The 116,104-nt window shown below is 38.9% G+C and overlaps 2 protein-coding genes and 1 long non-coding RNA gene across 6 annotated transcripts; 2 read left to right on the top strand and 1 right to left on the bottom strand.

Annotated features, from left to right (window-relative positions):
- The first annotated feature begins 13,660 nt into the window (after nt 1-13,660).
- Nucleotides 13,661-22,803, top strand: selenom.L (selenoprotein M L homeolog). The gene is made up of 5 exons (NM_001092248.2): nt 13,661-13,868; nt 13,969-14,004; nt 15,747-15,781; nt 16,851-16,929; nt 21,823-22,803. Exons 1-5 carry the CDS (start codon nt 13,761-13,763, stop codon nt 21,973-21,975), a joined length of 411 nt encoding a protein of 136 aa, NP_001085717.2. The 5' UTR covers nt 13,661-13,760; the 3' UTR covers nt 21,976-22,803.
- A 4,216-nt stretch (nt 22,804-27,019) lies between these two features.
- smtn.L (smoothelin L homeolog) lies at nt 27,020-109,181 on the bottom strand. Of its 2 annotated transcripts, NM_001090120.1 has the most exon segments (20): nt 27,020-29,129; nt 31,919-32,086; nt 35,729-35,880; nt 36,688-36,811; nt 36,945-37,115; nt 37,208-37,268; nt 37,685-37,744; nt 38,280-38,444; nt 38,544-38,619; nt 40,556-40,702; nt 57,617-57,774; nt 59,927-60,673; nt 68,698-68,761; nt 69,210-69,544; nt 70,559-70,661; nt 72,685-72,788; nt 73,447-73,525; nt 74,060-74,150; nt 76,286-76,443; nt 108,996-109,104. In NM_001090120.1, coding segments are annotated over 15 exon segments (2,595 nt in total). In that variant the 5' UTR covers nt 72,772-72,788; nt 73,447-73,525; nt 74,060-74,150; nt 76,286-76,443; nt 108,996-109,104; the 3' UTR covers nt 27,020-29,129; nt 31,919-31,941.
- On the top strand, nt 42,703-75,333 carry LOC108715287. 3 transcript variants are annotated; one of them, XR_001935483.2, is made up of 5 exons: nt 60,241-60,328; nt 63,014-63,086; nt 68,838-68,920; nt 70,644-70,827; nt 74,869-75,333. It is a non-coding gene; the product is annotated as an uncharacterized LOC108715287 (long non-coding RNA). The 3 variants fall into 3 exon arrangements; XR_005961729.1 differs by lacking the exons at nt 60,241-60,328; nt 63,014-63,086 and adding an exon at nt 42,703-42,790; XR_001935482.2 differs by lacking the exon at nt 63,014-63,086 and having other exon boundaries at nt 60,235-60,328.
- Nucleotides 109,182-116,104: the final 6,923 nt, after the last annotated feature.

Raw genomic sequence — 116,104 nt, 5'->3', positions numbered from 1 at the left:
TTTCCAATATTAAGCCTCTTTTTCTCATAAATAAATAGGGAATGACCATGAAATAGGCCAAATGTTTAGCAGCAAGAGGGCCCACTGACACCTGAGACCACCGGGAGTTTTTCTGGGATCACTGTGGGCCAGTCCGACACTGTTTATAAACGGTGCTTAGTGATGTCATCGGTTATAATCAGAGCTTAATGGTGTAATTTCTGTCACATGACTCTCTGAAACGTGTGTATTATAATAAATAAAGTACCCCTTGTTGCAAAATATGAGAATATTAAGATTCACCTTGGTCACCTTTTACAATAGTACTTTATTCACTATATATTATGTTATGTTTCTGCAGGAAAATACATCTAACACCATAACACAAGAAATTTAATAGATCTTAAACGGGTCGTTCACCTGTAAGCATCCCCTCAGAGGGGATGCAAGAGTGTTGAATCCCGGAACTTTCTTTTGCTCCTCTCCGCTTCTGCATGCAAATAAGATGCTGAGGTAAAAATATAATATAGTAAATATGTAGAGGATAAAAGGAGAGAAAAGATTGCTGGGAGAGAAGTAGAAAAGATAGAGAAGTGTTAAACAGATAAAGAAGGTGGAGGCAAAGAGGGTTAAAGAGAAAAGGAGAAGAATAAAACAAGGAAAACAAAAAAGCAAAAATATTAAACAGCAGCAGATGAAGGACTAGTGAGAGAACAATGTATATGAAATAATCTTGGGTAAAATAGAATAAGAAGGGGTTGTGCTATGTTATGACACACAATACACAGAAAAGGTGCTGTGTTTGCAGAAGCTGAATTGACAGCCAAGAAAAGTCATATGCACAATTTTCATTTTGGGGTCCATACAGGTCACATACTGTACTTAAATCTATGCAATCTGGGCATCAAACTGCATTAGAAGGAGAAAACGAAATCGCAAAATTGTTTTGCTGTAAAGTGGTTGAAACCAGAAAGTATTGGTACGTGAGGTTTTTTATAACAATGGGTGTGGCTTATGCTTGTGGGAGGGGCTTGTGTTAGCACGCCGTGCTACGCTTACCACACAGAGCATCCCTCCACTTTTTTTCTCTCCAATTCAAGCACTGCCTTTAAGTTAACTTTTAGTATGCTATAGAATGGCTCATTTCAAGCAAGTTTTCTATTGGTCTTCATTATTTATGTTTTATAGTTTTTTAATTATTTGCCGCCTTCTTAGAGAGTTAGAAAACAAAAGCAAAGCTCTGATTGATTGCTATAGGCAGCATCACTGGAGATGTTTTTTTTCCAGTGGTTTACATGGCATGATAAATAGGCCCCCTTAGTGTTAACTCTGTTCTCTAAGCTGTATATACTGCACTGTGACATCATTTCCAAACATAGCATATTTTTTATCTTCCCACAACAAGATAAAGGTATTCCAGTGTGACTGTGATGAAAAGTGGATCAGATGAGCTATTCGTTGGGGAGGCTCTGCTCCATGTTCATGCTTTAGCAGGCTATCAATGTAGCAATGGCATCTACTAAGGGAAAACTGGATTCAGGTACTCAGGTGGAGGTTACTATAGTGCTGAGTTATAGTCATGAAGAAATAACTCACATAATTCTTGTGAAACTAACAATGCATCAATGGCAAAACTGGCAAGGAAACAACCTTCCTGGCTGATCACAAATTCTAGTAATGGAACACATTTAGCAACAGGCCATACAAAACTAGTCAGTAGCTTATTGGTCTATGTATATGGGCAAAACTAGGCAAGATTATTTTTTCCAAACTTTTTTTTTACATAGCACTGGGGAAAATAGGGCAGATCCAGAAGAAGACTAAATCTCCACAAATAGAAAAGTGATGTGGATAACTTCCTTGTATTCTACCATGAATGATCCCAGGGAAACTTCTACCTGCTTGCAATAATTCTCTCTTCTTGGAGGAAACTATTAATAACAGACTATATGAGGGCAGATAGCAGGAACAGACTGGCAATCTGTATAGATTCTAGCAAATGCCAGAGGGGATGCAGTAAGCAGCGCCGGATTCGCTGGGCGGGCGCCCCTAGGCTGTGTGCTCCGCACAGTCCTAGCGCCCGCCTGCACTACCACATGCTGGCGCAAAAGCGCCAGCGTGCGAGCGCCGGAGCACTGGGGAGCACAGGATCCCCACAGAGCGGCTGGGCAGCATGCCGCCCCCAAAAATGTGCCGCCCTAGGCCCGGGCCTATGTGGCCTCGCCACAAATCCGGGCCTGGCAGTTAGATTCCATCGAAAGTCACTATTTATTGGGATGGTGGGTCGGTGGGCTCTGTATACTTCCAAATGTATAATTCCAAATCCTATTTTATCATGTTAGTCAAGCAAAATAAACTTTATTTACACTATATAAATTATTTTAATGATGTTTCTCGAAGACTTTGAATTTACAATCACAGCAAGCAGGCAGTAGCCATTTTGTAACCACTGTTAATAAGGAAAGCTTTGTATTATTCCAAAATCTTGTTTATGAACCAGAATGGAGAACCTGATGCCCATGCACTGGCTACAAAATTAGATGGTAAGGAGGGAGGGGGAATGTGAGGAGTGCAGTGACATTTAGGAATTGCAGCATGAAAAGTGAAATTAATGTCCAGCTTCACCTCTATGGCTAAGGCATAGAGATAGGGCAGGCAATATATGATTGATAGCTGTTTTAATGGAAAAATAATTTTGGGTTTCATGTTTAATTAGAAAAGGCTTATTATGTCTGGATGACAAGTCTGCTTAAAATGTGGGGTCCTTTCCTGTATATAATTTATGGAAATGAAGATCTGCACAATTTCTTTGTTACTGTCAGTTTGTTGCCTCACTGTTTCCCTGTTGTACAGCACTGCAGCAGAACTATCATGCAACTACCACTCACAGCTCCAGTTGTTAGATCTGCCTAAAGAAGGGCCCCTGTGTGTACAGAGGCTTACAATGTCCTGGTTTCAATCACCACTTTAAGGTGTAATATTTCTATTTTCTACTACAAGGTCAGTTCTGTATTTATTGGTTTGTAATCCTGGCTGTGATCCAACACTTCCTTAACTACATGCATAATAGATTCTACAGTACTTCCCACTAGGGCAGCCCTTCAGGAGTCTGGGATAATTAGCCAAGGGTTGTCATGGATTCCCCTCTCCCTACTGTTCCTAACCCCTGGAATATAAGGGCTGTCATATAAACAAGTCACTGCGTTCATTCTTAGGAAAGGAGAATGTTGTAGGTTAAAATTAATGTAACAGCCACTGCAGCAAGCAGATTAAAACACACCTATGACAATCCCCTTATAAATACTTTAAACACACCTGATGTCAATAACTGATACATTAGAGGACATTATAGTCAAATAGCAGGGTACCTTTTTACCCATAAAGTGGATCACCGTACCAGAGGCCACCCCTTTAGACTAGAAGAAAATAAATTTAATTTGAAGCAATGTAATGTAACTATGTAACTGTGAAAAAATGTCATAATGTTGGGTATTGCAATATATAGAAATATATCAGAAATATTTCTATCTGATTGTATTTACCATTAACCTCTGGCCTGGGGACAGACTCCCTGATGGGCAACTACTGGTGTTTATTTGTTGGTGATAATATTACCAACAGTATTATTTCACTTCAATATTCTTCTCTCAACAATCTGTCTCCACATAGGAGATTTGTTGGAGTTGGGTTTATATGATGCAGATAAGAAGCCACTTGGAAATTCCATGAGGTTTGTGCCTTATATGGTCATGGAGCATCTCAGAGAATTCTAAAATCATTATATTTTACAACAGGGGGTGTGTAATTCCCCATATATTACTATATACACATTTAGCATCTATTATCCAGAATGCTTTGGAGCTGGGTTTTCGGGATTAGGGTTCTTTCTATAGTTTATATTATGAAGAGCACTCCTAATACTTTTCACTTATAATTAAAGTAGTGGTGTAACTCATACGCATAGAGATCACTGATAAAGAGGTTGCCACTTTAAATAAAGTAGCAAAGAAGCACCCTTATGAAGCTCGGACACTCCATCTCCACCACCAAAAGCCAATACAGGGGAAACAGGATATGCAATCACTACCAACAAGGTAGTGCATGGGTGCCCAAAAGGTAGATCTGGATCTACCTATAGACCTTTAGGGGCAGAGACACACACCTGAAGATTCGGGAAGATTTAGTTGCCCAGCGACAAATCGCCTCTTCTTTGGGTGACTAATCTCCCTGAACTGCCTTCCCGCTAGCTAGAATCTAAATCACCAGCGGGGTGGCACTAGGAGTGATTCATTTTCCAAAGTCGGTCTAAGTTGCCTCTAAATCTCCCCAAATCTTCACACAGGGTTGGACTGGGGGGCTTGGGGCCCACCGGGTTTTTTCCCGGTGTCCCGCCAGCCCAGTCCGACACTGTCTTCACGTGTATTTCTGCCCTTATTTGGTGATCAGTAGATCAAGACCCTGTCAACAAACAGCTTGACTAAATCACCCTCCTGTTTTGTTCTTTCCATTCAGATATTTATTATTTCTTACATAAGAAATAGTTGCTTTTTAAATACAGTAATTTAAAATCTCTTATAAATCAATGTAATAGTTGAGTAATATTTTTCATGGAACAGAATGCTAACAGTGATATTACGGATGTGGATCATAATGGGACAACATCACTAGAAGTAGACCCTTCATAAGTAAATTATGGGCACTCCTGAGGTAGTGATTGTAGTAGTGTACGGGTGACTAGTGAATATTTCACAGAAGAAGGGTGTTTGCAGGAGCAAAATAGAGTCTTGACTCATATACATTTTTATATATGTTTCAGGTAATTTTCCCCAAGGACCAGGGCAAATTTCCTATGGGACCAGTAACTTATAGTTATGCATCAGGTCAGCAGAGTAGCAACCATATTGTCACTTCTGACATTGCAGTTTAGTCTACTGCAATTGTTTGTCTTGTGTCACTGGGAAATTCTAGGTACAAAATAATGTTTAAGCTGTTATTAAATACTGTTCTTGGCCCCACACAAAAAATCCACGTCCATTTCTATCTCTTTACATTGTTTGCACATAAAACGTACTCATTATTCTGTGCCAGATTGAGAGTGTTCTGTTTCTTGCCAACTGTGAGCTGCTTAGCTTTTGGATGCTGCAATGAGGTTATACCAAATGAGCAGTCATTAGAAAAACACTGGATAAAAGCAATGGTGTTTAATTTTTTGATAAATATCCATCATAAGGCAGTACATTTTTTCTTTATTGAATTATAGAATTTTCATAGTCTGCTAAGATGTGTAATATATGTATAATTGCTGTCTGTCTGCAGAACATGCAAGCTCTAAATAATGTGTAGCCTATGGGGCCAACAAGTCCATCAGTCTTCCTATTTAGATGAGATATTTGTCATTCGTGGGAAACAAAATCTTCCCTTTCTGCAGAATTACATCAGATATCCATTCCAAATCTGTCCTATATCTTATGCTGGAGTGGGGTAATTACTTTCAGAAAAAAGGAAAGAGAAATAACAGTCCCCATAGATTGCTCCATTTAGATGTTAACTATTCCTAAGAGATTTCTAATTTAAAATGTCTCCAATTACTTTCTGGCAGCTGCTAGATGCACAATTTCAATTAAACAGAGAGACAATGAAATTCCCACAATTTCCAGCTTCAAGGAGAAACTAAGATGAATTGTTCACAGTAAAATTGATTGCCAGTAAGTTAACAAAGTTAAAAGTATTTTATTTTAGTGTGTATTTGTTCAACCATTGGCAACAAATAAACTTTGGCAATAAGTGTCCTTTTTTATGAGAATATAAAGTATAAACACTATAGTATTGATTCTGGAGCAAACACTTTATTTTTTTATGTATTACTGTACCTTTAAAACAAGTGAAGAGTGATTTATATTCATTGTTATCATCAAATATACAAAACATCAATAAATAGATTGATTACTGGGCCCCAACATAAAATACATTTTGGGCGCCCCAAACATTTCAAAAATGCTTTAGTAGGGACCACCCAGGGACACCTAGGGGCCCCTAGGAGCCACAGAGTCTACTGCCCCTAGTGTTACACCCCTACTGTATTGCCAAAATGGGAGTATGTGTTAATAACAGAGCAGTGAGGCACATTCACTGCCTCATGGTAAGTCTAATAAGAATACCAAGAATGTTCATAAAACCTTTTTATTTCTTACTTATCTTTTGTAACTAAATGTAGAAATAAGACATGGTGTAAGACAAATGTACAGTATGTGCCTCTCCTTCTCTTATTCTAGCCTCTGCTTTCAAACTAGGCTGTGCAATAGTTCATATTGCTCTTCTTCTCTCAATCCCCTTAAAGGAACACCAAAAAAATGTAAGGGGCCAATTCACTAACTTCGAGTGAAGGATTCGAAGTAAAAAAACTTCGAATTTCGAAGTTTTTTTTGGGCTACTTCGACCATCGAATGGGCTACTTCGACCTTCGACTACGACTACGAAGTAAAAATCGTTCGACTATTCGACCACTCGATAGTCAAAGTACTGTCTCTTTAAAAAAAACTTCGACCCCCTAGTTCGGCATCTAAAAGCTGCCGAAGTCAATGTTAGCCTATGGGGAAGGTCCCCATAAGCTTGCCTAACTTTTTTTGATCGAAGGATATTCCTTCGATCGTTGGATTTAAATCCTTCGAATCGTTCGATTCGAAGGATTTAATCGTTCGATCGAAGGAATAATCCTTTGATCGTTCGATCGTACTATCTGCGCTAAATCCTTCGACTTCGATATTCGAAGTATTTCAATTCCCAGTCAAATATCGAGGGTTAATTAACCCTCGATATTCGACCCTTAGTGAATCAGCCCCTAAGTGTTTTAAAGTAATGCAAATATCATGTACTTGTTGCCGTGCACTGGTAAATCTGATCTATTTGCTTCAGAAACACTACTATAGTTCATATAAACAAGCAGTTGTGTAGCAATGGCAGAAACTGAAAAAAGGCTAAATGGCACAGGTTAAATAGTGGATAACAGATAACACCATTATGTTCTACAGAGCTTATCTACTATCTGCTGTGTAACCTGAGCCTTTTTCCTTTGAATGGCTGCCACATTGTTACACAGCAGCTCATTTATATAAACAAAAACAATAGTAGTGTTTCTGAAGCACACCAGCAGTTTTACCAGTTCAGGGCAACACTGCATTATATTTTTACTACTTTAAAACACTTTCATTTTTCGATGTTACTGTTCCACATGAAATAACAGAAATGGCCTACCACTGGTAGTAGCACTGATAATTTGGTGTTATGGCTGGATGTAACTAAACCAGGTTGATAGTATCCTGCAGGGCCAGAACTAGGGGTAGGCAGAGTAGGCACGTGCCTAGGGCGCAAAGCTTGAGGGGCGCCAGGCACGTACCTGTCACTGCTACCTGCCCCTAGTCCGGCTGAGTAAGTGCCGCTACAGTCCATGCGCCTTTTTGTGCACATGTGCGTACATGAGGGGGAGAGCGTACCTGGAGAGGAGAGGTCGATGCAGCTGGTTAGTGCTCGCGTGCGCGCCTCCCTATGCGATTGGTCAGTGCGCATGCGCGCGGACGCATGCGCGCAGACGTCCTGTGTGCATGTGGAGCGGATGGGGCGTCACGGCTGGCTGGGTTGCCTGGGGCGCCCAGCCAGCATGGCCCGGCCCTGGTATCCTGAAATAACCCATTCAGAATAAGACTGAGGACAGGCCCCAAAACCAGGTCTGGACTGAGAATCAAAATAGGCCCTGGCGTTTCAGGTACCCAGAGGCCCCAACAGGCCACACAGAGGCCCATACAGTCCCCCACCAGCCAACTAAATAGTGAGTGTCTATGGCATCTTACAGCAGCCCCTCTGGTATTTGCCAGAACCCACATATTGCCAGTTGAGGCTTGCCCAAAACCACCACTGCCATCTCCCACTGCTTCAGTGGAAACAACACTACTAGTACAAACTCTTCTATAATATTGTCTGAGGATTTAGTTTAATGCTGGCTATAGACGCAAAGATCCGATTGTACGAATCATCGTACGATTGGACTTTCCCATCTCCCGACCTGCCACTAACCATTCCAATCAAATAAAGTACAAAAGAACAAATCAGCCGATGTTCTGCCCCTGACAGCAATCGTACGAAAGCTATGTCCAACCAAAGCTAGTGACAGACTCCCTCTGAAAATCGTACGATCGGCAATACACGCAGAGATATTATCGGCAGCCGACAGAAATCTTTTAACCTGTCCGATCGATCAAATGACCGATCTCCGCCGGACGAAAAATGTCGGGACTTTCCACACATGGTCAGAAAACCGTACGAATCGAGGATCTTTGCGTCTATGGCTAGCTTAATGATGAGATTGTTTAGTTCAGTGTTTCCTAAACTGAGCTTAGAGGTAAGATGAATAGCCTGGAGAACAGGTTATCCATCTTATCACAACATAACTGATTACTCCCAATGGGGCATACTGCTCTCATTTCAAGCAGGCTCTTTATCATTTCTGATTCCTAACACACAGTTTAGCCTTAAATGTGCAGAAACCAAGGAGCACAGTTACAAACAATTCCTCTAACATTATTAAACAAGTAGAATATCTGAACAAGCTGCTTCTCATATCTAGGTGTATTTTCAGTGGATCATTTGGTTATATCAGGCTGTTCAACTGAGAAACTGCGAACCGTAATTCTATGACCTATCTTTCAAAAGCTTTAGCACATTTGGCAACATTTTACAATTGCAGGGTACCTTGATAACAGCAAAAGACAGATTTATGAGATTAAACTGGGGAATCTCACTATTTATCAAAGATGATAGAATTTCCAAATGTGCTTGAGTGCTTTGAGCAGTTGAACATTTTCATTTTATTTGGGGTATTAGTGTTTGAGCATTAGCATTTCAGCAGCAACCATGAGCTCTAATACATATTCAAATCGTTAATCTCCAGTGCAAAGATTAATAATGCCAGTGCCAGTACAAACTGATCCAGTGCAGAAAATAAATCATTAAATAGAAGAATGTGGGTTTTTTTTTTACATGATCCTGCATCAGTACCACTAGCAGACTAATGGTAAATCAGGCCCTTAATGTATTTAATCTGTACCCCATTAATGATTGATTTTCACTGAGTGCCCTAGGCACTGCAAAGGAATTTGAGGAAAGTGGTGCAAATAGCTTAGGTCTGACTCTACTTGACTGAATCAGTCAAATTAAATTGTGTCTGCAATGTGAAAGGAAAGTACTAATGCTCACATGAGAATATTAAAGGGTTTGTTCACCTTCCAAACCCTTTTTAGTTGAGTTGTTTTCAGATTGTTCTCCAGAAATAAAGACTTTTTTCAGTTTCTTTCTGTTTTTCCCAAAATCAAAGTTTAAATTTATTGTCCCTGTCTCTGGTGTTTGAGTCTGGCAGTTCAGTAATTCAGGCACAGACTCTAAACTGTAACAATTTTGCAACATTTAGTTGATACATTTCTCAGCAGCATCTCTGGAGTATTAGCAACTATTGTATAATTTCCAACAGTTGCCTTTAATGAAACTCATGGAGCTCAGCAACGAAAAATGTATCAATTTAGAACAGTTTATCGTTGTCAACCCCCCCCCCCCGAGTGTCTTATTCAGTTCTGCTTGAGTTTTAGAAAGATACCAGCCAACCAATGCAAGCATCCAGTTAAAGCCTTTAATCATGTGCATTAGGATCAGCAGCCGAAACACTATTGCAGGATCTGGCACACTACGAGTGTCAATGCTAGATGTTTTTTCTGGTTTCTTTGAACCAGTTTCTTTCTTATCTACATAGACATGTATGCATCCAGGTACTGCCCAGATGCACAGTGCATACCAGGTACACTTAAAGTGGTTGTTCACCTTTGAGTTAATTTAGGGGTGCTCAAAAGGAAGTTTGGGATCTATCAGTAGACCTTTAGTAGTAGAGCTGTTTCATTCTTTTCATTCAGATATTTATTATGTTAAGGTTACATAAGAAATAGATATTTAAAAATAACAATATACATTTTCTCATAAATCAATATTTAAGTAATATTTTCCATAGAAAAGAATGCTACGAATGCTTTTATGGATGAAGATCATAATGCGACATCACAAAAAGTAAACCTCACATTAGTAAAGTATGGGCTCTCTGAGTTAACTTTTAGTATGATGTAGAAATTGTTATTCTGAATCAATTTGCAATTGGTTATAGAGTTGTTTCACTTTTTATTCAGCAGCTCGCCAATTTGCAATGTCAGCAGTCTTGTTGCTAAGGTCCAAATTGCCCTAGCAATGATGCACTGATTTGAATAAGAGACTGGAATATAAATAGCAGAGGGTCTGAATAGAAAGACGAGTTAATAAAAAGTAGCAATATCGATAAATGTGCAGCCTTACAGAGCATTTGTTTTTTTTAGATGGGGTCAGTGACCCCTATTTGAAAGCTGGAAAGAGTCAGAAGGCAAATAATTAAAAAAATAGAAAAAAATAATGAAGACCCACTGAAAAGGTCCTTGGAACTGGCCATTCTATAAGAGCAATAGAGCAAAAGGTGGTTTAAATTAAAGGTTATCCACCTCTTTAAAAAGCGGAGTGGTGCAGGTGGTCATTTATATGAATGAGACTTTTTGTTAAAAGACATGCAGAAAAGAATAGATTGACTGAATAACAAGCACTCAATACAAGTCAGGTAGAATGTTTGGTAGTTTCTGAAAACAATATTTCTTTATTATGTATTTCAAGCTCAAATATGATGGCCCCTCTTTAACACCTTAATGGATCTGTATCTGTATGTGATGTATTTTTGTTGCACGCACCCTTCTGTTGTACATCTATGCAGTACATGCCACTTGGCAATAGGGATTTGATTTCTGTAACACAAAGGGGCAGATTTAAATTGAGTAAATTAAAGCTCACCTCTGGAAAACTCCTCCATTCTCTCTTTATTCCTATAGGATTTAAAGATGTATATATATCAGTGGTGAAAGTTCACTATTTGATAAATCCACCTCTAAAAATCCCATAAGGATGAATAGAAAGTGGGTGAGTTTTTCTGTGGTGAGCTCTAATTTCACACTTTCATAAATCTGTCCCATGGTACTTGCTCATATACTAATAATAGTGTAGCAGTTCCCTTTTTTTCTTCCCATTTTTTGTGGCATTCTTTAAAACGTGCTTTAATGATCACTTTCCAGTTCTATTTACATGAATAAAAATAATTTCTAACATTCATTAAACCTATTTCCTATTAGACCTTTCCAATGCCAGGCTATTTGGGTCTTGCTGTGGCACCAGTCAAAACAAATTCAGAAATGTACACTCCATGGCACCACAACAATGCAAATTTCATGCAGCAAATGTTCGCTTAGCTGTATGATAGGCACAATCTTGTGTTAAGCCCAGTGACTAAATTTCTCAGCAATTGCATCTGTCAATAGAAAAGAAACAAGAAGCTTAGTATGGACGTAGTAGAAGCAGGGCAGATGGGTTTGCCTTGTTTGAGACATACCATATGTCATACTGATATAGAATTTGAATACCCTGTTGCCCGAATTAGTTTGTTTTTTATATGTTTTTTTTTACCATATGTCATGGTGTTATTTAGCACATAATTATTTAGCACAATGCAGGTTCAGCTCCTTCCATCTGATGGCTATTCTGAGCCATGTGATATATAAGAACAGTTATAATGACACTACAATGTGTCTTTCTGCAGCCAAAGGCATATAAGAATGAATATTTAAATATGTATGAATGAAAAAAACCAAAATAACCATACCATTCCCTGGGATCTAAAAAGTACAACCCATGCCCGACCCTAATGCGCAAAAGCTTAACCCACACCTGACCCTAACCTGCAAAACCTTAACCAACACCCAGGGGGTGCTTCGCCAAACTCGCCTCAGGCGGCAACGCCCCCCTCTAACCAGGGTGTAAATTAAACGGATCCGCACACACAACGATTAATACAGTCGGGGATTATCCCCTTTTATTCAGCCCTTCTAACCAGGGACATCAAAAATGCTGCTCCTGGTAACTTTAAGAGCCGAATTTCCATTTTTCAACCCGAAAATTTGGCTCTTCTAGTAGCAGAGAGCACAATTGCAATATGCAACGTGAACCTGCCCTGGCGCTGAAAAGGTGAGTACAAAGCGTAAATGTTGGTGCAGGGCACACTTGTAACTCACGTATTGATCACCTATGATTAAGTGTCCTAGTGACACGAAACGCTTCATGCGAGAGATGATTATATAAATAAAGTATTCATTTTTTATCCACAAATTTTGCTCTGATCAATATGTGAGTTACCAGTGTGCCCTGCACCAACATTTACACTTTGTATAGGGATTGTCCACTCCCCTGAGCTCCTGGGCCACGTTTCTGGGTGAGAGATTTCACAAGTTTGAATTTGCTTTATGTTTAAAATGTTCTTGCTGAAAAGGTGAGTGCCATGGGGGGAGCAAAAGGAAGGCCGTCCACCGCCCCCCCACAGCACTCACCTCGGGTGGCAAAATGGCCAGGGTCGCCCCTGCCAACATCTGATCCTAAACCGCAAAAAAGTAACCATGGTAGGACCAGCACCTGTATCTTCCCGTTCTGTACACTACATATTTGCATGCCTCTGATTACAAGACAGGGAATCTTCGGTTACAGAGGAGGAGTGGTTTTCCCACTGGCCATAGATGCAAAGATAAAGTAATAGGAAAACGAAGGATCGGTAGATTTTTGGACAGTGTGTGGAAGGTTCCAACATTTCGTGTACCATGTTGATCAGTCGATCAGACAGGTTAGAAGATTTCTGTTGGCTAATGATAATATCTTTGCCTATCTGACAATATCAATTGGAGACTGTCACTAGTATTTGTCGGACATAACATTCGTATGATTGCTGTGTGTCAAGGACATCATCTGATTTGTTATTTTTACTACATTATTTAATCTGAATGGTTGTTAGTGGTATGTCCGGAAATTTTAACGTGTGATCATTCGCAGGACATAGGCTTGCCACCTGGCCGGTAAAAATGATGCTTGATACCAATGTTATTAATAGGAAAGAATGTAGGAAGGCCGGTATTTTTTTTCCAGCAACCCTAGCAGAACATAAGGATAACTCTGCACATCTATGCCCAGATTTACTCACAACAGTGGCCCAAATTTCATCCCCAAACCCACCCAACCAGCAGTAAACCCACAGCTCTCCACAAGTTTCATGTCAAGCCACAGAGCTCCACTGTCCAGGCCAGGGTGCCACACGGAGCAGAGCTTTGTGCTTGCGGGGACCACAGCAAAATAGCCTGTAGTGATGGAGGTAAAAGCTATAAGGATCCCCGGTAGCTTTGTGAAAGCTGGCAGTTTAATACGGGAATACCAAGTGGAGGCTGAAAGTCGTAAAGCCCTGACACCGCGCCATTTTACAGGCACAAATCTATGCGCGTGTGAGATGAGGGAGGCTGGGCTGCTATTGCAAATGCGGTGCCGCTAGCCTCTCCACTGCTCAATAACTAACCCACACCCGGCTATAATGCAGCAGGGCACGTCTGTTTATACATAATGGTGCCGGTGGTGGGAAGTGAACGTAATTCACCGTTGGAGACTCAAAGCCTCGTTCCAGAGAACTAATACAATATATATTCTTTGGAAATCCTTCCGGGCCCTGAGGGGAGATGCGCGCATCCCTCCCCCCCCCCCCGTGCTCCCTCCTCACTGACGTGGCGCCCTCACACTTGCCCACAGCGGCGCCTTCATATACTGCACCAACTGGCAGCTGCCCGGGCTCATCGTGCACAACTGGCCCCCTCATGTGGCTCCCACTACCACTGCTGCTGGGCCTCCTCCAGCTCCAGCCCATCCTGAGCTACCAAATTGACTGGAACAAGCTGGAACGGATCAACCGGGGGAAAGTTGAGGTGAGAGGAACCTTTGGTGGGGCACTTGTTTGCAGCTGCCAGTTAGTGTCTGACTGGCCTTTGTGTCTCTAGTTACTGACAATCCTGTTTCTCTTCACAGTCCTGTGGCGGATGACAGCTCAACAGGCTGAAAGAGGTGAGTGCCTGTCCCACATTCAAGGGGAAAACCTCACTGAATGTGATTCTTAAAAATGAGTCTTGATGCAATTATAAATCTACACGTATCATCTGAATTGTGACATCTGCCATGGGTGTCCGCAGAAGGGGGAAAGAGGGGGCAGTTGCCCCACCCTGACTTCTTCAGATATTCTAAGAAATTGTTTGTAAATTTAATTCCCAACAACACAAAATGTTTTTTTTATACTGCCCACCCCGGCAAGCCTCAATTAGGTTATCCACTGCATTGTCACGAATAGATTCATCGTCAGTGGGATGCTACCTTATGTGATTTTAGCTTACTTTTCTATGGACACCCATGCCATCTGCTATGTTTAATAGGTAGGGAAACAAATAAAAGAAACGCCTGAGGCAGGGGAAGATGCGGATATAAATCATGTGGCGGGATCAGGTTGGACCAGTGTTGCCGTCAGTCTTTTCAATAAAACAAATCCTACAAACTTATCATTTTAGACCCACCAAATCACTAAACGTGACACTGATGTTGAACTTACATTCAGCATCCTGATGGTGCCTGGGAGTTGCAGTGAAACATATGGAGGACCACAGGTTGCACCTCACTTTGCTAGAAACTAGAAACTCCATTAAATGCAGTTAATATACAATCTCTATAACCCTGCGCCACAAATGTACATATTTGACTGGAAACGTAGCAAAAGTTGTGCTTAATGTCTGACTCAAATCCCATGGTGAAAGCATGTCCCCAGCTTCCTTCTTCTTACTAGAACAATCCAGCAAACTGCTCTGTGTAGCTAACCCTGATAACATCTGTAAAGTTCCTTCACAGACATAGCATTACACTTTTCTTAGTGCAAGTTATGCACTCACACTTTAGAATGAGTTAAATTAGGCACCTGAAAGCAAGCAGCTATAAAAAGAATGGGTGGCAAACTATCTGCATTAAAAGCCAGGACTTAAAATAATCTATTTTGGTGTAAGGGTGGTGAAACACACTAAGATTCTGGGGAGATTAGTCGCCCAGCGGGTGCCTGAAATGCACAGTTAGGTGGTGGATCGCGTTGCTGCTTGTTCATTTGCTCTGGCCTTTTGGCCGGAATGCAAAGAAAAAAAATTATTTTCAGCTTGGGCCATATCAAAGCAGTCATTTATCATTTTTACAATTTCTTTATTATGCAATTTTTGTATGTGACTTTTCCATCAAGGGTTTTGAGGGTGCAATTGACCCATTAGGGTGCTGCAGAAGACTTGAAGCACAGCACCGGTTTATGTTTAAAAATAAAAAGCCTTTATTAAGCACATTTGGCAACGATCTCGGTACAGTGACGTTTCAGGCCCCAAGCTTACCAGCTGCTACAAAGTTACTTCCTTTTATACACAGAGGCAATACGCCATCTACTGGCCTTATCTTTACTTATAACTTTGTTACAATGCTTCTCACTAATTCACATTAGGGTGGTGCATCCAGACCTAGGGGAGGAGTGTTTGGCCATCAGGTTCCGGTCCTCTCTGAATAAAATGGTTTGGGACATGAAAACCCTGACCTTGGGTTTTAAAAATTGTTTTAAAAACTGGTGTATTTTTCCCACAAGTAGCTCTGTGTCTGGGTGACAAAACACTGGCTGTTATAGCAATTGGTTAGGAACATGGGAAACCCACCCATTGAGGTAGGTCCCTCCCAAAACCAGGCAATGCTGTTTAGTCATGGGTGTACTTTTCTAACCAACCTGTTTTCTATTCCAGGTGAAGGGCTTCGTCACAGAGGACCTCCCTCTTTAGTATCCTTTCAGAATACAGATTCAGCTGGCTTCCATGCTTCTTGACATGCATACTAAGCTCTTATTTGCTCTCCAATTAGTGATCTATTGCAAAAACATGTAACAATGCATTTACTAGGTTGTCTTGTTCCATTCTACTGTATGCAGAAATATGTTTCTAAACATTACATGATGAAGGGGCCAATGGATCAAATAACTTAATGTCTAAATGAAATTCTGACAGTTAAAGGAACAGTTCAGTGTAAAAATAAAAACTGGGTAAATAGATAGGCTGTGCAAAATTAAAAATGTTCCTAATATAGTTAGTTACATAATTACAATCTATAATGGGCAGAGACACACGTGGAAATTCGTCTGGCGTCAAATTGTCTCTTCTTTGTGCGACTAATCTCCCTGAACTGCCTCCCTGCTGGCTAGAATTTAAATTGCCGGCGGGATGGCACTCAGAGCACGTTGTTTTCCGAAGTTGCCTCACAAGGAAATTTCGGCCAACTTCGGAAAACAAAGTGCTCTGGTGAGATTAGTCGCCCGAACAAGAGGCGATTTGTCGCCGGGCGACTAAATCCCTGAATCTTCTTGTTTGTCTTTGCCCTAACATAACAGAACACTACTGCCTGCTTTTCAGCTCTCTAACTCTGAGTTAGTCAGTGACTTTAAGGGGGCCCACATGGGACATAACTGTTCAGTGAGTTTGCAATTGATCCTCAGCATTCAGTTCAGATTCAAAAGCAAAAGTTAAGCCCCATGTGGCCCCCCTCAAGTCATTGATTGGTTACTGCCTGGTAACCAATCAGTGTAAACCATGAGAGCTGCAAAGCAGGAAGTAGTGTTCTGTCTATTATGTTTACTAAAACAAGATATAAATGTGCTAGTAAACTGTGCCATAGCATATTTATTGTCCATTAACTTAATGATACCTGCACAAACAGTATGGACCTTATTTTCCCTTGTCACCAAAACATTTCCTGCACACACTTTCCCCCCATAATGTACCATTATGCAGTTCCCTTTATGAAACCCCTACTATGCAGCGGGATTGATCTGTTATTTAGCCCTTGACCCACGGCAGTCATAACTTAGAGATGAAACACATTCCTGGTGCGGACCCTGAACTTGTTCTCATTACATCCCGATACGAAGAACTTGAGGTAAGAGAATCGAAATGGAAAAGGCTATAACTCTCAGTCTGTGAAACAAAGTGGTACGACGCCAAGTAGAATATTTGTTGAACAGATTGGGAAGCTTTCTCTGGATGTAAGAATATTTGCTCCTATTCTATTTATAAACCCTAGCAGAGCAGACCAGTCTCTGGAAATAGTTTCTGTAAGTGTGTGTTAATTCAAGTACATTTGCAGCATAGCCTTTAGCTTCCATGGTACAGTAGCAAGCTACATAGTTCTGCCAGTGAGGTCCATTTTGCCCATGAGAATACTGAAAGAAAAGCTTCTACTGGAGCACAGTGGGCATTGGAGCTTTAGCGGAATGAAAATGCTGTTGATTAGTTAGTTTAGTTTTTTGGTTTCAGTGAGTGTTTTCAATGGTTATCTATCAAAGATCGAATGTTAGAGTTTTTATACCTCAAATGAACTCACAACTCGATTGGTATATTATTAAAGAAAAGACTCAAATGGAAAATGTTTTTGAGTTGCGAAACCAGAAAACCTGAATTGATTGAATTTTCGGGGGGGGGGGGGGGAACTCGAAACGCTTGAATCAATCGAGCTCTCGGGCAAAACCCTCTGAAAAAAACTTGAACATCATGAAGACTTTTCACATCTTCAAATGGTTCACAGGACCTCTGCCATTGACTTCCACATGACCTCGACAGGTTTTAGATGGTGTACTGTATTTTCGGATTTCAGCTTGAAAGATTTGAGTTTTTTTTAAATCTGAAAATGTGAATTTTGACCAAAAACACAACTTAAACCTTAATATATCTGACTCCTAGGGGCAGATTTATCAACGGTCGAAGTGAAAATTTGAATTAAAAAAAAATTGAAAATTAGAATTTTGAAAATTTATCATGTACTGTCTCTAAAATTCAACTTCAACCATTCACCATCTAAAACCTGCCGAATTGCTGTTTTAGCCTATGGACCCATTTGGAGTCAATTGGTGGACTTTGAAAAATCAAACTTTTTTTTTTGGTAAAAACTTTGAATTCTACAATTGGAATGCGCTTTTACTTCGATTCGTACGATTCAAATTCAATTGAAGACGGACCTATTGGATCGAAAACGGCCCAAAAAAAACCCTTCAATTTAATTTCGGTTGGTCTTTTTGAATTTCAAAGTTTTTCAAATTCGACCCTTGATAAATCTGCCTCCTAATATTCGATTAACGAGAGGCCAAGGATTCTTATAGTTCAAGTATGTCACCCGTGCTATATATATATATATATATATATATATATAGCTGCTCTGTCATATTTTTATCAGTATATGTTGGCAATTCAGTGCGTTATTAAAAACTGTTTGCTATAAACTGCCTGAGGATTCCTAGAGAGTGCGACCAGATTTACAAGAAACATGAGATTGTCATTGTGAAACGTCTCTTTGCTGCAAAGCTCAAATGCAATGAACTCCCAACAGGATAGCAGATGTGTGCCAGAGAATGATACACCCAGTGCAGCACATACAAGTGTTTCAATTCCATTTCCACCCCGGGGCAAGGTTTCAGTGTCTTTTCTAGTACAGAGTGTTAAGACTGCACACATGCTAGTAGCACCAACCATAGATGAAGGTAAACACATCTCAAAGCCAGTTTAAGTACACCCCATTTACTTTCCTCAGTCTCCTGAGAAAATGTCATTACTTACAAACAACATAATGTGTGTTCCGGTGTCTGATGTCAGCTTGTGCCAATTCATTCCTAACACGCAGGATTTAGCAGTTCTAAGTACCTCCTTCCAACTATAGATTTGCTCCAGACTTTATGACACTTTGCTGCCAGGGTTTGTTTCTCAATCAGGAAGATCATTTGCACATACTTATCAGTAAATGCTATATAATAACATCAGTAACCAGCAGAGCCGTGGAGTCATTGACTCCTCATTTTATGGTACCTCCAACTCCGATTCCTTTGTTTTTAAACAAACAGTTACACCAAAAACTGAAAGTGTATCAAAGTAAATGACACGTAGGGACAGATTTATCAAGGGTCGAATTTCAAATTTGAAAAACGTTGCAATTCAAAAAGACCAACCGGAATTAAATCAAAGGTTTTTTTTGGTCAATTAAGTCTGATTTCAATCAAATAGGTCCATTTTTGATCAAATTTGAATCGTACGAATTGAAGTAATAGCAAATTCGATCGAATTCGATTTAAAATTTTTCCAGAAAAAACTTTGATTTACTCCAAGTAGGTTGTATAGGCTAAAACAGCAATCTGGCAGGTCGAAATTGATTAATAAAATTAAATATTTTCAACTCAGACAAATTGAAACGACCTGCAAACTCGAATTGAATTCAAATCGCAAATCAAGTTTCCAGAAACTGGAATGTCAGGAAGGCTGCAGACATCAGAAAATTTGAATTTTCACTTCGACCTTTAATCTGTCCCATAATGTAGTGTTGCCCTGCACTGGTAAAACTGCTGTCTTTGCTTCAGAAACACTACTATAGTTTATATAAACAAGCTGTTGTGTAGCCATGGGGCCGCCATTCAAGCTGGAAAAAGGAGAAAGTCAGAAGTTACATAGCACATACCAGATAAGCCGTTTCTTATGTAACCTGTGCAAATACACAGCTTTTACCAGTGCATGCTAAGGGTCGCCCAGCGACAAATCGACAAATCTTCTCTTCTTCGGGCTACTAATCTTCCCCGAAAATGCCTTCCCACCGGCAAGAATATAAATCGCGCGCGGGGGTGGGGGGGGGTATGTCATACGAATCGCTTCGGATTTCCAAAGTCACCCAAAGCTTACTTGTGAGACAACTTCAGAAGTGTATGCCACCCCAGGGGCGATCCTGGCCCCTCCGCAGTTGCTGCTGCCCCCCCCCCCAGAAATTCGCTCTTAAAGTACCAGGAGCAGCATTTTTGCTGCCCCTGGTTCCTAGTGGGGCGCTGCTGCCTGAGGCGACAGCCTCAACTCGCCTCATTGGCGAAGCAGCCCTGTGCCACCCCACCGGTGATTTGTATTCTTGCCGGTGGGAAGGCATTTCGGGGAGATTACTCGCCCGAAGAAGAGAAGATTTGTCATTGTGCGACCAATCTCCCCATCTGCCACTACCCTAACAGTATATTATATGTTAATTACTTTAAAACACTTTCATTTTTTAATGTTACTTTCCCTTTTATATACCAATGTATTTTCCATGTTAAGTACACAACATACAAGGCATTTTGATCACTGTCAAAGCTCAGTGATAAAAGGTAATTCTAAAACCAAATTGGCAATTGTAAACCAAAAGGAAATGGTTCATGCATTAAGGTGCCCTTCCTCTTTTATTTCACTGGGTCACTTTCCTGGCCTAGGTCCTGTCCCAACAAGGCAATTTAGTAACATTATGGGGCATATTTATCAAGGGTTGAATTTCGAATTTGAAAAACTTTGCAATTCAAAAAGACCAACTGAAATTTAAGTCAAAGTGTTTTTTTTGCCCGAATATGTCCGTTTTCGATCAAATAGGTCCGTAATCTAAGTAATTCGCATTTGATCGAATTTGATTGAATTTCCCAAAAAAAAAAACTTTGAAGTCCACCAATTGACTCCAGATAGGTTCTAGGAGGTCCCCCATAGGCTAAAACAGCAATTCAGCAGGTTTTAGATGGCGAATGGTCGAAGTCGAATTTTTAAAGAGACAGTACATGATAAATTTAGATTTTTTTTTCAAATTTGAATCGAATTTGGACTATTCCCTAGTCGAAGTACACCAAAAATTGCTCGAAATTCGAACTTTTTTCATTCGAAAATTCACCTTGACCTTTAATAAAGCTACTCCTATATGTAGTAGAGAGATTATGCGGCACGTGGGTATTTCAGGCACATTGTTTCCAAGGTTATGTTTTCTATTTTAGAGCAGGTAACGATCATGTAGCATGTGACTTTGGATGTTTCCCTCAGGGGTGTTGCTTATACATGTGCTAAGCAATAAGCATGCCTATTGGCTAATAAAGAAAAGACTATAAAAAATAAAATGAAAACCAACTGCAAAGTTGCTAGGAATAGGACCTTCCATAACCCACTAAAAGTTATCTTAAAGGTGAACCACCCCTTTAAAGGAGAATTGAACCCGTAACTAAAAAAAACCTCTACCCCCTCTCCTACGTAGACCCCCCTCCCTCCTCCCCCACAGCCTAGCTCCCCCCCCAGGGAAATGCCCCTAAATTTTTACTTACACCTCGGTGCAGATTCAGAGATCGCAGTTCACCGCAATCATCTTCCGGGCTTTCGGTAAGCTGAGACCGGCGTAGCAGCGCATGCGCAGTTGGAGCAATTTACCGGTTTGCAAAAACGGCACATGCGCCGAAATGGACGGCAATTGCCGAAGCGCCAGGAGAAGACACGAAAACCCGGAAGATGCCTGCGGTGAATTGTGATCCCTGAATCTGCACCGAGGGGTAAGTGAAAAGTTAGGGGCATTTCCCCGAGGGGCAGCTAGGCTGGGGGGGAGAGAGGGGTCTACGTAGGGTAGAGGGGTAGGGTTTTTTTAGTTACGTGTTGAATTCTCTTTTAAAGGGGTGGTTCACCTTTAAGTTAACATTTTGGTTGGTTATGGAAGGTCCTATTCCTTGGTTTTCATTTTATTTTTTATAGTCTTTTCTTTATTTACCTCCCCTTTAATAAAGTGAGTTTTCGCCAATGTCTGTTTATTTGTCCGCCTAACCGTATTTGTATGGCATGAGGAAACATTCATAGGGGTATATTTATCAAAGAGTGAAGTTAATAGTGAAATGCCGCCACTCCCCATTCATTTCTATTGGATTTTTAAAGGCGTATTTATCAAAGGGTGAACTTGATAATGTTTGATAGAGCGCTTGGAGGCATGTTCCATAGTAAAAGAAATGTAATCATTTTGTATCTTTTTTTTTCATTTCAGCGAATCCCACTCAGTGACATGAAGAGAGATGAAATTAACCAGCTGCTGAAAGACCTGGGCTTTTATAGGAAAAGCAGCCCTGATGCTCCAGTCCCCGCTGAATTCAAGATGGCACCTGCAAGGGCATCAGGGGACACAAAAGAAGACTTGTAGCAGCAGTCAGGAATCAGAGACATTCCCACAGATTAGGCCCCAAACCCATTAGTCATTTTACAGTCTATTCAAAATGTACAAGGGCACAATTGGAGAATTGAAACAGATATCCATGGCAACATGCACTACCCTAAGGGCTATTGCCTGCATTGGTTTTTTATTGCTGCTGCGAGTACTGTGGTTCAAAACACCCAATACTTTCAATGGATCCCTTCTCAGTAGGAAGCACTCATAGTTATAGCCCTAAAAATTGATAAAAAAGTGCAGCTTTTCAGATGATTGTCAGTCTAACCCGTGCCTGAATACACAAGATATTAAGGGGAAACACACATTTGCAGCACCTTAAAGATGTTTTGTTCTAAGGACTGCAATGCATCATACATACCATTGAAATCTCAGGGTATTCCTCTACAGCCATTGGGTGAATCGTATCCCCTCCTCCTCCTCCATTGGTTGGATTTTTACCATGTGCCTTTCCCAGCCCAGGTTGGGCACCCTGGGATGCTTCATGTACTTGTTCATAGTTGCTCCTTGTTGCTTTCATCCAAAGGTCGCTCTTGTATAAAACCAGCCAAATACAGTACATTTACCCCTATGATTTATAGTCTAGGAATTAGCAAATTCATTCACAACTTTTGAAAAATGTAAATGTAGAATGACATCTCCTGTGCTGTGCTGATCTGCTTAGTCTCACAGAGCATTCATGAAGTTCTCAGTTTCAAAGTTTCCAGGCTGAGAACAGAAGCAATTTGCCCTACGGACTAGGAAAGGTCAGATACTTTTGCAACGGGAGAATGTTCAAGCATAATAAAGATTGTTTAAACCCTACCGCGTGTATGTGTGTGTGTATTTTAATCTTCCAGCAACACTGCTACTTGGTGCTAAGTGAAGTTGCCCCAAGTCACATGACTTGGGGCAGCTGGGAAATTGACAATATGTCTAGCCCCATGTCAGATTTCAAAACTGAATATAAAAAAAACAGTTTGCTCTTTTGAGAAATGGATTTCAGTGCAGAATTCTGCTGGAGCAGAACTATTAACTGATTCATTTTGAAAAAAATTTTTTTCCCATGACAGTATCCCTTTAACCACAATGCAGCTTCCCCCCATGATTTCAGAGTAATTGTGTTTAGATACAGCTGTGTAGAAATTAGAGTCAGTTTCAGCATGTGAGGCACATACACACCCAATTCTTTTGGTGCAACTGCTCTATGGCAATTGTTGCAGGCTGCTGTGGGTTCCCCTGCATCAATAGATGTAGCAGAGCTCCATTTGGAAAGGAAGGATGGAATGGGCTGACTGCAGCCAATCCAGCAGCCCTTGTAGTTCTACTGACCCCTACAGTTTGTTTGTATGAGTTAAACTCAAATTTGTAGTGTCCATTCTGTCCCCCTGAGTGGGCATCTTCAGGGCCGGATTTACATAATGGGCACCCCTAGGCCCACTAACGTTGCTCGCCCCCGTCCCATCCCTTTTATTCACACAAATTTTCATAATCGGAACCGGAGCAATGGGGATTAGCGCGCAGGAAATAAAAAACTATTGTATCTCCAGTGCATCACCAGTATTTCAAAAGCAATGTGGGTGTGGTTGGGCAGCATGCCTCCCCCCTAAAATACTGCCGCCCTAGGCCCGGGCCTACGTAGCCTTTCCACAAATCCAGGCCTGGGCATCTTGCCAGTGACTTTATTAGCTACACCTCTTTCATGTTATTATTCAGAAAAAAACAACAGGTATGGGATCCATTATCCGGATACCCGTTATCCAGAAAGCCCAACTCCTTTAAAAACAGTCAATTGATCAAGACCCGAAGTGTTTCCGTCTCTTACGCTCATAGGCACAATCGTTACAGATGTGATCTGACCTTGTCACAACACAGTAAATACCAAACATTAAAACGAATACAGGTATGGGATCTGAACAGTTATCCATAAATCTTAGAATTACGGAAAGGCCGTCTCCCATAGACATTTTTAAAAATTATTTCCTTTTTCTCTGTAATAATAAAACAGTAGCTTGTCCTTGATCCAAACTAAGATACAATTAATCCTTATTGGAAGCAAAACCAGCCTATTGGCAAGGTATGAAGATCCAAATTATCGAAAGATCCATTATCCAGAAAATCAGGTCCGAAGCATTCTGGATAACAGGTCCCATACCTGTAGTTGCCAATTGCATTAGAAGATGAAATACTGTCTATACTCACCATAATGAAATGTAATGGTCCAGTAACACCTGAAAATGCCCGGAAATTTATAAAACAGTCAGCATTTTTATAAATTCTTTATAATGATTTTAATGCCCTTGGTGCCTAAGACCATAAAGAGCCAGCTGTCTGTACATGGATAGGAAACAGAGAACAGAATGCAGCACTGCAATTCCAGAGGAACATGATGTAAGTAGAGCAACTCCACTGTCCAGGATTTAGTTCACTCTTTAATGACCTGCTTCAAGCCAGCACGGAATATAGATTGCTGACAACATCGAAAATTCAGAACAGGATGTTTCCACTGTATAGAACAATTAATACAAAACTAATGGCTGTGCAAATAAAATTCAGATGAATGGGGATAAATTCAAGGATATGCACAGGCAGGAGCAGAAAAAGCTGAATGGATACAAAGTGACATTTCTCAGCATTGTCATTCCTGTTCTGTTTTACATATGAATATGAATTAAAGGGGACCTGTCACCCAGACATAAAATCTGTATAATAACCAGAATTTTCTTTTTTTATTAACATATCCATATACAGGTACTTAATCTCAGCTGTCATATATTGCCTGCCCAGATGCAGGCAATTACTTTCATTTTCCGTTGAGTACTTCCTAGCTGTCACTGCACTCCTTGCATACCCCCCTTCCTTCTTCACCATCTAATTGTGTCGCTGTTGCATGGGAATCACATCCCCTATTCTGGTGCATACAAAAGATTTTGGCATGATGCAAAGCAGTGGCATAACAAACGCTTGCTGGGCCCTCCCCAGAGAGTGTCGGAGGGAGGTTTTTAGTGCTGCAGACCCCCGCGGTCCATGCTCCCCTGTTCCCCAGGTCTGTTCTGCTTCCTCTATACTTACACTCCTGATGCAAAGCTGGTCTTAATATCCACATAGTGGATAGGGTGATTTGTTTTGTTTGGGGAGCCTATAAATTGGCCATACACAAGATGATCTATTTAGGGAGGTTATTAAACAAAGGTTGAATGTTAGTTTTTTTATACCTCAAATGAACTCCCGAATCGAATGGTTTCTCATTTAAAGGAGAACTAAACCCCCCCATTGTGATAAGTCCCCACTGACCCCCCTCCCTGCACAGTCTTACCCCGGAATTATTTCCCCTTTAGAAATAGCAACCGAACATGCAGACTGAGTGCAGCGGAGCTCACGGGTGCCATCTTCTTCTATCTGTAGTCTTCTCGGATGATTTCTTGGACAGACATAATCTCATAGGCTATCGTGATACTAAACTCTACAGGATTCATTTGGAGGGGTTGAACAGGAAATTTGCTGGCGTTAATTCTCTTACTGGGATGATAACATGGAGGCTATGATATAAATAAAAAGAAATGCACCAGTCTAAACACACGATCTTGATAAATTGTCTAAAATCTGAAGTTTCACACTGGAAAAAAATGCAAATGTGCTTGCATTCATTTTTGCCAGAACTATAACAATTTTAACTTCTCCTTTAGTAAATATGTCCCGTAGTTTTCCATGGAAGTTGACAAGTCCCTCCCATCTAGTTGAAATGGATGCTGGCTGAGATACTTTTTGGGGATACTATAAGAAACCCGTTGGAACAGGCACATTTCAACAGAGCAATTGAAACAGTCTGTGTGTGTCTATACAAGCAGTGAACACAGGTTAGAGTCAAGCCAACTGGGACAATTGCAAGTGAAATCAGAGACTGGACCAGGCCCGGACTGGCAATCTATGGGTTCTGGCAAATGCCAGAGGGGCTTCTATAAGATCCCATAGAAAGTCAGTATTTAATGGTGCTGTTTGGGCCTCTGTGTACCTGAAATGCCAGGGCCTATTTTACTTCTCAGTCCAGACCTGTGACTTCAGTGTTTTGTTGATGAGCTGCTTCAGCCTCTGAATCACTGGGCTTAAAATGACAACATGACAACTTCCAATAAGTTAATACCTCAATCTAAGTATTGAAGAATTTTATTCCATTTAGATATAAGATGATATATCACACTATGGTTTGTTATATTACTGCAATGTTTTAATAAATCAAGAGAAAACAACTTCTGGAGTCTCAGTAAAGAGGTCCCAATCCCCATTTTCCAGAAACTCAGCTCCTTGAAATACAACCAAAAAGAAACATTGTCGTAGGTAAAACATCCAATTCTGATGTGGGTTCTAAAGACTTAATTAGCATTGATTAACCTGTTTAGGTTTGAGTTCAATTGGGTCTAATTAGACATTTACGCGTATGTCGTTGAAAGTACGCATGGAAATCCGCGTTTATTGCATCAACTCTATCAATTGCACCAGCTTGGTGATTTATACGCATGTTCATCCGCATAAACGGATTTAACGCGTAAATTACAGCATACGTAATGTGTATTAAAACTAAGTTAAATTCCGCAAGAGAAATAAAAGAATCAAGAAATTGATATACGAGAATGGAGCATATGATAAATACGCATTAAGCATCAACAACATACGTGTAAAAATAAAATGTTTCGCATAATTAACGAGTAACGCGTAAGTTACTTCAACTCTCACTCTTTGATTCAATTTAGTATTACGCGTAAGAATACGCAAAATACGCATTAGAAAAGTTTAAGAAACTACAATAGATAGTTAAACATAGATTGCTCTCAACAGAAGACAACTTTATATTTTTATCTATGTATCTTTATATGTTAGCAAATGATATTTGTTAAGGTCTCTGATTAAAACAGTCAAGTTTATACTGTATGTTGATGTAAAAATCTTACTAATATTGATGATATGTCATTATGATGATTGTTATTTTCCTGGAAAAATTTTTCAATAAAAATTATTGAAACCTAAAATGACAACATGGAGGCAAGTCAGTTAATAGAACTTTATTAAAATGTCAGCACACGCTGGTGTATAAAAAGAACGGACACAAAAGCTGTATTTGAGGAGGGATCAAAACTTTCAGGTTGAACCGTTTCCTTACAATGAAATAACTGCTGTACTGGCTACAAACAACGCCCAAACATGAAATGTAGCCATAATGGCAACTGCTGTCAGCTCTGCAGTCAGTGAGGAACCTGATCATAAAGACCAGGGATCTGCATTTTACCCCTATACTAGGCCTGCACTATATATACAGGAACGCTCTCTGTGTGTGTTTTCAGTAAATATAAGTGTATTTATAAATGCAATTATTACACAAATACATATATTTATACACTGGTGGGTGTATAGCTGTGTGTACCTGTGTGCATACAAATACAAATATACCTTATATCTAAATGAAAGAGATACCAGCATTTTGCTTATCTGTGCTTTACCATTTGACAGTGACACTGCATCTCTCCAATACAAAAGGAGAACAGAGTGTGACTACACTGGGGCCAGAAGCCATTTTTAAGGTAAAGCCTGTGATGTGTCAAAATCTACTGGTACCATTTTAACCAGAACTATTTGGAATATGCAGTTGCAATGCTTTTTATTAGTGTTTCAATACCAGAGCATGATCATGCCTTGGCAAGTAGTGATTGGTGGTTTATGGAGTATGCCCCTAAAAGTTCAATGGAGCTGGAAATACTCTGCAAGGGCCCAGAAGTATTACAGCTCCTGCTTCATCTGCATATACATCATTTTTAAGGACTGAGGCAGGAGCAGACCATGTATTTCTGTCTGCAATAATGATTTTTTTTTCCTCGCAGGGCTAAAGTTTTTTGTTACCGCGGAACAATGTTAAAAGTTAACTGAAATGACATTAATAATACAGTTACACACGCCGTTAAGCCAAAACGCCATTTTTAAATGTGAGCAGTGACCCTGGTAGCCAGTGTCCCAGACATGTAAGGCGCTTACATAGCAATGACATAGTAGTACATATAAACCTTCCCCTCCACAAGGTCCCCCTCAACTGGAGAGAGAGAATGTTCTCACACCATAAAAACAACAACACATTTCTAGGTACAAGAATTAGGGACTATAAAGTGCTATATTGTGTGTGTTTCTTCATTAAAACTGGCCATGCACTGAGGGCTTACTGATGAATCCCTCCATCTGCCAGAATCAAGCTGCACAACATGACAAGTGAAGGCAAGCGAATACTAATAATGTATCCAAGCACTACTGGTACAAGCTCTGCAGCATGGATCTGTCTGCTCTGTTATAAGAAAGCAGCACATAAGTAGGAACATTTATTTTACATGACACTACTAATATGTTCAGTAATAAAACCTCCAGGTTTGCAAAAAGAGGCTGAAATGGTTTTGAGAGATGGATTCCAATAAATGAAACAAAACTCTAAAGCAGAAAAAAGGCAGCCTTTGTGATGTAGACAGGATTAAATAGATTGCTATTAAATATATTAAAATGAACTATTCTTTAAAAGAGAGAGAGAGCAAAAAAAAAAAGAGAGGATGCACCAGTAATCTAGCTGTAAGCGAGAAGTATTGTGGGTCTCTTACGGAGTGTAGCAAATGTTCTGAAGCTTGTGGCAGTGATTTCTTAAAGGCCCAGCACTTGATTGGCGCGATTTAATAATATAATCTAAATATATTAATTCTGTAGGGAGGGACAGGCAACAGAAGCAGTGGTGGCATTCCACTTGCACAGCAATCCCAATGCCAGAGAGACAGCAGAGGATCGCACTGCAATACTTGAAAGCCTCTGTGGCATCAGGGACAAGAGGCAGAACATTGTAAATATCTGAGAGGGAATATACATAATTCTAGCAATCATCTGTGCAACCTCTTAACATTGATCTGTGATGCAGAACTTTAGTTGGTGGAAACCAGAAGCGCTGTGCCAGGGGAAGCCATAGAAGTAGAAGGGCACATAATTAAAACTCAGACTTGCGTAGACGCATTTCATGCCGCCGCAGGTGGTTGCACAAGGACTGGACGTAAGTGAAGACACACTTGGAATCTGGTCTCTTCCCCATGATCATCATGTCCTCAACCTCCACCAGAGGGACACAGTCTACAAGCATCCTACAAAACAAAGTGTAAGTTACGAGGGAGTAAAGTCTGGGGAATACAAAGCACTGCAAGTATAAAAGGATCCTGCTGAGCACAAACACCACACTGCAATCAGATTGGGCATTTCTAACAAGGACTCCAATGTAGACTGAAATGGTTGCAGATATGCTCCATTTACTCAGATATGGGTTGGCAGAAGCACTGCCTTCTACACAAAAGGATATCTTTCAGCATTTAGAGAAACCATGATTCTATGTAAACAGAGTCAGGGGATTAAAGGGAAATATGTTTAAAAACAGTGCTTAGCTCAGGTTTGTTTTTCCTGCAGCAGACAGAGGCTATACCTTACTGCAGGGGTCCCCAACCTTTTTCACCAGTGAGCAACATTTAGATCTAAAAAGAGTTGGGGAGCAACACAAGCATGAAAAATGTTCCTGGGTGGTGCCAAATAAGGGCTGTGATTGGCTATTTGGTAGTCCCTATGTGGACTGGCAGCCTATAGGAGCAGTACATCTGTTTTTTTTATGCAACTAAAACTTGCCTCCAAGCCAGGGATTCAAAAATAAGCACCTGCTTTGAGGCCACTGGGAGCAACATCCAAGGGGTTGGTGAGTAACATGTTGCTTACGAGCTACTGGTTGGGGATCACTGCCTTACTCTGTACAAAGCTTTCCCTTGAGGAATATCAGTGGGAGCTTCCATACTGCAATGATATAAAGTCTGGAAAACAGCCCTAATAATGTGCACAAAAATATATGCCCTTGCTATTGCAGTCTAAAGAGAATAACCCAACAGAGGGCTTAGTGAGCTCCAATTGATTATTATTCAGTTCTGTAAAATATTAAAAGGCAGCCATCCTGCATTAGTGTCTAGGGAAAAATGAACGAGACAGGGTGCAGTGCCCCTTTAAAGTTTGCCTACAGCTAGCATTGCCTTAACTTTTTCTATACCATGGTGCACAGGCAAGTTCTGTGATTCAGAATTTCCAGCATTTGGTTTATATCTCAACAACACTCCTCGCTCCTCTTCACACCATATATGTGCATGCCCAGTGTTACGGACTTAACCATTTCCATGAATGGCCCTGCCTGTAGCATGATGTTGGGAGGATGGAGCGTTCAACCCTTGCACAGCCAGACTATAGCAGCAACACACTGATATGGAGCCAAAGTTCTTTTACAAAAATCACTACACAACTGGAACCTTTTTTCTTTTCTTTTTAAACATCTTTCTGAAAGCAATTTGCCCAATTGATAAATTGTTTTACCCAATTAAACAGAAATAACAAGGTATCAGTCCATGTGAAATAGTACCATGCTGCAAATGTAAATTGCTTTGGATCTGTCGTTAACACTCCCTGACCCTCTACCAGTAACATGTCGTTCTAACCCAGCAAACCAAGAGAATATTCATCAGTGGGTGGAAGGACAGTTCATAGATGAGACATTGGAGTTCTGAATAGAGCTATAGACTTCTCTTCTGGTGATCTGTCTTCTGAGCTTATGTTTTCAGGCTGTGTCTAAACAAATGCACAAGGGTAGCAGTGTTTCTCTGTGTACATTCCTGCCATCACTGTTTAAAGAGGTCTTGCTTGACTAATTCAGATGACAAGTTATTCAAAAAACTTGTTAACCTACATCTAAGGGCATGACATTTATAATCTATTGTTAGGACTAAAGACGTTCATTTTAGCAGGACTTTCTTTTGTTTTTTTTGCCCTCGGGAGATCCCAAAACAATTACTCAGGGGCCATAAAGCAGCTCTGTGATGATCAATATGCTGCCTTCCCCACACAGGCTAACCTGTGATTTATGGCATTAGGGTGGGCATATTAACCTGTAATTCTACATTAAATAATACATTTTAGAACGTCAAGGGGATCTATACCCAAAAACCTGTTTCCATAATTTAAGAAAATCTAATGTTACGCTACGTTCTAAAATACATTCTTTAAACCTTATTCATAAATGTAATTGCTATGGATGGCATGTTTATCCCTTTCTCTTCATTAGTCCAGACTCTAACAATGCAGCAAACGTCTGTTCTCCTCTGTTAATCAGCTGCTTCTGCTTCAATGCTTCTGGAGCCAGCAGTGCAGAAAATACAGTCCCCCAACCATTGGAAAATTTTGATTTGTGTATATTGGAAATTATTAGAATTATATTTTCTTTCCTTATGCAAAAAACACTGTTTCTGGGTTGAGATATATAGTTTCTGCCATAGAACTATACACCTTCAAAAATAGACAGAATTTTCTGCGGACAAAATGTATGCAACATTAGCCTACAGAAGCAAATCCAAAGAAGAAAATTTGGAATACACTTTTCTTAATAGAATAGGTAAAAACTGTGTTTTTATTTAAAAAGCTCAATTCATTAAAAAGGAGTACACTTGCTCCTTCTACTGAGAGAAGAAACAATTGCTTTCGGTTTACATCCCACTAAAAGTTTTCTGGCCAAGCAACATCCTTAGGGACAAAATTTGCCTGGGGCAGGATCAAAAACAGGGACTGTCCATTAAAATGGAGACCAGTGGCAACTATAGCAATGCATGCATAATAACAGTAGTTTTAGGCACTTTAGTAATAATGCAGTTCAGGTACTATTATGTAAGTGAACGGACAGATTTTACATGGTTACCATTGTATGGGGACCTAAGAGGGAAAAGATGGATTTGTAATGAGACCCCTGTGTTAAAATAAAGGTAGATTTACCAAGATCAGTCACACACATTCAGAGAATTGATCCTCTACTAGTCTTCAAATTGTGCCTTCCCTTGGAGATTATATATTTCATTCTCACCAGTGATTATATGACGTAAACTCCTAGGACTTTTTGGTTTTTACCATCCCCTTCTGCACCAGGCAGCGGTAGAACTCCTGGATGTACGTGTAAACACACTTCCAGTCCGGCTCTCGCATGCGGACCATATCCTCTGCGTCCAGCAACTGCGGACAATCTGCGTGTTTCCTATTGGCGGGTGGTGGGTAGAAAAGATGGTGGAAGGATAGAGGAGGAGGCAGTGAACACAGTCCGTGAAGGGGGGAGAGAGAGAGAGAGGGAGAGAGAGAGTGAGAGAGAGAGAAAAAAAAGGAGAGATCCATCAGTGCTTTAAACATTCTGGTGGCATAACAATGAACATACCCATGCTGTGTGTTTTTAAGATTTCAAGTGCATGAAAAGGCGGGAAATATAGAATTTATTCAGAAAACAGACCTCTGAAATATACATCGAATGTGGTTATGTTACAGGAAAAGGTTGTAGTGAAGAAACCATCCATGTGAAGTGCAACAGGACAGACAATGACACAAATCTATGGAATATGAATATCTACACAAGAAAGTATTTTGGTTGGAAGTGGCAGCCAGTCAATGGGCTGCTTTTCAATATCTGAAACTTGGGAGAAATCCTTCTAATCACAGCAGCTGCTAGAACCTCAGGTAATGGGTAATATCACTCATAATAACACCGTCTAATCACAGCCTTTTGCTCAGGGGAATACCATGAGTGAACACAGAGACCCAACTCACTCCAAGCACCAAACCGACAAACTCCATAGGCTCAAAACATGAGATGGTGCACTTGTCATTGTCCCCATTTACTAGGAGTAATACTTATCAAGGGAACCTCGCGCACAGTGTGCGATTAAGAAATTGTTTTACTTCCTTGTTTGTGTGATGAAGTCAAGTTATTTTAAGGATTCCGTTCAGCCAGGTATTTTGATTCGGCTGAATCGAATCCTACTTAAAAAGGCAGAATCCTGGATTCGGTGCATCCCTAATCAAAACTAGCATATTACAAACAGACACTTTGGGGCCGATTCATCAAGCTCGAGTGAAGGATTCGAAGTAAAAAAAACTTCGAATTTCGAAGTGTTTTTTGGGCTACTTCGACCATCGAATGGGCTACTTCGACCTTCGACTACGACTTCGAATCGAAGGATTCGAACTAAAAATCGTTCGACTATTCGATAGTCGAAGTACTGCCTCTTTAAAAAAAACTTCGACCCCCTAGTTCGGCAGCTAAAAGCTACCGAAGTCAATGTTAGCCTATGGGGAAGGTCCCCATAGGCTTGCCTACGTTTTTTTGATCGAAGATATTCCTTCGATCGTTGGATTTAAATCCTTCGAATCATTCGATTCGAAGGATTTAATCATTCGATCGAAGGAATAATCCTTCGATCGTAGCATTCGCGCTAAATCCTTCGACTTCGATATTCGAAGTATTTTAGTTCCTAGTCGAATATCGAGGGTTAATCAACCCTCGATATTCGACCCTTGATGAATCGGCCCCTATGTGTATTCATCTTATATTAGATGTGTATATTAATCCCTTAAACAATACAAAAACAAAAGAGTCATTTGGGACTTCTTATGGTTACAGTAAAGGTGGCCATACACTGAGAGATGCCAAACGAGCGGATCTCTCCCCGACATGCCCACCTTGAGGTGCTGATCCGATCGTGAGCCCTAGGGCGGATTGCAGGACTGAATCAACGAACAGATGCGGCCGCGATCCAACAGGATTTTTAGTCCCCCGACTTTCGGACAGATATCGATTGGGGAAGCGCGTTTTTTGTCACATGACTCACTGAAGCTTGTGTATTATAATAAATAAAATACCCTGTTGCAAAATATGAGGATATCAGACGTAACCTCGGAGTTCAATGACTTGTATAAATATGGTCATGGAACTCGTTGGTTACTTATAATATCCTTATATTTTACAAGAGGGGGTACTTTATTCAATATATGATGCACTATGACCATTCCACCTTATTTTGTTGGAAGTTACCTATGTTTACTTCTTCAGTTCATACCCTACACAATGATACTATTACCACTGGTCATGGTAAGGAAAGTGTTAAAGGGGGCGGGGGTTGCCTGTAGCTTTCAGGTGTTTCTCATTAAAGTGAATAGGAACCACAGGAGGAAGTCTATGACACTCATAGGGTCATGGTACATTTTGTTGCCTGCTCACACAAGATGTGACAAAACACTTGAATATTCAACTGCACTTTCCAGTAATGCAATAGTTTCACTTTATGGTGTTACCTGACCCTTAAAGCTTCATAAACAGCAAAATGTTCTAAGGTAAATGGTTACAGAATATTTTCCCCAGAAATTTAGATTATTGCTCTCCATCATACAAACTAAATTTGGTGGGTAATTGTCACAGGCACACAAAATATCAAACCATTTACACAAACCAAACACTGGCTTTTAGTCAAGTGTTCACATATAAGGTAGCCCTAAGAGTGTCTTATGTATGTCCATCTTTATCCAAGGGCAGAAACTCTAATATTGGCCCATGTAGGACTGCTCTAATTAGACTGAAACGACTTCCTCTTTACACACACAAATCATAAAACCCACTATAAATGCACATAAACACACAAATAGACCTGCATGTGTACATATAAAATGTAAGCTTAGCATGATGGGCTTGCTGAATCCATCCCATTGGTTTAACACCAGATTCCCTTCCTTTCTTCAAGAGCCTTTAATGCAACAGTAACATAAAAAAATGAAAGTGTTTTTTTATGCAGTGTTGCCCTGCACTGGTAAAACTGCTGGGTTTGCTTCAGTAACACTACTATTGTTTATATAAATAAGCTGCTGTGTAGCAATGGGGCAGCTATTCAAAGAAGAAAAGGCTCAGGATAGACGGCAGATAGCAGATACGCTCTGTAGAACATAATGGTGTTATCTGTTATCCACTATTTAACCTGTGCCATATAGCCTTTTTTCAATTTCCGCCATTGCTACACAGCAGCTTGTGTATATAAAATATAGTAGTGTTTCTAAAGCACACATCAGTTATACCAGTGCAAAGCAACAGTACATGATATTTTCATTACTTTAAAACACTTTCATATTTTGGCGTTACCGTTCCTTTAAAGGGCCGATTTTAATGCGAGTTTAGATTTTGATAAATATAAACTCACACACGTTCTATTCATTCCTATGGGGTTTTTAGATACATCTTTATCAATGGGTGAGAGTTAGAACCCACCTTTTGATAAATATGCTTCCAAAAACCCCATAGGAATGAATAGAATGTGGGGGAGTTTATATATTAAATCTAAATTCATATTTTGCTAAATCTGCCCCTAATTGTGTCGCCTTACATATTTATTCCTATGTGGATTTTGAAGGTTTATCTCCATAAAACTAATAATAATTTCAGTAGTACTGGTTTCAGTTCAAATCTGGTTTAGTAGTATTATATGCTCTACACATGCCCATTCATATTTATTCAGGACAAAAAAAAAATTCTTATTTCTTAGTATGATATATTGCTTGACTTATACGAAAGAGACCCTGAACCATTTGGAATGCTGCTTCTCTGCATGTTTGACTTTTGAAGTTGTAATATTTTCCAAAGACATGAAAAGAACAGCTGGGTTAAACAATATGGCAGCTGCTGCTCATATCTAAGAGCCAACATGCAGTGAATCATATATATTCCAGACAGAAGGGAAAAATACGAATTTTTAACAGTCTTAAATATAAACAAATGGAAGATAATCTTACTAACAAATACAGCGCCAGGCAGTCATACATCAAACACAATTTATGTAGAATGTGATCCACCAAACCCCATACATACTCTGCAGCTGAGAAGGCCAGGTCAAAATTTTTCCTTCTGTTCTGTGGGTTCAGTTGGTTGTAGTCAAATGCCTCAGGAAAGAAATTATGGACAAGTGCACAGAATGCCATTCCATCACTCCAGCTGGAGGAAAAGTTGTGGATGTTCACATGCTGAAAGAGCAGAAACACTCAGATAAAGGCAAATATCCCCAATAGGTTGTGTCCAAATGCGAACCAGGTATTAATGGATTAAGTAAAATATACATTTTACTAGATGGTTAGTAAAACTTACAAAAAACAAATCTTGAAAAAAATTCCTTTATTGTCATATTCTTTGTCCATTAATGGATATTTTGACAGCAGTCTCCCATAATCATTCCTTCCAAGATTTAATAACTAAATTACTTGTATATACAAATTGCTATAATAAGGTTTAATATGGAAAAGGCACAACGTTTACCTAGTTGCAGTAACCCAAAGAAAGCAGATGCTTGATTTTAAAAGGTAACTTAGGGAATACTTCCTGCTGATTAGATCAATAGCCAACATTGCATTTTTTATTACATATCCCCCTAAAAATGTCATAGCCCGACTACCCTGGAAGGGTGAATTTTCCCAAAAGTGTGCTGTAGATTTAAAGGTGCATCACCTTCCAAACACTTCAACATTAGAAAGATGGCCACAAATAAAATAACACAGCAATAAAAATCTCTTCATTCCTGGTGTTTGGAAGATGAACCCTTTCAAGGTTATGGCACAAACTGACTACCTGTGGTGGCAATCACAATGCTACTACCTTACCACAAGTCTTCCTGATGTACTTGTATGGGAATTGCAAAATGGATTTTCTACTCCCATGCACAATGAATGCAAAACCTTATCTTATTTAATTTACCATGAATTTGGTGGAGGTGAAGTTACTGCAATGCATTCTGTACAGATGTCTAAGGGAAGCAGGCACCTCGGAAGGCAACTCACCTCATACCCGCGTGTCTTGGCTTTGCACCAGTCTAAGAGCATTTGCTTTATGCTGTTTGCATTAGGCACACCAAATGCAGCTGAACGTGGTGTTGCAACCTTGGCAAAGGCTGGGCTAGCTGAGCTGTGGAAAAAAAAAAACAGATGATATAAGAAAAAGGGTAGGCACATGCTATTCCGCTGACCCTCACATCTAGTTAAAAAAAATCTTCCCTACATGATGTTTCACTACAAGCATTAAGAGAAATCTTTCTCACCCTCCACTTTCTTTTTCCAACTTCTCAATCATGGCCTTGCGTGCCTGCGTTGCTGGCGTTTTAGGGAGGCTTTGAGCCTGCATGAGCTCCTTTTTCCTTTCTGCCTGACGCCGCTCCATTGCAGTCATACTGTTGGCTCTGGATAGCCCCTCATCCTCACGGTCAAAGATGCTAAGGGAAGACATGTTACAATACAATGAGCATATAAAGCAATGAGATAAGTTGGCGAGAAGAATGGCTATTTTCTATTTTAAAGAAATTACCTGCCAACTTTCTTGGAAGTGGCACTAAATGATGATTTAGTCTGTACAATGGTGCCGCCATCTAAAGAGATGAAAAAACTATGATTATTATATTTACTACATTCACATTATGGCATACGGTTTGGGGCCAAATAAGCTGCTGATCTTTGAGAGTTTAGTGTAAAGCTTAAACTCTATAATTAATGGTACAAATCAATACACTATTCCTGCCACCACTTCATTCCTACCATGCAAATCCATATACTGATTACTATCTTTGTGTTGCTAGTAGATGACTTGCCTTCCACACTGGCACGGTCTCATCAAAAAACATTACTCTTAAAGAGACGCTAATGGTGCCTGATTGCTACATTATTAGCCGACTTTTTGGCCTGACTATAAAACGTGTGGGTCTGTTCTCATATGACATATAAATCCCATTCTTGTGCTTTGTTGGGTTTCCAAGGATCATGCATACTGGCATCTCTGGTTACTCACTCTCTGATCGTTTCATGTAACTAGCCTCCACTGTTGTGCTAGAGGTTTTGCTGCCATCATCTGAAAAAGATATATTTATATAAGACAACAGTTCTTTGGAGAAGTGTTACGTTAATGCTACAGACATATCATAGAACCAGCTCCCAAGCTTGAACTTATCTGTTTGAGAATATATAAAGTATAAACCATCAACAAGCTACATGTTTTCCCTCAGAATCATTAGACGTGGGCATCGACAACGTAGTAACTGAAACACCAGCCTCCAAATACAAGCTTCTTAATTTATTTATTTTTTTGCTTTACTCAAAGCACATTGGTAACTTTACAAAAAATGGCTTAAGGATAAATGCAGTTTGAACTATGCAAATCTGCAGCTATGTGTCAATTCCATTACACAGGTTTAATATCAAATATTTGACCATCATGTGCACTGTAACTACATTATGTCAATTTGTAATTAACTGACTTGTTGACGGTAGCCTTTTGATCCCTGGCTTCCAATTTGGGAAAACAAAAACTAAATAACATGTTTCCCAAGTCTAATCAAATTGACTCCTTGTTTGGTTTTACACACAAATAAAAATATTTCCCTTACTGGACTGCACAAGCCTCTGTGTTTTGCTGACAGTGCTGATGGCAGAGCCACGGTTGGTTGTCTCACTCTGTCGGACGTTGGTTTCTGTGCTTCGTGCCAGCTTTGATTCTCTCTCTTTGTTCTTTAACTCTTGTAAGCGCTGATCTCTCTCCTTCTCTCGTTGCTCTAGGAAATTGCACGTGACCATCAAAGAATATTAGATTTCCTTGTTTATAGTAATTCTAATTTATTGTAGTGTGATCCCAGAAATGCATCAATGAATACCTCTCTTTCTCTGTCGCAGATCCCTCATTGCGGCCCTGATTAGCTTCCTCTCCTCAAAGTCTGTGGTTTTATCCAGCTGCAAAGAGATATTGGCATAATCCCAATTAGAGACCTGTCCTGCAAAACACCTTAAAGGGATACTGTCATGGAAAACATGTTTTTTTCAAAACTCATTAGTTAATAGTGCTGCTCCAATAGAATACTACATTGAGTAGGAGAAACAACAGCCTATCAGAAAGCAGTTCTATCTAGCTGGCTGTAAGCACATGACCAGGCAAAATGACCTGGGATGGCTGCCTACACACCAATATTACAAATAAAAAAAGAACACTTGCTGGTTTGGGAATGAAATTTTACATGGTAGAATGAATTATTTGCGGTCTAAACAGTGTATTTTAGAAATAAAATACTACACCATAAAAATCATGACAGAATCCCTTTAAGCAAAGAACTGTGCTTGAACGCATTCAACCTTGGCATCTGGTTGAAGTGGTTATACTTGAGGGTTTACCCAGATTATTTAATTAAGAGAAGAATTAAAATCAGATAAATCTTAAATTACAGCACAATTAAAGCTAGTGAAATGTTACATTATATTTATTCTGCACTTAAAGGAATGGTTCAGTATAAAAATAAAAACTGTGCAAAATAAAAAATGTTTCTAATATAGTTAGTTAGCTAAAAATGCTGGAGTGATTGGATGTCTAACATAATAGCTAGAACACTACTTCCTGCTTTTCAGCTCTCTTGGTTTCCACTGATTGGTTACCAGACAGTAACCAATCAATGACTTGAGGGGGGGGCACATGGGTCATATCTGTTGCTTTTGAATCTGAGCTGCATGCGAAGGATCAATTGCAAACTCACTGAACAGTAATGTCCCATGTGGCCCCCCTTAAAGGCACTGACTAATTCAGTTAGAGAGCTGAAAACAGAAAGTTGGGTTCTGTTCTATTATGTCCGACATCCAGTCACTCCAGCCTTTATACATTACATTTTTGGCTAACTAACTATATTAGAAACATTTATTATTTTACACAGCATATCTATTTTCTTAGTTTTTATTTTTACACTGAAATGTAAATGGTCAAAGAAGTTTCTATACCTGTATTCAGAAATTAGAGTGGGCACGGTCACTTCAACTTATATTCATCTTATCTTAAAGAGATACTGACACTAGAAAATAACCTTTTTATATCCATCATAACATTATCTTTGAATGCTATTTATAATTTTGCCATAAAAGTATTTGCCTGATGCTTTTACATTGCCTTTCTTACCCCAAATGTTCCTCTATGAGGGGGCTGCCATATTTGTGCAGCAGTAATTGGTTAGCAGTAGAAACTCCAACTGACAGACTGAGATGGGACAGTCAGGTTGGCAAACAGTCAGGTTTAGGAACTTCAAGTAATAATTAGTTACAAAAGCAGAACGATCAGCAAAAAATGATCAATGTGACCTATAGGTAACTTTTAATGTAGATTCATATTTTAAAAAGAAACTTTTTAATGTCAGTATCACTAAGTGAATTGTTCATAATGGTCACACAGGTTCTGTACTTTATACCTCATAAATTACAATATAAGATACAGAGATTGGGCATTCTACATGAGGGTCTCATTATTTCTGCTTATCCACACTTTCATTACGAACATTGCATTGGTTCTAGTGCAATGATTAAGTCCACCTTTAGGGGATAACATTTGGGTATGCATCACAGTTTAATCTAGGAAAAAATAAATAAAAACCACGGTTATCTGCATATTACTGCAATCAAGGTAAAGCAGTAAAAGATGCAATAGTGTGAGGGCGTGCATGGGTTGATATTTTCATGACCTGGGCAGACAAGGGTGTGGAAGTGCATGCATATGAAATGGTTTGTTATTGGGGTCCCATTCTACTGGTTATCAAGACCTGCCACAGAGGTGACCAATGGGCTATTCCCCCAGTATCCAAAACTAACCTTCTTCCTGTTTTGGTGACACACATTGCATTCATTTCCTGTGTCTTACCATTTTATCCAGAACCTCCTCTTCCTCTATAGCACTCAGATCCTCTGTTGTTAGCTTGCCCTTGCTCTCTGGTTCTGTCTTCTCTGTTGTGCTGGGTAGAAACCCCTCCACCGACTCTGGAGTTTGCTGGGGAGTTTCAGGCTCAACCTGCAGGAATAAATGAATTACAATCAGTACAATAAACGTACCTGTACAATACACTATTCGTGTAAAGCACCAGCACCACCACTTGCCACTTAACAATGGCTGAGACCCAAATATCATGTGGGTACAACACGCACTTCAGATAGCTTAGTCACATAGCTCAATAAAAGAATTACTATTATAGCAACAAATCCACTTCTGAAACAGTTAATATGAATTCCTCAGCAACCAGAGTTGTGACCTGTACTTCACAAAGATAGAGGGCATAGTGTATGACTTGTTTTTTTTTCACATTTTCACACGTGTTTCAGCCAAAGTGGGAAAATATCCTCCTTTTAATGCACAAGATGCCAGAGCAGGCACATTTTTAATAGCACAATCACTGTAGAGAACATATTTCATCATTTAAACATGCACCGTTAATAACATTAGGCTGCAATAATGCTCAATACAAAATGTTTCTTAACTTTCCTAATGTCATATAATGATCTGATATTTTTTTTTTCAGTTGCAAAGCAATGTGTAACAGGAGTATGTGACAGGATTAGTAAGCATCAGATGCTGCCCTCTAACTTTACTTTCTGGCCTTGAACCAATGGCTATATTGGGACACAATAAGTACTGAACTTTGGCAACCACAGTCAACAGAATGGGAGTCCAAGAACATACACATGGCGTAACCCCTTCCCTGCCAGAGAATATAGTCACTTTAGTTACTGTTCTTGCTAAAGAGGATATCCATTTTTGAAGTGATTTCATTAACAGTTTGGCTATATACTCTTTAGAAAGAATTCCACAAAGAACCGCACAATAAAATGTGACTTTATTCATCAGAACATGTTGGAGTGAGGTTATTTGTCGAATTCTATGATAACAAATTTTGATCCAGCACCCACCATCAAATGAACAGATCCAGATCAGAGTGCGGCTGCTTAATATATATATATATATATATATATATATATATATATATATATATATACACATATATATATATATACACATATATATACATACACACACATATATACATACACACACATATATACATACATATACACACACACTGTATGTATATATATATATGTATATATATATATATATATATATATATATATATATATATATATATATATATATATATATAGATGTAATTTTGTTCATATATATATATATATATATATATATATATATATATATATATATATATATAACAACCAAAGGGGTCGGTGCACACAGAGCACAAAATGGATGCCTAGGTGCTGGAGCAATTAAACATAAAATGGAGATAACAAGAAGAGCCCGCACACACAGGACTTGAGTGAAGAAAAATTATTTTCGTTTATTCAACGTTTCGGCCCAGTCACATGAGCCGTCTTCATATATATATATATATATATAGATGTAATTTTGTTCATATATATATATATATATATATATATATATATATATATATATATATATATATATATATATATATATATATATATATATATATATATATATATATATATATATATATATATATATATCTCATTTCAGCAATACAGTAAGTGTGGGGTACCGTGGCATACAATCTTTTTAGGCACTTACAAGGCTGTTGCTTCTAGAAAGGTGCACAGAAGAGGATCTCCGGGTGCTAGAAAACCTTGGTGCATGTGGCACAGAGCCATTGCTTTGCTCTGATCCAAGGAACTTAGTCAGTTCCTCCACCTGTTGTGCCAGTCTCTCCTGTTCCAAGCGAAGATGCAGGTTCTCCTCCTTTAGATCATTGACAGCTGCACTCAGTGGATCTACCAGCAAAGATATCTCCCGAAGCTGCTGTGTCACTTGCTTTTGGAAGAGTTTCAGCTCGTGCATAGCTTCCTGTGCTGGCTCTGTGTGCTGGTTATCCAGCTCCTCAATGCCAGCGCTAGGCATAGTTAAAAGCAGCACAATGCATGCAAGGTTGTAGTGTTCAGGAGCAGGGCACAGAGGCAAGTGAGTGTGCTGATTGAAGGAGAGCTGTTATGGCAGATTGAAACAGCTGATCTGACCAAGGGCATGGCGTTAGCCCCCTTTCCTGATCCCCTTTCTAATCCCAATGCAGAGGTATGTTTACAGATATGAGCTATATATATATTTATGTAACATCCTACCACAGAAACAAAGGGAAGAGAGATTGGGACACAGCAGGTGGCAGGAAGCTGCCTATTCCTGGAGCTGAACTAGTAGACACAGACTTCCAAAAAGTACAATTGGCCTTTATTAACCTCTTTGCTCCCAGCCTGTCAGGTTATTAGGTTTTCTTTTTTTTCTTTAAGTATACACAAACATTTTTTTATAAAAGCTTATTTTTTATATCTATCTATCTATCTATCTATCTATCTCTATATCTATATACACATCTATCTATCTTTCTATCTATCTATATATAAACACACACACCTTCTGCTAATTTGCAAGCTAAGACTTGTTATAAAAGAATTTTTTAAAGTCTTTGCAAACACCGAATGACTGTACCGCAAAATTACAAACCCAGGTATAACGTCTATTATAATGCAAAGAAATTACCATATTTATTACAGTTGAAAATACAATGATACCATGTTTCATCCAGCCTTCTGCAGAGTTTATATTTGTTAGCACAGGTAAACCTTCTGCAAAGGCAAGTGTGCATAATTTAAAAAAATATATATATCATGTGATATTCAGCAGGTAAGGGCATCACTCTTTGGACAGGAGACCAATAAGAGAAGAAAGCCTATAATTCAATCTATGATTGTGTTAACAATATTTAGTCAATGATAATTACGCTGGAAAGTCACAAGAGAATATAAGGAATGAATACATAAGGTCAATGTTTATATAAATGAGGCAATATGATCAATCCAGCTTTTCATATGTATTGTAAAGCCAGACTTAATTGTTTTCCTTCCCTATTCCAACATGTTCATGTTAGATACAACCTAGTATATAGGAGATATAAAAAAAATTGTTCATAGTTTTCCTTAATAGCTACTCAAACCAAGGAGGAAAATCCGATCTGCCAGGCCTCTTTTGAAATGGTGCCAAGTTTGGTGACTAGAATTTACGGGCCTGTTTCTTAACCTTGGGTTTCCAGATGTTGCTGGCCTACAACTACTAGAGTTCTTGAATATATAATCGAGGGCTAAAGCATGCTGGAAGTTGCAGCCAGCAATGATATAGCTCTGAAGATATGATAAACCTCAGAAGTGTTAAATAGTGACAGAATTCTCACCCACAATATTTGTAAATTTATATAGCGTTTGCATATTCCTCAGCACTTTTCAGAATACATAATTCACGTCAGTCCCTGTCCCAGAGGAGCTTACCCTGTAAGGTCCCTATCACCTTCATACATGCTGGTCAATTTTATAAGGAAGCTGCAGTGCTGCTAATGTCAACATTTCAAGGATCTTACACTAAACCTTGAGAAAATGTCCCTGTGCTTTGACATGTACAGCTCAATCTTAGTTATAAAGGAAAACAAGACTGGTGTATTTTCACAAGAGATTAGCAAAAGAGCAACTACAAAGGAAATTTTCATTCAAAGCTAAAATTAAGTTTTACTTTGCTATATCTAGTATAGGTCGATCTAAAAACAACTGGACTTGCTGAGTAATCAATGAAGACATTTCACTACTCATCCGAGCAGCTTCTTCGGTTCAACTGACTGGTGTGGGAAGTTTTCGGCATATAAACTCTTCCACTAATCCATTTACAATGGCACATTGTAACTCTTCAAAGAGGTGACATCTGAAGAAACTCACAGAGGTGTTGATTCTGTGTAGTTGTGATAGGATTATCCAATGTGTCATGCAACTCCTAGATACAGGTGTTACTTGTGAGAGTTACATGAATGGATGTGTGAAGTGTTCTGAATCCGCCGGGGTACAGATGTTAGAACAGCATTGTATGTAGCAGACAGGTGGTGTCGAAGGCCCCCACCTCTGTTCAGAGATGGTCTCTCCACCTTGACATGAATCGCCTCTTTCACGCCTCATTCAAACCAGCGGTCTTCTTTATCCAAGATTTGGACCTTGCTGTCTTCAAAGGAGTGTCCCTTGTCTTTTAAGTGTAGAAAGACAGCTGAGTTTTGCCCTGTAGAGTTCTCCCTCCTGTGCTGAGCCATTCGCTTGGAGAGCAGTTGTTTTGTCTCCCCAATGTATAGATCTGTGCACTCCTCGTTACACTGGACTCCGTATACCACATTGCTTTGTTTTTCTTTTGGTGTTGGATCCTTTGGGTGTACCAGTTTTTGTCTCAGTGTGTTGCTAGGTTTGAAAAACACAGGGACATGGTGGTCTCTGACACTCCAGCTACATATGGGATGACTATGTTTCGCCTGCTATGTGTCTCCAGGAGGTTATTTCTATTGGTGTTCCTGTTGGGCTTGGTTGCTGCTGTTTTGAAAAGACCCAGTCTGGGTAGCCACATGCTTTCAAAGCTCCTCTGAGATGTTTTTGCTCTTTGTCTTTGGACTCTGTATCAGTTGCCACACATTCCACCCGGTGGTGCAGGGTCCGAATGACACCCAGTTTGTGTTCCAGTGGATGGTGGGAATCAAACAACAGATATTGATCCGTATGAGTGGGTTTCCTGTATACTTCCGTCTTCAAGTTACCCCCCTCTTGGATACAGATCAAACAGTCCAAAAAAGCAAGTTTGTTCTCGTGGACATCTTCCCTTGTGAACTTGATGTTATTGTCCACTGAGTTAATGTGTTCTGTAAAGGCCGCCACTTCATTGGATCTGATTTTAACCCAAGTATCATCCACATACCTGAACCAGTGAGTCGGTGTGGTTCCCTAGAATGCAAGTAAGGCCCTCCTTTCCACCTCCTCCATGTACAAGTTTGCTACAATGGGAGAGACTGGAGAACCCATTGCACAGCCATGTTTCGGTCTATAAAAAAGGTTCTTGTACTTGAAGTATGTGTTAAGGCACAAATCTAGCAACACACAAACTTGGTTGGGACTGAGCTTCGTTCTGCTGCTGAGGGTGTTATCATGTTGCAGTCGATTTCTTACAGTCTCAATTGCCTCTGTAGTAGGTATACATGTGAACAATGAAGTGACATCATATGACACCATTGTTTCTTCTGCCTCTAGTGTAACACGGTGAATCTTGGTTACAAACTCTTTGGCATTCTGGATATGATGCACTGTATTGCCTACCAACGGGGCTAAGATGTTAGCCAAGAATTTTGCAATGCTGTATGTCACTGAATTTATGCTGCCGACAATGGGTTTTAGTGGGGCTCCTTCTTTGTGTATCTTGGGGAGTCCGTATAAGCATGGTGTGGCTTCCCTGGGATACAGACAATGGTATAAAATTCGAACAATGGTATAAAATTCGAACAATGGTGGGGGCCTTCGACACCACCTGTCTGCTACATACAATGCTGTTCTAACATCTGTACCCCGGCGGATTCAGAACACTTCACACATCCATTCATGTAACTCTCACAAGTAACACCTGTATCTAGGAGTTGCATGACATATTGGATAATCCTATCACAACTACACAGAATCAACACCTCTGTGAGTTTCTTCAGATGTCACCTCTTTGAAGAGTTACAATGTGCCATTGTAAATGGATTAGTGGAAGAGTTTATATGCCGAGAACTTCCCACACCAGTCAGTTGAACCGAAGAAGCTGCTCGGATGAGTAGTGAAACGTCTTCATTGATTACTCAGCAAGTCCAGTTGTTTTTAGATCGACCTATACTAGATATACTATGACCTGGATGTATAAAAATCTTCATAGTCTTACTTTGCTATAGTGCTCTATTTTTGCAGTTGAGGTTGATTTTCCAATTTTATTTCAAAGATATTATTTACATACTAATATAAATGCTGTGTTAGTTTGAGGGTTAAGTAAATGTACAGGTTCCATCTCCAGTAAATTGCCACTCTGCTTATTCTGCTGTCTAGCATTTGAGAAATTGTGTTAACAGCTTCAGCCCTGCACAGTTTTCCATGTCCCTTACTTGCTAAATACAGACTCCTCCCAGGAAACTGTCATAGACCTGATGGTTTCACTCACATACAGCATTTAAAGAGTTAAGTGTGCAAGTGCATTGGGTCCATGAGAAGTTATGAGACCAGCTATGTTGTGTCAGAAGCAGCTGCCTCCCTCCAGCTTTTAACACATCTCCAAAATCTCATAAGGACAGACCGAGAAATACGCGTGGAGGTCTATTCAATGAACCCTTGGGCCAAATGCATAGCAGCACTGAATAAAAGCTTCTGAAATTTTGGTATTAGTCTCAAACCACTAATAACTTTGCAATGACTAACACAATTCATTGTAAAATCAGGGTACTCTAAACAAGTTCATTTTCATCCTATATTTATAAACATTGCCTAAGAAATGTAAAATATTAAATTTTTCAACTTTTTATTCTGAGGAAGTAATCATACCATGCAACAGGACTGATAAATGACTTACTTAAAGGGAAAAACAGTTTGCAACAATCAGGCACAGAACCATTCATAAAGAAATCTAAACCACAAATGGCAGCTTATACTATAGGTCAGGGCTATCCAGCTGGAGGTCAATGAGTCAGCACAGTCAAATGTGCTGGGAATGTACTACAATTACCCATTTTCTGAGTAGGTTAATGAGCCAGATTGCTACAGTATATTTGGCAATACATGTGTTGATGGAAAGAAACTGGGAAAACTCTCGGGGGACATAGTAGCTGGCTGTATTTTCTGGCTTTCTATAGATGCTGTACTGCCATCAGACAGTAACCCCCAGTGCTCACCTCACCACTGTCTCCTCCACATGTTGAATCAGATATCTGCGCTGTAGCAGGGACACTATTTGGTGCACTATCCTCTTCGCATGAGCATAGCTGCATGTCCTGCTCCATTTCCTCCATTTGACAATCACTCCTTAATTGCTTCTCATTAAAGTTCAGATGAACGGATACTGATGACTAGCCCTAGAAAAGCCTCCCAGCAAAAAAAATAAAAAAATCCCACGAAATGCCGCTTTCAGGAATTGTAGTACAGCAAAAGGAGACCTTTTCTTCTGCGGAAGTAGTGCAGTCCCTAAGATTGCTTGAAAAGTGCTCCTCAGTACATCTGATAAATTAGGGTTAGAACAGAAGCAGGTTTGTATGAACTGATCCCAGAGAGGAGGTAGCAGTTCTTAGAAACACAGGTTTCATAGAGAGTATCTCATTGCTAAAAATAGCTGAACATAAGGAGCCATCAGTAAAAAGCTATTGTTTCAGTGGTAGGAATAAGCGCATATAGTGTACTTACCATCATATAAATGGTTGACACATGCTACTCCTGCTAGGGGTGTTTTCTGTTATGTATTTAAAGTTCTAGGAATAGACAGGAGGAAAGGACAGTACATCTCAGTGATATTTTAGCACTAATCCTAGATAAGGAGTTGTGTTTCCTCGTCCTACCATGGTAGAGTTTAGATCGGTCTGAAGTAAAGGGCAACGCAGGGGCGGAGGAATAATAAGTACCTACTAATACTGCACTCAAGAAAATATGGCAGTAAGAAATAGCTAAGCACTGAGTGTAACTCCAGCTTTGGATATCTCAGTCATTAGTAACTTTCCATTCTAAACACAAGCAGCCAGGCACATTGCACTAAGAGAGTTTTGCAGAAGTGCAGAGAGAACCATGCGACCACCTCACATTAACATGAAATCTAGGTCTTCTGTGGTGCTATAAAATAGATAGCCAATGCCGGATTCGGTTTGGGATCCAGCCATATCTAAGATTTTTTTGCAATGGCCAAGCAGAACCACATCAGAATGTTTAAAATCATGTGACTTTAGACCACGTCTTTGTAGAACAGTTAGGGGGTTATTTACCAAACTCTGATTCCAAAAATGAAGAAAAAAAATTTGTGATTTTTTTAAATCTGACTTTTACAAAATCCCAAATTTTTCGGAATTTACCAAGGATGGAAAAAATCTAAATCTAAAAATCTGGCATCTCAGACCTGTCGAGGTTGCATATAAGTCAATGGGAGAAGTCCCAATGATTTTATGATGTGTGCTGGGTTTCGTGCAATGCCCCAAAGTTTTCTGAGTTTTTGGGTGAAAATTCAGCAAAGTTTGTGAAAATCGGATGAAAAAAAAAATCAGGAAAATCAGATTTTTTTCCCCGCAAACCAAATTTTTGGTAAAATGTAATAATATATAAGCGTAAAAAACGTGAGCAGATTTGTTTGGAGTTTGTAGCAGAAAACATTGAGATAAATTCAGACTTTGATATATAACCCCCTTAGTATTCATCCAATTATGAAGAAAACGGATTTGGTGGATATCTACCAAATATAATGCAGAGCTATTCCAGCAACAAAACAGACAAGTTGAAAAACAGAACAGTGGAGAATTGTTAGGCATTAATGTTCTCAACAATAGAAAACTGTTCTAATTTCCAACTATATTCAATAATTGGGTGTGGAGCAACCCCTCCCCCCATGTCTGCAAATTATTGGGGACCTCTGAACTACAGTGTTGCGAAATATGCTGGCCCTATATAAATAAATGTTAATAATAACTGATGGGACTGCCAAAGAGAGCAGCTGATTCTACTCTTGACATGAGGGGTTATCTGTTTATTTTATGTCCTCTAAGATGTACACTCCAACAATTTTTTTTTTTGCCCACTGTAAACAATTAATTGTGGTGTCCACAGAAAATGTTTCTGTGTTAAGTGGTCTGAATAAGTATTAACGTGTTGTGTCATCACGCACAGTTATTTATAGGTGTGCATGAAAGATCTGTTTATTATTAGTCTTCTTCAAATATGTCCTCCAAGCTGTGTACTGACATACAAATTTAGTGGCCACCATTATCCATTAACCCTTTACCTGCCAGCCATTTTGTCCTAGATGCGAACATCTACTGCCAAGCAGTTTTTAGATATTTTGCACTCTTTCACTTTAAGGGCCTTTCCTGGGGCGGTCTTTTAGTTTACCCAGCAAAACAATATATTGTTTTTTTCAGGACAACCTGAACTTTCAAAATATGCAGGAATTTTGGTGTAATTCTACTTCTGTAAAAAAATATTGGCTTCTAAGTGTCTAATAAAATGAAAAAAATCATGTTTCACAAAGAACAATCACATATATCAGAAACATCATTTACTTTATGTATGAGAACACAGCCTATTTGGAAAGGTCTATGTCTCCTGAACGCGGCAATACCAAATATATATAGTTTTATGGAGATTTCTCACTTGTATAGATCAAAATCTAAAAGCAGTACACAACCAAATTTCCAAAGCTCCGTTCCCCAAATGGCATACTTCTGCTTTCAAGGCCAAACATTCCACTAACAGTAGGTTTACCCTAGAAAACTACCCATTATTAGAAAGAACAGATTCTGGTGAATCAAAAATGGGTAAATATATCGTTGTACTCCAAACTACCAAGTTGCAATTGTTTCCTAAAGTTATAATGTTTTATAGAAATTGGTGAATTTTTTGAAAAATTACCTCAAAGCTTCCAATCTACAGAATCATATCTCCCACAAATCATTAGGTATCAATGTAAAACACCCCAAATATGAAAGCCTGGGGTCCGCTGAACAATTTGATGCCCAATATATATAGGTGTACCCAAACATGTGGCATATAGGGGCCCTAAAATATAGACACCTCATTTCAGCTATCAGTTCTGTAATTCCAGATACTGCAAAATCAACACATTTGCATCGTTTTGGGGGGGGTAAAAGTAGAAAAAAGTAAGTTCACCCCAGAAAACCGTATATTTTCGGAAAGTACACATTCCCACGAATCTAAATTGGGTATGCATGTCTTTGTACTACAAAGTACCAAGCTGCAAATCATTCCTAAATGTGGTGATTTCGGTGACATTTCCAAAAATCACCTCAAAATTTCTACCCTGCAGCATCGTATTACCCACATACTTTTAGGTATCAAGAGAAATCACCCCAAATATGAAAGCCTAGGGTCCTCTGAACACTTTGATGCCCAATATGTATAGGTGTACTCAAGCACGTGGCATACAGGGGCCCCAAAAGGAAGACCCCCATATGGTCTGTCATTTCAGGTACAGCAAAATCAACACATTTACATCGTTTTGGGGGGGGTCAAAAGTAGAAAAAAGTAAGTTCACCCCAGAAATCCATATATTTTCGGAAAGTACACATTCCCACGAATCTAAATTGGGTATGCATGTCTTTGTACTCCACAATAACAAGCAGCAAACCATTCCTAAATATGGTGATTTTGGCGACATTTCCAAAAATCACCTCAAAATTTCTACCCTGCAGCATCGTATTGCCCACATACTTTTAGGTATCAAGAGAAATCACCCCAAATATGAAAGCCTAGGGTCCTCTGAACAGTTTGATGCCCAATATGTATAGGTGTACCCACGCACGTTGCATATAGGGGCCCCAAAAGGAAGACCCCCATATGGTCTGTCATTTCAGACACTGCAAAATCAAGCCATTTACATCGTTTTGGGGGGGTAAAAGTAGAAAAGGGTAAGTTCACCCCAGAAAACCATATATTTTCGGAAAGTACACATTCCCACGAATCTAAATTGGGTATGCATGTCTTTGTACTCCAAAGTACCAAGCCGCAAACCATTCCTAAATTTGGTGATTTTGGCGACATTTCCAAAAATCACCTCAAAATTTCTACCCTGCAGCATCGTATTACCCACATACTTTTAGGTATCAAGATAAATCGCCCCAAATATGAAAGCCTAGGTTCCTCTGAACAGTTTGATGCCCAATATGTATAGGTGTACCCAAGCACGTGGCATATAGGGGCCCCGAAAGGAAGACACCCATATGGTCTGTCATTTCAGATACTGCAAAATCAAGACATTTACATCGTTTTGGGGGGGTCAAAAGTAGAAAAAAGTAAGTTCACCCCAGAAAACCATATATTTTCCGAAAGTACACATTCCAACGAATCTAAATTGGGTATGCATGTCTTTGTACTCCAAAGTACCAAGCCGCAAACCATTCCTAAATTTGGTGATTTTGGCGACATTTCCAAAAACCACCTCAAAATATCTACCCTGCAGCATCGTATTGCCCACATACTTTTAGGTATCACAAGAAATCACCCCAAATATGAAAGCCTAGGGTCCTCTGAACAGTTTGATGCCCAATATGTATAGGTGTACCCACGCACGTGGCATATAGGGGCCCCAAGAGGAAGACCCCATATGGTCTGTCATTTCAGATACTGCAAAATCAAGACATTTACATCGTTTTGGGGGGGGCAAAAGTAGAAAAGGGTAAGTTCACCCCAGAAAACCATATATTTTCGGAAAGTACACATTCCCACGAATCTAAATTGGGTATGCATGTCTTTGTACTCCAAAGTACCAAGCCGCAAACCATTCCTAAATTTGGTGATTTTGGCAACATTTCCAAAAATCACCTCAAAATATCTACCCTGCAGCATCGCATTACCCACATACTTTTAGGTATCAAGAGAAATCACCCCAAATATGAAAGCCTAGGGTCCTCTGAACAGTTTGATGTCCAATATGTATAGGTGTACCCAAGCACGTGGCATATAGGGGCCCCAAAAGGAAGACCCCCATATGGTCTGTCATTTCAGGTACTGCAAAATTAACACATTTACATTGTTTTGGGGGGGGGCAAAAGTAGAAAAAAGTAAGTTCACCCCAGAAAACCATATATTTTCGGAAAGTACACATTCCCAGGAATCTAAATTGGGTATGCATGTCTTTGTACTCCAAAGTACCAAGCCGCAAACCATTCCTAAATTTGGTATTATGCCGACATTTCCAAAAACCACCTCAAAATTCTACCCTGCAGCATCGTATTACCCACATACTTTTAGGTATCAAGAGAAATCACCCCAAATATAAAAGCCTAGGGTCCCCTGAACAGTTTGATGCCAAATATGTATAGGTGTACCAAAGAATGTGGCATATAAGGGCCCTAAAATTAAGACCCCCCCCCATATGGTTTGTCATTTCAGGTACTGCAAAATCAAGACATTTACATTGTTTTGGGGGGGCAAAAGTAGAAAAGGGTAAGTTCACCCCAGAAAACCATATATTTTCGGAAAGTACACATTCCCACGAATCTAAATTGGGTATGCATGTCTTTGTACTCCGAAGTACCAAGCCGCAAACCATTCCTAAATTTGGTGATTTTGGCGACATTTCCAAAAACCACCTCAAAATATCTACCCTGCAGCATCGTATTGCCCACATACTTTTAGGTATCAAGAGAAATCACCCCAAATATGAAAGCCTAGGGTCCTTTGAACAGTTTGATGCCCAATATGTATATGTGTACCCACGCACGTGGCATATAGGGGCCCCAAAAGGAAGACCCCCATATGGTCTGTCATTTCAGATACTGCAAAATCAAGACATTTACATCGTTTTGGGGGGGGGCAAAAGTAGAAAAGGGTAAGTTCACCCCAGAAAACCATATATTTTCCGAAAGTACACATTCCCACGAATCTAAATTGGGTATGCATGTCTTTGTACTCCAACGTACCAAGCTGCAAATCATTCCTAAATGTGGTGATTTCGGTGACATTTCCAAAAATCACCTCAAAATTTCTACCCTGCAGCATCGTATTACCCACATACTTTTAGGTATCAAGAGAAATCACCCCAAATATGAAAGCTTAGGGTCCTCTGAACAGTTTCATGCCCAATATGTATAGGTGTACCCAAGCACGTGGCATATAGGGGCCCCAAAAGAAGACCCCCATATTGTCTGCCATTTCAGATACTGCAAAATCAAGACATTTACATCGTTTTGGGGGGGCAAAAGTAGAAAAGGGTAAATTCACCCCAGAAAACCATATATTTTCGGAAAGTACACATTCCCACGAATCTAAATTGGGTATGCATGTCTTTGTACTACAAAGTACCAAGCTGCAAATCATTCCTAAATGTGGTGATTTCGGTGACATTTCCAAAAATCACCTCAAAATTTCTACCCTGCAGCATCGTATTACCCACATACTTTTAGGTATCAAGAGAAATCACCCCAAATATGAAAGCTTAGGGTCCTCTGAACAGTTTGATGCCCAATATGTATAGGTGTACCTAAGCATGTGGCATATAGGGGCCCCAAAAGAAGACCCCCATATGGTCTGTCATTTCAGATACTGCAAAATCAACACATTTATATTGTTTTGAAGGGGGCAAATGTAGATAAAAGTAAGTTCACCCCAGAAAACCATATATTTTCGGAAAGTACACATTCCCAGGAATCTAAATTGGGTATACATGTCCTTGTACTCCAAAGTACCAAGTCGCAAGTCTTTCCTAAATTTGGCGATAAAAGCAACGGTTTTTACATTTTTGAAAATCGCCTAAAAATATTGCAATTGGCCACATTTATCTCACCCAATTTCTTGCATACAATTGTAAAATAACATAAATATTTATGCCAAGGGACGACTGAACAGTTTGATGCCCAATATGCATAGATACACCAAGGCAGCTGGCATGTGCAGACCCCAAATAAAAATAGTGCATATGAGTTTTCTCCGCTGCCGATTCGCCTTCTGTGAACATAGACCATTGACTTCATATTATGTGCCTCAAGACCCTCCTTACAGCAAAGACCCCCCAAAACCATATGTTTTTGGAAAGTACACATTCTGACGAATCCAACAAAGATAAAGACGTCTTTCTACACCAAACTACCAAACTGCAAAGCTTTTCTAAACTTAGAGGTTTTTACAACATTTCTGAAAATTGCCTAAAAATGCTGCAGTTTGCCGCATTTTTCGCACACAATGTTTTACGTACAAAGAAAAATCAGCATACATTTTTGGAAAGTACATATTCTGACGGATCAAACAAAGTAAAATCTATCATTCTATACCAAAGCACCAAACAGCAAAACTATACTAAAGATACATAAGGAAAAATAATGCAGGGATAAAATTGCAATAAAACCACAAAAATTGTGTAAATCAATGAAATAACAAAATTACTGATCCAACAGCATAATTAGTGGCCAAAATCGATTACCCAATAGTCATGCTGCCAAAACAAATGGTTTTTAGGGGTAAAAAAACACAAATTAGTAAAATGAAAAAGTAAAAAAAAAAATCCCTCTTTGTGAGTTTTTTGTGTATACATGTGTATACACTTCTAAAAGTGGTGTGACAGTGTGTATATAAGTGTGAAATAAGTGCAAATAAGTGTACATAACTTTCCCAAAAAATTAAAAAAAAAAAAAAAAAAAAATCTTTACTAAAATGACTGTGTAACTGTGTACAGATCTATACAATGTAGTGTAGTGTGTATGTAGTGTTTGTGTAGTGTGTAATTTAGCAAATAAAGGCCACTTACCATTGCTGGAGCAGGGGAGAGAGTCTAATCCTCTTTCAGCAGCGTGTGTGCTGAGTCACTGCAGTCAGGAAGTGCGTGGGCGTCGCCAGAGCAGCAGAGAGCAGAAGGAAGACGGAGGAGCTGGTAAGTTGCTTCTTTTTGCGATTTTAGGTCGATCCTGCAACAATCCTGTTGCAGGACCGACATGACAGCCCCCCAGCCTTGTTGCCCAGGGGGCTGTCAGCACTGCTAAGTCTCTGCAGAGGCGGCTAAAGCCGCTGATGCAGAGTACAGCATGTTAAACTGCAAGAACGTACAATGTACGTGCTTGGCAGTTAAAGCCCTTGCCTGCCAGAACGTACAGCGTACGTGCTTGGCAGGCAAAGGGTTAAAGAAGAACTAAATCTCAGCTAGAGATGTAGGGCAGAAATGTTGTACATTATGTTTTGGGCTTCTATACCAGCCCAAGTGAACCATAGCCCTTTAGCAGTAAAGATCTCTGTCTACAAAGATGCCCCAGTAGCTCCCCATCTCCTTTTCTACCGATTCACTGCACATGCTCTGTGCTGCTGTCACTTACTGAGCTTAGAGACCGACTCAGAATATGCAGTGCATATAGAATATAAATGTCACAATATATGACTGATTAGTAATTAATACAGATCATTGGCACATGGCAGCTCAGAAACCAGCACAATTAGCATAAGAATTTAATAATCAACTCCGTAGCATCAGCTTATGACAAGCAAACCTCATTTTCTGCAGTTTAATACTTCTTTTTAATAAGCTTCTTAAAGTATGCAATCAAGTTAAAACTGTAGCTATTCCCACACAATACTAAAGTATAAAAAATAAACAGTACAATAAATTGGTTCCAAAAGACTTCTCTTAGTACATCGTGCTTTATGTAGCCACGAAGTGGAAACATTGTTCTACGGTCTGTGTACTATAAAGAAAGCCCAATATATTTCTTGTTTAGAAGGTAGGAGAACAAATGGACTGGATCTTGCTTTCCCATGCACACATAAGTTGGTTTGGGCATTAGATAATCACTCTAGAGGCTCTATTGTGGCCTCAGGCTCAGCAAAGAGATGCTTTCACTGTCTGCTTAGGAAGTAATAGGTAGGCGAGGCAGGATGCCAGGAACTATCATTCACAGATTTCATTTCAACCCTTCAAATAGTTCCTTTGTCTCTACCTTTTGACAAAAGCAAGTTAAAGAGCCTTAAGTAACTTGGATTAAACACAATGTGATGAATAGTTTATATGCATGGGCAATAATATATAGGAGCTGTCATTGCTATATGAATATGGATTTTAAGTTTTGCTAATTCTTCATTTCAAATAACGCTCAAAAAGGGTAATTGTAGCCTGTTTTAGAATATGTTTGTCTGCATCAAGAAAATATAAAAATGAACTACTACTTAATGCCACCCCTTTAGTGAAACAAGCGTGCTACAATTTTGTTTTGCATATATTACAGTAAAAATGTCTACCTATGTAATAAATAACAAACCACCAATAAACCCTGGTTCAGTATTCTGCTTCTAAAACAAAAAAATCTATCTGCATGTTGGTACATTTAAAATGCAATTTAAATGGTAAACCTAGTTTGGGGTTAGTTAGTTACTACACAAGTCATTGCCAGTATAAATTTACAGCGCTCAGTTATACATTGCTACAATGGTTTGTAGTTATTGCACATCGTGTTATCAAGTGTGGTAATGGGTATATGGGCATGACGAAGTTTGACGTAATGTTGCGGTGGTTTGTTGGAAACATGAATTAGTGCAAAGGTTTGTTAGCGATTACAACGAAGTGGGTAATCTAGTACTATGCCTAGATGAATATAAGTGTGTTAAAGCATTTGTATTTTCCACAGGCATTTTATGCCACATTACAAAGCCAAATGAAGATGCCGATTAAGTGATTGAGGAGAGCTGTACTTATCAGATCTTAGAGGTGTTCTGAAAGTTCAGCGGTAGATAAGGGCAGAGACACAAGCGAAGAATCGGGGAGATTTAGTCGCCCGGCGACAAATCGCCTCTTCTTCGGGTGAATAATCTCCCCAAACTGCCTTCCGGCCGGCTAAAAGCACATCATTTTCTGAAGTCGCCCGAAGTAGCCTCACAAGGATTCTAGTTGGAGGGAAAGCATTTCAGGGAGATTTTCGTCGGGCGACTAAAGCTTCCTGAATCTTCGCGTGTCTCTGCCATAAGGATGTTTTTGATAAAAAAATCATATGTTAGAAAGATAAAATCGCAATTTGACAATATATTTTATAAGAAATGTTCTTTCTTTAAATGGGAAAATACATCACTATTAAGCTGTGCATTATTCAGAAATCCATTATGCAGAAAGCTCCTGATTATGGGAAGGCCATCTCCCATGGAGTCTATTTTAAGCAAAGAATTAAAAAAAATTTAAAATTTCTTTTTCTTTACAATAAAACAGTCCCTATAATAATCGTCCTATTTCAGAAGGGTCAGTGTCCCTTTAAATGGCTGACATACCGTAATAAAGAACATCAGTTCTTAAAAAGTATTCCTAGCTGTTTTTCCTTCGGTATGGTCAGTATTCAAGCAATCAAACATACGAGATGAATACCTTGATGATATTACTGCTGGAATTGATCCCACTTTGTGTGGTGGTCCTGCTCTCAGTCCTTATGGTCCTTGTAGTGATCCCACTGCTGGAGCCATCATTGCTTGTGCTAAAGCCACTGTTAATTCTAAAAGGTGTACTAGCGACTCCCAACGTCAACTCTGGAAAATAAATTTTAAGTCAAGTTACAGAGTAAGGAACTGATCATAAGCACCAAAAAATCCCAGATTGGCAAGAATTATTGCTCAGTCGTGACATTATAATGTTTTTTCCCACGTCTGTCAGATTGCAGGGCAGCATGCAGCCATCCAAAGTATTGCAGTTTCGCTATTCTGATAAAGGAGTCTGGACCTTGTATATGTATATTACTTAATAATGATCGTTTTTTCACAGATGTGAACAAATCAATTGTGTCACTATATGAAAAAAAAAAATCAAGGATGCTAGTTTACCAACCCATTTAGATGAAAGCTATGCATCAAGCTGCACAAAAACACTTCTCATTTGACTGGCTAAGATGATGCTAAGAGGCCTATTTATTTTTTCTGGTCGAGTTTTTAAGGTAAAATTGGACTAATTTGGGGGGAATTTTTTTTTTTTATTATTTAATATATTATGCTCCAAAGCTATTAAAAGTCCAAATACAAAATTCCTCCAACTAAAACCTGTTGAAGCCATGTAAAAGTCAATAGCCTTTTATAATTTGAAGATGTTTTTTGCCTGATTTTCAATGGTTTTGGGCTTTTTTTTGGGTCATGGTTAGGTCGAATTTGTTTTAATAGAAAAAAAGGAGAAAATATAAGTTTTATTAAACAGGCCCCTAGGTATTACCATGAAATAAACATTTATATTCGGAATTTGAAGATTTTAATTTAAGTAGACAAATTCAGAGAATCCTCGAACTGGCTAAGGTTGTTGGGAACTGTAGTTCACACCAATCATCTATATGATGTTTGGATGTACAAAACGGTTTGCGCATGTTCAAAACAAGTAGTTATCCACAGCATCACAATTATCTACTTTAACTTTATACTGATCATAAAAGGTGGTCTTTCAAGTACTAGCCGAGGCAAAAGAGTTAACTAAGGCAGTACAGTCCCTCTGTTAACTGCACTATGTATTGTGACATTCCTGTTAAAAGCCAGCACATCCCCATAATAAGTCTTGCGTTTATTTCCATGATCTCATGGGATGCAGCATGTGATGTAATGGAGCCAGGTGATTGGCAGGTTAATTGGAGACACTGCACAGGATCAGGGATTTTCTCGTGGCCCTGGGCTACCAATTCCTGGCTGCACATTTGGTAATCATGGGTGATAAAACTCCCTTGGAAAAACTGGAGTCAAAGGAATAGGGGAATATAGTTTACTACAGTGGCAGGATATGGGTTTCTCTCTCAGGGGAGAACAAACTCTAGATAAAATCATTGCATCTTCTAAGCAGATTATGTCTCCCATGGGTACACTGCCATTAAATTCTAGGTTAGTACTACCAATTATGGCATTTTACATCACTGTGAACTAAACATTAAGCAGAGAGAAATGATCAAGATATGCATAAAGGGAAGGCAGAAACAGCAAGTGTAATCCCACGGCTTTAACTCCCTTACTGCCTGTGTGCTGCCTGAAAATTAACAGGAATCAACTTCATTTTCTGTAAGGCACAACACTTTACAATAAAGGGACAAATATTTTCTAGAACTAAATTCTGTGATTCCTTATTCCATTTAAATCTGTGATTTAAAAAGAAGAATAACATTATTTAACAGCATGAGTTCAAGCAACAAACACGTTATAAGCTATAACATAGTTCCTTGCCGTGTCTAAAGGTAACTGGCATTCTAACATTTCACCATTCCTATGTCTTTCCTTGAAAACGGGGCTTGTATCTCATCTATCCTACTGGGCTTTTCCTAAAGATTATTCTGGCATTAAAATGTGATAGAGAAAGTCAGAGCTTAGTGTAGCAAAAGGCTGATCAAAGAATGCTGTGATGCAAAACATGTTCACTTTGCAGTCTCCTTACACTATTTTGCTTTTGTACAAAACATAACATTCATAATTTTGAGCAAACAAGTAAAAAATAAATAAATAAAAAAAGCCATGTAACCATATTAAAAGAATTGAAGGACAAGTTAAAAAAATTATATATATATATATATATATATATATATATATATATATATATATATATATATATATATATATATATATATATATATATATATATATATATATATATATATATATATATATATATATATATATATTTATTTATATTTTTTTCTGGCAATGGAGTTAGCCACTTTTTTACCTGCTCCCTGGTTTCCAGGTTGACCCACCACCCGACTACTTGTAGTCGGAGTTCTCCCATCTTTAATTTCAATTGTAAGCAATGTCTTCATTTCAGAGTCCTCTGTCTCTTTCTGAGGGCCAGTGGTGGATTTGCAGGGATGTGTGGAGGACTGTAGGCTGCCTGGTTCCTCTGATACTGTATTGGCTCCATCTGAGTTTTCAACTATCCTCCCCCTTTTTGTCATGGGTAGGGGAACTTTCAATTGGTCTTGATGGTTCCTCCCACTATCCTGCTTGAGGATGAAGGAGCCTTGGCTTTGTGGAAGTCCTCTATTCACTTCCCTGGAAGATGTGCAGTGTCCTGTAGAGCTGAGAGATGAGGATCCTTTTAAGGACGTGCTCCTGGAATGGTTTAGCTCAGGTATGAAAGGGGATTTAAATGACTGTATTTTGTTAGTGCTCTGCGTCCCGGCTGTAGAAATTCCATCTAACCTACGGCTACAGGGCCCTGAAACTGTACGAGTGACTTCTTGTTTAGTGACCAGTCTATCATTTTGTGCAGCTTTCTGGTTATTTTCTTGTCCGACAGAAAATAGGGAATGTTGTTGCAGTACATGTGCTCCTCTGACTGGGGCTCTCTCAGCACGCATGCTTCCAAAACGAAAACCCAAGGCAGGGGTTACACTGGAAGACTCCTCTGAAAACTTCTTCACTCTGTCCCTTACTGAATAAGCTCTTCTAAATGGAGGCATGGAGGTCTGGCCATCTACAAAACAAAAATGCAGGCATAACTGGCATTATATATATTTTTTAAAATAGATATTTAAAAAAAAAAAAAGATGAGGAGTGGAATAGACAATGGAACAAATGAGGAAAAATGTGTGTGTGTGTGGGGGGGGGTGACCGTAAAATACGTAGAATAATGGGTGATGCTAGGTGTACATATTAGCCATAAAACACCAAGAGACAATCAATGGAGGGGATTATGGAAGGAGAGGGTAGTATGAGCCAGCATTAAATAGAGAAATGGCATATAATTAAACAAAAATAATTAACACACAGTACAGTTCTTTGAGAGTATGCGACTCCTCCTCCACCCTAAAGGAAAACCTATTTGCTGGCAGGAGACTGGTAAATCTGAAATAATGAGTAATGGAGGGCTGTTGGTCAACAGTAAAGCTACAAATCTTTGATTTAAAACACTGTAAATGTCACACTGTAAGGTCACACTGGGCGATTCGGGGGGATTTAGTCGCCTGGCGACTAATCACCTCTTCTTTGCGGCGACCAATCTCCCCCGAACGCCTTCCCTCACTCTTGCGCTGGCTGAAATGAAAAATCGTCGGCACTATGCACATGCGCCAATTTGTTTTCCGAAGTTGCCTCACGAGGAAACTTCGCGCAACTTTGGAAAACGAATCGCCGCATGTGCTTAGCGCTGGCGATTTTTCATTTCAGCCAGCGCAAGAGTGAGCGAAGGTGTTCGGGGAGATTGGTTGCCGCAAAGACAAGGCGATTAGTCACCAGGCGACTAAATCTCCCAGTGTGACCTTACCCTTATACTTTTGGTGCTTCTGGGGCAGCACTTTTCCTAGACGTTCCCAGATTAATTTTTTTCCTTCCTGTCAAAAATTGCAGTATATAGGTGGAAATACACCGGTAAAATGATGTATTAATCAAGTGTCTTCAAGCTAATCAAATATTATGCAAATTGCACATGGATAGCCAATCACACCTATCTATTATACTATGGAGGATGATAATTTCAATTATATTGCTTCATCCTGCCACAGTGAGGGGACCTTCTATCATTTACCATACTGGGTGGCCAACTTTAAGGGTAAGTGCACACGCTAAGATTCGGGGAGATTTAGTCGCCCCGCGACAAATCACCTCTTCTTCGGGTGACTAATGTTCCTGAAAAGCCTTCCCGCCAGCTAGAATCTAAATCGCCGGAGGGAATGGACTCTGAGCGCTTCGTTTTCTGAAGTCGTCCGAAGTGTCCTCGTGAGGCAACTTAGGAAAACGAAGCGATCCGAGTGTCATCCCGCCGGCATTCTAACACTTTTTTTTGGAGAACAAACTCGATTTGAGTTTAGTTAAATTCAATTTGAATTCGATTTGAGTTTTCAGGTCGGTAATATTAGTTTGTGTTTCAGATATTCAAGTTTTTTCTTAAATAAGATACTATTCGAATTTCAAGGTCATTCAAGTTCATTTGAGGTAAAAAAAAAAAACAACTAACATTCAACCTTTGATAAACCAGCCCCTAAATAAACCCATAATAATTGTCTTGCCACCAAAATTGATGCATGCATCTTTGTTACCATCAAAAACAAGGTAGTCGTAAAAAAAAAAAAAAATAGACTTATTTGCTTAAAATAGACTCAATGGAATATGGTGTAGAGTTTTCTGGATAATGGGTTTATGATAAGAGATGTCATACTTCTGCACTGGCTGCTAGTCTGACATTGTTGGCTAAAATAACAGAACTGGAAAACTAAAGTGCAAATTAATCAAAATGTAAGATTAGAGTTTACCACAGAAAAATTCACTCACTTTCTTTTTTCCTATGGGCAAGTTTTTTTGTGGCGAGATCGAAGCTCATATTGTGATAAATCTAAGTGTGGGTTACAGTTTTAAGATAGAAGAAAGAAGGAGTTAAATGGTGAACAAGGAGGGATTTAAATAAAAAAAGTGTCACTATGGAAAGAATGAGGTTAAACTGGGTAAAAGAAAAAAAGTTAATGAAAAAGGGACTAATCAGAGTAATAAGGATGGTGCAAAGGAAATTAAGAGAGGAAGCTTTCAATAAAAAACATTTGGATGAAGTAATTTTCCAATACCCATTTTCCACACAGAATCACGCAACGGTTATACAGTAGGCCTGCTTTTTACTGAAATTGAGCATGTATTGCCACAAGGACTTGGGGGAAGCATGTTTACACCGATTCCTGGACAAGATGTTGCTTCTTACTACTCTTTCTTGGCAATATGTACAGAAACAATAATGAATGTGGACAGAAAATCATAACAAATATATAAGTACCATATCATAACTTTCTAGCTCTGTATAAATGCTGTTCTTTATAATTACCTTTACAAGGCCCAGCACAGATTTGTACCTGGATTTCGACAGTGTGCAGTATTAGGCACTGCATGATGAGGACTGTACAGAGGTGAGAGTCCAGTTCAATGTGTATATACAAGAGCAGTTCTTTTTTAGGGTCACTTCCTTCCTCTGCACAAACTTAGTGCTGGGTGCGGCAGATAGAACAATACACTGGGGGGAATTCCCTTAGGGTCTCTGTCTTTTCACTGATGTGCTTAAGTGCTCCCATCCTTTCCGACTATTCTACCTCTGTAACACTTGCCAGAAAACAGAAGGAAGGCCAAGGAATTCTTTAGCTAAAGAATAGTTGGAGACAGCTTCTCATATTAAAGACAGTGATATAGGGCATTATTATTAGGCATGTTTTGCTTTTGCCTATGGGTAAGTGCCCATTTGGCACGAAATGGGATAGGCTACATATGTCCTAATAAATACTTTTTACATTTTACAACTACTATTGCTACTACTTTTATTGCAAGTAGGCCGCATTAGCAGTTTTTGGCAACCCTTGGACTGGGGTTTTTGTGACTGCATGGTGTTACTTTTCTGCAACTTTATATTCATACTCACTTTTATGGAGCAGACTTACACACCATTTATGTTTTGCTTTAATAACTTGCTTACTAAATGGTCACAAAATACAAGGCTAAATACTCAACTCTGCATCTCATTGGGGGACAAAACAACAAGTCGCTCTACTTTGTTCTGTATTTCTAAATTCATATTATTATAAATGTTCCAAATTACGGAAAGGCCATCTGCCTTGCAATGCAACAAATTTGGCTCTCGCACACCCTAATTTCATTTAAGGTAAAGATACCTGGTGCACAGAGTTAGAGGTTCGGCCACCTCACGTATAGTAATCCATAGAAGGGTATCCAATGGCACACAGGAATAATGCAAGCAAGATAGCCTTGCATGTTTAATAGATTCCATTTTATATGAATAATCCACAGCCCATTAGGTTTATTTAATGCTTACATGATTTTCTAGTAGACTTAAGGGATGAAGATCCAAATCCAGAAAACCCCAGGTCCCGGGCATTCTGGATAATAGGTCCAATACCCGTAGTCTTTTCATAGTATACATATGGTTCTGAGGTGGATATATTATATATATGTTCCATACAATGGACTGTTTCACACATTTTGTTGTTCCTAAGGAGCTGCCCTTCAATATTTGAGAACATTCTAATATTCTTACAAGTTGGTTCTAACCATGCATGCTTCAAATTAGTTGAGACGCAGACAAGCATTGGGAAATATGATTGATAATGTTACTGTGACGTTCAAGGTCAGAGGTAAACAGAACATTTCAGTTCTTATGGAAAGAACGTTTGCTCGTGTTTCATTAGTAAAAGCAGAATAATATGGGCATGTTAGTAGATGTTGAAGCAGAATTAAAGAAAATATTTACTTTAGCTATGGTGTTCAGCTACACATTAAACACTGCACACCTCTGGGTATCTTTTACAAATCATGATAAAGCTACTGGAATTGACGCAAGTAAAAGATTTCCACAGTGAACCCCCAGAAATGCAGGAGAAGGCAGTTTTCAGCTGTTACATTATGTTTTACTAGTGTGAGTGATAAAACATACCAAGTGCAATTACCCCAAAGCATTTTTTATATAATAGGAGAATCAAATGAATTTTTAAACTACGGCTGCTCAGTGGTTAGCAGTGCTTTTATTGCAGCATTCGGGTCCGGAGTTTGAGTTTAACCAGGGCACTGTCTGTTAAAGAGTTTGCAACTTCTCCCAGTGTCTGTGTAGGTTTTCTCCAGGTACACCAGGTTTTTACCTACACTCCTAAACTATACAGACAGGTTAAAGACGATGTGGACCCTGGTGAAAGGGAACAAGAGCTAACAGACATGGATTGGCGTGAATCATGCACACCCTCTGCAGAAGGTCAGAGTGGTCTTCGTTGTTGCTTTAAACATTAATGGTTTCTGACTGTCCAGGCTGCAATGGTATCATATTAAATTATTTTGTCACTAGGCCATGCATCTAGCTGGATTGTTATAAGGGTATAGCAACACACAGCAGTTCTAGTTTTTGGTGGCCTTGATCATTCAAATACAAAGAGATAACATTATGCTCACTCAGGGGCCTACTACAAACATATATGATCATAAAATCTGGTTAGAACAAACATGAATCCATTAAATAATTAAACTCTCTTAGGCCAGCTTTATTCTCCTTGCCGACTTTGAAATTTCAAAACACCACACCTACAAATTGCATTCAACACAGGTGCTGTATATTGCCTGTGTCAAAAATGTGCCTGACCCCTGCCATTAGATTCCAAGCCCTGCATTCCAAGCCGAGAATTTCTACAACTATATAAATGCACAAGGCTGTAGACAGAGCACTTTTATACAGATAACTGGACTTTGAATAACAAATTCCTTATATTTTATAGCTGGTATATACTTGTTCTACTCTAGAATCAAAAATAATAGAGATTATTAAATAAATGTCTTTGTAATAATCATATTTAATCCTGTGAGCTATCCATACTTTTTGTTTTACCGATGACTTGTTTAATTTTAGGGAACAGAAATTGCAGAAATGAATTTCCACATGAAAATGAAAAATGTGGCAACAGGATAAAATGTAGCAAATGTTGGATAATAAATTCAGTTATACATTTCAGGGTTTATTTCCACCTTTATTTTACCCTTGGTCAAAGTCAGAACCTCTCTCTAGAGAGAGTTGCTACCAATAAAGCCAGCCAGTTCATTAAAGGAGTTTCTGCCCATTGTACTGAACACAAAGAAAAGGTTCACTGCATTTTATTTTTGACAATCAAACCCTTAACACCAAATATTTACACTAAATACACTTCTTGTGTATTTCCTGCTAATTATTTTAAGCAATGAAACAAAAAAGCAGACAGCAAATTAAGTGCAAAGACACTGATAATAAGGGCACAATAGGTTAGAGGTAATAAGCATTGAAGAATGTTATCAGATTAAATACTAAATGTAACTAATGAAGCCAAAGGAGCGGTGCAGCCAAAAATGCTGGGAGCCACAAGTGAGATGATGTGTCATTAGGTGCAGTACTATAGACATGTATTCTGTACCTCTCATTGCCCCAGGCTCTTGTTTAGACAGAGCTCTGCCTGTGTTTCCATGAAAGGAATAGCACTGGATGCTCCCCACTATTGCATATTTTATCCCAATAAGGCTGGGAGATCAGCGTTGTTTAGCTTTTCCCTCCCCCTCCTGCTCACGGTTTTAGCTTCACTCTCACCATTTGGGTGAAAAGTTCACTTTCTACTGAACATGTTTTGGGTTTCGAATGCGAGACTCTAAAAACACCTCGCTAGGGGATTGAATAAAGGCACTTACTGCGACGGGCATTTTCTAAAAAAAGAGAGATATTGCAGTTCAGTTTGGATCAAAGTAGATCAGAAATCACAGTTATAACTAGCTAATCCAGGGCCATAGTTACAAGTATAAGCTTAATAAACGGAAAATAAAGCAGCAATTCTACATTATGTAATGTGACCTTGTAGAATCTGACATTTTAGGGGAATGTTCACAAATTACATTTATTTGCTTTTATAAAACTTTCCTTGGGTAAATTCTTCACAAAAAATTTGGTTTCTTCTAATGATAAATTAGAATTTCCTGCATTCCTAGGATAACATGATAATGTGCCTTTCTTATAGGTGATTACCATCTTTTAAAGTGAACTGTTAGAAATGATGTGCTAAATCAGGTACAGATAATTTGCAATCCTGTGAATTCATACAAACGAGTCTACACTGCACCTTCAGCATGTTAATCGGCAATACAATAGTGATGCAAACCCTGTAAAACATCCCACAGCAAATGCAAAAGTAGTTGCACCCACTTCCATATGAGCATTCATTTATGCAAAATAAACTGTACTTCCACTGAACTATATTTCCTTGTGGCTAGGTTTGCCACCTTTTCTGGAAAAAAATACCAGTCTTCCTATATACAGAATTTATCATTTTTCCCTATTAATAACATTGGGATCAAACATAATTTTTACAGGCCAGACCAGTAAAATACCGGCCAGGTGGCAACCCTACCTATGGCCTATTCACAAATATCTACAAATATTGGCTATTGTCAATTTAGGACAATGGCGTATTATGCACAGCAAACAGAAAGTACAGAATTTGACAATATTGTGAAAGAGGGACAATAAATGATTGTGTTCCCCAATCACAGGTCAGGACAACAGATGCAGATCATGGGTGCCAACCTAAGACCACCCAGCTATTGTTCAATAATAAGTCACTAGAAATCCATCAGGCCTAGATTTTATTGTTTAACAACAGTTGTAGGTTCAGAGCTTGAACCTCCCTTCTGCAACTGAAAATATCAAACAATTTGATCAAATATTTCCTGAACAATTAGAGATTCTTTTATAGCTGGAAGGGGTTTCTGCATGCACACATTTAATTAAAGGTTTGAGAATTATCCTGGCATATGGAGTATTGTTCAGTTCAATAATACAAATTTATCCAGTGTCAAGACAACGTTACCAGGAAACATCTCAAACAAAACACATTCTCCTGCTGAAAAGGGAAAAATGCACCCTATATCGAAAAAAAGGGAATTTCTTTTTAAAGGGAAACGTGGGATGCTGGCAAAGGACTTGTAAGCATGTGTGATCATCTTGCTATGGAGAAGGGTTGGCAGTAGCGCTAACTAGTGAGTGGAGATGGAGTCCATAAAAAAATAAGAAAACATGACAATACACTGTATGATTGTTTGTTTAGGATAGCAGCTGCCATATAAGCTTGGTGTGACATCACTTCCTGCCCGAGTTTCTCTTTTCACTCATAGCTCTGGACTCCGATTACAGCAGCGAGGGGGGAAAATAGAGGGGGATAGAGGAGCAAACTGAGCATGCTCAAGCCCAAGCGATTTATGCTGAAAACAGGAAGTCTGATACAGAAGCCCATGTGTACACAACAGAAGAAAATAAATGCTGGGTTTCTTTTGACAGAGGACTCAAGAGCAGCATTACTTTGATTTACTGGTGCATTTATATAGACCTTTTTGATAAAGCTTACTTAATTTTAATCTTTCCTTCTCATTTAAGTGTGAAACAAAATAACTGTACCTCACAAACAGCTTGCTTGTGATGTATAGAATCAAACAGCACACTTGTTTCACAGTCTTCATATCCACTTGAATCCAAAAATACCAGTCTTCCTATACTGAATCTCTACAAGAAGGGTATACGCTTGCCACTTGAGAAATGCCAAGCCTCCAGGCCCAGAAAAACAGTATATTGTTAATTTAGATCATGGAATACACAAGTGCTTAAATGAAACCTTGAAGTGGAGCAAGTAAGCATGACCCTTCTTTGACTGTCATCCCTGACCTTGCAAATGTTTGCCTCACACCTACACCTAACACCACCAGAATCATGCATTGATGTAGCAGACACTTACATAGAGCTAGCTACATTAGTGTTGGCCATGAACAACTTCTGCTGCCTTTGCTTAGATAAATTCTCAGTCATAAAGAATAAAATTACAACTTAAACATGCTATGTTTTTATATTCAAAAGTAGCAAAAGCAGCACAGAGAACCTTTATCTCTCCAGCTTTTGTCAAGGTAAAGAAGAGAAGCCACAACTTTAAATTTTTTGTAGAACAGTTACAAAGCAGAAACCCATACCTGGTTCAGAGCAGGACGCAGATGTCACTCCCTCCAGAAAAGATCCCTTGTTATCAGCTGCCAGCTAAAACAAATACAGCATTTGTTATGTTCACTGAATATAAAGTTTATTCCTAAACTTCAAATTAACTGCATTACAGAAAAAGAAGCAAGATAATCACTCCCAACATTCAGTTCAAAGGTGCTGGACAATATGCTCAGTCTTATCCTGTGCTGCTTTGTGGTAAGCCCATGCTTTTATATTATCTGTTTAATTGAAGCAGGGTGCTCTGTCAGCTATTAACTCTTCACTGTTAATGATTCTGCCTTTGAATGACCCATATATTAACGTACAAAGTGTTTCTGGTGACCAACATGCACTTAGTACACAAAGTATTGTTACTGCAGATTACATCTACCCTAGGGGTTAATTGCATTCTTGAGATGTTAGCAGGGTTGAGAATAAAGGGTAGAACAAAGATAAAGGGACAGAAATTAGCTAAGGATATTGAGGAAATGATGTAAAAACATACCCTAGAATTGATGGGAATATCAGCTTTGCCAGTCCATACTGGCAAAGGCTTTTTTTCTGACTCGACATTCTGTTTGTGGAAGGCCACATGTGTATTTGATGGTTCCTCTATCACAGCACCAACGTCCTCTGCTGATGGCTCCATAAACACCTCATTTCTGCTATTGTGGGGTTGTCCCTCCAACTCTGCACTTACAGACAAGAGCTCTGTAGCTTGACACTGCAATGAACTGGAAGGTTCTGATGAGGAAGAGGTGGATGAAGCGGAAGAGGTTGATGAAGACAATTGTTCCTTAGTAGGAACCGTGAGGCCCGTCAGCATATCAGACTCTATTTCTGTAGGACAAAAAAACTAAATGTAACTTTCAGCAAGCTGGAACTTTGTTTCAATCGCAAATATTAAGCTGTACAATTGGCACTCGCATCTACCTTCAAGAGAAATCTATGGAAGGGAGTCTCTCAGCAGGGGTCAGGGCACCTGGATCAGTTTTACACAACAATCAGCCAAAATGAAGTTGAACCAAAGCCTTTATAATGATAAAATATGTACAAGTCTCACCTGCTGGGTATCTGTTAAGTAAAATTTGTGTTCACAGCCTTTGCTGCTTTGTTTCCTGGTAAGTCTATATATGTATGCATACGCCACTACTTGTAGATGCAATGCTGAACATTTTATAGTACATAAAAAGTGCAGAAAAGTTAGGGTAAGTGAATTTTTTTTTTTTTTTCTAATCTCTAATGAAAATCTATCTGAATAAAGTTACAAAGTAATGTGTCAAGAGTCACTAGAAAGGAGATAACTGCATACTTGAGCTAACTACAAACATTGTGCCATGTTCCCATGACAATGAGGCTGCTGGAGGACACGGTGTCCTCACAGCAATACGGTCTGATCCCACTCATACCAACAAATTTATTTATGAAAATAAAGAAGGCTTGATGTTCATGGTAACTAAGTCTATAATAAGACAAATGTAAATTCTACTTGCGAATTGTTTGACTTGTGCTCTATTAAGATAGCTATACAATGGCCGATAAAAGCTGCCCTATTTCCAAAATTTGGATCAGCTTGATCTGGCCTAGATCACAGGTGGCAAAGTTGGACAGAGATAGCATCATCTGGTGGATCTCAATGTGTATGGACTCAAAGCAAGAGTGGGATTTTGGTTTTGACAACGTCTAATAACTGCTGGACAAATGAAAAGCAAGAACTATAACTATACATGATTAGGCTCACACTACACAAGTCTTTTTTATTTAAGTGCAAAGTATATTCCATGAAGGATTGATCAGTATCCATCACTAGAAGTTCAGGATATATTCAGCAGGCACATGGTTTGCAGTCATCACCTTTGAATCCTGCTATGCGGCTGCCACCATTCTGTGCACTTCTTAGTTCATGAATCTGAGCTCTAATTTTCTGCCTTTCTTCTAGGTCTTCTCTCTCCTGTGCCTGAAATAAACACAGCAGTCCATAAAAAGAATGTACAAGGTTAGCAACTTGACAAGCTATGGTTCAAGAGTACAGTATTAAAAGAAGTGGGAAATTGGCACAAGTATTCAATTGTGCCTTCTGTTTTTTAATGTAAGAGATATTCCGGAACGGCACTCACACAAAGGTAAGGAATGTGGTGGCCAGTCAATTAACAAGTAGAAAAATTATATAAAATACTGTATATAACCACTGCTAAGGAGGGGAAGTCGACAGAGAGCAGGACTGTTAACCCCCATCTATTTGGCTGTCCATTTATTTGGCTACAGATTAGAATGGTTAAACCCATTTTTATTTGGGAGAAAAGGCATAGTTAAGTTAATGGGGAGACAACCTATAAAAGAGAATATGCAAAGTTGTGGAGCAAAGTCAGTCTTTAGCACAAAGTTTAAAAATAATTCAAATTATAGTAAATTAATTTTATGCCAGCATACATGCTTTCATGTTCCCAGCCCAACTCTGGCCTGTGTGTGAACTGACTGGCAGAAGACATGCCTGTTAGTGCATACTAAAGCCAGGGTTGGAGCAGTGGATTGCAACATTTCTCAAAATTTGGCCCTCTAACTAGACAATACTCCTTGGTCACCTCAGTGTAGACCTAAATCCAAATTAGGATTATTGCTTATTTAGACTTATCTGGATATTAGGGAACAGCTTTTCATGAGATGCCCTGGAGGCACAGGAAATTGCTTTATTAACGATATCCTGTTAGGGTGATGTGCGGGTTGAAACAATCCGCAAATGGCTTTTGAATTACTTTGTTTAGCATCTTTACAGTTTGGAATTTCATTCCAATTTACCCTGGCAACCAGGCAGTGGTTTCAATGAGAGACTGGAATTTAAATAGACGAGGGCCTTAATGAACTGATGAATAAAAAAAATATAACAACAATTATAAATTTGGAGCATCCCAGTACAATGTTTTTCTTTGGCTGCCAGGGTCAGTTACCTGATGTTAAAAAAAAGTTGAAAATAGGCCTGTATATTTTTAAGTGTGGGAATAAACCACCAAATTCACAGAGAATCCCATTTTATCCTTGCAGAGAGTACCTTGGATGGCATTAAACATGTGACCCCAGCACAATGCTAACCACTAGGCTTGGACGAATTTGACCCATTTCGTCAAAAAAAATTTTTGACGCGGGACATTTTTGTTTGACGAACAACGCCAAGTCTATGGGCGTCATTTCCGCGACAAAACAAGATGAAAAAATTCACCCATCCCTACTAACCACTGTGATATTGTGCTTCCCATACCTGCAACTTATATTTACACACACACTTCAAGTGGAATTGAATGTAAAAAAATTTCCCAAGGAATGTAATATTGTAGTCTTTTGCTTATACTTTATACGAAATAAGATGTGCAGTTACAGTTAGGCCCATAAATCTTTGGACAGGGACAACTTTTTTCTAATTTTGGTTCTGCACATTAGCACAATGACTTTCAGTTATGAGAAACAAAAGCCTTTTTTTAACACAATCACTTCATTTCAGGGGCTCAAAAGTAATTAGACAAATTAAAATGTTCATTTGTAATACTTGGTTGAAAACCCTTTGCCGGCAATGACAGCCTGAAGTCTTGAACTCATGGACATCACCAGATTCTGGGTTTCCTCCTTTTTAACATTCTGGCAGGCCTTTACTTCAGTTGCTGTTTGTTTGTGGGGCTTTCTGTCCAAAGTTTAGTCTTCAACAAGTGAAATTAATGCTCAGTTGTGTTCAGATCAGGCGACTGACTTGACCATTCAAGAATATTCCACTTATTTGCTTTAATAAACTCCTGGGTTGCTTTGGCTGTATGTTTTGGGTCATGGGTCATTATGAAACACCTCCCAATCAATTTGACTGAATTTAGCTTGATTTGAGCAGACAGTAGGTATCTGAACACCTCAGAATTCATACCGGTAATTGATTCCCTGGAGATTGTGTTAAGACCAATGAGTACACTTCTCAGGCATATTAGCTTCCTGCCGTCACTTACCAAAGATGGCACAATGTCCCCAACAGCATCTTGGCTTTTGCAGACTAGCTTTTCATTGTCCCGGTCACTATTTCGTCTACTCAGCATCCCTCCCAGCGATGCAGCTGAAAATCCAGCAGGGAGTAGATGAGTTACCAAACAAGACACACTATATCTATATATATCTATATATCTATATCTATAAATCTATATCTATATATCTATATAATTATAGGGCGCCTAGCATATATACGAGGTCTCAAACATCTACTTTCAGACAGTCTAGTCTAATGTTTAGGACTTTTGTTTACATGTATACCTGAACAAGGCAGTGAAATCAGCTTAAAAAAACCCAAAATCCTACTACCAATTTACAGAATTTCACACTAAAATATTATAATTCCAAAACTCCAAGGTGCAGACCTTTCTAATTATATATTTTATATAGTGATTTTCCCCATTTTCTAGCCAACACTCACAGAATTATGGCAAGGAGAGTACATGTAACTTCATAAATAAAACTTATTCACATCAAATCCCTTTTTTATCCAATTCTTGTACTGAAAAATGCTTTCAGATTCCAAAACATGTACAGTCCTGAAACAATCTGTAATATTTATCTTCCACGGACTAAATGTGCTAGACGTTGACATGAGCAGGAGAATTAGCCAATGCATCAACTCCTGCATGTATAACTGTAAAGGCAGCTTAAGAGAATTCTGGTTTAACTGATTTTTTGGCATACAGTTAAAAAAAAAAAAAATGAAAAAAATTGTAATTTACCCTCAATTTCATCATTTCGCAATTTTCGAATAGCTGCCCTGATCAGCTTTCTCTCTTCATATTCTCTGGAATTTCGGAGCTACAAGAGATAATACATTTATAAGTATATACTTCATAACCTTGAAAGAAGGTTATCACCTCCTAGTACCATCTGGCAAGTGGATTCAGTTTTCAAAATGTTCGTGCGCCATCTACTGGCAACTAAATTGTTTGCAGAAGTAACTACTATGGGATAAAGGAATTAGATCATTATGATGCTGTATTTATATGCTGTGTGCATTACTTATTGCTCACTTCTAGTCCCTACCATGCGAGTATACATTCACACACATACACAAGTTTTTGGTCTGTGAGAAAAAAAAATTGCCATCTACAGGAACCCTTCACAGACAAGAAAATACATACAAACTCCATACAGATCATCCCTTGTTCAAAACTGAAGCTAGGCCCGCTACACCTGCAAGGTAAAGTGCTAACCAGTGACCTAACACTCTGCCTTTAAATTAAAAAAAAAAAAAAAAAAAGTATGAAAATCCATTAAAGCTGGCTTGAGGGAACTATATGCTCAATTACTGTTATGTGTTCACAGCAATATTAGGTAACATGTACATACCAGAGATGTCAGCTCCTCCAGATCACCGATATTTTGAAGCCTTACAGCCAGGGCATTCAGTGCTCTCTGCTGTTGTTCCTCTCTGTCAGCCCTGCAGGAACACAAACCCCCGCTTACTGAAGCAGCTTACAATAAATTACAACAGAGAAGAGTGGATTATATTGGGCTCATCCTTTTCTCATCTGGAGTTTTACAAAACGTGTCGATACACATAGGATTTACAGATTACATGCCCAGCTCTGACCTAGAGAATTGGCATATATAATTGGAAGCCTGATCTATGGCAACTACTTAACTCTATGCAAGTTTTTTTGCTGTAAGATATGCCATTAAAATAGGTAATAGTGAAGGTTTGTTGTTGGAGAAGATAATTCAAGATTTATTGAAATTCAATGCTTTGTTCATTTTGCAGTGAAACGTTTATTTGTACATACAGGTTCACCGATGGTCAAAAAATTTTTCCTTCTACTTTATCTTACTTCAAAATTAGTTTTGTTTTGTCAGGTATTTTCTCGCTTAAGCCTAAAGCTGGCCTTAGATGCAAAGATAAAGTTGTAGGAAATTGAGGTTCATACAATTTTTGAACTTTGGATTGTCCAGATATTTTTCATACCATGTCAATTGGTCGTTTAGTCGACTGGACAGGTTAGAAGATTTCTGTCGGCTAACAATAATATCTCTGACGATATCAATGGGTGACTGTCACAAGTATTTGTTGGACATAACTTTTGTACGATTGCCTTCTGCCAATTCATGGCCAGAACATTGTCTACATTACTACATTATTTAATCTGAATGTTTAATTGTAGGTTGGAAGATCGAGCGTTGAGTGAGCGTTGGTTGGACATAAGGATAAAATCCGAAGCTTAAGACCTCAAGAACTATTCAAAATGGGCACATCAGCATTAGAAAGGTGGTTTTCATGGGGGGTGGGGAGGATGTGAATTTGTTAGAACCTGGCTCCTAATACACACCACAAAACGGAGATATAGAAAAGTGTTTAAATCTAGAATTTAAATAAATTACTCTTGAATTCTTTTTCAGAGTTAGAAATACCAGCTCTAAACTGGGTTTTTATGCCGTTATTTCCCTTCTGTAAACAGTGTGCGTTTCCGCTACAAAAAAGACAAACCACAAAAGGACCAAAATTATAGGATTTACACTGGTAGCTAAACTACCCACTTGGCAAGAGTGAATCTATATTTGAAATGTAAAGTGATTGTTTTTGTTGTTTTTTACCCTCCCAAACAAAGTAAACAAAGCATTTTACTTGATTGGAATAAGAAGTCACGTTTTTGGTTTTGAGGTAATGGTGTCAAATGACTTCCAAGTTTTTGAAATTCCATTTAAAAAGAAAAGGAATAGAAAGCATTTAAGGTTATATATAATGCTGCTGTAGAAATCAACAATAATACTAGACTTATTAGACACTAGTTAAAAATACAAAAATAAAATCAAAAATGTAGAATATTCTAAGGTATGATGTTTCACTTGCTGTAATTGTTTTTTATTTAGTGCCGTCTGTGCCTCTGACCAGCAGAAGGCACAACAGTTTTAAGTAGCAATGTCTCCTTACTGCCAGAACTGGGGAATTCACACAAGCAGAGTGAAGGAAAATCGTTTGTACTGGGGAGTCCAGATTCACTTTTAAAGAGAGTTCATATTATGAAGAGAGGACACATAATACTGGTGTCAAATGAAAATAGAATGTATCCCTTTCTCTAATAAAGCAGTGTCAGTGATGTGACTATATTCAAAAATAGGACCCTGATCTTTAGGGGTATTGCTTTTGCATGGAAAGGAGCTCTACTTACATATGGGGGGGGGGGAGAGAGACAAGTATATATGGCACCAAAGAATGACCTGACTGCTAGGTGTTTTGTAGTTATTACAGATTGGCTTTTGTTGCATAGAATATGGCAGTGAGAACTAGAGCTTACTTCTACTAAACAGTAAAAATAATATGGGGGTAATATAATAAATGTCTGTATAAAAAGTTTGCTACTTATCTAGTAACCTATAGCAATCAATCAGCAGGTGGTGTTACTGTTCAGCTCTTTAAAAACAAACTTCTGGCTGGTTGGTTTGGGTTACTAGATGTGGGCATTATTTTACCCGTAAATGGTTTCTAACACAATAACCGTCTACCTTACTTCTCTTTTATTATAGTATGCTTTATCTACTTTTCCAACACAAGTAACTAGTACCCTCATCTTGATAACTGACCCTGGCTGGTTCTCCTTGTTCTCCTGTTCATTGCTCTTCTCAGAGCGAAACCGCTTGGATGCCAGGGCCTCCTCACATCTCTCCAGCTCTTTTTTACGTAGATCACGGATTGCTGTTCGAATCTCTTTCCGCTCTGCCAAGTCCAGCGTCACCTCCAGCTGTGTGAGAGAGTTTTCATTTTTTAGAATGTGTGATCTTTGAATTCTTTACATTTACATACAGTGTGCAGAGCTTAGCATTTGGTGGCTAGTGCTTAAATACCCTAGCAACCTGGCAGCAGTTTAAACATAAATAGGAGAGGGCCTGATGGAAGATAAATAGGAGAGCGCCTAAATATATAATTATCAAAAAATAACACTAAAACTAAAATCTCTATGTCAATCAGGAATTCAGTTTAAAGTCTAGAAAGAGACAGAACAGTAATGCAAATGATTCAAAAGGCATACATCTGAATGTTTATGTTATATATCCAATTATGATTAATTTTGAAGTACCGGTACCAACAGGTAAATCAGTGGTAAAGCCTCATGTTAAGCTTATAAGCATCAAATAATATTAGCAGATCATTTGTAAAGTTTAATAAAAAAAAATCCTCACCAATTCACAAAAGTTTAAAGGGTACAGAATTACAGATCCACAGTTTTACCTACTAGTAAGTAAATATGACTCATTTGGAAATTTCTCATTTAAAGAAAATTTCAGTCTTTCTTCAGTTGATACACAGTGCCTGGATGAAGTCTGAAAACACAGCTTTATAAACGCTGTCCCAGTGGCTCTATGAAGGTCACTGTTGTGGTGTCGCTGGAGATATAACTATGCCTAGATGTATGAGTTAATGCAGTAACAAATTTGCACTTGGACCCCCCAAGTGTAACACCCCTCCTCCTTCTTGTCACCTTCAGGCGGACCTCATGGGAAGGATGGAAATAATTGTAGTCACAGCCCCTTACCCCTAGTATTTAATTCACTGAGCTATTTTCTTGGGTCAGCTTGCCCACATTGTTTGTCCTTTGTGCAACTATTTATGTAGGACTATCTGGCCTACATGAAAAGGCATTGTATTTATTATAAGGAGAAAAACCTCAAAACGATGCAGTTGCTTGAGACTCTACAAGAGAAAAGTATGTAACATTCTTTACATAAGGGTGGGAGCTAGAACACTGAGGCATTCTTCATAAACATGAGTACATCAGATGAGTCTATGACAAGCAAGCCATATTGCTGCTCCCACACATATGTATAAATGTAAATTTGCAAACAAACATAAAAAGACAGGGGAGATGACAATGTTTGGACATAAGCAGAAGAGGCAAGCCCCTGGGCCCATTAGCTGTTCATCTTTGATATTCATCCCCTGCCACTTCACACCTGTGCTCTCCCCTGCCCTTTAAAATAATATTAATGAAAACACTTGATGAATTAATTTCTTCAAATATATGAAAATGCATTAAGGTCCAACTTATGCGGTCTGCGAGGGAGCTCCTGGTGCAGGCAGTCAGCATACCTCCCAAGATTTTGGAAATAAAAAGAGGGACAAAAAAGTTGGCGCGCATAGTGCGGGGAATTATTTTGACCACAACTATTTTTGTGGCAGGTTATGAAAGTTTGAACATATTTCGGTGTTTTTTTCAGTTATTACAGTTTTGAAGGTGTTAATGAAGGTGAATTGCCCTTTAAGCTGTGAGTCTAAATTTTCCCAAGGGACCTGTTATGTTATATTGTTACAATTACTCTAAATTGTTACAAAAGTATATTATCGGCTGTTCTGGGCTCTCTGCCAAAAGCCAATTAAGTTAGAAATTTTGTTTCTTTTTCTGGCTGTTCAGCGCAGAGAAAAACAGGACTTTCCAGTACAAACGAGGGACTGCGGGTTGAGCTGTCAAAAGAGGGACTGGCCCTCTAAAAACGGGACAGTTGGGAGGTATGCAGTCTGGTTGTGACACTAAGCAAAGTGTCACAGCTCTTAATTATTATGCCGTGCGTGTGATGTCACAAGCATGTACATAATGAGGGCTGGGAGAGTTGCTCATCACAGGGGGTATTTTTTTTTAAAAAAAATTGTTTCCCTCAGCTAGAATGTGGGCTTTACTAGCCTGCACTTCAGTGGAGGAAACATTAATATGACGAAGACCAAAAACAAACTTTTTTCCTTATAGTGAAAATTTCTTCCTGAAGTCATTGTCATGACAGATACATTTGATAATTTTTTTTATGAAGAATATACAAGGCCACTGTAAATATACTCTCCATACAACATTGATTGCGCTTTTGAATTTTTTCCCCTTCTGGACAAAGAGATTTAATCACATGGAATAGCTTTGCTTTCCTCTGGATCAACTAGAATATAAGTAGATACTTAAGCATGTGTATTTTTTTGACCCTCAACCCTTGTGTAGCACTTGCTTTGCATACCTAAAGCATTTAACTATGGCATGCATATCCAGCTGGAGGTTCATAGGCTTGATGTGGAGATTTTTATGGAACAGAGCCTATTCAACAGCTCCACCAACCTATTTGCATGACATCACGCTGTTATTATACTCTGGCCCATAAATGTAAATTACAGTTGATAAATTGCACACTGCGATAGAATAGTATGGCAAATGTTGTTTTACTTATAAGCCACTATGGCATATTAGGAAGTAAGTAGGGGCGTGGGATTGCCTCAGAAATTAAAAAATATATATAAATGACCTGGCCCTTTTAATTACGCAGTATTCTGGTATTCCTAGTGTTATAAAGCATATTCTAAACCATAATATTGATGTATCTTTGCAGCTGTGGACTGTTTGCATATATACATTGCAATATAAAAATATTTTAGTGCTACTGTGGTAGTGAGAAAGTTAGAAAGCTGCAGTCAATTATACAGCCTTACTATTTATATACTAACTGTAAACAGCTTTTTTTCTCTCTTGTAGTGCTCGAGTTTCAAAAATATTTTGAAGGCTTCTTACAGATGTGTAAAAAAACATGCCAAGATTTTCATATGATGAGTTCTAAATAAGACCAAAGTATGTTTAGATTACATTTTGGCAGATGTTTATTTTCAGTAAATTTGCACTTTTTGCCAAGTATAAATATCTGAGATTTAACCCTAAACATATGAGTAATATTTTAGGTCACTGTGAAAAGATAAAATATCAGTATTTTAGAAGTAAGGCTAACAGCTGTTTGCTTGACATTTCGCTCAGAAAAAAGAAACCTCAGAGAAAGAGAATTCAATGCCTATATACAGGGTTTATACTTGGATTTATTTACAGGTTCACAGTTTAGCATGCTTTTTTTTTTTTAAGATTTAAATGTTATTCATTTTCATTGACATTAAATGTTTCTCTATCAACTATGCATCTCTATCAACAATGGAAACATTTACATAATGCAACATATTAGTACTTAAGTGTAAACTAGCTTTTTTCATTGGATGCTGAAATTATTTGCCAATGACTGTGCCTTGGTATAGAAAAGAGGGGTTTGAAGAAGGGGAGATAACATCTTGGTTGGAATTAAGAGATGAGGATGGGGGTTTGAAGAAGGGAAGGAAGAGATTAGAAGTTGGGTTAGATAAAGGAGGGAAGGGAGTGAAAAGCATATTGATTCTTCTCCGCTAGTTTAGCATGCTTTTAAAACTCATTCCCATGGCAGAATGAATAAGAGTTCTTAAATGAACAGTAACCAAAATAAAAAATAAATAAAAAAAACTGATTCATTAATATATAATATAATGTTGCTCTACACTGGTAAAACTGGTGTGTGCTACCGTAAGACTACTATAGTTTATATAAACAAGGTGCTATGTAGCCATGGGGGCAGCCATTGAAGCTGGGAAAAAAAGAAGTAAAGGCACAGGTTACAAAGCATATAACAGATAAAACACCATTGTACTGGACATGTATTATCTGTTATGTGCTATGTAACATGTGCCTTTTCTCCTTTTTTCCAGCTTGAATGGCTGCCCCAATTGCTACACAGCAGCTTGTCTACATAAACTAAAAGCAAACACACAGCTTTTACCAGTGCATGTTAACAGTATATTATATGTTAATTACTTTTAGACGCTTTCTTTTTTTGGTGTTACTGTTCCTTTAAATATGGCAGCAGCAAGGATTCTGGAGTCCTGCTGTAAATAAGTATTTAAAGGGAGGAAAACTTAATGCTCATGGGAAACGAAGTTCCAACATGGTTCTGTAGGAGGGAGAGAATTTCCAGGACTTAACTGTGGGTAGGCTGGTTTCATTGAAAAACGGCACATAAATCAGAATGTGTCCCTTATGTGTAGTACAGGGGGTTCATCTGATGCAATACAAAATGCCTTTGTCTTGATAGGAATGCAGACATTCCCTGTACATAGCTTCCTTACAGGCAGCTAAAATGTCAGGCACTGACCTATAAATATGGAATGGCCTCTTGAAATAATTTTACATTGGATGATATTACACAATTCAATGAAAAAAAAAAGAATTGCTATGCATTCCAAGCCTTCAGGTTAGAAGTGGGTAATTACAATTGAATATGTTGGCGCTTATGAAATAGTGTGGCTAAATTATTATTTCTAAAGAACCAACATATTCCACAGAGCCATACAATAAATGGGTTTATACAAAGGACAAAGATTACACACACAAAAAACAACGATAACCGATACAAGAGGTAAAGATGGTCCTGCCCAAAACAGCTAAAAATTACACACACACTCCATTTGCCTTCGATCCCCCACAGGGATCTTCGTTTTTGCTCCGGACGAAGATCCCTGCGGGGGATCGAAACGTTGAGGCTTAATAATAAAACATTTTTTTGTTTTTTCACTAAAACCCTGTGAATGCCACAATCCTTTTTCACTGCTTATTTCCCATGCTGGCACCCAGGTATTAATTTTGTCTACGGAGTGCACCATTCCTTTGGTGTTGTATGTATGTATGTATGTATATGTATATATATATATATATATGTATGTATATGTATATATATATATATATATATATATATATATATATATATATATATATATGTATATATATATATATATGTATATATATATATATATATATGTATATATGTATATATGTATATATGTATGTGTGTATGTGTGTATGTGTGTATGTGTGTATGTGTGTATGTGTGTATGTGTGTATGTGTGTATGTGTGTATGTGTGTATGTGTGTATGTGTGTATGTGTATATGTGTATATATGTGTATATGTGTATATGTATATATGTATATATGTGTATATATATATATATATATATATATATATATATATATATATATATATATATATATATATATATATATATATATATATATATATATATATATATATATATATATATATATATATTACTGTACTGCAGGAAAACCTGTAGGCAGCTAAAGGAACGCATAAGTATGCACCGGTCGACCATTAGAGCGGCTCTTGATCCTAAACCCAAAAAAGGAAACAAAACAGGACATATCCAAACAACCTGTGGCACAACATTGGCTGCAGGCTAAGCATCCAGCCTCCGCCTTTAAATGTATGCCAATAGACTGCATTACGGATCTAACCAGGGGAGGGGACATTGATCGTCTGTTGTTACAAAGAGAGGCGTTTTGGACATACGAACTAAACTGTGTGGCCCCGAGGGGCTTGAATAGCTCACTAACTAAACTGTTTCTTATGAATATCTTGTCCTGAAAAATCGATATATGCCAATTCTACTAAATGTGTATATGTAGAAGTATATTTCTTTCTAGCTTAGAACCGCTGTATAAAGTATATGTAGCACAGACACTGCTGTAATTGTAGTTATAGAGTCAATTCATCAGGACTGACTAGCTCCAACTCAGATATGTTAGCTACTGTGTTTCAGCAATTATATAGAAAGTCTGGATTGACACATATAGCCTCTCTAGTACTGTGAGAGCGAAATTCGACACAAGCTTAGCATTTAGGGTTGCCAACAGTCAGACAAATGTAACATATTGTGGTCTGATAAATGTATCATTTAAGGATTGATTGATTTTAACAGCTTAAGGGTAAGGCCACACTAGGCGATAGCGCGGCGATTTGACTCGCGGCGACTTTTCGCCGCGACTTTTAAGCCGCAATCGCTGGCGAAACTTTGGCGCTGGCGTCTATGGGGAATCGTGCAAAATCGCCAGCGTAAAAACACACGCGGCGATCTTTTTTCTATTGTCGCTCGAAATCGCCTCGCTAGGAAAATAAAGGACATAAAAGAGAATCTTAAGGAGCACCAACAGATAGAGGTAAGAGTACACTGCATTGTAGGACCAATTTGAAAGATGATAGGAAAACCAGTGCAGGCCGGTGTCAGGAAGCCCAAGAGACTGGAGGGACTGTAGCAGGAGAGGGTGATCAATTTTGCTCTTAAAGGACATGTAAAGCCTACACTTTCCTACCATGTATATAAGTTGGGCATATCTTCCCCACCAAGCCACATCATTTGTACTGAATATATCCGCTCCATTTGCCAGCGCCAGCACATTTTGCTAAAACAAATAGTAGCTTTCAACTGGTGGCCATTTTCATGCAATGCAGATTTACACAGGCACAACATATTTTGATAACAAGTTCTGCTGGGGTTGTGCACTGTAATGGAAATGGTTAAGCTGAGCTCAGGAGAGGTGGTTAGGAAAAAAATAGGATCAGACAGCTACAGTTTCTATGGGAAACCAGCAATGCTATCTTGTCATTGGTTGTTAGACTGGAGGGTGTGTTTAGTAATCTCTGCTGAGAAGAACTGAGCATGCTCATTAGCCAACAGCCAAAGTAAATTCCAGAGGGAGGGGGCAGAGTGGGTTAGAGGAGGAGAATGACTTTTAAATGATTAAGGGATGCTGCAGCCTGTAAATCTTTTAACAACCACAGTGGCAAGTATCTAAATATTTAGATTAAATGTGTGTGTGTGGGGGGGTTACATGACCTTTAGCAGGTCATTAGTTAGCTGCTTTAAAGCATTTTCTGTGGAATTTTGTGGCTGAAAGTCAGATTGTAGGGGGTCCATGATTAGAAAGGAAGAGCATCACAATCTTGTATACTGTGCTCTCAAGTAGTTTAAAGATACATGGTAGCAGAGAGATGGGATGAAGGGTTACAAGATGGGAAGGATCAAGAGAGGTGTTTTTGAATAGGGATGATAAGTGCATTCAAGTTTCCTTAGTTTAAATTCACGGCATTTAAACAGGGGATATAAACTGCCTTAGGAGGTTCAGTAATACTACATGGTTTTATAGCTTCTCAGGGTGATGCAAATAAGAAAGCAAAATACAAGACAGAAAGTGCAGTTCATTCTCACAGGTAGGTATATATAAGCCATAGACTAGCTGACCTTTCTGCACCAGAAAAAATTTGAGGCACCCTAGGGACGAGTGGAATGAAAAACCCAAAGTGATAACCTTCCCAGGGCCGGTGTGTTTGTGAACTTCAGTTCAGTTCCAGGACTCCCAAGGGTATGGAAATTACCTCCCAGGTGCTGCTACAGTTAATCCAAGAAGAGATTTTTCCCACAAGTGTTGCATAATTTGTGTTTCTAAAAATTAATTCTAGCGAGAAATGTTACTAAAGAGGTAGGACTTAATTTTTCCATAAGCAATAAATACTGTTAGATCAAAGAGTCTTATTTATGTAGATATTTGTAATTGGAAACAATGTTGCTACAATGTCATTTGTCATAACATTCCATAACAATTATTTCCACTGTCAATACAAACTGTTATTTCCCTTTTGAACTACAGTAAACCATGTAACTGCTACTTGATTTTCAGCTGATGCAGATTTAGCAATGTTAAGAAGATTAAAGTGATTAAGATTAATAAGATTGCTTTGTACTAAATCTCCGAGCATGGCTATGTTCAGGTAATGGTAAAAATAAAGGAAACACTAATGAATAAAGTGAATGAAAGAAACACATCATACTGAGAAAAGGTGCTTCCAGATAAAGGTAAAGTTCTTAGGGTAATTACCAACTTATCAAGCAAAAATTCTGACCAGGATCAAACAATGGCTTAAATTAACAGTGGTCGTTCACCGTGAAAGTTAACTTTTAGTATAAAGAGTACAGTGTCCTCATTGCTTCATTATGTCATTATTGTTAAATATGTAATCTGAACAATATATTGTTTGAATTGCATCTGGAAAATGTCAGTCCAAATCTTCATAAACTGTATATTTACCTTGAAAGGGGCTTTTTTTTTTTAAAATTTACTGGTATTTAGTTTTTTGTTCAGTAGCTCTCCATTCTGGAATTTTAGCAGCTATCCGGTTGCTAGGGTGCAATTTAATTTGCACCCTAGTAACTCCAGACACTTCGTCTTCTGAAGCCGCCCGAAGTTTCCTCGTGGGGCAACTTCAGGTGACTCTGGAAAACGCAGCACCGCGAGTGCCATCCCGCTGGCGATTTTTCATTATAGCCAGCGGGAAGATAGGGAAAGGCAGTTCGGGGAGATTGTTGCCCTGAAGAAGAGGTGATTTGTCGCCAGGGCGACTAATCTCCCCGAATCTGCCCGTGTGTCCTTACCCTAAAATTCTAGAATGGAGAGCTACTGAAAAAAAGCTAAATAAATAAATGAAAACCACAAACAACAAATGAAGACCAAATGCAAATTGTCTTAGAATATCACTCTGTGCAGCATCCTAAAAGTAGTTTGAATTGGACACTGGAAAATAAATAGGAGAGGCCGGAATAGCAAGATAAGCAACAAAAAACAACAAACAATAAAACTGTAGGCTCAGAGCAATAATTTATGGGCTGCTAGAATCGGTGACCCCCATTTAAAAGCCAAGTCAGAAGGTGGCAAATAGTCAAAACTGACTGCCCAGTATTTCAAATTAGGAAAACCAGACAGGACTCTGAGAATGACATAGAGATCAACCAATCACTGACAGCCAAGTAATAATCCCGCCCCATGACACCAAAAGTCCCATCTCTGCTCCCCTGTGATGTCACCTCCCTCTCCCTGCCTGGAGTAAGGAGCCAGTAAAGGTGGCAACCCATATAAAGCAAAATCTATAAAATATGAAGACCTATTCAAACATTGCTAAGAACTGAACATTCTATATTATAGAATGTCCAATCCTTAACAGTGTTTGAATATATTATACGAAAAGTTAACTTTTAAATTAACTACCTCTTTTAATTTATGCAAAAATTAAGTAAATACATAAAGTTAAATTGCTCAATTGACTTTGTACCTCTGCTACAGCTGGGAGCTGTTTGGAGTGTGAAAATGCTCAAGTAATAAAGAATAAAAATAAATGGAGAGAAAAAACAAGATAATTCATATAAGAACCTAAAGAACAGAATTTATGAGAGTTAAGGATGGAAATAGTTTTTTCTTACCGTAACTCCATCAACTGTGGTACATAATGACAACTTTGTAGTATTATTTTAACTCTGACCCTGTCACCAAGAGATCTATAACATTTGAGAATGCTAATAGGAATTCATATTCTGTAACTTTCGGATATGACATCTGGATGGTACATAGGAAAGTAATATTTGGCAAACAGATGGATATGGTATATAAAGTTGTCTTTTACTACTCAGCATGTCCGGATTAATTATTTGATCACTGTAACAATTGTCATAACATGAAATTACCATCTAGTCCTAAAACTAGATGAGAACTCAATTAACAAACGAGTCAAAAACATTGTTTATTTACAAAGGAAAAAGACCCAAAGTTACATATTTGTGTGTGAACCCTAACCTAATCTTAAATTCATTTCAAGGGGAAATTATAATCCGGTGTTTCAGTCAATGGAATGATAGGTGTGCCTATAGGAAGCCCTCCTTTATTTTAAGAACAGAAGTCTTGCTCTTCACTATTCAAGGCTGATCTAAATGCCCAGGGCATTCCAGCATAAGAACTTTATCCTATCTGTGAAACATGGGATTGGCAGTATCATTGTGTGGACCTGCTTTGCTGCCTGTGGACCAGGCTACCTTATCATTATTGGTGGAACCATGAATTCTGAATACGGTAGTACCAGTAAATTATGCAGGAAAAATATCCATGAACTGAAAATCAAGAGAGAGTGTGTCACGCAGCAATCACCCTAAACACACCAATCAATTAACTAAAGAATCATCAAAGCATAAGAAATATATTTTGGAATGAGTGACCCTTAGGAAGCCCGGAGTTGAAGCAGGCAGTTCACAGGAAGCATTTAGTTGCAGTTATTGCTGCCCATGGGAGGCACACACAAATATGTAACTCTGTATTATTTTCCTCAATAAATAAATAGGCATTGTGTTTTGCCTCATTTGTTTATTTGGGTTCTTGTTATACATTTTTAGGACTTGGGTGAAAAATAGATCAGGCTCTAGGTCATATTAATGTATAAAGCAATGTAGATACACATAAAAACATACACAAAGTGTATAGGATAGTGTTAACAGCCAAAACTTATTATACAGGTATGGGACCTATTATGCAGTAAGCTTGGGACCTGGGGTATTCCGGATTTTTCCGTAATTTGGAACTTCATATCTAAAGTCTACTAGAAAATTATGTAAACATTAAAAAAAACCCAATAGGCTGTTTATTCTTCCAATAAGTATTAATTATATCTTAGTTTGGATCAAGGACAATGTACTCTTTTATTATAACAGAAAAAAAGGAAAGAATTTTAAAATTATTGATTTGGATAAAATGGAGTCTATGGGGAGACCGCCTTTCTGTAATTCGGATCATTCTGTATAATGGGTTTCCGGATAACAGATCCCATACCTGTACTTAACATTACAATTAGCAGGCTATTTTTACTTGAAAGCTACTTCGTTTATTACAAATACATACAAGGACTATGGTCTGAATAGCTGACAATATACAGCCTTGCTCACTGAATTCATTTCATACAGGATAAATCACAGATTCCTTAGATAAAAACGGCAGTTGTTTACAGTGAGAGAATTTATATATGTAGGAAGAATCATGCCCGTCTCGGATTTAAGCAGAATCTCTATCATTAAACCATTCTTTCATTGCAAGATAAATGTGTAAAAGCAGCCTTCTTTAGAATTGTGTACTAATGGATCATTCCTTTACAGCAAAGGGAGGCAAGTTCAGCTAATATGATAAGTGTATGGCTTAAAAGATTATCTAAGATAAATGTAAAGAAAAATAGTATGCAGAGGATGTTAAAGGATGCATGTGCCTGAAAAGCCATGCAGTAAGACTCATAGGGGGTTGCAGAAGCTGCCCTCCTCCATTGACTTGTATAGATTGGGGGGGGGGATAGGTGGGATGTGGCACTACAAGTAACAGTGTCAAATAATCAATAAAGTGGTTATGCACCGAATTCAGGATTTGGTTCAGGATTCGGCCAAGACTCTGCCTTTTTTAACAGGATTCGGCCAAATCCTTGTGCCTGGCCGAACCGAATCCTAATTTGCATTTGTAAATTAGGGGCAGGTAGAGTAACCACATGACTTTTCGTCACAAAAGAAGACATTTTTCCTTTCCTGTCCGTAATTTACATATGCAAATAAGGATTCGGTTCGTTATTCTGCCAAATCTTTCACCAAGGATTGGGCCGAATCCCAAATAGTGTATTCGGTGCATCGCTACAATAAAGTTTAATAACCTCCCAGAAATAGCAGTGAATTATAAGAGGATTTTTTTAAACATGTTTCAGAAAAACAGTATAAAATAAAACAGTACAGTAATACAACCGATTGGCAGTATCACATATAAAACATTTATTCATCATAAAATGTATCCAAAATACAACCATACCAAAAGTACAGAGGCATATCAGTGCTCCATGGTCCCAGAGCTTCTCCCTCCCGATTAATTTTGTACACACTTCAATGGTGCAAAACGTGCCTGGATAGAGGAGCTCAGGGACCATGGAGCACTGGGTCTAGGGCAGTATTTATACATCTATCATGTGGCTTATTACTAAATACTTGTTCTAATTGATTTTCAAAATAAAAAAGTGCAATCATTTCAGGTGGACTTTTTTTGAAACATTCACTGTGAATTGCACTGCATACAATTCGGGCAATAGCACATGGTAAGATTTGTCAAATGCTGTTAAAAACTGTGCAACAAAAACTAGGGCAACAAATCTCCAGAAAATGCCATCCCTTTCATAACATTTGAATCAGTACAAATCAATTAAATTGCTCACAGCAATACAGCTTAATTGCTACAAAAGGCTGTTAATTTGGTATGCTGCCAAATCCTGCTGTTATATAAAGCAAGGTATCCCAAAACCCAGAACCAACACCAAGGTCCCGGCTCACGCTTCTGCCTATAACCACCACCTTTTGCATTGAGACTAGACCTCTGGTACTTAGATGCCACCAGGTCTTAAAGTGAGAGGACCAAGGGGAGAGTTCTGGACAGACAAGGGGACAGTAATGTGTACAGGAAGGACAGGGGAACAGCGAGCATGGCCGAGGATCAGGCTAAGGTCAATACCAATTAGGCAGTGCATTACAAAATCAGGAGTCTGAAACGTAGGTCAAAGGCCAGGTCATGGTATACATTTAGCAATGAAGAAGCCACTAGGATAAGTGGCAAGGCATATTCAGAAAATCCATTTACTAGACTTATAATTACAAAAATTTGTCGCATAAATGTTTGGCAAAAAAGCAGTTACCCCAGTTTATGAACTGTGCACCGGGCACTAGATACACACACTGATGTTAATATATCAGACAATGACATAAGAGAACAGAAATTCGTTTTAGCTTAACAGTGAAAAGCTAAAACATGTCTAAGAGAACAATAGAGCAGACAGCATGATGTTGCATTGTCTATCCACAAAGGTATGTATACGCTTCAGTTCACATCCCAGGAAGCCACCACACAATTATACACACAATTATACTTCTAAAGGAACTAGCTGCATTCCATGGTTCAGTTGCTGCCTTAAGACAAGTACTTAAGCATGACAAGTACTACATTATTTTGTTCTCTGAATTCTTAGTTTAGCTACCAGATTTATATTTTTTTTAAATAGCGCTAGTAGGGGAAAAAAAAAAGTTATGGGCACCAAACGTGATCCACAAGCCTCCAACAAACCCCCAAAAGAATAAATTGCTCAAAGATGCTGAAAATATGAAGTTTAGCAGCTGGGAGGGCCATAAGTTAGAAAATAAGAGGCTAGCACTTCTTACTGTACTCTATTGCGTCATTTTGAGTACTGGTATGTTAATACTCATGAGCAGATACTATTTATCAGACTGACTTTGGAACAGTTGCAAAATACATTTTGGATTGTTTTCAGGACTATTTTGGCAACACAATTTTCCATTTTGCAGAATAGCCACTCTTCAAATGTATAATTTGTGTTATATAGTGCTTATGTGCAAGTGCTCAAGTGAATGGGAGTAAGCTTAGTGTGTGGGATGGGGAGCATTGTGTATTGTTAGTTGTCAATCAAATACAGAAAACATTTGGTTGAGGAGCTACATGTCCACTATCACTTTCTTCAAGGTCAGACAGCAAACTTGGCAACAAATAAGATTCACATCTGGAAGTGGTTTGTGGTCATACTTTAGGAAAATACACAGTACTTTATGAAATAGAAAAAAACTGCTGGGCAAAATATACTTTAACAAACGGGGGAGTCCAAAACGTACATATTATTTATATAGGGCAAGCATATTTATCAGTCTAGTAAAATACATTGCAAGGTAGTACACACCTAGGGGCAGATTTATCAAGGGTCGAATTGGATTTGAGGGAATTTTCGAAATAAAAAAAATTCGAAATTCAAAGTAATTTTTTGGATACTTCAACCATCGAATAGGCTACTACGACTTTCGACTTTGAAGTAAAAATACTTTGACTATTCGATAATCGAAGTACTGTCTCTTTAAAAAACTTCGACTTCAATACTTCGCCAAATTAAACCTGCCGAAGTGCAATGTTAGCCTATGGGGACCTTCTAGAGCATTTTTCTAAGTTTTTTGAAGTCGACGAAAAATCGTTCGATCAATGAATTCGACCCTTGATAAATCTGCCCCAAAGTGACAAAAAAGGAACAAATCAATCACAAACATAAACAAACAAGTCAAGACAATTAGTCAGAGGGCCTGGTCCAATTTTTTCCTCTTTGCAATAGAAGGTTAGAGTGCTTTCCATACCACAAAAAAAAACCATACGGTATCTATTATAGATTTATAACAAATCACACAGAGAAAAAGGCACAGTCCAATTCAGATGGAGGAACATACTACAGTCAAGAATTTCTATAATATCCATCTATCAATTTAGTGGCTATAAAAATGCATGATATCTGGGGTAAAGGATGTATTTTGACTTAATGGTCCATTTAATGTAAGAAAAAAATATATTTTTTATATTTTTGCATTCTAAGAACTTAAAATTTTTCTTATGCAACTGTATATCCTGTTGCAACTGAAATGGTGTCCTAGAACTACACATCAGCTTATTTATGAAATAATTGCAAGCCAAACAACAATGCATATTGACAATCTTTTTAATTAAAAAATACTTTAAATAGTTACTGCATTTAGTGTTATGTATGGAAATACCGATTCAAAAAAAGTTCAGCAAAACAAAATGAGTATCCAGTGATACAAGCATAACATGCTTGTGCAGAAATGCTCATATTTACGGAGTTTACATAAATGAAGGTGGGGAGGTAAAGAGCTGGCATGCAGTTATAATAATCTACCATAATTTATAAGAATACCAGATAGAGGTGTGCAACCTTAAGATTTTAATATACAGAATATTAAGTTAGCAGTTTTTCTAAAATTAGAGGTCTAGTCTAAAGGCTAACCAACCCAAAATAATTTTAGTAAACCATGGTGCTAAGGAGCAGTTAATATTAGTTTCACAAATTATTCTAAATACAGGGGAAGAGAAAGGAAGAAACAAATTAAGTATACAGTAATAGAAAAAATATATATATATCTCCTATTTATTGAACACACACACTAAAAATCGCATTTCCATATATAGTGTAAAAAGCACTTATTTACAGAAAAATGCCCAACATACACAATTTACCCTACTGTATGAAAGTAAAAAAAAAATAGTACAGACTGTAATACAGATAGCTCCCACAGAAGGAAATTGCCACTGGATTTCGTGATGAGGGGAAGGAGGAAGTGTGGAAGGAAATTAGTGAAGTGGAGTTAGGGGGGGATGAAACAAATTGTCAGTTATGCAGAGTTTTTCCTTATATGGTGTAATCCTTACTCTGTGCCATGCCAAAGAACGTCAGACTCAAAATAAGCAGGGAAAGCACACATTCTGAGTGAGTCACTGTGGTCTCAGGAATACTGAAGCAATGGACCGAAACACAAACAACATTAAATACAAATTCTAAGAAACAAAAATATAGGGAAAAAAACGTTCCACTAAGCACACAACACACATCTAGCTCTCATGTTTTACACATTAAATGAACAGAAACATGTAGAATATTTCTCTTTTATGAAAAGATATCATAGCATTTTAAGACATGCTTTTGCAATTACAATGGTTTACATATTATTTATAAATCTAACTACTGATGAAAGCAGTAACTATCAGTTACCCTTTAATAGTGTTAACACATTCTAGGAGTTCTATTCCAGCAACATAAGGGTTGTATTCTTAAAGCAATATTGCTTAACATTTTTCCCAGCATTCCAGAGCGAGCAGCCCATTAAAAATCAAAAAAAAAGAACTAATCTCACAAGCTAAGATGTTGAAAAAGCAAAGTGATCTTGAACAATCAAGACTAGAATCACAATTGTCTGAACTGGAAAAAAAACTAATTCAACATTATGACGTACCTACTGTCCGTCTAATACAGGAGACAAGGGATAAATTAAATGCTATATTAGCGGCTAAAACTTCATACCGTCCACAACGGTTGAAACTTCTTTTTTATACCAAAGGGAATAAAGCAGATCGATGGCTAGCTTCCCTATTGAGGCAGAAACAAGCTCAGACTAGAATTCAATACTTACTAGATGGTCAGGTCAAGGTGACTGACCCAAAACAAATAGCAAATAGGTTTGCCAAATACTATGAGGCCCTGTATAACTTGGGCCCTGAGACTAATGACCCGACCCCATCTATGGATCTTATCACAGCCTACCTGGATAAGCTCCAACTCCCAACACCCTCGGCACAACAACTCGAAATACTTAGCCAGCCTATCACCTTAGAAGAGATTCAGACGGTGATTAAAGGCCTTAAACCTGACAAAGCCCCGGGCCCTGACGGGTACACTAATCAGTACTACAAAACATATGCAACGATCCTATCCCCGCACCTTCTTAAAGTATTTCAAAATATAATGGATACCGGCCACATTCATCCGGAATATTTACAGGCCCATGTGGTTACCATCCCCAAACCGGGCAAAACCCAGGATCTCTGTCAGAATTACAGACCCATCACTTTGCTCAATACCGACCTTAAAATTTACGCAAAACTCTTAGCACTACGGCTTAATCTAGTTCTCCCCTCCCTTATCAATAACGACCAAGTGGGATTTGTCTTGAATAGACAGGGGGCGGATAGTACCAGACGGTTTCACAATGTCTTGCATATCTTGAAACAGAATAATACACCTGCTCTGCTGTTATCTTTGGATGCTGAGAAGGCGTTTGACAGGGTGAACTGGGACTATATGAGAGCTACACTCATGAAATTTCGTTTGGGAGACTCCTTCCTGAAGGCCATTCAGCCTCTTTACTCCAATCCAACCGCCAAAGTTTCTACCGCAGGGGCCCTGTCAAGCGCCTTCGGACTTACCAATGGGACTAGGCAGGGATGCCCGCTGTCGCCCCTGATATTTGCTTTAATGGTCGAACCGCTAGCCCAGAATATAAGAGACAATCAGCTCATAAAGGGTGTGGATTCGCCTATAGGACAACAAAAGATAGGGTTATTTGCGGATGATATCCTGCTAGCTATAACTGACCCTGTTATCTCTCTGCCCAATTTGTTAAGCGAATTAGAGCGATTTCAGTCTATCTCCTGGTATAAAATTAACACTAAGAAAACGCAAGCTCTTCCCATTAACATTTCGAAACAGGTTGTAGAGGGGGTCATGCAACACCATTCGTTCGAATGGAGGGACTCTCACATAATGTACCTGGGCATAAAACTACCTAAGAATCCCGAGCATATCTATAACCTAAATCACAAGCCCTTACTCAAATTGGCTGAATCTGAATGTCAACGGTGGCGCAAAGAGTCTATCTCCTGGTATGGCCGCATAATATCCATAAAAATGAATCTCTTACCTAGAATATTATATGTGTTCCGAATGTTACAGATTGCCCTTCCCTCTCACTTTTTTGCTAAACTTCAGAAAGAGATTAATAGGTTTATTTGGCAACACAAGCCCCCGCGATTGTCGTTTGCAGTATCACAGTACTCTAGGTCCTCAGGAGGACTAGGCATCCCCAATATCAAGTCTTACTATTTGGCTACAATTTTGGAGACGGTGGTCAGGCTACATGCTGGGGGAGGTTATAAAATGTGGGTAGACATGGAGACGCACAGGGTCAGGGAGAAATCCCTTGTCCATTTTTTCTGGATGCCTAAGAAGCATAGGCCATCGGTGGTTACCCTTTTGCCGACAACATTGCTCTCCATGAAAATTTGGGACAGTACCTCAGTGAAGTATGGATTTGGACTTTTCCCATCACCTCTGCTTCCTCTGTTGGCATTCCAATATTTTATTCCGCACCTCTCTTTAAGCAAGTGGATAGATGCGGGTATTCTCCATCTCAGGGATCTATATTCTGCGAAAAAATTTAGCCGCTTTGAGGACCTGATGGACAAATATGGTCTCCACCAAAACCAACTCTATGCCTACCAACAACTTACCCATTTCCTACAGTCACAAAACAAGGATTACAAATCTCTCCGCAATGACACTTTGATGGAACACCTTTGTGGCAAATTTTGGAGTGGCAAAGCGATTCTGTCGGACTGTTACAAAATGCTCACTCAGAGAGATGTAACAAGTGCCCTACCATATATGGAAAAATGGGAGAACGATTTGCAATTATCCTTTACGCCTGCGCAATGGAATCACAGTATCAATAGCTCCAAAGGTGCTACACACTGTACGAACCATATAGAAACCCACACGAAGATACTCACTAGATGGTATCTCACACCAAGCAGAATTGCGGCTTTTTCTCCTACCTATCCCAGTATATGTTGGAGACAGTGTGGTCTTCAGGGTACAGCACTTCACATGTGGTGGGAATGTGCGAAAGTGGTACCGTTTTGGCAGGAAATCTTCCGGATCATTAAGGAGGTACTCCAGCAGGATATACCGTTCCTTCCACAGGTCGCTCTGCTCCAAATCTATCCAACCAAAATCTCTAAGGTGGTGAGATGCCTCTTGTTCCAAATCTTTAACACGGCAATAACCTTAATAGCTACTACCTGGAAACAACCTGTGATCCCCTCGACTCAACGGTTCTGTTCGCAACTCAACTCAAGGAAAACAATGGAGATTATGTCTGAATCGGATACTGAGAGGAAAGATAGACTTGTTAAAATTTGGGAACCTTGGACTTTTTATCAGATCTCCATGTCTACCCACAATCAGGGGCCCACTCCCGTGGGAACGTAGTATGGGAATATGCGCTGAGAGTTGTGACAATGCTATGGTAATTCTTTGTAACATTTTACTTGTATTCGCTACCTTATGCTCTTGCACCAAATACCTTGTACTTACCTTTTATTTTCTTTATCCTTTTTGTTTGTTTCATTTTTGCATATATATTGCAATAAAAGCAGTTTTGAATTGAAAAAAATCAAAAAAAAAAAAAAAAAAAAATCATCCAATAAGAATTATACCTGATCTGTTTAAATCTGGATTTCTGGTGTGGTTCATTTTTCATAACTTCTTTTAATTTATTCTACCCAAATATTTATGCAATTTTTTTGGTCCATTTTATAATAAATGACTTAAGTCTATCAATTATCTCTTACCTATGTTCCCAGAGTAGTGGAGTATCTGAGCAGTACTAGAAGCTTTCAGACTGTTGCTGTGCATGTATAGCATGTTTCCTTCTCTCAAGTCCTACCCAAGGAGTAGGAAGTGATACAAATGTATAGAGCAGTGATCCCCAACCAGTAGCTCATTAGCAACATGTTGCTCTCCAACCCCTTAGATGTTGCTCCCGGTGGCCTCAAAGCAGGTGATTATTTTTGAATTGGTTGTATAAAAACCAGGTGTACTGCCAAACAGAGCCTCAATATAGGTAGACAATCCTGATAGGGGCTACTAAATGGCCAATCACAGCTCCTATTTGGCACCCCAAGAAAAATTTTCATGCTTGTGTTGCTCTCCAACTCCTTTTACTCCTGAATGTTGCTCACGAGTTGAAAAGGTTGGGGATCCCTGGTATAGAGTATTCAAGTTTCCCTCCCCCTCATTGCATTCAAATTTATTGCATTTGGGTTTTTTCATAAATAAGCAATCATTTGAATTGTGAGTTTATTCAAGGTAGAAAAAAAGTTCCTAAACCTGACTGTTTTGCCAACCTGACTGTTACTTCTCAACCCATCAATTAAGAGTTTCTATTGCGAACAGACTTTACTGTGCAAATATGGCAGCCCCCTGATATAGGGATCAGATAAGTAGTGTAAAAAGCATTAGGCAAATACTTTTATGGCAAAATTAGAAATATCATGCAAAGATAATGTTATGATAGAAAAAAAAAAAACTTAGTTTAATTTTTGGTGTAAGTAGATCTTTAATGTGGTCCTCTACCAACAGGTCTCCATAGGCGCCTTTTAGTCTCCAGCCCAGAGGCCAAACAATGAAATTCACCAATATTTGTCAAAACAAGTATGTCTGAACATCTAAAGAAGATTGTCTTTGAATGTTTGGTGAGATTGTTGGCCAATTTGGCTATCCAGCTGTTGTATCATCACAATGATCTCACTGTTTGGCCTTTGGACAACTGGATGAAAACAGAGGTCTGTGAAGAACAGATGGGAGAGTATGGCATACACATTCTCATCTGGTCGACTCCAAACAATCTTCAAACAAGCCAATCCCCAACAAGATTTTGGGTGAGCCGGGTCACCCCATACTCAGCCCAATAAATTATCAATGAATGTAGCTGCATGATTAAAAGGTTAGTTTATGGCCAAACAACACAAGACAGAAACTGCTAGCTCAGTCAATAAGACCTTCATAAAAGGTAGTGAACAAAAAAAGCAAAGTGAAAATAAAAAAAGAATAGAGCTACAAAGAAACACAGGTATCGTGTCCCTGTAGATGGTTTTTTGGTATTTACATAATCTGGTATTAGCGGTGGTCAAAAAAATCCTTTAACTGAGCATTTTGGCAGAGGTCTTGCTGGTGTCAGATGGAAAGGCGAAGATTTTGCTACTGCTGTTCCCCACCAGAGGGCATTAGTGGTCACATTATTAACATGCATTTATTTAGCGCCAACATATGTTGCAGTGCTGTACACGTGCCATAGCCTAATGTTGTATAAAGAAAATGCAGTTATGCCACAAATTCAATTTATCTTCTTTATATTCAGCTTGTTACACATTTTAAAAATAAACAATTGTAACCCTCCAAAAGGAACAAGAGAGAAAATACATCTTTTAAAAAAAAACCAAAAAGAAAAAACCACATTGTCTGGCACAAGAGCAAGAAAAAAAAAAAAACAGTCTGCTGCAGACTGTGGATCACGCCCAGTTTTCCAGTTCTCTATGATCACCTTTAGGTCACAGATTACGCTTTATAGCCAAAATGAATTATTCTGTCACTGGAGTTGCTGCCAAGTAAAAGTTCGCATTGTGTGACTCATGGACATATACAGCATTTTATCACACTGATCCAAGCAAGCCTTAAATGGTAATTACCATATTTATAAGAATTGGAAGGTTTTATTTGTGGACAAGAAACACCTGTGATGCAGCTTTTTGCTGGACTTATCTGCCTGGGATTTCAATGAAAGCCCATGAAAGGTAAGAGATCCAGGAAACAGCAGTTTGCAAATCATCTAAATAAAGGTCAATGTGGATTTAACAGCACATTTAAATAGCATATAAGGGCTCAACTCACAGGCATCTTTCGTCGGATGAGATACATGATAAGACTGAATGCACAGCTTTCTGCATTCACATCAGACAGTCGTGTCGGATAGAATGGAGTTTTTACCTGCGACTTTTCATTCACTCCCATTTTATTTAGATTTTTCTCTATAACACAAGCAAAACTAATTCAACTATTTGGCATATAATAGTATTGTTGAGCGTATTTGGCAGGTCTGTGTTTATTATATTGTATTCTCAAGTAGATGTTTCAAATACAAGGAACTAGAAAGTTCCCCTGAAACAGCTGTTTCTATCTTTATTTGCCAAATCACATGCTTTTACATCCAGCTTGACACAGCTGGATTTTAATGTGAGGCTTAATATAAATATTGCAGGTATTACTCATTCTTAATCAGAGGGGGCACTAGAAAGCAAAGTCACTTGAGGGGATAAAAGACTTCTGTGACCTTAGATGAAAGATGGATGGTTGGAAAATACGTCTTAAAGGAGATGGAAACCCTGTAGAAAAAAAACATACCCCCCCACCCCATGTAGAACCCCCCTCCCTCCTGGTTAACTGCCCCCCCCCCCGTATTGCCCCATACTTTATACTTACCCCTCGTCGCAGATTCTGGCAGCGGACTTCACGGCATCTATCTTCCGGGTCCTCGGTAAGCTGACTGGGAGATCTGAAATCTCCGTCAATTTCGGTGCTTGCGCAGTTTTCGAAAACCAGCAAGTTGCGCATGTGCCGACATACCAATCTCCCAGTCAGCTTACAGAGGGCACGGAAGATGGATGCTGTAAAGTTCCCTGCCAGAATCTGCGATGAAGGGCAAGTATAAAGTATTGGGCATTTCCGGGGGGGGGGGGGCATGAGGTTTTTTTTTCGACAGGGTTTCCTTCTCCATTAAAGAGATTGGGTAATGGGTTTCTCTACCAGCCCAAAGTCCTTAAGTCATGAAGATCTGTGGCTCCAAAGATACCCCAGTAGCTCCTCATCTTCTTTTATGCTGATTTGCATGCTCTGTGCTGCTGTCAGTTACTGAGCTTAGGTAAAAATGAACCAGCAGCACACTGATTTGAAGGGAAGCAAGCGAATCCCTTGTTTATTTAGCCTATGTACATACAAAGTAAGGGCAACATTTCGGACCCCACTGGGCCCTTTATAAAGAGGCTTGTGTGCTGCTGGTTCATACAGGACCTGTTGGCTAAGAGAAGGTCATCCAGATCTAGCACCGGACACCCATAAATGGTGTACACCAGAAGGAAAAAGTAGTAACTGAGCTTAGGGACCAACAAACATTATACTGCATATGTCAATATAAAACGCATTAGTAAATAATAGAGATTATTAGTACATCAAAGCTCTGAAACAAAGTTAAGTTAGCATCAGCATTTAATAATCAGGCTTGTAGCATCATCTTATGACAGGGAAACCACATTTTCTCCTTGATAATTTGTGACAACCCCTAAGATTCGATTCTGAACAGCTGCTCAGAGCACAATAAGCATGTGCGTGTCACGGACACGTCTAACAAAATCCAAGATGGGGAGCTCCTGTCACAACTTTGAAGACCTGAAGCAATACTACAATAGAGATGCTGAATGTTTAGGCTAGTGCAAGAAGTTCAGTATATAAAAGAATTTCATTTAGAGTTTGGTTCTCCTTTAAGTAGAAAACATGCAGCCTTACCTATAAACATGACCTTATCTTATTTGCCAAGGTGTAGCACCAACTTAAGCAAAATATCATTAATATACCAGTTCATCAGCTTGTGAGATGCAAAGGAAAGCAAGGAAATTTGGGTAGTGCGGGGTAAACTGATCCCCGTAACTGGTTGGCTCCAGACAGTCTGGTGGAGGCCCTTTTGGGATGTATGGAATACAGGATTTGGTATGTATGCTAGACTCTCTGGCACACCAGGAGTTCTAAATTTTGCTGACGTGCCTAAATGTAATGCAGCAGGATTAAGAAACCTTTGGCATAGGCAACACATACATTTCCTGCAGATGAAAACCCAATAAAATGAAGTCTGACACAATTATGCAATCACATACCTTTTTAGAAGACAAAAACTATGCAAAATGAATTAGGACTGAGTATCTAACTAAAGCAAAGAAAGAATATTGGTATAGCCTTTGTGCTTCTATGATTCGACAACTGCTTCTAATGGAGCTATTACAGTACAGCAAGCAAAGGCCCTGTAAAGATGAATGTTTTTCTTTCCCTTATATATATGTATATATGAAATCCTACTATAACATACAAAATCAGGTCAACAATACAATCTGGATAGATATTTCTCAATTTTACAATTTTTTCCTAGTGCTGAGGCATCCTACATACTTGTTGTGTTAGATAGTCTTGAAAATGCTCATTACTTTGTTTTAGATACAAAATCTTGAGCCTGATAAAGATAACCTTTTGGCTTGAACCATTGCTCTGTCTGCATTACGCCTATAAAGGCATTTTATTGTTTATGGAGTGCTGTCCATTTTAGTTTGAAGCCTTTGGAGCATGACCAGCAACAGAATCTTAGACCCTAGATATCTTAAAGCTGTCCTTAGACATGCAGATTTTATCATTATGTTCGATGAATAATAGTGTGTTGCAATCTCCCGACCTAGTACTAACCATTCAGATTAAATAAAGTAGTAAAAAGAACAAATCAGATGATGTTCTGGACATTAATAGACAGCAATCGTACTGTCTGAGGAATAATGGGGACAGTCAACCTCTGATATTGGGACAAAACATGCAGAGATATCATAATCTGACAGAAACCTTGTCTGATCGACTAAACAACTGATCACCATGGTACAAAAAATGCTGGGATGATCCACTTATGGACCGAAAATCGTACGAACCTTTGTTTCGTACAGCTTAGTCTTTGAGTCTATGGCAAGCTTAAGTCTTCTTAGCAACGCCAGGCAATACGGTAATCAGTTTCTCAGGATCTGCCTATTGAACCATGTTCAATGATAGACCAAGCAAACCTTGTTTAAAGTGTTTGGAAATGTTTTTAAAATTGGGCGTCTGCACATAACGTCATATGTTCAGCAGTAAATGACAAAGTGCGCAATATGATTTTACAACTGCAATGAACTATAATAAACAAGCATCCCTCAAACAGTGAATCCCATATATTATATAACTGATATGTGATGAGAGGCATATTCTCGATTAAAAAAATCTAACTTTGCCACACGTCAAAAGACCTATATTCAGTCTTTGCTTATATAGTATGTCAACATGAAACTCTGTTCTTCTGTGGTGCTTCTATTCTGATTTCCCAGGACTGGCCATATACGGTTCACCGATTCTTTGCTTAGTGGTTCAGTTCAGATCCTTCCCATGTCACCATAAATCACTGTATACAGTCCTACTTTAAAAGATTAAAAGGGGACTGCTGATCACTAGAGGTCTGTGTTTACCATATTTTCAATCTTTAAGGAACTTACGGACAGTTATAACATCTGCGTCTGTTCCATTGTTTATAACACAGAAAACATTTATTCTACTAGTTCCTGCTTATAAATACACCTCATTTTGTATTCCATTAAAACCTAAGATGCAGATTTTAAATCAAGCATGGTTTAGAAAAGGAGGCATAGAAGCAGCCAAATGTTCCTCTGTAAGGAACAAGAAATTAAACACAGTCAGACTTTGGGGTTTTATGAAGTGATGGCATCCAATTTTCTTGTGGAGTTCCTTGGATTGCACTTGTTCCGACAGTTTCCATTGACTTTTATTACTTTATACTGGGAAGACTGAGCTGGTTGGTACAAATGATGTCATGCTAGTTATGAAACTATTTAACCTAATACTGTAATTTTATGTTCCATTGCAGGCTATAATTGAATAGTGAACGGAAGATGAATATGCTCTGAAGACAAGGTATGATTATATACAAGCTGTGCCTAAAGGAAACATTTTTAGTATGATGCAGGCAAATAAATATCTCCTGTCACATTACTGATATGACGCTGATAAATACCACAGAACCTCTTGGGAAAAAATGACCCCGCCCCTTTGTTGCATGGCACAAGAGTATAAGATTACATGCTAGTGATTGGAACCCGAGGCATTCAGTCAGTAGCAGCTAGTCGCTTTAGAATTTAGTTGAACCCCTGCTAGTACTGGTCTTCACAAAAACCCTTTTGGGTCCCCAGAACTTACTGCTGCAATACCAACAAGGAACATGCTAACTTTAACAAACAAACTGCAATTGTGAGGTACAGATAAGGATCATGCAAAACAAGCAGCAAGTTGCTTGGGCAAGGAGGAAAAGAAAAGTGGAGAATTTAAACATCAAAACCACAAAAATGCAAAGAAATGGTGCACAAGCATTCTATTATGAAAGAAGCCAGGCTATACCGCACCACCACTAAGAAGGGGTCGCTAGGAAACCCAGCATGGAGAAAGAATTTTGGCGCATCTGGAGACGGGTGCACACCCACACAACTGAAGGAGTATTTGGCCCGACTAAAGGTATAAAGATGTGTCGGTGTCCCAATAGGAGGGGGGGGTCACTGACACCTGCCTCAGTGGTGTAACATTGGGGCAGATTTACTAAAGGGTGAAGTGGCTAAAGCTAGTGACATTTCACCAGAAATCCCATCCGCTGGGACATCGCAAATTTACCAACAGGTGTAGGCGATATTCACTAGCGAATGGGACCGTCGCTAGCGTTTGTTCACACTATCACCATGCTATTTTTGCCCTTGCGAACGGACGTTACTCTGCAGATTCAGTAAAGTGCGAATTTTACTGAATGTAATCCCTTTCACCAGAGTTTACTGGCATGACTTGGGGCAGCTGTGAAATTGACAATATGTCAGATTTCAAAATTGAATATAAAAAAATCTGTTTGCTCTTTTGAGAAATGGATTTCAGTGCAGAATTCTGCTGGAGCAGCACTATTAACGGATTCATTTTGGAAAAAAAATTTTTTTTCCCCATGACAGTATCCCTTTAAGGTGGCCATATCGCCAAACGAGCGGATCTTTCCCCAATATTCCATTAACGAGCATGGCTATATCAGAGGGTAATCTGAACGTATGGCCGAATGATCCGCAATGGGCTCCGGCGGGATCGGTCTGGTCAAAACCAAACCTGTTCGATCGACCAAACTCCGCCGGACGAAAAATGTCAGCACACTCCACACACGATCCGAAATTGTACAAATCGTCAATTCGTACGATAGGATCTTTGCGTCTATGGCCACCTTTACTGTTCCCTCCAATGCTGAACTACATGCATTATTGATATAGTGTGGCAGGAGTGATTGTGGCAATTTGCAACAATGGCTTGCACACTTATATTATCAGGCATATAAAGAAGAACATTTAGAGAATGGGACAGACAGATTGCTTTGAACAGCAGCTATATTGACATTTTTACTTCATGAATGAAAATGAAATCTATGCATCTTTTTACCATATGTTTATTTGTTTGGTGTTTTCCTTTAAATACTTTAGGTATATACCATAAAATTCAGTCAGCAGCAGTTCCATAAGAGGGGAAATGACTTGGAAAGTTGCAGATTAAAGTAATCAAAGCAACTTTTAACACGTCTTAAAAGGTCTGCCTTCCAACACTTCCTCTTCCACAGACCCCATATTATCAAAATCATCCAAATTTTCAAAAATTCCTTTTTCTCTAATAATAAAACAGTACTTTGTACTTGCAAAGTAAGATATAATTAATCCTTATAAGCAAAACCAGGGTTTATTTCATGTTGATATGATTTTCTAGTAGACTTAAGTTATGAATATCCAAATTACAGAAAGATCTGTTATCCAGAAAACCCCAAGTGCCGAGAATTCTGTATAACATACCTGTATTTTAATTCCTTGTATTTCTGATACACTCTTGTTCCACCATCATGCTTCACACAGGCTCACACATGCATGCCCCTCCCAGTCTGCTCTTAACTTACCTGTTGTAAAATCTTCAGACTTCTGTTAATCCTTGGCCTCTGTTTATAATAAATGTACTCTAATCTATGCCTCACCTACATAATAAAATAGAATTCAGTCTTTAAGGCATAAACCACTCTGTGTGCATCAACTTACATCAATATGTTGAAATGTGCACACGGCAGACTTTCAACTAGGAAAATGCTATGCAAAACGTTGGCTAATATTTTACAACATGACCCCCAGGAGCGGCAGAGTATGAAAAAACAGGAAAAGAAAAGGATTTCTGTACCATAGACGTGTTAATTGCCCAGAATGTATTATGCATTGATTGCTTAATATGAGTAGGAAAAGATCAGTCTAGTCAATTACCTTCATATGAACTCATTATGAATTCTATACAGTAGAGGAAAACTAAGCCCACAAAGTTTAAAAAAAAAACAACGTGCACAAAAACCTTAGGAATTCCTGAGTTGCTTAATAAGGAGAAAACATTTACAAACAAAAGATCACAGAAGCTCTTCTGAAACAACATTAAAGTCATAGATTTAAAAAGTATTTCATCACTTACATCAGAAAATCTTGTTAAACGGATGGACTGGCATGTAAGGCAAGCAGAAACTGCTCCTGTGCGTGACTTGTTTAAACAGAAGATATTTGTACTATTTAAGTTTTTTAGTTTTTTTTTTTTTTTTAAAAAAAAAAGCACAAGTTTTCTTTTAATATCTAGGGACCATAATATCCTAGACTAGAGAAGAAAGTGTACTCCTAACAACCCTGTCAGTCAGACCCTGTCAGTCAGACTCCGCACATAATACCTAACATACTTTTGTAACCTTCATGTACTCCAAAAACATTTTAACACTTGTTTTAAGAGCTTAGTAGCCAACAAGAAGAAACATACCACTATATATTTAACTCCAATATTGAATATTTGCTATTCAAATAAACACAAACATATGGCAATAAATAATCGCATCTGAAAAACAATTGTATGTCTTCAAAACTTGATTTTAAAATCAGGTTCTAAGGACAGATATAGCATTGCACCTTTTGTTTATATACATATAATTTATTAGCTCCCAAGCACATGCTTGGCCAAGGGTACACCCCTACGTTTCACCATTAAATCTGTGCTATGCTGTGTCTGTCCCAAACAAAGCAAATATTCAAACTTTTCACTGTAATAAGATAATTGCTGTGTTATCTACAGAAACCCATCCACCTACCCAATTGAACTCATAGCAAAACATATTTTAAACATTCAGATAGAATACTATCTGATCACACCCTTAAAGAACAGCTATAAAAGTGCGGTTTGTTTAGGATAGCAGCTGCCATATTAGCTTGGTGTGACATCACTTGCCTGAGTCTCTCCCTGCTCACTCATAGCTCTGGGCTCAGACTACAGCAGGGAGGGGGCAGGAGCAAACTAAGCAAGCTCAAGCCCTGCCCTGGAGGTTTAAGATGAAAGAAGGAAGTCTGATACAGAAGCCCATGTGTACACAATAGAAGGAAAGAAATGTGGTGTTTCTTTTGACAGAAGACTAAGATCGGTGTTACTTTGAGGGTTTAATAGTGTATTTATATAGATCAAATGTTATAATAGTTGTAGAGCATCACAATCAAGAAAAAAATTCCTGGGGGTGCCAAATATGGGCTGTGATTGGCTATTGGGTTGGCAATACATATGTTTTTTTATACAACCAAAACTTGCCTCAAAGCCTGAAATTCAAAAATAAGCCACTGGGAGCAACATCCAAGGGGTTGGTGAGCAACATGTTGCTCGCGAGCCACTGGTTGGGGATCACTGATATAGACCTTTCTGATAAGGCTTAGCTGCAGTATTTGTGTTTACATCAAGGTCCTCTCAATAATCAATAAAAGCCCATTGCCTGCTCCTGGAAAGTTCATTTATAAGCTGTGAATTCACCAAAGGAGTTGGTTGACTTGAGTATCTGAATCATTTTAGCAAATAATTAACAACAGGATTTACAACATGAAATTATTTGTGGAACAAATTATCTAAAAATTACAAAGACCAGAAAAGGTCCTGATTGCAAGCTATTAATTGTTTTAGGCTATCTGATACAGTGTAACTAACTGTAGCTCCCTAGAGAATCTGATGTTAAATCTTGGCACATGCCCTGGGAACCTGCAGCCTGGAACCACCACGCCAGGCACAGTGCATTCAATTTGTTAAATAGCAAGACACACACACAAAATCATTGTCAGAAACACTACCCTTATCCTACATGAGCATTTCACTCAGGGGAGTCGAAACCCCTTCCTATTGGTATATCAAAACACAAAGCCAACAGCTACAAATATGTAGATGCTGCGGAGCAGGCAAACTATATAACAGTTGGTGCATGCTTACAACTGAGATGATGGGGCAGGAGTTGAGTGGAATTTCAGAGGATTACTGTTAACTTGCAAGTGAGGACTGCTTCCAAGTAAAGCTGTTGAAGACTCAGCCAGCTTTTACTTCAACTTGGATGCCGAGAAGAAAGGTTCTTTACTGAATCTTAATACTTTTTTTTGTAGTGTTAAAGGAGTTGTTCATATATTTTTTTCATTTCAGTTGGATTCAGATTGCTCACCAAAAAGCAATACTTTTTTTCCCAATTGCTGTCCATTTTTTATAGTTTTTCCAAAATGGACGTTTGAAGTTTAAATGTTCCTGTCTCTGGTGTTTCAGTCTGGCAGCTCAGTAATCCAGGTGCAGAATCTGAATTGTTACAATTTGCTTATATTAGTTGATACATGTCTCAGCACCATCTGTGTATTAATAATTATTAATACAGCTGCCTTTAATGAAACTCAAGGATTTCGCTGCAGGGCCAAAGCTAAGAAATGTATCAACTAATGTATCAATTTAGAACAGTTTCATGAGTCAGATGGCTGCCATGAACTCCGAGGCCAGAATCTGCATGGGGGGGGATGAGGGGCATTTGTCCAGGGGGGGGGGGGCAGGTAGGCTGGGGGGAGGAGGGAGGTTTTTTTTTTTTTTTTTATTATTATGGGTTGAATTCTGCTTTAATGACATCACAAGTGTTAAAGGTAGTAATGAGGCTATTAATCTAAAACAAACATTCTAAGACTGGAAACTGTGTTTTAATGTACAGTCAGAAGGAAAGCAATCAGACCTTTGGATGGATGCATAGAATATAAAGGATGATTAATTATTGACAAGGATTGATTTGAATCTTTACAGTGCCTGTGTTCTGACCCAAGTCCTGGAGTCAAGGAAATAAGAGCTCCCAACATGTCTTACTGTGATTTAGAAGCATTTTCATTAACAACTTACAGCATAGATACCCAGGGTCAGACTGACAGTCTGAACACAGGGAAACCCAGAGGTCTCCAGTCCTGTTGTGCCTCACTGGCCTGGACAAATTGGAAGTGTGAGGGAATATAAAAAAAAATAAAAACTTTCCACTTTCCACAAGTTAATGACTTGTCTACAACACTTTATAACTATCCTATTTTTATTCTGTTGTTGTTTTTACCCATTTTTGGGCAACATCATTTCAATATTCACACCCTGACAAGGGAGGGAAGTGATGTAAACAAAGTTAAACATTAAAAACGTATATATCATTGCAGTATTACGTTTTCCTTCAGAATCTGGTAGAACACACAATAAACACGAGCCACTACCTTCTAGTTACACAAGAGCAATATTAATATTCAGTGCAGTCACCAGGGTGTTTCAACAATAATCTGTGTGTCTTGAACCATAGAAACTTTGTGTACAGATGATTCTTGTGTGTTCTAAAGTGCTATAGTGATTTCTACAAAGTGCTCTCAAATAAAATTATAATTAAGTAAAAAATAAAAAAAAAAAGGTGCTTGTAGTGCTTTCTTCAAAAGGAAACGTGAATTAAAGCAAAGTGCAATGGTGTTTTCTTCAATCAATAAAAATCTCCCACTCTCTGGTGGGATTAGCAATTTACAAGATTCCCGATTTCAAAGCAGCATATCATTATCAACTCCAGGGTACACATGGGAGAGAGAGACAATGGCAGAACCCATCTCTGTGCATCTCCACAATCTGCACTATAAAATTGTTTGACTGTGCTCAGAAATGTGAACTATAAAAAAGGAATACCCTGGAGTTGATTTTGATATAATGTTTTGAAACCAGGAATCTTGTAAATTGCAAATTCCACCAGAGAGTGGAGAAGCCACATGCATTCCTTCAATAAAATAGAAGTATTTCTTAAATAAAATAGAAGTATTCCTTCAATAAAATAGCCAGCTGGAAAAATAGCCAGCTGGAAGCTCTTTCCTACTTTAGGGGAGCAAAACTGCCAATTCCAATGATTGAATACACAATAGGATGCCAATAAACTGCAATCTTAATTTTTTTCTCTCTTTACTTTTGGTAACACAAGCATAAGAGGCAACAGCAGCAGACAACATATATTCACAGAAGGACATACTGGTAGTCATTATTACTATGACAAGCAGCCCTATTACACTTCATCACTAACAAAGGCACCACTCTGCTTCATTGGCGTTAAAAAGAAAAAAACGTATTTTACCTGACAAACTCAAAAGTTAGTTCTGTATGAATATACAGAGTAAACTCTGCTCAGCAGGTTCAACAAACTCCCAAAAGAGCGTCACACCTACACTGAGATGCCACATCTTATTTTACAGGGAAAGTACAATGCTCATATAATACAATTTAGTGCAACACTGTATGTATAATAATGGTCTTCAATGATCATTTTTTTGTAGTTTTTGAATTATTTGCGTTCTTCTTAATATTCTTTCCAGCTTTCAAATGGGAGTCAATGACCCCATCTAAAAAACAAATGCTCTGTAAGGCTATGAATGTATGGTTATTGCTACTCTATTACTCATCTTTCTATTCCGGCCTCTCCTGTTCATATTCCAGTCTCTTATTCAAATCAATGCATGGTTGCTAGGGTGATAAGGACCATAGCAACCAGATTGCAAGATGCTAAATAAAAAGCTAAATAGCTTAAAAACCAACACATGATAAAAAAAGAAAACCAACTGCAAATTGAATTTCATGCTCTACATCATAATAAAAATGAACTCAAAAGGTAAACAATCCCTTTAACTAATGTATAGACATTTTTAACACACATGGTACATTAAAAAGAGTCACATATTGAGATGTAGCTAAACAGTGGAGGATAGAAAATAATGACAAGCAATGATGTTAATGGCACACTGTATAGTCATCAGGATGAGTGAGAGACAGAGAAAGGTTTTCCATGAGAGACAGCTGAATCACCAGCAGAGACCGGTCACATGGGACAGGCAGATTTGGAGCACAAAGGAGTCAGGTTCAATGGAACCAGGAGAGGAGCTGATTCAGACATTAGTCGCTGCGACTCGTAGGGGAGCGGCGGCCCCTCAGGCGAAGATACCCGGGAATGAGTGTGATCAGACTCTGCCCCAAACGCACAATAGAGAAAAGAAGCGGCAATGACGTGCCGATCTCCTGAGCCCAGCACAACAGCCTGGTACCCAAAGACAAATGAGCGACAAGATAATGCGAGTCTCCCGAGGTGTCTATACTGTCACACACACAGAGCAGAAGCGGCAGCCACATCATAAACTGTGCACCTGTAGCGCATAAAGCCAGACACAAAGGCAGTGACAAGAGTTCCTGGCGACAAGAGCCCGTGACTAGACACTGACACACGAGGTTCCGCGAGTTACTAGTGCTAGTCTAGACTGCCAGTGAAAGATGGATGAGACCGCCGTCCCGTACGATTGTAATACTCACAAGCTTGCGTAAGGTACCCTCGTCCATATAGGAGAACCTTTCACCAGACATAATTCTGTATCGTGGGTGGCTCTGCCTTCAGGTTACCAGAGACACAACCACTACTTGCAATTGCCACTCTCATCTGAGCTCAAACTCTTCATACACATCAACTTCAAATCACAACGTTTCCGGTACTCGCCAAGCATTTACCCTGCCCTTAGCATCTGAAGACCAATCAAAACACAAGAATACACGATCAGCCCGCCCAACCACCTCGGGATTGGGCGAATTGAATTCACCACGCCCACGCCTATCGCAAGACTGTTCGGGATTTGTAGTTTACCCTAGTCAAGAGTGTCATGTGCAGGTAAATAGGAATATTTCAAATTGAAACTGTCAGTGGCAACGGTTTGAGCAGTAAAATAGCTTGACTGTTTGTCTGCATGTATGACAAACCTCACTCTGTCAAGATAGCTTGCTGGCTGTTCTGTTTTTCTCAGGCATATATGTATTAGTCAAACTAATGAAGTAGGTTAATTCATACCAGACATATAAACAAAAAAAGTTTCCTGTATTATTTGGTTTTGAAAAAACACGAAAGGGTGTTGTGCCAGGTACTGCTTATACCACACTGCTGGTCCCCCAGCAACACCATGTGACCACAAAGGTTCAAGCAGACAATGAAATGTGTGTTCCAAACAATATAACAGACAAAGCATGCGGCCAAAGCCCAGACCCTGAGAGAAACTGGAAGCAAAGTGTAAATTGAGGGTTTGTTTGCTTGATATTATAGGGATGTACCCAGCAAAATACACCTGGAACAGTTCCCTAAGCCTAGTCCCCTGCTCTCCTGCTGATCTGTCTGACTACTTTGCTGAGCTGGCTGACTATTGTTACTTTGTATCAGCAGCCATCTGCTCTTAACCTGTGTAGGAGAGGTGTGTACACTGTCTCTCCTCTGTATTGATTCTGTGCAAGCAGGGGGGAGGAGCCCCACCCTCTGTGAGCCACCCTCTGTGCACTGACAGGAAGGAAGAGGGAGAGAGAAAGTGCTGCTGGGAGAGAGAAGCAGCAGAGTACAAGCAAAGTATGCATACTCCCAGAGTTTCTGTGGGGGAAAGTTAATAGGGAACCCCAGTGGCAGAAATGTGTGCTCTCTTTAGGGTGCGGAAGGAAAGGGGGTCCTTGTCAGTGCTCTAAAGAGCAAAGTGTGCTCTTCTCAGGGCATGGAAAACCAAAGGGAGTCCTTCTCAGGACTTTGAAGCAACTGCCACATAAGTAGGGATTCCCTTCAGCAGTTCAGAGATCATCAGCTGTGTTATTTGAGTGAAGTTGCTCCTGGCTGGCAGGCTACTCGTATCACTGGAATTTAAAGGTATAGTGTCCTGCCAAATAAATCCATCAACCGTTGCACTGTTTATGTGTATTCCCAGGTAGGGGGTATTACAGTTCAGCCTGTCCTGACCTTGGGTGGAAGCAAGCCATATTAAAGTGTACCTGCTCTCCTATATAGGGGAGGCACAGGACTCCTGTAGTGCCACACGCAACTAAATGCGTGCTAGATCTCATGCAGTAGCTATACCTGTATCCTCCAAACCCTGCAATTCCCTGCACACGTGATTTCAATATGGAATGGAACATCGCAGTGCAATGCATTGTGGGTTATGTAGTTCCTGCATGCTGTCTGTAAACTGTGGAGAAGCTGTTACAATTTCAGCATAGAAAATTGCACTTATTCCTACTTTTTGAGAAAACAGGTAACTGTGATGGGTATATTAGGGGTTTCTCTATGAGGGCCTTGTTATCAAATTTTGGTTTGGAAGCCTGAGTTCCCCTTTAAATTACGCATTTGAAAGGAATTGTTTATGCATGTGAACTGTGTTGACCAAAACTTAAGTAACCCTAAGAAATAATTCCAAACCCTGTGGTATTATACTAATCAAGAACAATTTACATATTAAAAATTGTGTTTGTTTCATCATTTGGAATTCACATTTGGGCATATAAGCAGGTGCCGTTTTGTGGAAACTGTTATCAAGGTAAACTTTGCAGTATCTCAAAATCTATTGTATGCACCAGAAAGGAGGACCTGATGCACATGCCCATGCATAGGCTAATCAGTTATAGACAGTGAGCAGAAGTGGAGTGCGCTGACATCTATAAAGTGAAGAAATGACTGTGCAAGTCATTGCTGTGCCTCTGGCATAGTGATGGGAAAGACAATACATGATTGGCAGCTGATATTTTTAAATACGTTTATAAAAGGTATGAAAGTTTTAATAAAAAATCATTTGGGTTTCATGTTTAATTTGAAAGGGACATTCATACAGCATTTTATGTCTGGGTGACAGGTCCCCTTTAAAAAGAGAAGCCACTATGTGCTTGGTCTTTTCTGAACCCCACTTGCTTGAGGGAGTGGTTGGTGCTGGAGAGCCTGAGGTGGAGGTAGGCCTCTGTACAAGAAGACAGTGTCAGGACAGATCTGTAATTGCTCACTGTAGGAGTGAGAGGCAGAATCAGGGCAGATAGTAGAGAAACAAGATGCTCAACGAGGACACCAAGAAAGTTAGTAACCTGAGGTATCAATTCTCAACATAATGACTCAAGTGGCTATGCTCAGAAATAGGAGATTCCTGTAGTAATTAATCACTGTGAGTATTCGGAAGCACTGGGGACTAGTGAGTGATACTTCTGGGTTTTGCTAATATTATACCTGTGTGAATACCATCTAGAGGATCAAAAGTTTTTAGTAGTTATGAAGTCACTGAATGTGTACCATTTGTTATGTATTAACCAAACTGTATTAGATCCAGCTAATAAACAGTTTATTATTTGTTTTAAGAATCACTGGTGTCCAAGTTATTTGAAACATCAGTTCTATGTGTGTAAGTCTGATTGGCCCTTCCTCCACCAGCAGGACCGCCATCAGAAATCGAAGGGCCCCATACGACAAAATTTCCTGGGCCCCCTGGGCTGCATCCACTGCAAGCCCCACCTACAGGTCCGCCCTCCCCACCCCACAGGTCCGCCCCCCACCACACAGTAAAAAAAAAAAATATTGGTGGCTAGGGTTCCCACATGTTAATAAAAAATAAAAAGATATTGGTGGTCAGGGCCCCCCATAAAAAAACATTTGTGGTCAGGGCCCCCCCATTAAAAAATATTGGTGGCTAGGACCCCACATGAGAAAAAAAAATTGGTGGCCAAAATTGGTGGCCAGGGCCCCTTAAACGTCCATGCCTTCCTGAAGTCTGCAGCTCTCAGAAAGATGGGGGCCCGGCTAATCAAGTAAGTGTGGCGTGGCCAGGCCCCCCTTACCCTCGGGGCCCCCTACAACTCTCCCCCCTGTCCCCCCCTGATGGCTGCCCTGTCCACCAGTACAGAGAGCCCACCTGAGAGAAAGAGTCCCATGTAAAATTTCTTCTACCTTCAGATTCAGGGAGTTGGCAAGTTTGGGTAAGTACAAGGGAGGTTTTAGATACCCTATCCCTACTAGAAGTGCAAGTAAATCCAATACAATCCAGTTTAACACGGAAACTGTGTAAATATGTAAGTATATATAAATACAGCTCAGGTCTGTTGTTGTTGCTGTTTTTTGATACTGACTCACTTCTCATCTCCACTGCAGTTCAAAAAATATGCATCCAAATTGCTACCTGTATGGCCCCCTATAAGGAATACTAGACGTATCCACATTACTACTTCAACTAACCACCAGTTCAAAGGTCCTGTACACCCACCTAAATCATGTATACATAGTAAGAAGCTTCAGGGCCTGAAACCCCAGCATACAGGCCAGTATAATGAACAGGGCAGGAGAGAAAATGTTTTACATGACACTGCATATTTCAAACACACCTTCTTTTATGTCACCATATTAAGCCAACATGGAAAGAAGAAGACTATTGGGATTATTCAGTATAGTATGACAGATACCACATAGCTCCTCAAGGCAAAATGAGAAATTGCTAAACTGCACAGTAGTATCCATCTTAATCAATAAGCTCTTTCATTTACTAATGTGCAATTCAGTGATGAAAACAAATTGCTGATTGGTTGGTACTAGAAACTGCACTTGTGCATATCAGCACCTGTATCCATAAGAAATAAATAAAATCCAAAGCTTCTGCAGTTCACTCCCTTTGCCGGTAAAGGATCTGTTCTCCCTCAGATCAACCACAATGTAAAAATCTTTCCTTCATACGAAGAGTATACCAGCGCTGTAAGCTTAGGGATAGACAACAAAAAACCAAAAATACAATATAGTGTAGTATTTCCAAATAAGGTTTGCACCTCTTTGTGCAGCTACTATATGGTGTGATCAATTATCTTCCACCAAGGGATTCAAATGCCCTTTATCCGTGCCTTTTTACTAATATACGCAACCACCTCCTGTGTGGGGTAATGGGTACTTACAAACGTTTAGTTTTGCCACTAGCATATAATGTGAATCTTTGTCCCAATCCTGGTTGTCTTTAGACCTCTAAAAAGATATGCTAAAATCGTGTAAAAACTTCTTTAATATAATAAAAGGATAAAAATACAGATTGCACTCACATATGTGCGCTTAAAATAAGCATAACACAGTTCGTCTTGGGGTTCTCCGGTCCTGCGTTCCACTCTGGATGTTTAGTTGCCTGGCGTTGTTAGTGGGACACGCGCTCGTGGTCTCCCCCTGATGACGTCACTGCTCAGCCGACACGTTTCGTCTATGCGACTTCCTCAAGGCTTACAACTTTCTACTGCGCAAGTGCGCCTTTTGTGGACGGGTCTTGGCCATGGATGCACATGCGCACCTCGCCCCCCTCCTGGAACGCACGCGTCTCCATGGCAACCCGCCGCTTTAGTATAACACGAGATTAGCATAAAGTTTCTACTGCGCAAGTGCGCCTTTTGTGGACGGGTCTTGGCCATGGATGCGCATGCGCAGTAGAAACTTTATGCGTGCGTTCCAGGAGGGGGGCGAGGTGCGCATATTAAAGAAGTTTTTACACGATTTTAGCATATCTTTTTAGAGGTCTAAAGACAACCAGGATTGGGACAAAGATTCACATTATATGCTAGTGGCAAAACTAAACGTTTGTAAGTACCCATTACCCCATACAGGAGGTGGTTGCGTATATTAGTAAAAAGGGCATTTGAATCCCTTGGTGGAAGATAATTGATCACACCATATAGTAGCTGCACAAAGAGGTGCAAACCTTATTTGGAAATACTACACTATATTGTATTTTTTGTTGTCTATCCCTAAGCTTACAGCGCTGGTATACTCTTCGTATGAAGGAAAGATTTTTACACCTGTATCCATAAATAAGTTAGAAGATTCTTGAAGGCAAGGTTTATGCACTTTTATGCATTGGACATGGTACTGTTCAGTAGACTCTTGGCATTCATATTTTATCTTTGTACACAAGCAAACATGGAAGATAAGATGCTGTAAAATGCAAGTTTTAAGTCAATTTCTGAAAATATAAAATGTCAACCATGGTCAAGACTTGACCATGGTAGTTTGGAATGCAAACATTAAGGGTTAGTCCACATGAAGAGATTCGGGGAGATTTAGTCGCCTGGCGACTAATCGCCTCTTCTTCTGAGAGACAATCTCCCTGAACTGCCTTTGCATGTCTTCCCATCCGCTATAATGAAAAGTCACTTTGTTTTCCGAAGTCACCTGGAGTTGCCTCACGAGGAAACTTCGGGCGAAGTGCTTCAGCGCAGGCGACTTTTCATTATATCGGATGGGAAGACAAACAAAGGCAGTTTGGGGAGATTGTCGCCCAGAAGAAGAGGCGATTAGTCGCCAGGCAACTAAATCTCCCCGAATCTCCTGATGTGGACTGACCCTTAAAAATAATGACCCATTTTAATTTGTACTTTTCTGAAATAAAGTGTCACCTATGAAAATGTACAAGCTATATTTTGGGAATTACGTTTGGGTAATTCTATACATTTTGCTCACTAAACTGCTCAAGAGACTCTCTGCATTGATATTTATGATGTTTTTATATTTGTAGCCAAGAACTTGTGGCAGATACAGTGTCTATAGGTTTATTGTTTAATTAAATGTCTAATTATATACCTTGCAATGACCAAACAACCAAACATGGTGAAGCTTCAGTCTCCCTGGTTCTCCTGTTTAGTTGAAGAAAAAACAAAAACCATAGACTTTTCCTGGTTAAAACAATAGGCAAATGTATGTTTGACACAAGCCTTATTCATTGCAGTCATGTTAAATAAGGGGGTATACTGCCCCTTTAAGGGCCTTTTTAGCATTGCATTATAAAGTATGGGTATTTTTTTTATCTATACAAGTTAGGAATCTCCATCAAACGATACATTTTTGTATATTGACAAGCTCATAGGACATAGAGATGTACAGTTCAGTTGTATATTCATGTTTATAAAAAAATATTCTAATGGTTTATATAATTTTTGATTTATTGTAACTTTTAATTTTTGGGGGGAATTTAGTCATATACATTGTTACATAACTGGAGTATTCATATTTACTCAAAGAATGCCCATAAAGTGCAAATCAGCTTTAATAAATATGTACATAGTTGAATAGTATTTTTTAATAGAAAAGTTTGGTCATCCCTTGCCAAATTATATGTTTAGTGTGTTAAAAAACTGACATATTTGCAAATGTTAATGCACAGTTTCATTTAATTTCACAAAAGTTTGTGTGTACAGCACAGATTACATCTTTTTTTTATGCAGTTAAAAGTCTTTAAATTCTTGGGATTTTGCCCACTATTCCTTGCAGATAATCTCAAATTCTGAGATAGTCTTGGGCCATCAGTCACTTTTAAAATCTACCCACATATTTTTAGCAATGTTTAATGTAGGAGACTATGAGGGCCATTCCAAAAAATTCAGATTGCTTTTCTTTAGGTAGTTCATGGTGGCTTCAGAGTTAGGTTTAGGATCATTGTCATGTTGTAGGAAGCATCCCTTTTCAGCTTCAATTTATTGGATGACTGTTTCACATTGACATCCAGAATTTGTTGATACTCAGTGAAATCCATTCTTACCTCTACACTTCCAATGTTTCCTGTGCCACTGGCTGCCCCATAACCCCCACACAGTTCCCAGCACTTCCAAAGTTTTCCTTATCTGCCATTTAT

The sequence above is a fragment of the Xenopus laevis genome, chromosome 1L (assembly GCF_017654675.1).
Source record: "Xenopus laevis strain J_2021 chromosome 1L, Xenopus_laevis_v10.1, whole genome shotgun sequence".
NCBI classification, from domain to species: Eukaryota; Metazoa; Chordata; class Amphibia; order Anura; family Pipidae; genus Xenopus; species Xenopus laevis.
The sequence above is the reverse complement of the archived record's forward strand: the minus strand, read 5'-3'. Positions and strand labels throughout refer to the sequence as shown.

Excerpts from the sequence above, each read along its gene's own strand:
- smtn.L (XM_018242908.2), bottom strand. The coding sequence starts at position 109,046 with ATGTCTGGTGAAAGGTTCTCCTATATGGACGAGGGTACCTTACGCAAG. Across the intron at positions 38,445-38,543 it reads TCTGCGACAGAGAAAGAGAG|AGCAACGAGAGAAGGAGAGA; the intron begins GTATTCATTGAT and ends GCAATTTCCTAG. Across the intron at positions 29,130-35,728 it reads CTGGCCTTCTCAGCTGCAGA|GATGCTTGTAGACTGTGTCC; the intron begins GTATGTATGGGG and ends TTTGTTTTGTAG.